Below are 144,179 nucleotides of genomic sequence, written 5' to 3'. Positions count from 1 at the left end.
GAGCCTGCGCTGTTATGTTATCCCGTGGCCAGGCACACTTAGCGCTGCCCGTCTTCTGGCATCATTTGGTGTCAGGCTGGCTGCGCCTGTGCGGCCACGCTGGCCGAGAGCCCGCCTCGCAGTGTCTTCTGATTTAATCCCACTGGGGGCCTGGGATCTATGGACATGCGCAGTGCATATCTGAACCTCCACCTCTCACTCATCTCCCTATGGCTTCTTCAGACTGTTCGGTGTCAGCTGGTCCCTAATAGCATGCCACGGCCGTGACACCGCACAGTCTGAAAAAGAAGCCGTAGGGAGGGGAGTGAGAGGCGAGGATATGCACTGCGCATGGCCATGGATCCCAGGCCCCCAGTGGGATTACATCAGAAGACACTGCGAGGCGGGCTCTCGGCCAGCGCGGCCGCACAGGCGCAGCCAGCCTGACACCAAATGATGTCAGAAGATGGGCAGCGCTAAGTGTGCCTGGCCACGGGATAACATAACAGCGCAGGCTCCGGGACAGAATCAAACAACGCTGAGGAGCCGGGGCACGGCGGCGGGGGGGTAGTAATGATGGCTGTGCTGCGTCATATTACGAAGGAAAGTCCCACCTCCGGGACGGTTTCACGGCTTCAGGGGACACATTTTATAAGTGTTTAGTTCTGTGTTTGCAAGGAGCATGATGAAAAGAGCCACCTTTTCCTTTTGCATCTTTTGTGCTGCACAAGCTGGCTCTTTCAGCTACAAACGCCTTGGGGGGGGGGGTTAAAGGTTCCCTTTCGACTTTCTCAGGCTTCGGCCTACATTGTGTTCCTCTGCTTTTCCACCTGCCCCTGGGCTCCAACACCGCTAGTTGCCGTCCAGAAGTGCTGTATGCACAGTCAACAGTCGCTCCTCTGTTATTGGGGTTCAGTAACGTCAGCTGTTCCCCTGCTGTGTGTGTGGCAATCCCTCCTACCTCCTCCAACCTCCTCCTCCTCCACCTGTCCCTGGGCTCCAACACCGCCAGTTGCCGTCCAGAAGTGCTGTACGCACAGTCAACAGTCCCTCCTCTGTTATTGGGGTTCAGTAACGTCAGCTGTTCCCCTGCTGTGTGTGTGGCAATCCCTCCTATCTCCTCCACCTCCTCCTCCACCTGTCCCTGGGCTCCAACACCGCTAGTTGTTGCCTGGTAGTGCTGTACGCACAGTCCCAACAGTCCCTCCTCTGTTATTGGGGTTCAGTAACGTCAGCTGTTCCCCTGCTGTGTGTGTGGCAATCCCTCCTACCTCCTCCAACCTCCTCCAACCTCCTCCTCCTCCACCTGTCCCTGGGCTCCAACACCGCCAGTTGCCGTCCAGAAGTGCTGTACGCACAGTCAACAGTCCCTCCTCTGTTATTGGGGTTCAGTAACGTCAGCTGTTCCCCTGCTGTGTGTGTGGCAATCCCTCCTACCTCCTCCAACCTCCTCCAACCTCCTCCTCCTCCACCTGTCCCTGGGCTCCAACACCGCCAGTTGCCGTCCAGAAGTGCTGTACGCACAGTCAACAGTCCCTCCTCTGTTATTGGGGTTCAGTAACGTCAGCTGTTCCCCTGCTGTGTGTGTGGCAATCCCTCCTACCTCCTCCAACCTCCTCCTCCTCCACCTGTCCCTGGGCTCCAACACCGCCAGTTGCCGTCCAGAAGTGCTGTACGCACAGTCAACAGTCCCTCCTCTGTTATTGGGGTTCAGTAACGTCAGCTGTTCCCCTGCTGTGTGTGTGGCAATCCCTCCTACCTCCTCCAACCTCCTCCAACCTCCTCCTCCTCCACCTGTCCCTGGGCTCCAACACCGCCAGTTGCCGTCCAGAAGTGCTGTACGCACAGTCAACAGTCCCTCCTCTGTTATTGGGGTTCAGTAACGTCAGCTGTTCCCCTGCTGTGTGTGTGGCAATCCCTCCTACCTCCTCCAACCTCCTCCAACCTCCTCCTCCTCCACCTGTCCCTGGGCTCCAACACCGCCAGTTGCCGTCCAGAAGTGCTGTACGCACAGTCAACAGTCCCTCCTCTGTTATTGGGGTTCAGTAACGTCAGCTGTTCCCCTGCTGTGTGTGTGGCAATCCCTCCTACCTCCTCCAACCTCCTCCAACCTCCTCCTCCTCCACCTGTCCCTGGGCTCCAACACCGCCAGTTGCCGTCCAGAAGTGCTGTACGCACAGTCAACAGTCCCTCCTCTGTTATTGGGGTTCAGTAACGTCAGCTGTTCCCCTGCTGTGTGTGTGGCAATCCCTCCTACCTCCTCCAACCTCCTCCTCCTCCACCTGTCCCTGGGCTCCAACACCGCCAGTTGCCGTCCAGAAGTGCTGTACGCACAGTCAACAGTCCCTCCTCTGTTATTGGGGTTCAGTAACGTCAGCTGTTCCCCTGCTGTGTGTGTGGCAATCCCTCCTACCTCCTCCAACCTCCTCCAACCTCCTCCTCCTCCACCTGTCCCTGGGCTCCAACACCGCCAGTTGCCGTCCAGAAGTGCTGTACGCACAGTCAACAGTCCCTCCTCTGTTATTGGGGTTCAGTAACGTCAGCTGTTCCCCTGCTGTGTGTGTGGCAATCCCTCCTACCTCCTCCAACCTCCTCCAACCTCCTCCTCCTCCACCTGTCCCTGGGCTCCAACACCGCCAGTTGCCGTCCAGAAGTGCTGTACGCACAGTCAACAGTCCCTCCTCTGTTATTGGGGTTCAGTAACGTCAGCTGTTCCCCTGCTGTGTGTGTGGCAATCCCTCCTACCTCCTCCAACCTCCTCCAACCTCCTCCTCCTCCACCTGTCCCTGGGCTCCAACACCGCCAGTTGCCGTCCAGAAGTGCTGTACGCACAGTCAACAGTCCCTCCTCTGTTATTGGGGTTCAGTAACGTCAGCTGTTCCCCTGCTGTGTGTGTGGCAATCCCTCCTACCTCCTCCAACCTCCTCCTCCTCCACCTGTCCCTGGGCTCCAACACCGCCAGTTGCCGTCCAGAAGTGCTGTACGCACAGTCAACAGTCCCTCCTCTGTTATTGGGGTTCAGTAACGTCAGCTGTTCCCCTGCTGTGTGTGTGGCAATCCCTCCTACCTCCTCCAACCTCCTCCTCCTCCACCTGTCCCTGGGCTCCAACACCGCCAGTTGCCGTCCAGAAGTGCTGTACGCACAGTCAACAGTCCCTCCTCTGTTATTGGGGTTCAGTAACGTCAGCTGTTCCCCTGCTGTGTGTGTGGCAATCCCTCCTACCTCCTCCAACCTCCTCCTCCTCCACCTGTCCCTGGGCTCCAACACCGCCAGTTGCCGTCCAGAAGTGCTGTACGCACAGTCAACAGTCCCTCCTCTGTTATTGGGGTTCAGTAACGTCAGCTGTTCCCCTGCTGTGTGTGTGGCAATCCCTCCTATCTCCTCCACCTCCTCCTCCACCTGTCCCTGGGCTCCAACACCGCTAGTTGTTGCCTGGTAGTGCTGTACGCACAGTCCCAACAGTCCCTCCTCTGTTATTGGGGTTCAGTAACGTCAGCTGTTCCCCTGCTGTGTGTGTGGCAATCCCTCCTACCTCCTCCAACCTCCTCCAACCTCCTCCTCCTCCACCTGTCCCTGGGCTCCAACACCGCCAGTTGCCGTCCAGAAGTGCTGTACGCACAGTCAACAGTCCCTCCTCTGTTATTGGGGTTCAGTAACGTCAGCTGTTCCCCTGCTGTGTGTGTGGCAATCCCTCCTACCTCCTCCAACCTCCTCCAACCTCCTCCTCCTCCACCTGTCCCTGGGCTCCAACACCGCCAGTTGCCGTCCAGAAGTGCTGTACGCACAGTCAACAGTCCCTCCTCTGTTATTGGGGTTCAGTAACGTCAGCTGTTCCCCTGCTGTGTGTGTGGCAATCCCTCCTACCTCCTCCAACCTCCTCCTCCTCCACCTGTCCCTGGGCTCCAACACCGCCAGTTGCCGTCCAGAAGTGCTGTACGCACAGTCAACAGTCCCTCCTCTGTTATTGGGGTTCAGTAACGTCAGCTGTTCCCCTGCTGTGTGTGTGGCAATCCCTCCTACCTCCTCCAACCTCCTCCAACCTCCTCCTCCTCCACCTGTCCCTGGGCTCCAACACCGCCAGTTGCCGTCCAGAAGTGCTGTACGCACAGTCAACAGTCTCTCCTCTGTTATTGGGGTTCAGTAACGTCAGCTGTTCCCCTGCTGTGTGTGTGGCAATCCCTCCTACCTCCTCCAACCTCCTCCAACCTCCTCCTCCTCCACCTGTCCCTGGGCTCCAACACCGCCAGTTGCCGTCCAGAAGTGCTGTACGCACAGTCAACAGTCCCTCCTCTGTTATTGGGGTTCAGTAACGTCAGCTGTTCCCCTGCTGTGTGTGTGGCAATCCCTCCTACCTCCTCCAACCTCCTCCAACCTCCTCCTCCTCCACCTGTCCCTGGGCTCCAACACCGCCAGTTGCCGTCCAGAAGTGCTGTACGCACAGTCAACAGTCCCTCCTCTGTTATTGGGGTTCAGTAACGTCAGCTGTTCCCCTGCTGTGTGTGTGGCAATCCCTCCTACCTCCTCCAACCTCCTCCTCCTCCACCTGTCCCTGGGCTCCAACACCGCCAGTTGCCGTCCAGAAGTGCTGTACGCACAGTCAACAGTCCCTCCTCTGTTATTGGGGTTCAGTAACGTCAGCTGTTCCCCTGCTGTGTGTGTGGCAATCCCTCCTACCTCCTCCAACCTCCTCCAACCTCCTCCTCCTCCACCTGTCCCTGGGCTCCAACACCGCCAGTTGCCGTCCAGAAGTGCTGTACGCACAGTCAACAGTCCCTCCTCTGTTATTGGGGTTCAGTAACGTCAGCTGTTCCCCTGCTGTGTGTGTGGCAATCCCTCCTACCTCCTCCAACCTCCTCCAACCTCCTCCTCCTCCACCTGTCCCTGGGCTCCAACACCGCCAGTTGCCGTCCAGAAGTGCTGTACGCACAGTCAACAGTCCCTCCTCTGTTATTGGGGTTCAGTAACGTCAGCTGTTCCCCTGCTGTGTGTGTGGCAATCCCTCCTACCTCCTCCAACCTCCTCCAACCTCCTCCTCCTCCACCTGTCCCTGGGCTCCAACACCGCCAGTTGCCGTCCAGAAGTGCTGTACGCACAGTCAACAGTCCCTCCTCTGTTATTGGGGTTCAGTAACGTCAGCTGTTCCCCTGCTGTGTGTGTGGCAATCCCTCCTACCTCCTCCAACCTCCTCCTCCTCCACCTGTCCCTGGGCTCCAACACCGCCAGTTGCCGTCCAGAAGTGCTGTACGCACAGTCAACAGTCCCTCCTCTGTTATTGGGGTTCAGTAACGTCAGCTGTTCCCCTGCTGTGTGTGTGGCAATCCCTCCTACCTCCTCCAACCTCCTCCAACCTCCTCCTCCTCCACCTGTCCCTGGGCTCCAACACCGCCAGTTGCCGTCCAGAAGTGCTGTACGCACAGTCAACAGTCCCTCCTCTGTTATTGGGGTTCAGTAACGTCAGCTGTTCCCCTGCTGTGTGTGTGGCAATCCCTCCTACCTCCTCCAACCTCCTCCTCCTCCACCTGTCCCTGGGCTCCAACACCGCCAGTTGCCGTCCAGAAGTGCTGTACGCACAGTCAACAGTCCCTCCTCTGTTATTGGGGTTCAGTAACGTCAGCTGTTCCCCTGCTGTGTGTGTGGCAATCCCTCCTACCTCCTCCAACCTCCTCCAACCTCCTCCTCCTCCACCTGTCCCTGGGCTCCAACACCGCCAGTTGCCGTCCAGAAGTGCTGTACGCACAGTCAACAGTCCCTCCTCTGTTATTGGGGTTCAGTAACGTCAGCTGTTCCCCTGCTGTGTGTGTGGCAATCCCTCCTACCTCCTCCAACCTCCTCCAACCTCCTCCTCCTCCACCTGTCCCTGGGCTCCAACACCGCCAGTTGCCGTCCAGAAGTGCTGTACGCACAATCAACAGTCCCTCCTCTGTTATTGGGGTTCAGTAACGTCAGCTGTTCCCCTGCTGTGTGTGTGGCAATCCCTCCTACCTCCTCCAACCTCCTCCAACCTCCTCCTCCTCCACCTGTCCCTGGGCTCCAACACCGCTAGTTGCCGTCCAGAAGTGCTGTACGCACAGAGCCAAACACCTCGCCAATGTGTTAGTGGGGTTCAGCACCGCCAGCTGTTCCCCTGCTGTGTATACGGCAACGTGTACTGCGACCGCCACGCAGACACAACAAGTTAAATGTAAGGGAACCTGACCCCCCCCCCCAGGCGTTTGTTACTGAAGGAGCCACCTTGTGCAGCAGTAATGATGCAAAGGGAAAAAGTGCCTCTTTTCGTGATGCTCCTTGCACATGCTGAACCTAACACTTATGAAATGTGTCCCCACACAGCGTTAAACCGTCCGGTAGGTGGAACTTTCCTTTGTCGTGTGACGCAGCACAGCCATCATTTTTACCCCCTTGGCGCCGTGCGCCCCCTCCTCAGCGTTGTTTGAATCTGTCCCGGAGCCTGCGCTGTTAGGTTAGCCCTTGGCCATGCACACATGTTGCGCTGCCCGTCTTCTGACCTCATTTGGTGTCAGGCTGGCTGCGCCTGTGCGGGTGCGCTGGCCGAGATCCCGCCTCGCAGTGTCGTCTAATGTAATCCCACCGCGGGCCTGTGATCCGTGCCCGTGCGCAGTGCATATCCTCTCCTCTCACTCCCCTCCCTACGGCTTCTTCAGACTGTGCGATGTCAGCTGGTCCCTAATAGCATGACACGGCCGTGACACCGCACAGTCTGAAAAAGCCGTAGGGAGGGGAGTGAGAGGAGAGGATATGCACTGCGCACGGGCACGGATCACAGGCCCGCGGTGGGATTACATTAGACGACACTGCGAGGCGGGATCTCGGCCAGCGCACCCGCACAGGCGCAGCCAGCCTGACACCAAATGAGGTCAGAAGACGGGCAGCGCAACATGTGTGCATGGCCAAGGGCTAACCTAACAGCGCAGGCTCCGGGACAGATTCAAACAACGCTGAGGAGGCGGCGCACGGCGCCAAGGGGGTAAAAATGATGGCTGTGCTGCGTCACACGACAAAGGAAAGTTCCACCTACCGGACGGTTTAACGCTGTGAGGAGACACATTTCATAAATGTTAGGTTCCGTATGTACAAGGACCATAATTAAAAGAGCTAAGTTTACCTTTTCCAGCATTAGTGCTGTACACAATGGCTCTTTCAGCTACAAACGCCTGGGGGGGGGGGGGGTTAAAGGTTTCCTTTCAACTTGCTCGAGTGCAGGCTTCGGCCTACACTCCGCTCCCCCTGCTCCTCCTGCTGACCCTGGGCTCTAACACCGCCAGTTTTTGCCCAGATGTGCTAGCTGCACAGAGAAAAACACCAGCCAATGTGTCAGTGGGGTTCAGCACCGCCAGCTGTTCCCCTGCTGTGTAGCCGGCAACGTGTCCTGCGACCGCCACGCAGACACAAGAACTGAAATTGAAGGGAACCTGTCCCCCCTCCCCCAGGCGTTTTTACGTTATCCAGCCACCTTGTACAGCGGTAATGCTGCATGTGTGCAAGGTGGCTCAGAAACGTATTCTCCTCGCACATGTGGAACTGAAAACACGTCTGAAATGTGTCCTCTGTGTGACCATTTAACCGTCCCGGTGGTGTGACTTTCCTTTGTAATGACACGCTGCAACCCCCTTGGTAGCGCTGCCCGTCTTCTGGCATCATTGTTTGGCTGCCTGCGCCTCTGCGGCCGCCCTGACCCACACAACGCCCCTCGGTGTCTTATTTATTGGGACTGCGAGGGTGTGATTCATGGGCAGGATCAGTGCATCAGTTCGCCTGTCCCTCCTCTCCTTCCGCCTTCTTCGGACTGTGCGGCTTCATGGCCGTGGCATGCGATAAGGGATCAGATGACGCCGCACAGTCTGAAGCGGGTGTAAGGACCCGAGTGTGAGAGGCCAACATATGTGCTGCGCCAGGCCCTGAATCCCAGCCCCGCAGTGTTTTAACAATGTTAAGACACTGCGGGGCTGGGATTCATGGGCATCGCGAACCGCACCGGCCGACATTACATGATGCCAGAAGATGGGCAGCGCTAACGGCGCTAGGCCAGGGGATAACACGACAGCGCAGACTCCTGTACAGCAAATAACAACGCTCGGGAGGCTGCACCCAGCACCAAGGTGGGATTCTTGACATCTGTGCTGCGTCTCATTACAAAGGGAACTCGCGCCTCCAACACAGTTTGACTGTATAAAGGGCTAAATGTTATACGTGTTTCATTCAGCGTGTGCAAGGAGAAAAATTAAAAGAGCAACCTTTGACTTGTGCAGCACTACTGCTGCATAAGCTGTGGCTCTTCTACTTTGTAACCCCTGAGGGGGGGTTAAAGGTGACTTTTGAAATCGGTTCAATTAGGCTTCGGCCTACACTCTGCTCCACCTGCAGAGCCCGGGCTCCAACAACGCTAGTTGCTGTCCGGAAGTGCTGGCTGCACAGAGCCAAACACCTCGCCAATGTGTCAGTGGGGTCCAGCACCGCCAGCTGTTCCCCTGCTGTGTAGCCGGCAACGTGTCCTGCAAAAGCCACGCAGACACAACAGACCCAAAGCTGCCGCCAGTGCAGGCTTCGGCCTACACTCCCCTCCCCCTGCTCCTCCTCCTCCTGCTCCTCCTCCTGCTGTCCCTGGGCTCTAACACACCGCCAGTTGGGGCCCAGATGTGCTAGCTGCACAGAGAAAAACACCAGCCAATGTGTCAGTGGGGTCCAGCACCGCCAGCTGTTCCCCTGCTGTGCAGCCGGCAACGTGTCCTGCAAAAGCCACGCAGACACAAGAACTGAAATTGAAGGGAACCTGTCCCCCCTCCCCCAGGCGTTTTTACGTTATCCAGCCACCTTGTACAGCGGTAATGCTGCATGTGTGCAAGGTGGCTCAGAAACGTATTCTCCTCGCACATGTGGAACTGAAAACACGTCTGAAATGTGTCCTCTGTGTGACCATTTAACCGTCCCGGTGGTGTGACTTTCCTTTGTAATGACACGCTGCAACCCCCTTGGTAGCGCTGCCCGTCTTCTGGCATCATTGTTTGGCTGCCTGCGCCTCTGCGGCCGCCCTGACCCACACAACGCCCCTCGGTGTCTTATTTATTGGGACTGCGAGGGTGTGATTCATGGGCAGGATCAGTGCATCAGTTCGCCTGTCCCTCCTCTCCTTCCGCCTTCTTCGGACTGTGCGGCTTCATGGCCGTGGCATGCGATAAGGGATCAGATGACGCCGCACAGTCTGAAGCGGGTGTAAGGACCCGAGTGTGAGAGGCCAACATATGTGCTGCGCCAGGCCCTGAATCCCAGCCCCGCAGTGTTTTAACAATGTTAAGACACTGCGGGGCTGGGATTCATGGGCATCGCGAACCGCACCGGCCGACATTACATGATGCCAGAAGATGGGCAGCGCTAACGGCGCTAGGCCAGGGGATAACACGACAGCGCAGACTCCTGTACAGCAAATAACAACGCTCGGGAGGCTGCACCCAGCACCAAGGTGGGATTCTTGACATCTGTGCTGCGTCTCATTACAAAGGGAACTCGCGCCTCCAACACAGTTTGACTGTATAAAGGGCTAAATGTTATACGTGTTTCATTCAGCGTGTGCAAGGAGAAAAATTAAAAGAGCAACCTTTGACTTGTGCAGCACTACTGCTGCATAAGCTGTGGCTCTTCTACTTTCTAACCCCTGAGGGGGGGTTAAAGGTGACCTTTGAAATCGGTTCAAGTAGGCTTCGGCCTACACTCTGCTCCCCCTGCAGAGCCCGGGCTCCAACACCGATCGTTGCTGTCCGGAAGTGCTGGCTGCACAGAGCCAAACACCTCGCCAATGTGTCAGTGGGGTCCAGCACCGCCAGCTGTTCCCCTGCTGTGTAGCCGGCAACGTGTCCTGCAAAAGCCACGCAGACACAACAGACCCAAAGCTGCCGCCAGTGCAGGCTTCGGCCTACACTCCCCTCCCCCTGCTCCTCCTCCTCCTGCTCCTCCTCCTGCTGACCCTGGGCTCTAACAAACCGCCAGTTGGGGCCCAGATGTGCTAGCTGCACAGAGAAAAACACCTCGCCAATGTGTCAGTGGGGTCCAGCACCGCCAGCTGTTCCCCTGCTGTGCAGCCGGCATCGTGTCCTGCAAAAGCCACGCAGACACTTGCTCTTGTACCTTCTGCTCCCCATCCTGGTTCCAGTACCGTCAGCTGGTTCCGGGCAGAGCCTTTGGCTTAGGTGCCTCCCTTTGGTATCCGAGTTCCACCAACGTCAGGTGGTCCTTGGTAGTGCTTTCAGGCACGGGTACCTCCTGCTTAGTAACCGGGTTCCAGTAACGTCAGCTGGTCCTCGGTAGTTCCATTGGCTCTTGGACCTTCGGCTACCCATCCGGGTTCCAGCACCGTCAGCTGGTTCTCGGCAGTGTCTTTTGCTCTTGTACCTTCTGCTCCCCATCCTGGTTCCAGTACCGTCAGCTGGTTCCGGGCAGAGCCTTTGGCTTAGGTGCCTCCCTCTGGGTATCCGAGTTCCACCAACGTCAGGTGGTCCTTGGTAGTGCTTTCAGCACAGGTACCTCCTGCTTAGTAACCGGGTTCCAGTAACGTCAGCTGGTCCTCGGTAGTTCCATTGGCTCTTGGACCTTCGGGTAGCCATCCGAGTTCCAGTTCCATCAGCTGGTTCTCGGCATTTTCTCAGCCTTCTTGTACCTTCTGCTACATTTCCAAGTTCAAGAGACTAAACACAATGACCCAGAAGACCACCCCTAAGATGACGACGACACCAGAGACGACAACCACCGTGATGACGACGACCCTGGAGACGATGACCCCGAAGACCACCCCGATGACGACGACCCCGGAGACGACGACCCTGAAGACCACCCCGATGATGACGACCCCGGAGACGACGACCCTGGAGACGACGACGACCTGGAAGACCGAGAAGCAGAAGAACAAGAGGCTGCAGAACAAAGAGCAGAAGGACATTAAGCATAACACAAAATATCAGAGCAAAAAATATTATGTAAATTATAAGCAGAAGAAGACTAAGCAGTGTATGGGGGTGAGTCCGTTCCTCCTCGTGGTGCCCCTGGATAAAGCCTGATGCTGCAGGCCAAACTGAACGCGGACAAATGTAACTGTTTTGTGACAGGCAGAACGGAAGGTGTAATCTTCAAACTTTTATAGATAACAACTACGGGAATGCCTGTCACAAATAAGAATATGATGAAGAAGTTGAATATGATGAAGATAATAGTAAAATAAAAAGAATATGAACAATGTAACCCAAAAAATAATAGGTAGAAGATGAAGAAGAAGATGAATAAGGTGAAGAAGTTGATGTCAAAGAAGCTGATGATGAGGATAATTAAGAAGAAAGCGTGGGAGAAGTAAAAAAGAAGGTGAAGGGCGTGGAAGTAGTGAAACATCAATATCTGACATAAAAAAAAAAAAAAAAACATAGTCAAATTCTTTCTAACGCCGAACTTCATAAAAAAAAATAAAAAATCCTGCTATTCTATTACATTGGGCTAAACCTCTGTCCCTTTAATATCTCCGCCACGTCCCCCAATACATCCTACAATATTCTTAGTTGTTTTCCTTCATGTAGAATGAACCTACAAGTGTATAAAGGGTTTATTTTAATTCCGATATTTTCGTCCCATTGACTTGCATTGGGATCGGGTATCGGTATCGGATTGGATTCCGATACTGTGACGGTATCGGCCGATACTTTCCGATACCGATACTTTCCGATATCGGAAAGTATCGCTCAACACTACTCCTGAGTGCCTGCGTTCAGGCTCTCAATGATGGGGAAGTTATTTGCTATTCTGTGGATAGTAGATAACTTCCTAGTCGCTGTTAGTCTGACTGCGGTGACTCCAACCAGTCCCAGGAGCAAATTGTTACTCACCTGTCTTGGATCTGAGCTTTGCTACCCTCATCCAGGTCCGCTAAACTCTGTTGTGCTCTATGTCGGGTTTTGCACACGGTCTGGCATGGTGTTATGTGATCATCTGCTAAGGCCTATATAAGGCCCACCAAGACACACACCTGTGTCTTGGCATTAAGACTTTAGTGTTCCTGAGCCCTGTCTGCCTGCGATCTTCAATATCTCTGCAACCTGTCTGCGGTCTCCAAGATGTCTCCTAAATGCCTGCGGTCAGACTCTCAATGATGGGGAAGTTATTTACTATTCTGTGAATCAGAGATAACTTCCAAACTTGAGAATACCCCTTTAATTACCTCTTTGCAGTGTGACAGTATTAATAAAGAGGCTGCACTACCCCAAAATGTATATGAACATGCACAACAAAGATAATGATCTTCTTCTCTAATTATTGCATAATGTTGCTTTTCATAAAGGGTTGAGCAGGACAGTGAACTAAAGTATGCAATATGTTTGGATTTTACTTAAGCAATTGATATGGTGCCTCACATCTGATTAACCTGTTAAGGCTATGTTCACACCTAGCTTTTTTTATGCTTTTTTTCCACCAGGCAAAACCTGGTCTCTTGCAGTAAGAAACTTGCTGTAAAAAAGCAGGTTTTACTTAGTTTTTATTGCATTTTTTGCTGCATTTTTAGTGCATTTTTCCTGCGCTTTTGTCATGGTCCATTTGTCTCTTGTGCATGCTAATAAAGTTTAGTGCAAGCAAAAACCTGTTTCATCAGGTTTTGTCTCAAAAAAGCAGCAAAAACTGATACCTGAAAAACACTGAAAAAACTGAAAGAAGTGACATTCTCCATTCTGCAAAACCCAAGGTTTTGCACAAAATACTGAGGACAAAAGAACTAAGCTGTGTGCACGAGATTTCTGAAATCTCATAGACTTTGCTAGTACTGTTAAACGAAGGTGACAATTTGCATAAAAAGCATAAAAAATTGCAGAAAAAACGCAATGTGTGAACATAGCCTAAGGGGCATTGGTTTACAAATTCCCAGAGCAGTATGCATGAACTTATTCAAATTGAACAAACCATTTTACGACATGCGCCGCATATACACTACCCTGTGGGAGCTGCCCCGCAAACCGCAGTATACAAACGGTGTAATGATCGTGCTGGCTCACGCTGAACGCCAAAGTGATGAAATGCGGGTGTCAGCTCTATATGAGAACTGACACACTGAAGCAAACCCCATGATCGATGGTCTCCATGGTGACCCCGGGCTGAAAGATGGCCACGGGGTCACCCAGGGATGGTGACCTGTAAGCCCTTGCTCAGAGCAGGAAGTGACTCTCTTCCTCACTGTTTGAGAAAGGCTGATCTAATGCCCTGCAATGCAAAAGCAATGCAGAGTACTAGATCAACGATCATGGCCAGGGAAAGTTGATGTCCTATCCTGGGACAATGTAAAAAAGTTGTTATTAAAAATTGTAAAATATAAAAAAACACAAAATATATATATTGCATATATATGCATCCTAGCTTACCAATATATTCATCCTGGTCGCTTGTCCTGACCCCCCAATATATCCATCCTGACACCCAATATATCTATTCTGGCCCCTTGTCCTGCCCCCTATAAATCCATCCTGGAACCCCATATCTCCATCCTGGTCACCCATAAGTATCCATCCTGGTCCCTTGTCCTGCCCCCCATATATCTATCCTGGCCCTCATGTGTATCCATCCAGCCCCTTGTCCTGCCCCCATATCTCCATCCTGGCCTGCCATATGTATCCATCTGGGCCTCTTGTTCTGCCCCTGGCCCCCCATATATGTACCCATCCTTTCCCCCCATATGTGTATCCATCCTGGCCCCCTTCCCCCTGTATGTGTATCCATCCTGGCCCCCCATATGTATACATATGATTCCTTGTCCTCCCCCCATATCTCCATCCTGGTCGCCCATAAGCATCCATCTGGCCCCTTGTCCTGCCCCCCATATCTCCATCCTGGCCCCTCATATGCATCCATCCAGCCCCTTGTCCTGCCCCCATATGTATCCATCCTGGCCCCTCATGTGCATCCATCCGGGCCTCTTGTACTGCCCCTGGCCCCATGTGTATCCATCTAGGCCTTGTCCTGCCCCTGGCCCCCCATATGTGTATCCATCCTGGCCCCCCATATATGTATCCATCCTGGCATCCCGTATGTGTATCCATCCTGGACCCCCCATATGTGTATCCATCCTGGTCTTCCGTATGTGTAACCATCCTGGCCCCCTTTCCCACATATCCATATCCATCCTGGCCCCCTTTGCCCATATGTTTATCCATCCTGGCCCCCTTGTCTGTATGTGTATCCATCCTGGCCCCCTTCCCCATATGTGTATCCATCCTGGCCCACTTCCCCCCATATGTGTACCCATACTGGCCCCCCTTCCCCCTGTATGTGTATACATCCTGGCCCCCTTCCCCCTTATGTGTATCCATCCTGACCCCCTTCCCCCTGTATGGGTATCCATCCTGGCCACCTTCCCCATATGTATATCCATCCTGGCCCCCTCCCCCTGTATGTGTATCCATTCTGGCCCCCTCCCCCCATATGTATATCCATCCTTGCCCCCTTCCCTCTGTATGTGTATCCATTCTGGCCCCCTTCCCCCCATATGTGTATCCATACTGGCCCCCTTCCCCCTGTATGTATATTCATCCTGGCCCCCCTCCCCCTGTATGTGTATCCATCCTAGCCCCCTTCCCCCATATGTATATTCATCATGGCCCCCTTCTCCCTGTATGTGTATCCATCCTGGCCCCCTTCCCCCTGTATGTGCATCCATCCTGGCCCCCTTCCCCAATATGTATATCCATCTTGGCCCCCTTCCCCCAGTACACTGTGTGCAGAATTATTAGGCAAGTTGTATTTTGATCACATGATACTTTTTATATATGTTGCCCTACTCCAAGCTGTTCAGGTTTGAGAGCCAACTACCAATTAAGTAAATCAGGTGATGGACATCTCTCTAATGAGGAGGGGTGTTGTCTAATGACATCAAAACCCTACATAAGGTGGGCTTAATTATTAGGCAACTTCCTTTTCTTTGGCAAAATGGGTCAGATGAGAGATTTGACTGGCTCTGAAAAGTCCAAAATTGTGAGATGTCTTGCAGCAGCAGTCTTGAAATTGCCAAACTTTTGAAGCGTGATCACCGAACAATCAAGCGTTTCATGGCAAATAGCCAACAGGGTCGTAAGAAGCGTGTTGGGCAAAAAAGGTGCAAAGTAACTGCCCATGAATTGAGGAAAATCAAGCGTGAAGCTGCCAAGATGCCATTTGCCACCAGTTGTGCCATATTTCAGAGCTGCAACGTTACTGGAGTAACAAAAAGCACAAGGTGTGCAATACTCAGGGACATGGCCAAGGTAAGGAAGGCTGAAAAATGACCACCTTTGAACAAGAAACATAAGATAAAACGTCAAGACTGGGCCAAGAAATATCTTAAGACTGGCTTTTCAAAGGTTTTATGGACTGATGAAATGAGAGTGACTCTTGATGGGCCAGATGGATGGGCCAGAGGCTGGATCAGTAAAGGGCAGAGAGCTCCACTCCGACTCAGATACCAGCAAGGTGGAGGTGGGGTACTGGTATGGGCTGGTATCATCAAATATGAACTTGTGGGACCTTTTCGGGTTGAGGATGGAGTGAAGCTCAACTCCCAGACCTACTGCCAATTTCTGGAAGACAAACTCAGTGATCTGACACTATATAGTGATGTCCTACCCTGGCACAAAGTAAAAAAGTTAAAAAAAAAGTTAACATGTGCAAAAATATTTTTGCAAAAATTCCTAAATAAAGAAAAAAAAAATTGTTTCAATAAATACATTTCTATATATAAATAAAAAAACAATAAAAGTACACATATTTAGTATCGCCGTGTCCATAACGACCCAACCTATAAAACTGTCCCAGTAGTTAACCCCTTCAGTGAACACCATAAAAAAAGGCAAAAAACAATGCTTGATCATCAGACCGCCGAACAAAAAGTGGATTAACACGCAATCAAAAAGACAGATACAAATAAACATGGCACCGCTGAAAACGTCATCTTGTCCCAGAAAAAAAGGGCAACCACCCTGCGTCATGAGCAAAAAATAAAAAAATTAAAGTCCTCAGAATAAAGCGATGCAAAAATAATTATTTTTATATAAAATAGGTTTTATTGTATAAAAGCGCCAAAACATAAAAAAGATATAAATGAGGTATCACTGTCATTGTACTGACCCGAAGAATAAAACTGCTTTATCAATTTTACCAAACGCAGAGCGGTATAAGCGCCCCCAAAAGAAATTCATGAATTGCTGTTTTTTGTTCATTCTACCTAACCAAAATTGGAATAAAAAGCGATCAAAAAATGTCATGTGCCTGAAAATGGCACCAATAAAAACATCAACTTGTCCCGCAAAAAACAAGACCTCACATGACTCTGTGGATCAAAATATGGAAAAAATATAGCTCTCAAAATGTGGTGATGCAAAAACTATTTTTTGCAATAAAAAGCGTCTTTTAGTCTGTGACAGCTGCCAAACAAAAAAAACCCCTTTATCACCGCCTTAGTTAGGGAAAAATAATAAAATGAAAAAAAAAAGCATTTATTTCCATTTTCCCATTAGGGTTAGGGTTAGGGTTGGGGCTAAAGTTAGGGTTGGGGCTAAAGCTAGGGTTAAGGTTGGGCTAACGTTAGCGTTAGGGTTGGGGCTAAAGTTAGGATTGGGGCTAAAGTTAGGGTTAGGGTTGGGGCTAGAGTTGGTGTTAGGGTTTGGATTAAGTTTATGGTTGGGTTAGGGGTGTGTCAGGGTTAGGGGTGTGGTTAGGGTTATGGTTAAGGTTGGGATTAGGGTTAGGGTTAGAATTGGGGGTTTCCACTGTTTAGGCGGATCAGAAGCTCTGCAAATGCAACATGATGTCCGATATCAATTCCCTCCAAAAAATCACCAAAAATGAAAAAAAAATTATACAGTCTGTTATGTCAGGCTGAGGACTTGTGTATCTGTGGTGGAAAAATCGTAGCTTCGCAAGCATAAGTTGCATAGTTATGTCTGCTAGCCTTGTCCCACTCTTTTTTTTTTAAATTCTCCAAAAAACAAAAAAACATTATACAGTCAGTTATGTCAGGCTGAGGCCTGGTGTATATGTGTTGGAAAAATCGTAGTCTCGCGGGAATACATAGCATAGTTCTTTGTGCTAGCCTTGTTCTACTCTTTTTTTATTTTTTTCAAAAATTAATCAAAACCCCCCAAAATTTTATACAGTCTGTTATGTCAGGTTGAGGCCTGGTGTATCTGTGGTGGAGAATTCGTAGTCTCACAGGCATACGTAGCATAGTTCTGTGTGCTAGCCTTGTTCTACTCTTTTTTTCCAAATTTCACATACAACAGAAAAAATTATTATACAGTCTGTTATCTGTGGCTGTGGCTTGTTGTATATGTGGTGGAAGAATTGTAGCTTTGAAGGCATACTGATCAGATATAATTTTGCTCCAAAAAAACATTTGTGTTGAGCTTTTGAAATAGTTCACTACTCCATTTAAAATGGGCAATGCAAGGGGCAAGGGATGGTGAAGTGAATGTGATGCTGATGGTGCATGCAGAGGATGAGGCCGTGGCCAAGCTGAAAGTGGGCCACAACAAAGACCCACATCTTCTCGCTCGACCTTCCTGTCCCAGTTTCTAGGGGATCGCAGCACACCACTATTGAAGCCAGAGCAGTGTGAAACGGTTGTTGGTTGGATAGCGGATAATGCTTCCAGTCACTTAGCCACCACCACCACAGTGTCTCCAACACGGTCAAGTCTGAGTAGCCGTGAGTGTGGAACGGATATTCCTCACCCTGATCCTTCTTCCTCCCACCATGTCGAGTGCTCTGAGACAACTTATCCCATATTTGGACACTCCGAAGAGCTGTTCAGTTTTCCCTTTCAAGATTCAGGACTCTCAGCTGGTCAACTTGAAGTGGAGCCAGATGAGATCATATATAGCGATGCCCAAAACTTTGACCAGCCATAGTCACATGAAGGCGATGGTGGGAAAGTGTCACAAGAGGTGGACGATAATGAGCCACAATTGCCAGAAAGTCAGGAGGAGGAGCAGGGTGCGGATGTGGAAGACGAGGTGGTGGATGACGTAGTGACTGACCCAACCTGGCAGGAGGATATGCAGAGCGAGGACAGCAGCACACATCGGGAAGGAGGCATATCACCCCAACAGGCAGGAAGAAGCAGTGTGGTGGCCACAGACAGAAGGCGTGCATCCATTCCCCATAACACCAACATGAGAGAAGTTGCCATTCCAACTGTTAGATCTTCCCCAGTCTGGTTATCTTTTAAAGACTCTGCCGTTAACCCCAAACAGGCCATTTGCAGCACCTGCCATGCCCGTATCAGCAGGGGTAGCAAAACTACCAGCCTCAAATTCAAAAGATCACTGCACTCGTATGGTTTTCAAATGCATAATTCCAAAAGTTTATTAAATTTGTGTCAGAGAAAAAAGGTACTTGGCGAATTGACGTTTCGGCCAACCCGTAGCCTTGTTCACAAAATCGCTGTAACAAGTAGAAGATAAAATAATGTCACTCACAGGTAAGTATATACATATTTACAATTGTACACAAAAGATAGAAATCCATATCACAGTGATACATTCGCCGATAGTTGGGCATATTCTGTAAAGATTAACGACTAGGACTCATATATTTCAAACAACATGAATTACTAGATAATTGAGAGGAGGAGTTGAGAGAAGGAGTTCATGTTGGATCTGGAACAAACAATTATGGAGGAAGAACATACCCTGTTAGAACTGTATTGCATACAAAGAAAGGACCCTTCACGTTTGGTTAGTCAAATAAAATGATGAAGAAGCATAACCTGAAGAGAACAATATAGCATAAGGAGGCAGCAGAACCACAAGGTTCATGGCAGAGGGGGGGGGGGGGGGGGCGGGGCGGGGGCCTGCACCCGACACATGTATATATAGTACATAATATAATATAGTATTGACAGTAATTCCCTCCTTAGAGCCTGGTTACTTCTATCTCCACCCCAAATAGAGTAGTACATCATAGAGATACTGACCTAGCAGGAGTGCTAGCGAACATAAGTCCATGCACAAAAAAAGTTGTATCCCATTTCGTCAACCCCCTTTTATTATTTTTTTTATTTTATTTTCATTTTTTATTTTTAATTTTTTCAGTTTATATTCATTTGTTCATTTCATTAGTCCATTTTATTTCCTTTATTTCATTACTTTTATTTCATTTCTTTTCTTTGACTTTTTCTTTATTTTCTTCATTAAGGTTTGGACTCCTACCATTACATATTATATTATACTGTATCTCATGTGATTTGTTGTATATGCATTGCTGTGATGTGTTCACTCGTGCAGCCTTGTGCCCTATAAGGTTGGCATTGCTTTGCACTCCCATATAAGATCCACTTGTATCTAGCATACTCTCCCTAAACATCTTTCTCATACAATCAGGGGCACACTGTGAATTCCCCCACCATGCACAGCATTCTAGCATAGACCTGTGGGGCCACAGGGTATAATCCACGAGCGCCAAGCATCTACATTCAGACATAAACACTCCACACACTAGTCTGTGCGCACAAGCCAGCCTAATTACCCACACAGCCGGACCAGCTTACAGACGCAGGCGCTGTAAACCAGCGCCCTGCCAAGTGTGGTGTGCGCAGGCGCCGCTTTGCCTGTCCACACACGGGGAGGAATCCCTCGTGCGCAGGCGCCGGCTCTGTAAGCAGACACAGGCGCTGTATACCAGCGCTCTGCCATGTGTGATGTGCGCAGGCGCCGCTTTGCCTGCCCACACACAGTGAGGGAACTCTTGAGCGCAGGCGCCGGCGTCCCCTTGTACTGTCGGTCATATGACCGGCTGGGGAAACAGATAAAACGCCGGGCGTCATACAGCACGCCGAGCTGCCTCACCGCCGTGACACAGGACTGTGTCGGCTTCCTCCACTACGCCACCAACGCTTGCCCCTTACCTGCACACAGGACCAGGACGTGAGACTACAGGAAATTGATCTGATAAGTATACCAGCACTTTTATGAACCTTTTAGCTCATAGCATCATCCCTTTTATACAGGTGCATTAATCCTGTACCTACAGGCAGCATTTCCCAGTATACAGAGGAGATACCTCTACAGCCAGTGGCCAGCACTTTTGTGGTCCCCTGCATTAATTGGTGACACAGGTACTGAGTTATACCTTGAATAGGCATTATAACATGTCCTCCGTACCATTTCCCATATGAGACATGGTCCCATTTATAATTGCTCCCCCCTTCTTTTTCCTCGCACATAGCATTATACCCTCATACTATGTCTGGGACACTGCAAAATATACTGAACGGATATAGGCTGACAGCTAGTATTGACTGCATCCACAGGACAGGTATTCCAACAGCTCCGTATACCCCACAGTCCAACCAGTCCACACCATTGGGCCTCATTGTTCTTATATGTATATATTGCAGCCACAAGTCTCGGTCCAGCCGCTGATATGGTTTTTGTGCATGGACTTACGTTCGCTAGCACTCCTGCTAGGTCAGTATCTCTATGATGTACTACTCTATTTGGGGTGGAGATAGAAGTAACCAGGCTCTAAGGAGGGAATTACTGTCAATACTATATTATATTATGTACTATATATACATGTGTCGGGTGCAGGCCCCCGCCCCGCCCCCCCTGCTGCCTCCTTATGCTATATTGTTCTTTTCAGGTTATGCTTCTTCATCGTTTTATTTGACTCACCAAACGTGAAGGGTCCATTCTTTGTATGCAATACAGTTCTAACAGGGTATGTTCTTCCTCCATAATTGTTTGTTCCAGATCCAACATGAACTCCTTCTCTCAACTCCTCCTCTCAATTATCTAGTAATTCATGTTGTTTGAAATATATGAGTCCTAGTCGTTAATCGTTACAGAATATGCCCAACTATCGGCGAATGTATCACTGTGATATGGATTTCTATCTTTTGTGTACAATTGTAAATATGTATATACTTACCTGTGTGTGACATTATTTTATCTTCTACTTGTTACAGCAATTTTGTGAACAAGGCTACGGGTTGGCCGAAACGTCAATTCGCCAAGTACCTTTTTTCTCTGACACAAATTTAATAAACTTTTGGAATTATGCATTTGAAAACCATACGAGTGCAGTGATCTTTTGAATTTGATGACGTGTTGGACTCAATATCCCGTTCACTAGCACCGTGAACTTCATTGATTGTGTGCTAGCTTTTCATTACTTTCTAAAACTACCAGCCTGACCACCACCAGCATTATCAGGCACATGGCAGCAAAGCACCTGACTTTGTCGGCCGAACCCCAGGCTCCACGAACACTGTCTGCAGGTGACACTACTGCTTCTATCATTGTTTTGCGTAGAAGCCAATCCCCAGTCCACTGTCAATGTGAAGATGACTCGGGCCCTGCACCTATTGTTGCACACAGTCAAGCAGCACCATCATCAAGCCCATCCACATCCATGTCCCAGCACAGCCTTCAGTTGTCTATACCCCGGTCATTGGAATGCAAGCGGAAATACCCAGCTAACACCCCACAGGCCACAGTACTAAATTCTAATATTTCTCTTCTGCTTGCGCTAGAAATGATGCCTTTTAGGCTCATTGAGACGGAAGCTTTCCGCAACCTGATGGTGGCGGCTGTCCCAAGGCACTTGGTCCCCAGTCACCACTATTTCTCCTGGTGTGCCATACCGGCATTACACCAGCATGTGTTCCACAACATTACCCATGCCCTCAACAATGCTGTTACTGGGAAAGTCCACCTAACCACTGACAAGTGGACAAGTGCTTGTGGGCAGGGATGGTACATCTAACTGATGGCACACTGGGTTAACATATTGGAAGCTGGGACACAGTCAGACCTTGGGATGGAACACATCCTCCCCATGCTGAGGATTGCGGGCCCTACATCAATCAGGGTTGCCCCCACAGTCTACAGCTCCTACACCTCTGTTGTGAATTTGCTTTTTGCTCCCTCTAGTGGTTACTAGTTTTTTGACTCTGGTTTTTCTGTCATTCCTTTTATCCGCACCTGGGTCGTTAGTTAGGGGTGTTGCTATATAAGCTCCCTGGACCTTCAGTTCAATGCCTGGCAACGTAGTTATCAGAGCTAGTCTGCTGTGCTCTTGTCTACTGATCCTGGTTCCAGTTATATCAGCTAAGTCTGCCTTTTGCTTTTTGCTATTTGTTTTGGTTTTGTATTTTTGTCCAGCTTGTTCCAAATCTATATCCTGACCTTTGCTGGAAGCTCTAGGGGGCTGGTGTTCTCCCCCCGGCCCGTTAGACGGTTCGGGGGTTCTTGAATTTCCAGTGTGGATTTTGATAGGGTTTTTGTTGACCATATAAGTTACCTTTCTTTATTCTGCTATCAGTAAGCGGGCCTCTCTGTGCTAAACCTGATTCATTTCTGTGTTTGTCATTTCCTCTTACCTCACCGTCATTATTTGTGGGGGGCTTCTATCCAGCTTTGGGGTCCCCTTCTCTGGAGGCAAGAAAGGTCTTTGTTTTCCTCTACTAGGGGTAGCTAGATTCTCCGGCTGGCGCGTGTCATCTAGAATCAACGTAGGAATGATCCCCGGCTACTTCTAGTGTTGGCGTTAGGAGTAGATATATGGTCAACCCAGTTACCACTGCCCTATGAGCTGGATTTTTGTATTCTGCAGACTTCCACGTTCCTCTGAGACCCTCGCCATTGGGGTCATAACAGTTTGCCAGGCCAGTATTAAATGTTTAATGCATTGCAGAAGAGGGATTATAAGAAAGAAGATTCTGAGTTTTTTTTTTTTTTTTCTTCCCCTTTACCTCAGAGTGGCTATGCTTGCTGCAGACATGAATGTCCAGACCTTGATTACAAGTGTGGACCAGCTGGCTACTCGTGTGCAGGGCATACAAGACTATGTTATCAGAAATCCTAGGTCAGAACCTAAAATACCGATTCCTGAACTGTTTTCCGGAGACAGGTTTAAGTTTAGGAATTTCGTGAATAATTGTAAATTGTTTTTGTCCCTGAGACCCTGTTCATCTGGAGATTCTGCTCAGCAAGTAAAAATTGTTATTTCGTTCTTACGGGGCGACCCTCAGGATTGGGCTTTTTCGCTGGCGCCAGGAGATCCGGCATTGGCTGATCTTGATGCGTTTTTTCTGGCGCTCGGTTTACTTTATGAGGAACCCAATCTTGAGATTCAGGCAGAAAAGGCCTTGCTGGCTATGTCTCAGGGGCAGGACGAGGCTGAAGTGTATTGCCAAAAATTTCGGAAATGGTCCGTGCTGACACATTGGAACGAGTGTGCACTGGCCGCTAATTTTAGAAATGGCCTTTCTGAAGCCATTAAGAATGTTATGGTGGGTTTTCCCATTCCCACAGGTCTGAATGATACTATGGCACTGGCTATTCAAATTGACCGGCGGTTGCGGGAGCGCAAAACCGCAAATTCCCTCATGGTGTTGTCTGAACAGACACCTGATTTAATGCAATGTGATAGAATCCTGACTAGAAATGAGCGGAAAATTCATAGATGCCGGAATGGCTTGTGCTACTACTGTGGTGATTCTACACATGTTATCTCAGCATGCTCTAAACGTATAGCTAAGGTTGTTAGTCCTGTCACCGTTGTTAATTTGCAACCTAAATTTATTCTGTCTGTAACTTTGATTTGCTCACTGTCATCTTATCCTGTCATGGCGTTTGTAGATTCAGGTGCTGCCCTGAGTCTCATGGATCTCTCATTTGCTAAGCGCTGTGGTTTTGCTCTTGAACCATTGGAAAATCCTATTCCTCTTAGGGGTATTGATGCTACACCATTGGCAGCAAATAAACCGCAGTATTGGACACAGGTTACCATGTGCATGACTCCTGAACACCGCGAGGTGATACATTTCCTGGTTTTACATAAAATGCATGATTTGGTTGTTTTAGGGCTGCCATGGTTACAGACCCATAATCCAGTCCTGGACTGGAAGGCTATGTCAGTCTCAAGTTGGGGCTGTCGTGGTATTCATGGGGATTCCCTGCCTGTGTCTATTGCTTCTTCTACGCCTTCGGAAGTTCCGGAGTATTTGTCTGATTATCAGGATGTCTTCAGTGAGTCTGAGTCCAGTGCACTGCCTCCTCATAGGGACTGTGACTGTGCTATAGATTTGATCCCAGGCAGTAAGTTTCCTAAGGGAAGACTGTTTAATCTGTCGGTACCTGAACATACCGCTATGCGTTCATATATCAAGGAGTCTCTGGAGAAAGGACATATTCGTCCGTCTTCTTCCCCTCTTGGTGCGGGATTCTTTTTTGTGGCAAAAAAGGACGGATCTTTGAGACCTTGTATTGATTATCGGCTTTTAAATAAGATCACTGTCAAATTTCAGTATCCTTTACCGCTGTTGTCTGACTTGTTTGCCCGGATTAAGGGTGCCAAGTGGTTCACCAAGATAGACCTTCGTGGTGCGTACAACCTTGTGCGCATTAAGCAAGGTGATGAATGGAAAACCGCATTCAATACGCCCGAAGGTCATTTTGAGTACTTGGTGATGCCTTTTGGGCTCTCCAATGCGCCTTCAGTTTTTCAGTCCTTTATGCATGACATTTTCCGGAAGTATCTGGATAAATTTTTGATTGTTTATCTGGATGATATTTTGGTTTTTTCTGATAATTGGGATTCGCATGTGGAGCAGGTCAGGTTGGTCTTTAAAATTTTGCGTGAAAATTCTTTGTTTGTCAAGGGCTCAAAGTGTCTCTTTGGTGTACAGAAGGTTCCCTTTTTGGGGTTCATTTTTTCCCCTTCTGCTGTGGAGATGGACCCAGTCAAGGTCCGAGCTATTCTTGATTGGACTCAGCCCTCGTCAGTTAAGAGTCTTCAGAAGTTCTTGGGCTTCGCTAACTTCTACCGTCGTTTTATTGCTAATTTTTCTAGCATTGTGAAACCTTTGACGGATATGACCAAGAAGGGCTCCGATGTAGCTAACTGGGCTCCTGCTGCCGTGGAGGCTTTCCAGGAGTTGAAACGCCGGTTTACTTCGGCGCCTGTTTTGTGCCAGCCTGACGTCTCACTTCCCTTTCAGGTTGAGGTGGATGCTTCGGAGATTGGGGCAGGGGCCGTTTTGTCGCAGAGAGGCCCTGGTTGCTCTGTTATGAAACCTTGTGCCTTTTTCTCTAGGAAGTTTTCGCCTGCCGAGCGAAATTATGATGTGGGCAATCGGGAGTTGTTGGCCATGAAATGGGCATTTGAGGAGTGGCGTCATTGGCTCGAGGGTGCTAAGCATCGTGTGGTGGTCTTGACTGATCACAAAAATCTGATGTATCTCGAGTCTGCTAAACGCCTTAATCCGAGACAGGCCCGCTGGTCATTGTTTTTCTCCCGCTTTGATTTTGTTGTCTCGTATTTACCAGGTTCAAAGAATGTGAAGGCCGATGCTCTTTCTAGGAGCTTTGTGCCTGATGCTCCTGGAGTCGCTGATCCTGTTGGTATTCTTAAAGATGGAGTTATCTTGTCAGCTATTTCTCCAGATCTGCGACGTGTGTTGCAGAGATTTCAGGCTGATAGGCCTGAGTCTTGTCCACCTGACAGACTGTTTGTCCCGGATAAGTGGACCAGCAGAGTCATTTCCGAGGTTCATTCCTCGGTGTTGGCAGGTCACCCGGGAATTTTTGGCACCAGAGATCTGGTGGCCAGGTCCTTTTGGTGGCCTTCCTTGTCAAGGGATGTGCGGTCATTTGTGCAGTCCTGTGGGACTTGTGCTCGAGCTAAGCCTTGCTGTTCTCGTGCCAGCGGTTTGCTCTTGCCCTTGCCTGTCCCGAAGAGACCTTGGACACATATCTCCATGGATTTCATTTCTGATCTTCCGCTATCTCAGGGCATGTCCGTTATCTGGGTGATATGTGATCGCTTCTCCAAGATGGTCCATTTGGTTCCTTTGCCTAAGCTGCCTTCCTCTTCCGATCTGGTTCCTGTGTTTTTCCAGAACGTGGTTCGTTTGCACGGCATCCCTGAGAATATTGTGTCAGACAGAGGATCCCAGTTCGTTTCCAGGTTCTGGCGATCCTTTTGTAGTAGGATGGGCATTGATTTGTCGTTTTCGTCTGCTTTCCACCCTCAGACTAATGGACAGACGGAGCGAACCAATCAGACTTTGGAGGCTTATTTGAGGTGTTTTGTCTCTGCTGATCAGGACGATTGGGTGACATTCTTGCCGTTGGCTGAGTTTGCCCTTAATAATCGGGCTAGTTCCGCCACCTTGGTTTCGCCTTTTTTCTGCAACTCTGGTTTCCATCCTCGCTTTTCTTCGGGTCATGTGGAGCCTTCTGACTGTCCTGGGGTGGATTCTGTCGTGGATAGGTTGCAGCAGATCTGGAATCATGTGGTGGACAACTTGAAGTTGTCACAGGAGAAGGCTCAGCGCTTTGCCAACCGCCGCCGCGGTGTGGGTCCCCGACTACGCGTTGGGGATTTGGTATGGCTTTCTTCCCGCTTTGTTCCTATGAAGGTCTCCTCTCCCAAATTTAAACCTCGTTTTATTGGGCCTTACAAGATATTGGAAATCCTTAATCCTGTATCTTTTCGTCTGGATCTTCCTGTGTCGTTTGCTATTCACAATGTATTTCATAGGTCCTTGTTGCGGCGGTACATTGTGCCTGTAGTTCCTTCTGCTGAGCCTCCTGCTCCGGTGTTGGTTGAGGGCGAGTTGGAGTACGTGGTGGAGAAGATCTTGGATTCTCGCCTCTCCAGGCGGAGGCTTCAGTACCTGGTCAAGTGGAAGGGCTATGGTCAGGAGGATAATTCCTGGGTGGTCGCCTCTGATGTTCATGCGGCCGATTTAGTTCGTGCCTTTCATGCCGCTCATCCTGATCGCCCTGGTGGTCGTGGTGAGGGTTCGGTGACCCCTCACTAAGGGGGGGGTACTGTTGTGAATTTGCTTTTTGCTCCCTCTAGTGGTTACTAGTTTTTTGACTCTGGTTTTTCTGTCATTCCTTTTATCCGCACCTGGGTCGTTAGTTAGGGGTGTTGCTATATAAGCTCCCTGGACCTTCAGTTCAATGCCTGGCAACGTAGTTATCAGAGCTAGTCTGCTGTGCTCTTGTCTACTGATCCTGGTTCCAGTTATATCAGCTAAGTCTGCCTTTTGCTTTTTGCTATTTGTTTTGGTTTTGTATTTTTGTCCAGCTTGTTCCAAATCTATATCCTGACCTTTGCTGGAAGCTCTAGGGGGCTGGTGTTCTCCCCCCGGACCGTTAGACGGTTCGGGGGTTCTTGAATTTCCAGTGTGGATTTTGATAGGGTTTTTGTTGACCATATAAGTTACCTTTCTTTATTCTGCTATCAGTAAGCGGGCCTCTCTGTGCTAAACCTGATTCATTTCTGTGTTTGTCATTTCCTCTTACCTCACCGTCATTATTTGTGGGGGGCTTCTATCCAGCTTTGGGGTCCCCTTCTCTGGAGGCAAGAAAGGTCTTTGTTTTCCTCTACTAGGGGTAGCTAGATTCTCCGGCTGGCGCGTGTCATCTAGAATCAACGTAGGAATGATCCCCGGCTACTTCTAGTGTTGGCGTTAGGAGTAGATATATGGTCAACCCAGTTACCACTGCCCTATGAGCTGGATTTTTGTATTCTGCAGACTTCCACGTTCCTCTGAGACCCTCGCCATTGGGGTCATAACACACCTCCTCCTCCTCCTCTTCAGCCTCCATCTCTGAAATCAACACATCCGTCAGAAGCTGGAAGAACTGCAGCACTGCCTCAACCAAGCGGCAACAGTCTGTGCTGAAGCTAATCTGCATAGGTGACAAACCGCACAATGCAAAACAGTTGTGGACAGCGCTGAAAGAGCAGTCAGATATTTGGATGACACCGCTAAGCCTACAGCCAGACAAGGTTTTGTGTGACAATGGCTGGAACTTGGTGGCGGCTCTGAGGCAAGGTGAGCTCACACATGTACCTTGCCTGGCCCATGTGCTTAACCTCGAGGTTCAATATTTTCTGAAAAGCTACCCAGAGCTGCCGGATCTGCTAGTGAAAGTACGCCATCTGTCTGCCCATTTTAGAAAATCAGCTACTGCTTCAGCCACCCTTGCCATGTTTCAGCAGCGTTTGCAGCTTCTGGCTCACTGACTGGTGTGTGATGTCCCCACTCGTTGGAACTCTACACTGCATATGTTGGAAAGGATTTGTGAGCAGAAGAGGGCAGTTGACTACCAACATCAACAAGGCCATCGATATTCAGTACAGACTCCACACATAAGACCTCAGGAGTGGACATGGATGTGAGACGTATGTACCATCCTTCAAAACTTTGAGGACTGCACCAAGATGGTGAGCGGCGACGACGCCATAATTAGCATCACCATCCTGCTTCTCAGCATTCTGAAAACCTCTCTGCTCACAATTAAAGAGGATGCATTGCAGGCAGAGCACGAGGACATGGAGCAAGGTACCATGCAGGGGGATTCCACTCAATCCAGCCTTATGTCTTCCCAATGTGGATTGGTAGGCAATGAGGAGGAGGAGGAGGAGGAAGAACAGAAGCTACTTTCATGCGCTATAGATGGTACTACAAACACAGCTGTCATACCGTCTGTTCAGCGGAGATGGCCTGAGGACAGGAAGGAGGACAGCATGGTCAGTCGTCCTGTTGGTGAGGACACGGAAGTCTTGCCTGTTAACAGTCTGGCACACATGGCTGACTTTTTGTTGCGCTGCATTTCACGTGACCCTCGCATTATAAAAATTTTGGGTGACACTCATTACTGGTTGGTGACACTTCTAGACCCACGCTACAAGGAGAACTTTCAATCTCTTCTTCCAGAGGCAGAGAGGTGTACTAAAATGTTGTAGTACCAGAGGGCCCTTGTAGCAGAATTACTTAGAAAATTCCCATGTGAGAACGCTGGCAGCAGACGTCAGAGTTTGTTGTACAACCAAGGAGTCCAAGTGAGAGAGACAGAAGTACAATCCAGCTCAGGCAGGGGAACAATGGTAATGTTCTGGGACAGTTTTCTCAGACCCTCCCATCATGCCAGCACAGAGGCAAGGGGTGCAATGTTTGGGAAGATGTTGAGTGAGTAGCTTGCTGATCGTGCAAATGTCCTCCGTGATTCCAATGTGCCTTTTAATTATTGGGTATCCAAGCAGGACATGTGGCATGAACTGGCTCTCTACGCCTTGGAGCTCCTGGCCAGCCCTGCTGCTAGCATTCTGTCAGAGCGGGTTTTTAGTGCCATTGGTGGAATTATAACAGATAAGCACATCCGCCTGTCAAATGAAAATAGTGACAGGCTGACTCTTATAAAAATGAACAAGGGCTGGATTGGACAAGACTTCTGTAGACCACCAAGTGAAAAAAACTAAACATAACCTCTAATAGTCTTTTTTGTGGAGATGTATTGTCATGCACCTCTCCCCAACCACACATGGGTATCAGCTTCCTGATTTTGTCTGTTTGGTGTTATCCTCCTCCTTATCCTCATCCTCATCATCCACAACCAGTACAACACCAGGGTGAACGTATTCCGTGATGCAAAAGTCACTCAATTTTTGTGCAAGGGTGTTTTTCTGATACCCGTTACTAATTAGAAACCAAAATAAACTCCCCCAGGGGGAACTGTCCTCAAAATGAGATGTACTTATATTTTTCCCATTTATTCTTATATATTCCAGTTTTATTATCTCTGCACCATCATTTTTTGACCCAGTGTATACCTCTACAATATGAAAATCTTGAAATACTATTAAATATATATATATATATATTTATTTTTTTTTAAATCCCTGTCTCTGAGCTGTTGCTAGGGACAAACATATCTCGTTGGACACCATCTGGCATCATATATATGAACCTGTGTTCACCCCTGACCAACTGAAGAATGTGAAGTGGGTTTTCCTGTGGCCATCCAGTACCTGGGTTCAAAGGCTTATTGGGGTGCATATGACTTGGTAGCAGGGCAGTCCTTGCCGTTAATGCATAAGAAAACAGTATGGCATGACCAACTGAAGAATGTGAAGTGGGTTTCCTGTGGCCATCCAGTTCATGTGTTCCATGCTGCTACAGGCAGTCAACTTTTTGGCAAGGGTGTCTATGATCCCCATTATATATTTTTTTTAAATGTAACCCCCATGGGGAAATGTTTGTCAGCCCATGCACTTAGTGTATGGGCATTATAAGTCTAGGAGAACTGCTCCTTTGTAATGGGACAGTTTTTTTATGAGGCCCTCCTCCATGTTTCTTTCAAGAGTGGATTGGGGTGCTTGCAAATTTGGGTCAAGGCGGTCCTTGCATTCAATGCATAAGGAAACAGTATGGCAGGATCAACTGAAGAATTTGAAGTGAATTTTCCTGTGGCCATCCAGTACCTGGGTTCAAAGGCTTATTGAGGTGCATATGACTTGATAGCAGGGCAGGCCTTGAATTCAATGCAACATTTTAACAGGAAGCCCTCCTGTACCTCTCGTGAAAGGGGAATTGGGGTGCGTTGTAATTGTTGGCAGCTCAGCCACTCATTTCATAGGCAATAACAGCATAGGAGACCCACTGCTTAATAATAAGCCTTTAAGAATATTAATGCTGCCTGTTTCCCCTCTAAAAATAGGCTTTGTGACTATATGTAAGAGTCCCTCCTTCATAAATGAAACAAGATGTGTTTCTTATGGGTCAAACACCACATGGCCAGCTAGGGTTGTTAAATGTTACAATGACATTTCCCAGTGAATGCATTTGTATTGGTTGAAAGCAATGGTAAAGTTGAAAAAACGCATCAAAAACACTGCATGCGAACATAGCCCAAGTGGTGGAGGAACATTTTGTTCTGGGGTTAATTATTTTGCCTTACATACAAGTCATTACCCTGGAAAGGATGTACGTTACCATATTTCCCAGCAAAATCCATTTTGGTTTCGTTTTTGTATGTTTTTTGGTGCGCCTGTAAAAATGGCGTGAAACTCTGACAACTTTGCTTAAAGCTGTGACCTTGGAGTCAGGAATGCTTACAGGGGTGATCCCCATGATGTTCCCATGTCATTTGAGCAGTGTTTCCATCATTTTCAGATGTTTTTAGACTTTAAAAGAACCCCCGGGTGGATCACGGTAAAAATACTCGGACATAACATAAACTTACATTGGGCTCGTTGCTCGGGTCGAGTACCCGAGTATTCCAATATGCTCGACCCAAGCTACAAGCATTTTAGTGCTCGCTCACCACTAATGACTAAAGGTACCTTCACACTAAGCGACTTTACAATGATAACGATAGCGATCCGTGACGTTGCAGCGTCCTGGATAGCGATATCGTTGTGTTTGACACGCATCAGCGATCAGGATCCCGCTGTGAGATCGCTGGTCATTGCTGAAAGTCCAGAACTTAATTTAGTCGCTGGATCTCCCGCTGACATCGCTGAATCGGTGTGTGTGACACCGATCCAGCGATGTCTTCACTGGTAACCAGGGTAAACATCGGGTTACTAAGCGCAGGGCCGCGCTTAGTAACCCGATGTTTACCCTGGTTACCATTGTAAAAGTAAAAAAAAAAACACATACTCACATTCCGGTGCCCGGCGTCCGCTTCCCTGCACGCACTCCTCCTGCATCCTGTGTAAGTGCCGGCCGTAAAGCAGAGCGGTGACGTCACCGCTCTGCTCTGTGGGAGATGCCGGAGATGTTCGGCGCTGACACAAGATGCAGGAGGAGTGCAGGGAAGCAGACGCCGGGCACCGGAATGTGAGTATGTTTTTTTTTTTTTTACTTTTACAATGGTAACCAGGGTAAACATCGGGTTACTAAGCGCGGCCCTGCGCTTAGTAACCCGATGTTTACCCTGGTTACCAGGGGACTTCGGCATCGTTAGTCGCTGGAGAGCCGTCTGTGTGACAGCTCTCCAGCGACCACACAGCGACTAAACAGCGACGCTGCAGCGATCGGCATCGTTGTCTGTATCGCTGCAGCGTCGCTTAGTGTGAAGGTACGTTAACCATTCACAACATTGTTCGTAACTTCAGACATCAGATATCTACATTTTCTTCCTTGAATTCAAACTCTCATGATCTAACTTTAGCCAATTGAAAGAAAAACTTCAAATAATTCCCACAGTGATTAGTCAATTTTTTATTTTTCCATCTCCACAAGCGGAAATCAAATTAGTCATTGCTTACATTTATGACTCTCTTGAAAATAACATTGTGCTGATCGTTCAAATATTTAGATAATTGGTGGCCAAATCTTAAGAGGCTTCAGCAGTGTTTAATAATTATACGGTTGATTTGCTCTCCCTCCGGTCTATAAGTGGTAACCAGACTATGTTGATGAGTTTCCTCTTTTACTCCAGAAGACATATGTAATAGACTTTTTTGCAATAATTCTTTTTGTCTGGCTAAACAGCTCAGACTTCCAATCTTCAGATTGTGTTTAGAAAACTGTGAATATAAGGAATACACAAAATGTAACTCATAATACTTGGTAAGTTAATGGCTTAGCTGGAGTACCACAGCGATTTTTTTTTTTTATTGCTAGGTACATTTCGTAAAATCACTTTATAACTACATCTCATAACCAAAAGAGTTTTCTTGTAGAAAAACTGGAAATTTGCAGCCTTCTTTTTTATTCAGTAACAAATAAGTTGTAGATAAGCTATAATATGACAATGAACCTTAAAAGGGTTGTCCAGTGTAAATAGACAATTCTGCAGTCACTCTGTGTGACTACAGACTTATGAATCCCCCCTGTGCATTCACTGTGTGCTGCGAGTATTAGGGTATGTGCACACGTTGCGGATTTCTTGCAGAAATTTCCTGAAGAAAACCGGAAATTTTCTGCAAGAAATCCGCTTTTTTTTTTTTGCGTTTTTTTTCCGTTTTTTTTCGCGTTTTTTTAGCATTCTGCAAGCGTAATTAGCTTGCAGAATGCTAAAGTTTTCCAAGCGATCTGTAGCATCGCTTGGAAAACTGACTGACAGGTTGGTCACACTTGTCAAACATAGTGTTTGACAAGTGTGACCAACTTTTTACTATAGATGCAGCCTATGCAGCATCAATAGTAAAAGATAGAATGTTTAAAAATAATAAAAAAAATAAAAAAAATGCTTATACTCACCCAGACATCTCCTCAGCGGCGTCCGTTCCTCTTTCTATAGCTGGTCTGTGTGCACACGACCTTCCGTGACGTCACGGTCACGTGAGCGGTCACATGACTGCTCACGACCAATCACAGGACAGTGACGTCATCGGCAAGGTCCTTCACCGCACATCAGCTACAGGAACCGAAGCGACAGCATGCAGTGGAGGCGGGAAGACATCGAGGGTGAGTATAGGACTATTTTTTATTTTAATTCTTATTTTTTGACCACTTATATGGTGCCCAGTGCGTGGAGGAGAGTCTCCTCTCCTCCACCCTGGGTACCAACCGCACATAATCTGCTTACTTCCCGCATGGTGGGCACAGCCCCGTGCGGGAAGTAAGCAGATCAATGGACCCCTAGGTGTGCGGAATCCCCTGCAATTCCGCATTTTAATGAACATGTTGCTTTTTTTTCCGCGATGCGATTTTTTCGCGGAAAAAAAGGCTACATTTGCACAAAAAATGCGGAATACACTTAAAATAATAGGAGGCATATGTTAGCGTTTTTTTCGCGTTTTTATCACGTTTTTATAGCGAAAAAACGTGAAAAAAACGCGAAAAATACTTAACGTGTGCACATGGCCTTAGTCTGAATCGGGACTGGTTGGTAAGTATGCATTATGCATAGTCCCGTGCAGAGCCCGTCTAGTGGGTGCGACCTCATTCAATACACTTGAATAGAGCAATGCTGAGACAGCTAGATGGCCGCATCAATAGACGGGGCATCGCCTCGCTTAATACAAGTGTATGGAGCGAGGCTGCGCCCACTAGATGGATTCTGACCGGGAATATATAACGCATTCATCACCGTTGTTCCCAGCTCAGAAACTGATGAATCCTTGCAGCACAAAGTGAGTGCACAGTGTGACTGCAGACTTATCAATTTAGACCTGACAACCCCTTTAACCTCATTGTGTTAGGTGTAAAAACATTTTTGACAAATGTTTTTTGTTAGCTACATGAGGGAAAAAGCAATGTATGTAAGTTCACCTAGTCAGGCCCTTTTGGGGCAATAGGGATTGTTCTGCGTGGTTTTGTAAGTAACATATTTTGAAAAATCAGCAGATTGGGGCATCACACACTTTTATTAAAGTTCTATTAAAGATCAGTGAAAGTTATTCTTTAAGACGATCCAGCATTTCCCCTACATTGCCTCAAGTAAGCCATAATCAATCAGTCAGAATCTGCTCTACAGTGATGAGAGGCAGACATACCAAATCAGGCTGTAGATGATGTAGATCATTTGTCCTTTATGTTTGGTCTTGTTGCTAGGCTCATTAATGGGTAAGATATTGACTTATAAGGCTAAGTTCACACAGGGCGTTCTTTCTGCGCTTTTTCTGCGTTTTTTTCTGGAGCAAAACCTGATCATCTTGGCAGGAAAGAAGCTGTGCCAAAAACTCAGGCTTAGGTGCGTTTTTGGTGCGTTATTTTCATGCGTTTTTTTCTCTTTGTGCATGCCAATAAATTTGAGTGCACACAGAGAAAAAAAAACGACTTCCTGTAGATAGATAGAATGAATAGATAGAATGAACAGACAGAACAGATATATTGATAGAATAGATAGATTGATAGAATAGATAAAATGAATAGATAGATTGATAGAATAGATAGAATAGATTACCTGCGGTAACTAGTGTTGAGCATTCCGATACTGCAAATATCGGGTATCGGCCGATATTCGCTGTATCGGAATTCCGATACCGAGTTCCGATATTTTTGTGATATCGGAAATCGGAATCGGAAGCTCCTATAAGCTCCCAGGCGTGTGCGGTGCGTATGGTTCCCAGGGTCTGGAGGAGAGGAGACTCTCCTTCAGGCCCTGGGATCCATATTCATGTAAAAAATAAAGAATAAAAATAAAAAATATGGATATACTCACCCTTGGACGGCCCCTGGAGCTCAGCGGTGCAACCGGCAGCCTCCGTTCCTAAGAATGCAGTGAGTGTAGGGCCTGCGATGACGTCGCGGCTTGTGATTGGTCGCGTGAGCGGTCATGCGACCAATCACAAGCCGCGACGTCATCGAAGGTCCTTCACTCTGTATTCTTAGGAACGGAGGCAGACGTTTGCAGCGGTGACAGCCAGGGTCCGCCGGAGGGGTGAGTATATCCATATTTTTTATTTTTATTCTTTGTTTTTTACATGAATATGGATCCCAGGGCCTGAAGGAGAGTTTCCTCTCCTTCAGACCCTGGGAACCATCCAGGATCACTTCCGATATTTGTGTCCCATTGACTTGTATTGGTATCAGGTATCGGTATCGGCGATATAAGATATTTTTTGGATATCGGCCGATCCAATCCGATACCGATACTTTCAAATATCGGAAAGTATCGCTCAACACTAGCAGTAACCTCTTCCCTGGCATTTTCCCACGGTCCAGAGGTTACCTCAAGTCAGGCTGTGAGAGAGCGCAGGCTCAGTGACGTCATCGCTAGTTACTGAGCCTGCACCCGCTGCGTCTCATTCATTCCTCAGTAGCTTACAGCGCTCCCGGTTGTAAGCCTTATCTCCCCCAGTTACTGCGCGGGACACTAGTTATATTGGACTGCAACGGATCAGGGAGTATATTGTTGGTTTATTATTTTAGAAGATCGATGGCTTCACTTCGAATGGCAGAACAATAAAAAGGTGGCAAAACCGTGTGTTTTATTTCATTAAAAGACTTTTTCTGCATGTGTGTGTGTTTATTTAACCCTTTAACTACTATAGGATTAGTAATGGATAGGAGTCTTATTGACACCTCTCCATTACTAAGCTGGCTTAATGTCACCTTACAATAGGAAGGTGACATTAGCCCCTCATTACCCAACTTGACACTGCTACAGAGCAAGTGGGAAGAGCCAGGCAAAGAGTCAGAATTGGAGCTTCTAATAGATGTGCCTTTTCAGGGCAGCTGTGGGCTGCTATTTTTAAGCTGGGGGGGCTATTTCAATGGCCCCTTACCAGCCTGAGAATACCAGCCCCCAGCTGTGAGCTTTAGCACGGCTGGTTGTCACAAATGAGGGGGACCTCATACAGTTTTTTTAAATAATTTAAAAAAAAGCATGAGGACCCCTCTATTCTTGATAACTAGCCTTGCTGAAGCTGGCAGCAGGGGGTTGCAGCTTCCAGCTGTGATTTTTGTCTGGCTGGTTATCAAAAATAGGTGGGAACCCACACTTTTTTTGTTAATTGTTTATTTATAGCACAGGAGCGGAAGATGAAAGCTCCCATCCGCCGCTTCTGCTCTCACTGTAATTAGCAGCTGAAAGTGTCAGATGATGGGATCAGTAGTCCCATCAGCTGACACCAGTGACCAAAGGTAAAGTTTACACCTCCAATTACAGCTGAGCGCTCCCACTGTCTTCTGATAGCGTGGGCACCGTGGCTCTCTGACCGGCGGGGATGATTTCCCTGCCAATCAGAAGCAGTGTTTGCCGCGCTGTCATACATATGACAGCGTGTCAAACACTGTAAGGTTGGACCCCCCATTCAAGTGAATGGGGTTCAGGTTCGCTCTGCTGGATGACAGGCTGCATGGACGCATCGCGCAGCCTGCCATCTAGATGTAGCAGAGCTGAGTGTGATGTCACATCTGGCTGTCATTGACTATTCTGCAGCAAATACGCTGCAAGAAGAGTCAACCTGCATATTTGCAGTGTTTTTTCACCATCCATTCAAGTCAATGGGTGGAAAACGCTGAAAGAAGTGACATGCTGTATGTCCAAAAAACGCAGCAAAGAACAAAATACTGATCACACAAAAAACCAATGTGTGTGCATGAGATTTCTGAAATCTCATAGGCTTTGCTGGTACTATAAAAAGCAGCTGAAAATTAGCATAAAAAACGCTGCAAAAAACGCAGCAAAAACACCCTGGGTGACCTTACCCTAAGGTTTCCTCTCCTAGGGAATATTGTACTTACATATTCTTTTCTTTCTTTCTTTCTTTCTTTCTTTCTTTCTTTCTTTCTTTCTTTCTTTCTTTCTTTCTTTCTTTCTTTCTTTCTTTCTTTCCCAATTTGTAAGCTTTTGGTTAATTTTATATTAGAGGTATTTTTAAAATAGGCATTTGTTATTATACAGGGTGATTCACTTGCTACTTTACCCAGAAAATTATTGTAACTCTGATTCACTTGCTACTTTACCTGGAAAATTATGGTGACTCTGATTCACTTGCTACTTTACCTGGAAAATTATTGTAACTTCTAAAAGAGGCAATCTATCATACTGAAATTTGTACTGTACATACCTTAATAAACTGTTATATAAAATCAGGTGTTGAAAATGTCTGCATCCAAGCATGCCTGCATGCGCCGTTCCATATTGTTACACCAATGCCTCTACCTTGTGCCAGTCATTGAACTGGTTACCCATCCACTCCAGAATTCAACTTATCGGTCTCAATCCCAATGCGCTCAATGGTTCAGCACCACCCTATATCTCCTCTCTGGTCTCAGTCTATCACACTACCCATGCCCTTCGCTCTGCTAATGACCTGAGATTAACATCCTCAATAATCAGAACCCTCCACTCCTGTCTACAAGACTTCTCGCATGCTTTGCCAATTCTTTAGAATTTGATTAATCCCCAATACCTACAGTTTTAAGCGTGCTCTAAAAACACATTTCTTCAGATTGGCCTTCCACCTCAACACATTTATTTAACTATCCCTGTGTTGCCCATTCAAAATTTTCACTATAACCAGGTTCCTTGTATCATATTCTCACATTTGTATGCATTTAATAACCCTCTGTATCTGTACTTTTACTTATTCTGGCTCATAACCGGTTTATGCAGCTTTACATGAACACCCGACTTTTTACATTATGGCTGGTCCGTACAATAAAAGCAATTGTTACCATCCACCTTTCGTGTCTCCCTTTTTCCTCATAGATTGTAAGGTTGCAAACAGGGCCCTCAGTCCTCTCGGTATCTCTGGATTTATATGTTTATTGTTATGCTGTAATGTCTTTAATTGTCTGTACAAGTCCCTTCTAAAATATAAAGTGCTGCGGAATATGTTGGCACTATAGAAATAAAATTCTTATTAATATTATTATTGTTGAATGTATTAAGCAGGACACTTGAAGTCATAGTCTGAATTTTTTGCGGTATGTTTTGTCAAAGTGCCTATTATGTGTCTTGTTTCTGTACAACCGAACTTTCAAATGGACCCAATGGAAAAAAAGCACTGTCTTAAATCAGGCAATCTTGGTTGCCACAGTCCGTTGGAAATTACTCTGTTATCATTGACATGTGGTATATGACATGCATGTCTGCTGGGAAAGTATGTGTAACTGTTTATATGGAAACTAGATGGTGGCCCGATTCTAACACATCAGATATTCTAGAATATGCATGCCCACGTAGTATATTGCACAGTCCACGTAGTATATTGCCCAGCCACGTAGTATATTGCCCAGCCACGTAGTATATTTCCCAGCCACGTAGTATATTGCCCAGTGATGTAGTATATTGCCCAGCGACGTAGTATGTTGCCCAGCCACGTAGTATATTGCACAGCCACGTAGTATATTACCCACTGACGTAGTATATTGCCCAGCCACGTATGTCACAGGTTAAAAAATAAACATACTCACCTTCCGATCCGAGGGCCCCTTGTAGTTCTGTCACCTGTGCGCGGTGCACGCGGCAGCTTCCGGTCCCAGGGTGTGATGATGTCGCAGTCACATGACCGTGATGTCATGGCAGGTCCTTCTCACGCAGGCACGCAGGACCTGTGATGACATCACGGTCACATGACCGTGATGTCACGGCAGATCCTTGTCGCATACCACCTTAGCACCGGAACCTGACGCTTGCATGGAGCGGTCACCGGAGCATGGCGAGGAGCGGGAAAGGTGGCGGAAGGTGAGTATATAATGAATTTTATTTTTTTTTAATTATTTTTAACATTATATCTTTTAACTATTGACGCTACATAGGCAGCATCAATAGTAAAAACTTGGTCACACAGGGTTAATAGCGGCGGTAACGGAGTGAGTTACCCACGGTATAACGCGGTCCGTTACCGCTGGCATTAACCCTGTGTGAGCGGTGACTGCAGTGAGTATGGAGCGGGTGCCAGGCACTGACTGCAGGGGAGTAGGGAGGGACTAATCGGACTGATTGGTCACGGCAGCCATGACAGGCAGCTGGCGAGACCAATCAGCGACTTGGATTCCATGACAGACAGAGGCCGCGACCAATGAATATCCGTGACAGACAGGACAGACAGACAGAAAGACAGAAGTGACCCTTAGACAATTATATAGTAGATGTCAGAACTTGATCTTTCACATCTTGAATTGTTTCATCAGACCTTTTTAGACGGCCTCCATCATGACTATCAAATAATGTTCCTGTACATTCAAGCTTATTCATCAATGACAGAATACGTGGTTTGGATTGCAGATTTCGACCTCCAAAGTTCTTTAGAAACTCACTTTAACACCTCTTTAAAGACTCGGATTTCAATAAGTTTTCACAATGAAAACACACACCTCCAAACCGTATCTGTACATAATTAACAAATGCAGAAGGAATTCGGCAGGAGTGAAATACAAGCACCGCACATCAACTACCAACACATAGAAAAGCGTGCAGCAAGTCTATTTTCTAGTGGAGATTACTGGCAAGGCAGCAAGTCAGCGAGTACACCTGGCACGAGGGTGTTTCTCGATGCTGTTGCTAAATTTCATTGCACTCTTATTTTCTGGCGTATAAGATGACCTTTTAACCCCTGAAAATCTTCTTAAAAGTCAGGGGTCATCTTATACGCCAGGTCTCGTCTTATAGGGCGGGTGCATATGGCGGGTGGAGGAGGAGTGGTCCCGATGATGAAGAGAGGGGGCGTCTAACTGGGAAGGTGTAAGTGGAGTATCCCCCATTACCTCATTGTAGCAAAGCAGCGATGCTCTCTGTGCTGGGGGAGCGTCGTCGGCATATCTATGTGCAGCATTGGGGCTCCGCCGGCATTTCCTCAAAGCCCGGAGGCACCGGCAGCTCCATTGCTGCGATGCGGTGGCCTCCGGGAAAATGGCTGCTGGGGGCGTCGCATGCTCAGATTCAGATCTCTTCCCGAGATCTCGGGAGACGAGATCTGAATCTGAGCATGCGCCTCCCCCAGCAGCCATTTTCCCGGAGGCCACCGCATCGCAACAATGGAGCTGCTGGTGCCTCCGGGCTTTGAGGAAATGCCGGCAGAGCCCTGATGCTGCACAGAGATATGCCGCTGCCGCCCCCTAGCACAGAGCCCCCACACTGCACCAAAAGGAGCCGCTGCCGCCCCCAGCATGGAGACCCCATGCTGCACATAGAGGAGCTGCCGACTCTGACCCCCCAGCAAAGAGAGCATCTCTGCTACAATGAGGTAATGGGGGATACTCCACTTACACCTTCCCTGTGAGACGCCCCCTCTCTTCATCATCGGGACCACTCCACCCCACCATATGCACATTGGTCACCCACCCTATAAGACGACACACGGCGTATAAGAAGACCCCTTACTTTTAAGAAGATTTTATATTTTAACTAGAAAAGTTGGGGGGGTCGTCTTATATGCCCAGTCATCTTATACGCCGGAAAATACGATACTTACATGACCCAAAGTATGTACAGTGTAAGTTTCAGTACGGGTCGACCATCTCTTTTAGATGTCACAGCAATTTTTTAAGGCAAAGCAGTGAGTGAAACATGCTGTACATGGCCACTTGTACCTTCATTCTCTGCATGTATACCATGTACAGTGTCTGCTGGTTTTTGATATTTCAAGTACAATACAGAGACATTTTCAGATATTATGAACTGGACTCTTTATGATCATTTAACTTACCAGTCTCCTCAATTCTTTTACTCAGATAGCCATAAGGAAAATTTCTAAGGTGCTCTACTAAATTACAATTTAAGACAAAAAAACAAGAACCCTAAATGTTAATGAACTTTACCGAACTGTACAAGATAAATAGCCCAAAAGGTATTCTTTTAGTCGACATCATTTCCATCTCATTAATTAAAGCAGAACCTGGTAGGCTACCTGCTCGGCTTGGCCCTGTTTGCACTCTGTAATTCATAATACTAATACTGAGGAGTGTTAGCTTATTTGGTTGACTCAATTCTTTGATCCAGCAGCAGTCTTCTTCTTTATGACTTCTGACATGAGGCATTAGCATGCAGCTCAGCTGTTTCCTTATTGCAGTGCATTATCAAGGTGGGCAAAAAATGACAAATTTAGCAAAATCAAAAGTTTAATAGACCAAAGCAATTGTAGGTAGCCGGTTGGAAAGAAAGTGAATTTGAGCAGTTTTTTTCTGAAATAGCCATTTCTTAAGATAATTAGGTTACAACTAAAAAAAAATGACCTGACAATGGATCTTGACCCTCTTGTATTTCCACTCAGTAGTACTTTTTCATGCATTTTATCAGACATCTTTGATAGTTAAAACAAATAGAGAGAGGAAGTTACCTTTTTTCGATTCTAGAGGCCCTCTACATGACTTCTCTACATTTTGACATATAGTATTAATTTGAGAAAACATCAAGGAATAATTATAATAATTCTACCACTGTTCACCTTACATCTCATAGATGTTTCACTTTTTACTTATCTGAATATTTATTTGAATACAGTATGTAGCAAGTGGTGAGCACAAAATTGTGTCAGGTCCTATTCCCAAAGCTAAAGGCTAGCTATTAGATATGAATGTATCTGCTTAAATCTTATTCAACATTTAAAAGGTTTGATTTGCTTAGAAATTATTCAGTGTGAATTAAATGGTATATATTATGCTCTGGGGTCCCAGGATATAGATACAGATGAGGAAAAAGAACGTTTGCTCCAGCTTCTTTGAATCCAAAAATGTATTATAAAATGCATCATAAAAAGCAATGGCTTTTCAAGCACTCAAGGTATAGGACCTGTTCATTTATAGTTTGGTAAAGGACACCTTGAGCGTTACTGTATCTTACCATGTGAACCTGTTCATAACCATGGTTTTTAAGAAGCATTTTATAATAACTTTTTGGATTCAAAGAAGCTGGAGCAAACCTTCTTTTTCCTCATCAGTATTGCACGTGTGACCACACGAGTTACGCGCTTCAGCAAGCCGCATGCTACTGTAGGTGAGCTGTTTTTGTTTGTTTTATAATAGATATAGAATGTAAAAAAATTGCTCACCTGTCCCACTTCTCCCCCAGCCCATTGTCCAGTCGTCTTAAGCTCTTTATTTTTCACCTTTTCCAATCACTCACATGTTTTTCAGCATATTTCACTCTGGGCTGCCACTTTTGGCTGACTATACCTCAAACAACCATGCATGACATTGCAGTACCTAACCTGGGTGGCCTGAGGCCTAGTCTGAGATGACTCCCAACATTTTCCATGATGACAGGACATGCATGGACATCAGAAGCCTAGCAGGCAGGAAGCCATAGCCCAGACTGTAGCAGATCGAATAAGATGCATTTGACGGTAAAAAGCAAAAAGAAAAAGCATGGAATACCAGATATCAGGCTCCGAGAGTGGCTGGACAGGTGAGTGCTGAGGTGAGTATTAATGTTTTCCATCTGTTTACAGTTCAGCAAGATGGTGGCCAGCTGGCTGTTGTTTTGCTTAATTTGCGAGAATGGAAATGCCAAAAATCTGTAGTCAGGAGAATATGAATTATTGCAAAATTCAAAGAGAATTCAATTCCACTAAAATAAATTTGCTTATCTCTATTGGGTGTCCAAAAGGTTTAGTTGCTCACGGTGTAATGTAGGAAAAGGTTTGCTCAGATATACTTTCCTCCCACCATGCTGTTCACGATTACTTTGATCTATCAAATGAATGGTTTTCTTTAATCTATTAATGTAATAGAAGTTAAGTTGTAATACACCAGTAAGTTAAAGCACTATTGATAGTGTTAGCTAATACAGGCTTACATTTTGCCCTTGGGTGAATCTATAATTCCTTCTTCACCAATAAATGTTGTTCATGTAGGTGTCTGTATCTTCATGGAGCCCACCTAAGAAAGTAGTAAACAGATAATAGCAGATGTATTAGGTTTATTTTGTACAAATAATATTTATAGACACTTAGATATTTTTAATAATATTTTCAGACATAAAAGTAAAACAAGCATTTTTCATTTTCTAAACAATTTCCACTGCTGCATACTGTTTAATATTTATGGGGTAGCCTTATACATTTAATAAAGGTTATTGTTTAATTAGCATTTCTCTCCTACCCTGACCATTCATCATGTATGTCCTTTTCCAGTTAACAGACAGAGACAGATATTAGATTTTTTTTTCTTATAGATTAATTCAAAATATGCCAAGTGTGGAATTTTTCAAGTTTGCTGTATTAAAAACCTTTAAAATTAAAATATGCACACCGTGCATTGCCTCACCACTGTCATGGAACTAAATATGTTAAATTAGTATTCCAAATAGAATTGGACAATCAGTATCTTTAATGAGAAACTGCTAGGTTCCGGAGGATTAATATGTTATTAAGTACAGTATATCATTTCAGTTGCAAAGTTTGCTTTTTATACCACTTCACACAGAAATGCTTGCTGCTAAGGCCAATGTAAAGAGCATGCCTTATGGAACAGAACAAAAGCACTGCCATCCTTATAACTCAACCCGTAGGCACCAATTTACTAAAATGGATTAAATATACTATTTATTCATAACCTCTTTGATCAAAGAATATCCAATTTCCCATCCCTTTTTTCTTTGAACTCTGAACAGTGATTTCAGAAATTACTGATATTTTATGAGGGAAGAATGTTATGCAGTAGAGGAAATTAAATTTGGTATAATTCATTTAAAAAGTGATTCTCACGCATAAATAAATTGATGACAAACAAAAAAGTATAACAATTAAAGAAAAGATAACAAGAAAATGTAATACTATTTGGTATGTAGAACAATCAAATTGTAAAATAATAATATTATGTAATACTATTTTATTTAACAAAGAACAAGTCTACTTGATCTGGTGATAAATCATTCGGAAAATATAACAGTACCATCATTTTGCTGCAAGTGTTTAACCAAAAAATAACCTCACCAAAATTACCTTTTCGCTTTAAAGGTGGTGATTGAGTCAGAAAACCCATATTAACATACTCGATTAGGGAATTTTGAGTTAGTAGAATATTTACTTTGCAAAATCAATAACAACCGCAGACAGCCTATTTACTACAATTACAGGTATATCAGTATGATACTTTATCTTCAGTGTAGTGTTCTGTTTTAAGAGCTGGAGATCATTCATTCCCCCATTTAGTACAAAAAATATTTGAGATATGGCACACAAAAAAGTGCCAAGGAAATCAGTGTGTCGAAACCCACTCCTAACGGTGAACGCCACGAATAAATCTTTCCAAGTTCCTGTGAACTAGAAAACCTCAGCGAGGGTCAGAGATTGGAAGCCTCCCCTTGCTGAAGTTTGAGAAAAGCAGTTTTGATGCTACCACTAGTGTTGAGCGATACCGTCCGATACTTGAAAGTATCGGTATCGGAAAGTATCGGCCGATACCGGCAAAGTATCGGATCCAATCCGATACCGATACCCGATACCAATACAAGTCAATGGGACTCAGGTATCGGACGGTATTCCTGATGGTTCCCAGGGTCTGAAGGAGAGGAAACTCTCCTTCAGGCCCTGGGAACCATATTAATGTGTAAAAGAAAGAATTAAAATAAAAAATATCGCTATACTCACCTGTCCGACGCAGCCGGGACCTCAGCGAGGGAACCGGCAGCGTTGTTTGTTTAAAATTCGCGCTTTTACTTGGTTACGTGAGGTCCCGGCTTGTGATTGGTCAGGGCGGCCATGTTGCCGGGACGCGGACCAATCACAGCAAGCCGTGACGAAATTACGTCACGGCTTGCTGTGATTGGTCCGCGTCCCGGCAACATGGCCGCCATTAACCAATCACAAGCCGTGACGTCACGGGAGGCTGGACACGCGCGCTTTTCAAAATACGCGCATGTCCAGCCTCCCGTGACGTCCCGGCTTGTGATTGGTTAATGGCGGCCATGTTGCCGGGACGTCACTGGAGGCTGGACACGCGCGCTTTTCAAAATACGCGCATGTCCAGCCTCCCGTGACGTCCCGGCTTGTGATTGGTTAATGGCGGCCATGTTGCCGGGACGTCACTGGAGGCTGGACACGCGCGCTTTTCAAAATACGCGCATGTCCAGCCTCCCGTGACGTCCCGGCTTGTGATTGGTTAATGGCGGCCATGTTGCCGGGACGTCACTGGAGGCTGGACACGCGCGCTTTTCAAAATACGCGCATGTCCAGCCTCCCGTGACGTCCCGGCTTGTGATTGGTTAATGGCGGCCATGTTGCCGGGACGTCACTGGAGGCTGGACACGCGCGCTTTTCAAAATACGCGCATGTCCAGCCTCCCGTGACGTCACGGCTTGTGATTGGTTAATGGCGGCCATGTTGCCGGGACGCGGACCAATCACAGCAAGCCGTGACGTAATTTCGTCACGGCTTGCTGTGATTGGTCCGCGTCCCGGCAACATGGCCGCTCTGACCAATCACAAGCCGGGACTTCACGTAACCAAGTAAAAGCGCGAAATTTAAACAAACAACGCTGCCGGTTCCCTCGCTGAGGTCCCGGCTGCGTCGGACAGGTGAGTATAGCGATATTTTTTATTTTAATTCTCTTTTTTACACATTATTACATTAATGTTGTTGCGATACCCGATACCCGATATCACAAAAATATCGGATCTCGGTATCGGAAATTCCGATACAGCAAGTATCGGCCGATACCCGATACTTGCAGTATCGGAATGCTCAACACTAGCTACCACCCACCCATATGCCACTCCAATGGAGCAGAGTGCTTAGTCTAAATTAGCTTTCTTCTTTAAGGGCCCGCTTACATGAGTGTTGATTCTCATGCATGGTGGCTCAGTGGTTAGCACCGCAGCCTTGCAGCGCTGGGATGCTGGGTTCAAATACCACTAAGGACAACATCTGCAAGAAGTTTGTATGTTCTCACTGTGTTTGTGCTGGTTTTCTCTGGTTACTCTGGTTTCCTCCCACTTTCCAAAGACATACTGATAGGGAATCTACTGTAGATTGAGAGTCCCATTGGAGACAGTGATGATAATGTCTGTAAAGCACTGTGGAATTAATGCCACTACATAAGTGAGTAAAATAAATATAAAAAATAATAAATAAATGTGAGAAAATCTGACTAATTATGTAAGAAATCAGAGTTTGAGCCGAATGTCATTTTAGTGTGATCCGATTCTCTCGTATAAGAGAATTGTATCACAGGCGAGGAGAAGATGCAGAGTTTAAAGTCTCCATCTTCTCCATCGTCCATGTGCATATAAATCATACTACTGTACCCTTCGATGACATTCGAGCATAGTCCAATGTTTTACACGCACCTATAGACTTGAATGGATGCATGTGATTTGCTTTGCGGAACCACTGACAGCATGCTGCAATTTTTTCCACAGACTGATTTGAAGTGCAAGCAAATGCAAGTGTAGTCCCACAATCAGTGAGTTCAGACACCCTAGGGTCACCACTCCTGCGGCAGTCCTGAACCTCAGGATGGACTATATATAGATGGGACAGAAAGAAGATGTATAATGCAGGATGGACTATATGTAGAGGAGACAGAAAGGATAAATATACTGTAGGATTGGCTGTATGTAGGGGACTGTAAGGAGAGATATGCTGCAGTATGGGGGCTCTGTGTACAGCGGCTACGATTGTTATTATTACTATTATTACAGAACCTCTCATCCCTTGGCATCACAGACTTGGCCCTATCCTTGATCTCGTCATACCTTACAGACCGGACATTCAGCGTCTCCCACTGTATTTCTGGATAACATGGGAGACTGCAAGATTATAAGATGAAAGGATATAAATAAACTGAGCAAAGTAGATGTCATCATAAAAAAGCACTATAAGATATCAGACTCTGTTCACACAACAAAATGAGCCAAACAAAATTTAGCTCTTGTAGCTCCCATCAACAAGCCAAAGAATTTCAACATCACCACTTTACTTGGTGGCTGACATTTATTCCAAGGGGAGATAATCATTTTTGAAGCTTCATCCACCTTCTGATCCCTTTAAAATATTTTCCTGAGAACTATGTTAGACAATGTGCAAGACAGAACAAAACCAGAGAAGGACCTACAAAATTTAAGGAAACACTTGTAAGGCCGGCGTCACACTGGCGTATTGCATCCGATGCGAGAGCATCAGATGCGATATGCTAATGACACTCGGCTCCTGCTCGCAGCAGAGCAGGAGCCGAGTGTCATGCGTCTGTGCTCCGATTCTCTCGCACAGGGAGGATCGGAGTACAGCTGCGGAGGAGGCGGAGAAAAGAATTTCTACATCTCCTCCATTGCTGAGGTCCGCTTATAACGCATGTCACTCGGATGATATCCGAGTGGTGTGCGCTGTCTCACTCGCACCCATAGGTTTATATGGGTGAAAGTGAGCCGAGATTTTTCCTCGGTCCGAGACAATCGCAGCATGCTGCGATTGTCTCGGACCGAGGAAAACGGCCGACAAAAAGTCGGCTGCTGGGAGCTGCCCCATAGCCAAACATTGGTCCAAGTGCAATGCAATTTTTTATCGCATTGCACTCGGCCGTTTAAAACGCCAGTGTGACGCCGGCGTAAATAAAACATTCAAGTCATAAAATGACAAATATGTGGAGAATTAGAACAGTAATAAAAAGTGCTCAATAAAGATGTGCAGATCTTTTGAAATTTACTAACTACCCAGAATTTTTCCAAATAATTTGTTTTCCGATGAATGAATTTGTGTGAATATAAGTACTGGAAAGCTTGTAATTTCTCAGAAAATAAACATAGGGGAGAGAAGAGAGAGAGAACCCCACTGACCATTAGAACTCACACCTTACATGTGAGAGAGGACCATAAGCGCTTACACTTTATAGGTGACAGAGAGAGAAGACCCTGCTGACAGTAAAAACATTTTGAGGATTCTCGTGCAGCAATGCAAAATGACTTTTAATATTTAGCAGTGTGGGAAAAGGAGATTGGCAAGTTGCATTTTTTAGTGAACCATAAACTGAATCTCAAAAAATGTTCAAATGTGCACAAAACTGCAAATTTTAGGATATTCGAGTCAAACACAATTCTCATCAGATCTGCTCACAGATAATACCATATGAAAAAGATTGTAGCAATAGAGATACCCCTTCCTCCACAGTAGCACGTTCCCCTTTGGGTGTTGTGTTTAGAACGTAACATTTATCCTAACGTATATATATAGTCAGCTATTCCAGTAAAGATAGAAGGAAAACCTCGCGTCAGTGTAGAGACTTATAGAAGTCACAATAGAAAGAGTATATATGGCTGCACTTCTAATGACGATCCAGTGATAATTGTAAAATACAGGAATATTTTATGATGTAACATATTAGCACATTTCTGAGTTAGACTGACTGTTTCATCAGGAACAGAACATGTTCCTTTCCTGATAAAAAGTACAAATAAGCTCATCATAAAAATAATTGTCCTTTTTATTCCCTTAAAAAGTTTTTCTTTCTCACACTAATAAGACACAAAGTTGACTAGATTACCGCATTAAACTGTAGTGAAGGAAAGTAGAAAAAGAATAAAACTTACACTAGTGTACAGTAGAGAAGAGTAGATCACTTTTGTGCAATTCCAATCAACAGTGTAGGTCAGTGCTCTTTCACAGTGGACAAGAGCTGAGTTAATTTCCTGAATTTTTGGCTTTCCCGGCATGGCATTTGATTTGCCGGCCTGGTATGATGTCATCTCAGCATGCAGCACACTGGTGATGGTTTCCCAGTCCAGCTAATCATAAGCCAAGCCTGGGATCCCAGAGGGTAAGAAAATTCATGCAGCTCCTGTCCATGACCAGAGACAGCTGACCTACACTGTGGACTGGGGCTGTGGAAGCAATCCACTTATTTCTAGTAGTCAGCAAACCATCTTTGCCACAAGTGCCAAATACAGTACCAAAAGGTATTGATGTTTTTGGGTGCAGTGTGGCAATGTACATTTTAGGGTAGAAAAATAATAGACTATGGCTTATTTGAAGCAAAAGAGGGAGGACATGTAGGAGAAAGCAGGTCTTAAGATCTTTGTAGAAAATGTCAAAGTTGTCGGCAAGCATATTTATGCAGATGCACTTTAAGTGGTGCGATTTTGAAATTGAGTCTTATGAGATAGGATAGTAAAGGAAAGATAGTCTAAATTGATGAAAAATGATGAAAATGAATGAGAGAGAAAGAGAAGCGAAAGAGATCATATTAATCTCTTTCTTTGTGTCTTTTGGAACTTTTCATATAGTTTATATTACTTATTTGTGTTTTCATTCCCATACCATTTGATAATGAGACACATACTGGAGAATTAAGAGCAGCAAATTACAAAAACAAAAAGGCTAACAATTATGAAATATAATTAGATCGACAAAAGGCAGCAGAAAATAAAAATGAAAAATGAAACCAGATCAGCAGGTAGTTTAGTGGAAACATAGACCGCTGCGAGTAAAATCAGCAGGAGTTTCTCAGCTATACCTACCCAGCCAACGTTTGGTGACTGTAAAAAAAAAACGAGAGAAACATTGAAAAAATAGTAATTGATGAATATGACCTTTGGGATGTAGGAAATGGACAATCCACAGTGCAGCTGTTGCGGAGATGAGGGGAATGATAAAAGATGTTGACTGGCATGAATAATTAGAATCTGTGAAAGAAGAAAAGTGCATATTTCTTAAGAAAACCAATCCTTTTCAACACAGTCTGACATGCTCTAAGCAAAAACAGCAGTTCTGTCAATATAACTCAGTGAATTAGGCGATCGAGTGATTTATTTTAACTTGTCTTGCAGCATATAATCAAAATGATGAGAGTTTACTATAATTAAATAGATAATGTACCGATGTGGCACAAATATGAAATGATTGGGCCGTCCCCTAAAGAAACAAATGGCTCATATTTTATGAGATCAGCCAAGGGAGACTTATCACTGATTTGATAAGAAACAGCTTGATGGGGCATGCATGTGACCAGGTGTCAATTAGTTATTTGGCGTAGTATACACCTCACATTTCAGCTTTTCTCCTTTAAAAAAATGCTACTTTCAATTTTGTAAAAGATCTTCAAGAACAATTACATAAAATATAATTATGTTTTGTGTTTTAAAGAAAACATGAGTTTCAGGTTGTACGACCTGTAGATTTTGAAAATTGTTATTTAAAAAATAATCCTATGAAAATGTATTCATTTTTGGCATTCTCTACTAGTTCTTGATTCTGGCCTAAATCACTTTGAAGACTTGTGCAAAAATGTTGCAAGTTTTGCGGTTTTCACGCCAGTTTTGTAATGCAGAGATTGGTGTATGATGCCGTGACTCATCTAATTCATGGGCTGTGCCATACCTTATACCTGAAATCTTAGTCAATTCTGATTATTTCAGTTCCAGAAATCTTAGAAGATTCTGATTCGATCACAAGTATCTAACTCCAGCACGCCCCCTCAAGACCATCATGAACAACCCCAGTCTTGATGAAATGGGACAAAGTGTGCACCTGCTTGGGACCTTTTATGCAGCAAGCGCCATCACTGGGAAAACACAGAATTACTCTTTGCCCATTGCAAACAATGCGTTATCTTCATGATGCAGGACAAGAAAGGTCCTCTAGCGTGATAGATATTCTTTTCAAAAAAGGATGATGATCTCAAGTAGCAGACCCCTTAATTAACTTAGAATTCCTTAGTAAAATGCATGACAATGGGTTTTCTAAACTGGACAACCCCATTAACATTGACATCAGTGGTCCTCCAAAGTGAGGAGAAACTGGTTAGCAGAGAGGGTTGCTTTAAAGTAACATTGGTGAATATGTTTTAAAGGATTTCTAGAAAGGGTTTTCAAAGTGAGCATGTGTGCATCTGGTTGGAAACTTCTGTTTTGTGTCTATGTTGAAAAAGTGATTAGCTTTGAGTATAAAAATGTATATAAAAGTATTACAGTCCTTATCTCACTGAGAAAAGTACATTTAATATTTTAGTATAATGTGTTCCATTTTCGGATTGTATACAATATAAAATGCAAAAAAATTTTATAAAATGATTAACCCCTTGTAGGGAATTCACTCTTTGGCAGTCGATAGCTTACACAGAGGGATCCATTTCTGGTCTCAAACAATGTGCTTTATTACCAAGTCCACAAATGTTCAAAGCACACAAACAAACATAGCCTTCCTTCAGCATATAATGGTTTTTAACAAAAATAAACAAAAACAATTACCATAGCAGGTACGGGTTCACCCACTTCAAACTAAATTCACACTAAAGGTACCGTTACACTAAGCGACGCTCCAGCGATATAGACAACGATCCGACCTAAACTAGATCGCTGGAGTGTCGCTGTTAGGTCGCTGTAGAGACGTCAAACACAGCAGCTCCAGAACGATGCAGGAGCAATCCAGTGACGTAACGGCGACTCACTTATCGTTCACGCTCCATGTAAAAACATTGCTGACATCGTTGCTTTTGCTGTCAAACATGACGATACACGCCGATCTAGCGACCAAATAAAGTTCTGGACTTCTAGCTCTGACCAGCGATATAACAGAGGGATCCAGATCGCTGCTGCGTGTCAAACTCAACGAGATCGCTGCAACGTCACGGATCGTTGTTGTTCTCGTTGGAAAGTTGTTTAGTGTGAAGGTACCTTTAGTCAGACTCTGGCAGAAACTGACCAGCATATCAGCAGTCTTTCCATCTCTGGTCACAGACAATGAATAATGCGGCTGAGCTGCCTTAATGTTGAGAGGGTTTTTTTAGTGGGCCTGAATTTTGGGTCTGGGTTTTAGGGATGGTCACTAGAGCTGGGTGGGTCTGGACAGCTCCTTATCTCCACTTCCAGTCCCTCCATCTTTTTTTCTTGCACCTTTCTTGACTTTAACCATTTTTACTGTGTTATCAATAAAATTCATTATTTAAAAAAAACTTTAACATTGTAGCTTTTCCCTCTTCCTATGGGAAACATGCACCTAGGGTACATCAACAGCAGGTGAAAAATTGGTTTTATTTATTTTTTACGGCGTTCCTCGTGCGGTATAAGTTATTACACAACATTATTCTTTGGGTTAGTGCAATTACATTGATAACAGTTTTATATTGGGTTTTTATGTTTGGCTGCTGTCACACTAAAAGACCCTTTTTTTTACAAAAACTAGTTTTTTGCATCACCATATTTTGAGAGCTATATTATTTCCATATTTCTGCTGACAAGGTCATGTGAGGGCTTGTTTTCTGTGAGACAAGTTGATGTTTTTATTGGTACCATTTTTGGGCTCATGACATCTTTTGATGGTAGCTTTATTCTTCGGGTCTGTACAATTACAGCGATACCCCATTTATATTGTTTTTTATGCTTTGGCACTTTTACACAATTAAAACTATTTTATAGATAAAAGAATAATTTTTGTATAACTTTTTTATTTTTTGGTTAATGAATCTGTATTGTGGCTTCTTTTTGCAAGATAAGATGAAGTTTTCAGCTACACCATTTTTATTTACATTGGTCTTTTTGAAAGTGTTTTATTCAACTTTTTGTTGATAATAAAGCATGTTTTTTTGCCCAGTTTTTTTCAATGGCGTTCACTAAAGGGCTTAAGTCATGAGACAGTTTTATAGGTCGGGTCATTCCAGATGAGGCGATACCAAATATGTGCACTTGTTTATTTCATTTTTTTAATAATATTTATTTATGGATACAATATATACACTACCGTTCAAAAGTTTAGGGTCACCCAGACAATTTTATGTTTTCCATGAAAACTCATACTTTTATTAATCAAACGAGCTGCCAAATGATTTGAAAATCTAGTCCAGACATTGACAAGGTTCGAAAAAAAGATTTTTATTTAAAATAATAATTTTCACCTTAAAACTTTGCTTTTATCAAAGAATGCTCCCTTTGCAGCAATTCCAGCATTGCAGACCTTTGGCATTCTAGCAGTTAATTTGCTGAGGTAATCTGGAGAAATTTCCCCCCATGCTTCCAGAAGCCCCTCCCACAAGTTGGTTTGGCTTGATGGGCACTTTTTGCGTACCATACGGTCAAGCTGCTCCCACAACAGTTCAATAGGGTTGAGATCTGGTGACTGCGCTGGCCACTCCATTACAGATAGAATACCAGCTGCCTGCTTCTTCCCGAAATAGTTCTTGCATAATTTGGAGGTGTGCTTTGGGTCATTGTCCTGTTGTAGGATGAAATTGGCTCCAATCAAGCGCTGTCCACAGGGTATGGCATGGCATTCCGAAATGGAGTGATAGCCTGTTTTCAGCTGTGCTAACATACTTGCACAAGGGTTTTCAAGGGTATTCTAACCATCCATTAGCCTTCTTACACAGTTAGCAAACACAAAGTGCCATAAGAACACTGGAGTGATGGTTGTTGGAAATGGGCCTCTATACACCTATGAAGATATTGCATTACAAACCAGATGTTTGCAGCTAGAATAGTCATTTACCACATTAACAATGTATAGAGTGTATTTCTGAATCATTTAATGTTAGCTTCGTTGGAAAGAACTGTGCCTTTCTTTAAAAAAATAAGGAAATTTGTAAGTGACCCTAAACTTTTGAACGGTAGTGTATATTTTTATTATTATTTTGTGATTTTTGCAAAATATTTTTAGAACTTGTTTTCCCTTTTTTACTTATTCCCACTATGGGACTTTCACTTTCGGCAGTCTGATCGCAGTAATAAGGCTGCATTGCTATAACTTTTAACCTGTTAGCCCTACAAACACAAGTTAGTTACATCGTGCACTGCGCAAGATCTAACTAACTTGCTAGTGCCTGGTGACCCAGATGTTGTCATCATCATGACATCGGGTCACCATGGTAATGATCGAGACCCCACGATGATGTCACATGGTCTCCAACCCAAAGCCAGAGGGGCTTTCTTCCCTCTGCCTGCTCTCTAAATTCTGAAATCGCACCGATCCCAGCATTTAGGGAGTCAAAGTGCCAGGAGCAGTGTGGGCATGGCTCCTGGAAATGAGAGCCGGGTGACAGCTGTCATAATCAGCTGACACCCGGCAGCTATCGCCATGACGTATCGCCTTGCGGGCGATCACCCTGATGCATACATACTGCATTAGTCTGGAATTCCTTCCCAACCATGATGTATATATGTTGTAAATGTAGAGAAAGGGGTTAAAGTTATGTAGTCAGTGAGTATGGAGGCGTTACAGCTTTGCTTCATACACTGTGTAATGGCTCCTGGGTATAGCAGATCAGCTCCTGTTCATTTAAAAAAACAAACAATATAGAGTAGTCCATATGCGGTTAAGCAGGTACTTTCAACAATCAAGTTTGTGACATCATGAAATGGCAAATTAGAAGAATAACCAAATTTGGCAGCTTCAGAGCCACAGATGCATCTGAATAACACTATGCAATAGCTAATAAATGTTTTAAAAAGCTCATATGGATAACAGGGGAAAACAAGTTTCGTAGAACTTGTATGTAAAGCTTATTAAGTGCATATGTATTCACTGTGCAATACCCACATTGCATGAAAAACAAGCATAGGAGAGCACGTGGGAACATCTCATAAAGGAGAAAACAGCCATGTGGTTTTAGTTATTGGAATTTCAAATCAATGATATTTTACATCTTCTTGTCTTCATAAACAAGTGTATGTAGTAAACCTGTCTTTATACTCAGGGCTGTTCCAAAAGGATTTTACTGAGTCTATCCTGAGACTTTACATGCAATAACTTTTAGGATCATCTGAAATAAATGCAAGTAAATTAATAAGAATTGTCAATAGAGGGAAATACAGCTTGCTGGGCCTGGGTCATGCTGTAGCCGAGAATATAGGATGGAAGCAATCTACAGCCCTCACATTCTTCATAGAAAAGGTTCTCTATAGTTTCATAATTTCTCATTTTTTTCTATTTTTCATTTATATAATATCAATAATTTTTCAAATTTGACACATTCTGGAAGCATCTGAGGAATTTTATTCCTTTTCTTAAATGTTGGTAAAGGCAAGCTAAGACGTTTTATAAAATATAACGTTGAACATTTGTTCATGATAAACTGAGTATGAAAAACCCTAAAGGGGAATTTATAATTGCAGACCATTGTGGCAAATACCTGAAACTTTGCCAGAGTTTTATGCGCCACAGCTGTAAAATACTGTTGGATAAGATTTGTCATGTGTATCCTTAGATGATTTGGCTCTTATTTCAAGGCAAGTTAACAGGAGAGTTTTGTTTCAAATATTATGGGATAGCAGTACCAATTATAATGGCATTTTACAGTTTTACAATGTTGAATAGAGATAGTTTACATATATATCTCATATATAAAAGATAAACATTTATGAGAATTTTAAACACTTTACACTTTGTTTCAAAGTTTTTTTTCTAACTTGCAAATTGCTTCTCTAAATCCTATACTATTGCCTGCATTTATATATATATACTGTAGATAGATAGATAGATAGATAGATAGATAGATAGATAGATAGATAGATAGATCTATAATATCAGATTGATATGAGGGACTCTGGTCCAACGTCTAGGTCACTGGAAAATGGTAACTACAATGGAAATCCGTGAATCTCTTACTTTCATTGCCCCTGGAAGGGCATTTGATGTGTCGGGGCTAGTACAAAATCATCTGTGCAACATAATGCACAGATGATGTTTCACCAGTAGTGTTGAGCGATACCGTCCGATACTTGAAAGTATCGGTATCGGAAAGTATTGGCCGATACCGGCAAAGTATCGGATCTAATCCGATACCGATACCCGATACCAATACAAGTCAATGGGACTCAAGTATCGGACGGTATTCCTGATGGTTCCTGTTATGACCCCAATGGCGAGGGTCTCAGAGGAACGTGGAAGTCTGCAGAATACAAAAATCCAGCTCATAGGGCAGTGGTAACTGGGTTGACCATATATCTACTCCTAACGCCAACACTAGAAGTAGCCGGGGATCATTCCTACGTTGATTCTAGATGACACGCGCCAGCCGGAGAATCTAGCTACCCCTAGTAGAGGAAAACAAAGACCTTTCTTGCCTCCAGAGAAGGGGACCCCAAAGCTGGATAGAAGCCCCCCACAAATAATGACGGTGAGGTAAGAGGAAATGACAAACACAGAAATGAACCAGGTTTAGCACAGAGAGGCCCGCTTACTGATAGCAGAATAAAGAAAGGTAACTTATATGGTCAACAAAAACCCTATCAAAATCCACACTGGAAATTCAAGAACCCCCGAACCGTCTAACGGTCCGGGGGGAGAACACCAGCCCCCCTAGAGCTTCCAGCAAAGGTCAGGATATAGATTTGGAACAAGCTGGACAAAAATACAAAACCAAAACAAATAGCAAAAAGCAAAAGGCAGACTTAGCTGATATAACTGGAAACAGGATCAGTAGACAAGAGCACAGCAGACTAGCTCTGATAACTACGTTGCCAGGCATTGAACTGAAGGTCCAGGGAGCTTATATAGCAACACCCCTAACTAACGACCCAGGTGCGGATAAAAGGAATGACAGAAAAACCAGAGTCAAAAAACTAGTAACCACTAGAGGGAGCAAAAAGCAAATTCACAACAGTACCCCCCCCTTAGTGAGGGGTCACCGAACCCTCACCACGACCACCAGGGCGATCAGGATGAGCGGCATGAAAGGCACGAACTAAATCGGCCGCATGAACATCAGAGGCGACCACCCAGGAATTATCCTCCTGACCATAGCCCTTCCACTTGACCAGGTACTGAAGCCTCCGCCTGGAGAGGCGAGAATCCAAGATCTTCTCCACCACGTACTCCAACTCGCCCTCAACCAACACCGGAGCAGGAGGCTCAGCAGAAGGAACTACAGGCACAATGTACCGCCGCAACAAGGACCTATGAAATACATTGTGAATAGCAAACGACACAGGAAGATCCAGACGAAAAGATACAGGATTAAGGATTTCCAATATCTTGTAAGGCCCAATAAAACGAGGTTTAAATTTGGGAGAGGAGACCTTCATAGGAACAAAGCGGGAAGAAAGCCATACCAAATCCCCAACGCGTAGTCGGGGACCCACACCGCGGCGGCGGTTGGCAAAGCGCTGAGCCTTCTCCTGTGACAACTTCAAGTTGTCCACCACATGATTCCAGATCTGCTGCAACCTATCCACCAAAGAATCCACCCCAGGACAGTCAGAAGGCTCCACATGACCCGAGAAAAAGCGAGGATGGAAACCAGAGTTGCAGAAAAAAGGCGAAACCAAGGTGGCGGAACTAGCCCGATTATTAAGGGCAAACTCAGCCAACGGCAAGAATGTCACCCAATCGTCCTGATCAGCAGAGACAAAACACCTCAAATAAGCCTCCAAAGTCTGATTGGTTCGCTCCGTCTGTCCATTAGTCTGAGGATGGAAAGCAGACGAAAACGACAAATCAATGCCCATCCTACTACAAAAGGATCGCCAGAACCTGGAAACGAACTGGGATCCTCTGTCTGACACAATATTCTCAGGGATGCCGTGCAAACGAACCACGTTCTGGAAAAACACAGGAACCAGATCGGAAGAGGAAGGCAGCTTAGGCAAAGGAACCAAATGGACCATCTTGGAGAAGCGATCACATATCACCCAGATAACGGACATGCCCTGAGATAGCGGAAGATCAGAAATGAAATCCATGGAGATATGTGTCCAAGGTCTCTTCGGGACAGGCAAGGGCAAGAGCAAACCGCTGGCACGAGAACAGCAAGGCTTAGCTCGAGCACAAGTCCCACAGGACTGCACAAATGACCGCACATCCCTTGACAAGGAAGGCCACCAAAAGGACCTGGCCACCAGATCTCTGGTGCCAAAAATTCCCGGGTGACCTGCCAACACCGAGGAATGAACCTCGGAAATGACTCTGCTGGTCCACTTATCCGGGACAAACAGTCTGTCAGGTGGACAAGACTCAGGCCTATCAGCCTGAAATCTCTGCAACACACGTCGCAGATCCGGAGAAATAGCTGACAAGATAACTCCATCTTTAAGAATACCAACAGGATCAGCGACTCCAGGAGCATCAGGCACAAAGCTCCTAGAAAGAGCATCGGCCTTCACATTCTTTGAACCTGGTAAATACGAGACAACAAAATCAAAGCGGGAGAAAAACAATGACCAGCGGGCCTGTCTCGGATTAAGGCGTTTAGCAGACTCGAGATACATCAGATTTTTGTGATCAGTCAAGACCACCACACGATGCTTAGCACCCTCGAGCCAATGACGCCACTCCTCAAATGCCCATTTCATGGCCAACAACTCCCGATTGCCCACATCATAATTTCGCTCGGCAGGCGAAAACTTCCTAGAGAAAAAGGCACAAGGTTTCATAACAGAGCAACCAGGGCCTCTCTGCGACAAAACGGCCCCTGCCCCAATCTCCGAAGCATCCACCTCAACCTGAAAGGGAAGTGAGACGTCAGGCTGGCACAAAACAGGCGCCGAAGTAAACCGGCGTTTCAACTCCTGGAAAGCCTCCACGGCAGCAGGAGCCCAGTTAGCTACATCGGAGCCCTTCTTGGTCATATCCGTCAAAGGTTTCACAATGCTAGAAAAATTAGCGATAAAACGACGGTAGAAGTTAGCGAAGCCCAAGAACTTCTGAAGACTCTTAACTGACGAGGGCTGAGTCCAATCAAGAATAGCTCGGACCTTGACTGGGTCCATCTCCACAGCAGAAGGGGAAAAAATGAACCCCAAAAAGGGAACCTTCTGTACACCAAAGAGACACTTTGAGCCCTTGACAAACAAAGAATTTTCACGCAAAATTTTAAAGACCAACCTGACCTGCTCCACATGCGAATCCCAATTATCAGAAAAAACCAAAATATCATCCAGATAAACAATCAAAAATTTATCCAGATACTTCCGGAAAATGTCATGCATAAAGGACTGAAAAACTGAAGGCGCATTGGAGAGCCCAAAAGGCATCACCAAGTACTCAAAATGACCTTCGGGCGTATTGAATGCGGTTTTCCATTCATCACCTTGCTTAATGCGCACAAGGTTGTACGCACCACGAAGGTCTATCTTGGTGAACCACTTGGCACCCTTAATCCGGGCAAACAAGTCAGACAACAGCGGTAAAGGATACTGAAATTTGACAGTGATCTTATTTAAAAGCCGATAATCAATACAAGGTCTCAAAGATCCGTCCTTTTTTGCCACAAAAAAGAATCCCGCACCAAGAGGGGAAGAAGACGGACGAATATGTCCTTTCTCCAGAGACTCCTTGATATATGAACGCATAGCGGTATGTTCAGGTACCGACAGATTAAACAGTCTTCCCTTAGGAAATTTACTGCCTGGGATCAAATCTATAGCACAGTCACAGTCCCTATGAGGAGGCAGTGCACTGGACTCAGACTCACTGAAGACATCCTGATAATCAGACAAATACTCCGGAACTTCCGAAGGCGTAGAAGAAGCAATAGACACAGGCAGGGAATCCCCATGAATACCACGACAGCCCCAACTTGAGACTGACATAGCCTTCCAGTCCAGGACTGGATTATGGGTCTGTAACCATGGCAGCCCTAAAACAACCAAATCATGCATTTTATGTAAAACCAGGAAACGTATCACCTCGCGGTGTTCAGGATTCATGCACATGGTAACCTGTGTCCAATACTGCGGTTTATTTGCTGCCAATGGTGTAGCATCAATACCCCTAAGAGGAATAGGATTTTCTAATGGTTCAAGAGTAAAACCACAGCGCTTAGCAAATGAGAGATCCATGAGACTCAGGGCAGCACCTGAATCTACAAACGCCATGACAGGATAAGATGACAGTGAGCAAATCAAAGTTACAGACAGAATAAATTTAGGTTGCAAATTACCAACGGTGACAGGACTAACAACCTTAGCTATACGTTTAGAGCATGCTGAGATAACATGTGTAGAATCACCACAGTAGTAGCACAAGCCATTCCGGCGTCCATGAATTTTCCGCTCATTTCTAGTCAGGATTCTATCACATTGCATTAAATCAGGTGTCTGTTCAGACAACACCATGAGGGAATTTGCGGTTTTTCTATCACATTGCACCGAATTAGGTGTCTGTTCAGACAACACCATGAGGGAATTTGCGGTTTTGCGCTCCCGCAACCGCCGGTCAATTTGAATAGCCAGTGCCATAGTATCATTCAGACCTGTGGGAATGGGAAAACCCACCATAACATTCTTAATGGCTTCAGAAAGGCCATTTCTAAAATTAGCGGCCAGTGCACACTCGTTCCAATGTGTCAGCACGGACCATTTCCGAAATTTTTGGCAATACACTTCAGCCTCGTCCTGCCCCTGAGACATAGCCAGCAAGGCCTTTTCTGCCTGAATCTCAAGATTGGGTTCCTCATAAAGTAAACCGAGCGCCAGAAAAAACGTATCAAGATCAGCCAATGCCGGATCTCCTGGCGCCAACGAAAAAGCCCAATCCTGAGGGTCGCCCCGTAAGAACGAAATAACAATTTTTACTTGCTGAGCAGAATCTCCAGATGAACAGGGTCTCAGGGACAAAAACAATTTACAATTATTCACGAAATTCCTAAACTTAAACCTGTCTCCGGAAAACAGTTCAGGAATCGGTATTTTAGGTTCTGACCTAGGATTTCTGATAACATAGTCTTGTATGCCCTGCACACGAGTAGCCAGCTGGTCCACACTTGTAATCAAGGTCTGGACATTCATGTCTGCAGCAAGCATAGCCACTCTGAGGTAAAGGGGAAAAAGGAAAAAAAAAAAACTCAGAATCTTCTTTCTTATAATCCCTCTTCTGCAATGCATTAAACATTTAATACTGGCCTGGCAAACTGTTATGACCCCAATGGCGAGGGTCTCAGAGGAACGTGGAAGTCTGCAGAATACAAAAATCCAGCTCATAGGGCAGTGGTAACTGGGTTGACCATATATCTACTCCTAACGCCAACACTAGAAGTAGCCGGGGATCATTCCTACGTTGATTCTAGATGACACGCGCCAGCCGGAGAATCTAGCTACCCCTAGTAGAGGAAAACAAAGACCTTTCTTGCCTCCAGAGAAGGGGACCCCAAAGCTGGATAGAAGCCCCCCACAAATAATGACGGTGAGGTAAGAGGAAATGACAAACACAGAAATGAACCAGGTTTAGCACAGAGAGGCCCGCTTACTGATAGCAGAATAAAGAAAGGTAACTTATATGGTCAACAAAAACCCTATCAAAATCCACACTGGAAATTCAAGAACCCCCGAACCGTCTAACGGTCCGGGGGGAGAACACCAGCCCCCCTAGAGCTTCCAGCAAAGGTCAGGATATAGATTTGGAACAAGCTGGACAAAAATACAAAACCAAAACAAATAGCAAAAAGCAAAAGGCAGACTTAGCTGATATAACTGGAAACAGGATCAGTAGACAAGAGCACAGCAGACTAGCTCTGATAACTACGTTGCCAGGCATTGAACTGAAGGTCCAGGGAGCTTATATAGCAACACCCCTAACTAACGACCCAGGTGCGGATAAAAGGAATGACAGAAAAACCAGAGTCAAAAAACTAGTAACCACTAGAGGGAGCAAAAAGCAAATTCACAACAGGTTCCCAGGGTCTGAAGGAGAGGAAACTCCACGACGCGACTAATCACAGCAAGCCGTGATGTAATTTTCAGGTCCTCAATGCCTAATTCTAGGCATTCAGGAATTTAAAATTACGTTCCGGCTTGTGATTGGTCGCGTCGCGGTCACATGGGCGACGCGACCAATCACAAGCCATGACGTCACGGGAGGCAGGAGACGTGCGCATTTTTAAAATTACGTCACGGCTTGTGATTGGTTGCGTGCCGCCCATGTGACCGCGACGCGACCAATCACAAGCCGGAACGTAATTTTAAATTCCTGAATGCCTAGAATTAGGCATTGAGGACCTGAAAATTACGTCATGGCTTGCTGTGATTGGTCGCGTCGCGTCCACATGGGCGGCATGCGACCAATCACAAGCCGCGACGTCACGGAAGGAAGTAAAAGCGCGCATTTTAAGCAAAGAACGCTGCCGGTTCCCTCGGTGAGGTCCAGGCTGCGGCGGAGAGGTGAGTATAGCAATATTTTTTATTTTAATTCTTTATTTTACACATTAATATGGATCCCAGGGCCTGAAGGAGAGTTTCCTCTCCTTCAGACCCTGGGAACCATTAGGAATACCGTCCGATACTTGAGTCCCATTGACTTGTATTGGTATCGGGTATCGGTATCGGATTAGATCCGATACTTTGCCGGTATCAGACACCCCATTCTGTCCTATTGCCGACCACTTAAAGGCATGGACACTTGCTTGATTACTCAGGGCCAGATTACTTTTGGGCCTCAGCTGTCTTTCAGCTAGCTGAACAACTATGGCACATTATCGTTTTTTGTAGGGACTTACCTTTTCTCAGCATTATGTCTTTATTCCATTCATGAGGCATATGGTGAGCTCTATATCTAATTCTTCATTAGGCGCTTATTATAGTTGCTTGGTGTATTTATTGGGTATTTTGTTATTGCATGCATATCATTATATATATTTTTTGTCCCTGCATATATATACATGTATATTTTCTACATTTGTAAGAGTATGTATTAATGCCAGTTCAGTTTGATACATCACATTCTTCCTATTGCTCATAGATCTATCTTGCTGGAATAGGGATGTCATGTTTACACTGGTTGTATTTTAATTGTTTTTATGTGGTTTTTTTGTGGTGTTCAATAAACGTTTTGCTAATTTTCTATACCATGTGGTTGTGCGGGCCCTTTATAGTCCAATCTGTTCTCTTTGTCTTCTATTATTCATATTATTGGACTGGGCTCGGCACCCTCGTTTTCTTACTTTAGAGATATATTCAGCTAGAGTGCACCCTTTATCATCATTCAGGAGAGGTGAGTATAGCAATATTTTTTATTTTAATTCCTAATTTTACAAATTAATGTTGTTTCGATACCGATACCCGATACCACAAAAGTATCGGATCTCGGTATCGGAATTCCGATACCCGCAAGTATCGGCCGATACCCGATACTTGCGGTATCGGAATGCTCAACACTATTCACCAGCCCTCTCTAATCAAAAGCAGCACACAGGATGCCAGAAGGTAAGAAACTCCCATCTAGTGACTCGATCTGCTAATTCCTGCTGTATTCCCATGCTGTGATTGTCTTTGGTAATAAAGGGGGCCTTCGACTGTACAAGAAACTTGGACCCTAACGATCCCTGTCCAGGGGGTACTGTTGAACGTAGAGAGGCCCGAGTCTCTGACCTTACTATGCTCCTGTTAAACCCTGATCTGTCTCCAACTCGTGAGGCATGGGATAGAAATGTAAGGTAAACAAGACACAAAAACAAAACAGGAATAACAAAAAATCTCTGTGATACAAAAGCACTAACCAACAATAAGGAGGAAGATAGGGACAGAGAGGAATAAAGTAAATGGTAATAGGGAACAGAAGATAAACACACATTGACTACAGCAAACCACAGATCACTGCTACAATCACTCCACTCCAACCACTTAGCTTTAGCATACAGAAAGGGAAGACAAATCTTCTACCCACAGGGATAGGAAAGTCTGGCCAGTTATTATAGGAAGAGGTATTGATCAGATCAGAAGCAGCTAAAATGGAGCTGCATGTTTCAGACCTGCACAGTAAGAGTTGTCGTAAACCTCTTCACCTCCAGAGAAAAATGAATCAATTTAATATGGCACACAAATCACACCATCTCTAAAGAAGACATGTGATTCATTACCTGATGTGACTGTCAAACTCCAGATTTTCCAGGGGACGAGACACACTCATGACATATATATGGAGCGCCCCCACATAAGGGCAATGGGGTACCCGGTACCGGGTCCTTCGGTTCGGGTGATGTCACGGTGGCCAGACCCGGTCCGTGGCCCTTTGAGGGGAGTCTAATAAAAGGAAGAGTTTCTATGGGAATAGTGTTCGTGACGCCACCTGTGGTATTTGGTCAGGGTGACCGACGCTGCTTAGGGGTCTGCTGGGGTGATGTAATGGCAGCTAGATGGTTTACCTTCCCACAGGTGAAGTGTATCCCCAGGGCTTCCCAGAGTGTAGATGGTGGATGGTGGTTGATGTAAGGTGCAGTGAATAATGAAGACACCAGGTTGCAGTCTCTTTACCTTTACTGAAGGCTTCAGTGTCCACAGTAAAGAGTACAGATCACAGGGCAGGCAGAGTCCGGCCGGTCTGAAGGCAAATCCAGAGTCCCCCTTATCCAGGTGGAATTCAATAGTCTTCCTCTAGCGCCTGGGTGTTGTAGTAACTCCCTGCTGAGCTTCTCAGTAAGGTCCTCAAAACTATACTGGATGTTAAGTCTCTTTCTCTCTGTCCCCCTGATGGATAGGATAGGACATACCCGTATGACTGATGGCCTGAGGCTTTTTACAGGGACTCTATCACGCCCCGACCCCCACAAGTTGCCACCATGCCTCCTGGGTATAAGGTCGGGCAGCTAACGTGGAATTAACTGTCCTGCCAGTCTCTGAAGTAAAGCATAGAGATCCTTACTCCCTCGGTGTTGTGGCTACTAGGGTTGAGCGACCTTAGCTTTTTTAGGATCGAGGTGGGTTTTGTGAAACCCGACCTCCTCGGATGTCGGATCGTATGGAATCGGCCGATTCTACTGTAAAGTCGGGTTCCGGACCCGGAACACGAAACCCAATGTATGTCAATGAAATTATTTTTTTTATTCTCTCTCTCTCTCTCTCTCCTCCGTGCAAGGCATATGTTATTTTTTGACTCCGGAAATTACTACGTCCGAAAACGTAACATAGCACTATGATGCCGCAGGAGCCGGAACCTATGTCATCACGCTGCCCACAATTAATTGGCTCAAAAAAATGGCGGGGAAGGCGTCATTCGAAACGCGACTTTGGCGCCAAGTTCGCGTTCCACGTGGCCGACCCACACTGGGATCGGATCGGGTTTCATGAGACGCCGACTTTGCCAAAAGTCGGCGACTTATGAAAATGAACGACCCGTTTCGCTCAACCCTAGTGGCTACCAAATTACTGCGCCTCAGAAGGAGGCAGGCTTTCACAGGGCAGAACTCCTTCTGGTTTCCTCTCCTTTTTGCTATGACTTAGTTTCTCACTCACTGCAACGCAAATACCTTCAATGTCTCTTTCTTTGGATGCTGCCGCACGTGGGGCAGGCGCAGCTCCGTGGACCCTCGTCCTCCACAGACCGCAGTCTGGATCTGACTGGAACTCACTCCAGCCGGCTTCTCCCTGCTTCTGACTTCTGATTCTGACTGACTTTCTATCCAAACCACCAGTTTTACCCAACTGTCAGGAGTGCCCGAATAGACAGGAGCGTAGCTCCCCCTGGCGGCCTGGAGTGTGAAGTGTGTTGTGTGGTTTGTGATATCTGGTAAAGAGATCTCCTTTATTGCCTTCAGACGTAATATCACTCCCCCTGGTGGAAGAATGACATTACTGCAACGACCAGGACTCTGGGGCGCTGCATATACAGTTAGAAATACTTGGCACTCGTATAGGTGTGTTCAAGAACTTATTTATTGAATGAAGATATTCCAGAAATAAATGAGATGTTTCGGTCAATAACTGACCTTCATCAGTCATGTGGATAGAAGATATCTGTGTGGCAGTGCGCTGTGTGAGAGTCTTAGCAGAGGACACTATATGAGTGCCAAGTATTTTTACATCACAGCTGATGGATTTGGTTATCCTACTTGTGAACCACCAGAATTCTAAAAGTACCGTGTTTTCCTAATTACTTATATATACAGTTAAGTCCAGAAATATTTAGACAGTAACATAAGTTTTTTTTGTTTTTTTCTTTACCATGTTAATTGCATGCTAAAACTGACCTGGCATTATGATTCTCCTGGTAATCACGAGTTTGCAGATACCGCACATGTATAGGTTCTTTTTTTTATTTACTTAGGGTCAAGCATTTTATTGTAAATGTTGTGAGGACAAAAAAATGTAATTCTGGGACATATAAACATTAAACTATTAGTCTATTTTCTCTACACAAATGCTAGGGTGAAATTCATAGGAAGCCAAGTAACATTTTTAGTATCTTTTTGGAGAAACTAGAGTATCTAGAGAAAGATATGCAAACATGGGAAGAACATACAAACTCTATGTTCTGTGGTCATAATGGTCTGCAATGGCCAACTAGACTAGACACCTGAGTAGATGGCAACTGTATTATAGAAATTAAGAGAGGGTTAAAAATAGATGAAAAAATTAAATTAAATTAAAATATTGGTTATTTTAGCTATTTATTAGTTTATTTTTTTATTATTATTGTGAGCCCATTTTTTGCTATATAAACGTGAACAAAATTGCTGGTACCCTTCTATTAAAGTAAGAAAAACCCACAATGGTTAGGTGGAAATGACAAAAGTAATTTTAAGTTTAAATTTACTGAACATAAACTAATGAAATCATACATTGATTTTGAATTGAGTCTCAACAGAAAATTAAAAAAAAAACAACTGATTATAATGGCTTGGACAAAAATCTTGATACGCCTTAAAAAGACTGATATATAATATACGTAACTATTTATAACATATCTTATTAACTATTTTTGGTTTCCATTTGTTTTAATTTGCTGTTATAAATAAGCCGCCGCGTTTTCCATTGGTGGATGGAAACCACCTGTATAGGCAGGATATGACATAAGACTCTGAGATTTTTAAATTTCTTATTCAATGACTAAGGACTTTGTGTGAAACATGTTTGCCCATCATTTTGTTGATTATGGAAGCTTCTATTCATGGCCAAAAATGTTGGCACCCTGGAATTTGTTCTAAAAAATGAGGTATTTCTGTCACACCAGGGCAGAGAGATACCCTTTATGTGATGCAAAGAGAGAGGTGGGGAAACAGGTAAAAGGGAGCTCTGATGATAGGAAGAGAAAGAAGATGATTACTTCTAAACACTCACCTAATTCTACACCCTGCGCTTCTTATTGCCCTAGATGGGTTCTTCCCCCATATGTGCCATTATATGCCTCAGCTCTTACTGACCCTGGGCGTAGCCCTAGGTAGCGTGAAGGACAGTAAGACTATTCTTGCTACTATGGTAAGACAACACATGGAATGAGAAAAGCAGGGGAAAACACAAACAAATGCAACTTCACAAGTATCAAAAGGAACACACCAGATTCTCCATGAACACCATCTCCTGAGAACTAAGGCACAGGGTAGAAACTCTATAGGTGGCATGGGAGGAAGCTAGGAGAGGGTTTGAATAATGAAAGGAGAGTAGTCCCAATAAGCCACAACTGACACAGGAGCCAATGTAAAACTCGGCACAGTTTAAACAAGGAATTCTCAACACTTTCCATACCACAAAAAAATCTAAATCCCGCCACTGCACAGGGGGAATCTCAAACCATGTCCGCTGCGGTCTCCCATTCTCCTCCAGCCGCAGTGGAACCTGCTCAGCAGAGACGTCGACCCCAGCATCTGGCTCAAGCTGATACTGTGTGCTTGGTTACTGCTTCCTTTCCAGGCTCAGCTCTTGTAGCCAACACTGATCAGTGGCGAGCAGACGTTCCAGGGACTATGTCCTGCTTTTCCCCTACTGAGCATGCCCACGGGTTGACCTCTTATTGGAGGTCGCGGGTCACACGCTCAGGTCCTGTAGTGGCTCCTATTGGATCACTAGGAAGGTCCTGGAGAGCTATAGCTATAAAAGGTTTGCGTGGCTGCACGGCCATGCGCTAGTATAAGTCAGTTATTGTGTGTGTGTGGATGTATGTGCAGCGCCCCAGAGTCCTGGTCGTTGCAGTACTGTGGCTCCGCCACTAAGGGGAGCCATGGTACGTCTGATGGCACTGAAGGAGTTCATCTGACCAGGTATCACAGACACCAATACATTTCACAGCTGGGCCTCCAGGGGGAGCTAAGGGTTCTATTCATTAGGCCACTCCTCACATACTGGTAAAACTGGGGGTCAGGCAGGAAGTTAGAGGAGAAAGCTGACTGGGTTGGAACCAGGCAACACCTTGTGGCAGAGGGTGTTGTGGTGGAAGATTCGGTAGGGTCCCTGTCAGGGGTGGGATCCTGACAGAGGCCTGGCTACAGGAAGGAACGTCAAGGGACCGTGCCTGCTCAGCATAGCGGCGGTGCCCTAAGGAAGGATCAGAAGCGAGATATATTGTGCTGAGAGAGAAACGAGATCAAAGCAAGAAGGAGAATACCAGTAGGAGTCGTGCTGTAAGACCGAGGCAACATCCTACTGAGGCGCAAACAACCGGTGGCCGGAACGCCGAGGAAGTATTTCTATATACAGCTTCAGGCAATACTTCAAACCTACGGCAGGACAGTCAGTCTCAGGCGGGCTGTCTCACCTAAATCACCTATGCAGTCTTGGGGGGCAACGTGTGGAGAGGGGCGACTCTAGGGTCCCGGAAGAGCTCCAAGCCTACCCGTCAAACGGGTGCCGTCCTAACCGTAACATCAGGGAGGGACGGAGGATTAGCAGAACAGCATCTAATCGAGTTGTGAGGGAACTTAAGAAACTGACACAACAGTTGTGGGGACTTTCCGTAAGCACAGCAGGGAAGGACCGCAACACATAGCGCTAGCAGGTAGGCGCAGATTTCCACCTGCAAAGAGAACTCTGGAAGTGCCATTGGACCAGCCGGACTTGCGCAGCCTGGTGAACCGTATTCCGGATTGAGGACCCAGAGACCTTCAGTAAAGAGGTAAAGAGACTGCAACCTGGTGTCCTCGTTATTTACTGCAACCGGCACTGCACCGCAACACCGCACTACCACCATCCACATCCATCATATCATTTACTGTACGCTCCCTCAGCAGGGTCACGGACCGGGCCTAGCCACCGTGACAAACCCAGAGCAGAGACTCGGAGGCCCGGAACCGGGTGCCCCTCGGCCCTGCGGCGGTGGGGGCGCTGCATATGACTGTTCTCGTGAAAGCTCCAAATCATACCCATCCCTAGTGTTGATGACTGCTCGCAAATGTTGGAGCTTTCTAGCGCCAGTTAGTGCCATCCAACACCAGGCACAATCTATAGCGTCTATCAGCAGCATTAGCCAGTGTGGCACTGTGCGCAACCAGTGCGCTTACCTGTCCCTAGTCAGGGCGGTTAGTGGTGTCCGCCAGAGCGGCGCTGCATGCACCCAGTGCACTAAATTTATTTTAAGTTTAGTTTACTCCTGACACCACTGTAGCAGTGTCAAGTGCAAGAGGTCTTGAGGCACTCTGACCCTGAGTCTTGTGGCAGAGTTCTGTGACTCCTTGCTTGTGCTCTCTGTGCATTATCACGACCCTGTGATGCAACAGGGTTCCCTTCCTTCATACCGGGTGAAGCTAACCCATGTGTGTCTTCTCTTAATACCACCATATAGTCCGCCATTACTGAGCAGCAGGTGTCTTCTCTGCACGGTGGTATTTATATTTGGTGTGTTCCGCCAGTCCTAACACTGTTTAACTCTTGAATGGCTTTGCAGATACCAATGAGGACCTGTGATCAGCTAACTGCTTCTAATCCCAGATGCTCTACAGGTCCCAGCAAAGTGTGGCACATTCATGACAATTTCTCCCAGAAAATTATTGTATTTACACATGAATTGTTGTACTCATGTTTACTTTCCTTGTATGTTTTGGAACAACAAAAAACAGACAAAAAAAGAAAATTAGATATCATTTGACTCTCTCAAGTTTTGCATCTCTTCAAAATATTACATTATATTGTATGATTTTTAGCTTCATGGAATTAATTTAGTCATGTGTGCCTGGACTCCAGATAAATAAATATTCTTTTAAACAACATCTTGACTGTTCTGCCTAAATATTCAGTGGATCATATATCTTTATGTGAATTCAAGCCATTACTTCGTACAGTAATTGATAACCTGTATCCAGAAATAAAGAACACACTGCTCAAAAGGATGTTTTGAGCATTACATTTTGTGAGTACTACTTTATATTTTTCATCTTGTTACTGAAGTAGAACAGATTGTTCCACATTTAAATACAGGAGATCTGAATGTACTGTACAATATTTCTGCATTTGCCAGAGGAAGCTGAAAGGGTCAGCCTAGCTAAACAAATACTAGAAATCTATAATTTAATGCCCGAACTTGTTCTATATCAAGACGTAGTTTGAACTAGATTTGCTGAGAAATTGGAAGCCAGTATTGGGATTGACCTGTTTGGGTGTGCTCATTTAGGCTGAGCACAGTATACACACGTATATCTTTCCTCTAGTGTTAGCTTTCTGTTACTCTTTCTTATGTTAACGGGTCGGTTTTGACCCGTGTCTTAAATCACCCCTAGGATACCCTAAAAACAGTTATTTATGATCCAATTTGTTTCTTTCCTCTTAGTTACCTTGTTAGGGTTTCTCATCCATGGAAGCATTGATTTTAATATTTTTGTTGTGGCCCCCTGGGCCTTTCATTTGAGAGCATACCCTTCATTTTCAATATAAAAATATTGTCAAATGAACCTCAAGAGAATAATATAAACTTAAAAAAGTTTGTTATATTACCTGACTATTACTGAAGGGTTTTAGAACACATTTCTTAAATGTAAAAAAAATATACATATATATATTTTATATTATTAACTCTAGTAACATCTATGGTGTTACGGGTCAATTTTGACCCATATCTAACTACTTTATGAAAAAGGCAAAAAACAGATTTTTTTTTTTATGGAACTTTAATACAAATAAAAGATGAAAATTATTATTATTATTAAATTATTAACATTAATAGCAATAATAATAAAAAGTAGCTTTTCTAGGTCAAACAAACAACAATCAATCAAGCAAATCAAATCAACAGAAATCAAGTACTAGTTTAAGATGCATTAGTATTTAGATGCATGTGTGGCAAAAAGTGACACTTTTTGTGTGTTCTTTGCAGAGGTATTTTTTGAGGGCGAAGCACGATGTGTTTGTCTTTCTGTCCTTATTGCTAGGGCAGACCTGACACCTCTTTCTTTTAGAATCAGGTGGTCTCACTGGGGTTGTGGCTGTTGTGGTTGATGTTGAGGCAGGGCTGGTTAAGGAGGATGCTGGTGATGATGCTCTTTGTGTTGCTGTGGGTGTGGACGAAGCACTTGTTGAGCTCTGGAGTTGTCGGACCAAGGCTGCAGCGGCTGGGTCTCGGGGCACTCGTTCCCTTTGGTCAATGTGCGCCTTGACAAGGGATCTTCCTAGTTCCTCAAGAAACATCCTCCGCTTGTTTTTTTTTCTTTGAATTCCATCCTTGGTGAATGTGGGTCCACAACACAAATGAATTGCATGCTGACACATCAAGGATGTTGTAAAATACAGCCATTGGCCATCTCCTAGTCATTCGCTGGCAAGTGTAGGTGGCAGTCAGCTTGTCCAGGTTGTCCACTCCTCCTTTGTTTTTGTTATAGTCCAGGATGATTCTGGGCTTTTTGTCACTTCCTGATGACACAGCTGCATCTTTGTGAAGTGTGGACATCAGTACCACATTCCGTCATTTTTTGGGGCAGTATGAAACAGCAGTGGTGGTGTCTGTAAAAACAAACTTTGAGGAAAGTGGAGCCCTGTCCTTCATCTGCAACAATTCAGCAGGCAGCTCAGGTTTGTTTTTTTTCACTGTGCCCACCATGGTGATTTTCCTCCTAAGAAGTTCTTGTCCAAGGTCATAGCTGGTAAAAAAATTGTCACAAGTAATATTGTGACCCTGCAATCCAGTAGTCATATCGAGGACTACACGTTTTCCTTGTTTTTTTTTCAGGGATGCCACTTGCAGACTTGCCTGTGTAAATCTGTAGATTCCATGCATAGCTAGTTTTTGCATCACAGGCTGCCCAGATTTTTATGCCGTATTTGCCTGGCTTACTTGGCATGTATTGCCGGAAGGGGCATTTTCCGCGGAAAGGGAGAAAAACGTTCGTCTACTGTCACCTCTTGCCCTGGGTTGAACATCAGTGTAAGGAGCTGCACCCATTTCTCCCAAAAATCCCTGATGGGAGCAAGTTTGTCAGATTTTGTTCTGGTGTCTCTGTTGTCAAATCTGAGGACTCTTGATATCATTTGAAACTTTTGAAGTGACATTGTTGCCCATAAAATATTCCTGCCTGTCGATGCGTCCCAGAGACTATCAGTTGCCTCATTCCAGGATTTGTACACTCCAGCAAGGAGAAGAACACCAATGTAGGCATCCAGGACATCATCATGAAGGTCATTCCACATGTTGCCGTGGACTTTTTTTCCTTCAAGGTTTGTCTAGCAATAATGACTTTTTTTTTGACAATGGCATAAACAGATCAAAACATGTCTTGATGTCACTTACTCTTGTCACAGCAAACCTTGTGATCCCAGGGGTCATTTTTATGACATTTGCAGCATCTGCCCTGCCATGTACATCTGGAGGTACTGAGCTCCAACTGATCTTGCCACTTTTGGATTTGAATCTTTCAGCGGGAGCAGCTTCAGCACCAGTGACCTCCTCATCAGACTGATCAGAACTGTCTGTGTCTTCCGGTTGATACTCCACATCATCTTCCTCCTCAGAAACCTGTTCATCTGTATCAGTTTGCTGCTGTGTGTCCTCTGATTCATTATCATCTAAGATATAATCCAGAATTTGGCTTACATCAAATCTTCTCCTCATTGTTGCATGTGTAAACTGGAGATGTATACTCTGCAAAGTACCAACTCTAAGCTGATTTGGCCATACATGCCTGGACATGTCCCTAACTCAAGTTGTTGGAGGTACAGCTGGCTGTGGGCTGTTGGTTTATATTGTGTTTATGAGTTCAGTTTTGGGACTTATTATTGTTTTTTTACTCTTATATTAGACCTGGGTCGAAATTGACCCCAACAACACAAATGTTATAATTTTAATAAGAGCATTTTACAATTTAGTAAAATAGTTTTATTTTGTTTTAAAATAAGTTCCTGAAAAAGTCAAAAAGTCTTGATGCAATAAACAAATGTATTGTAGCATGGCGACTGGTCATGTGAATGATGGATGGTATGTATTGCAGAGGTGGGTGGCCCTGTGATGGAAGCCTGGGTATGTTTTGCTCAAGCAGATCTACTGCTGAGGGGTTTGTTTACATTGGGAAGGCTTCCAGGTGATTGGAGAGATGGGTGGGTTCAGTCACCTACAAACCCTGCCAAAGAGGCGTGTCTGAACACGTAAGATGGTTTTGTGTGTAAGGACCTGTGGTGATGTCACGCTCACCTGACTAGCCATGTGACAGGTACCTGGGTGTGGTTACACCTATGTAAAGGAGGTGTGTGTAGCACATGATTGGAGAGATTGAGTGAGTGTCTGTCAGGGTGGACAAACTTCAGTGTGTCATGGCAGGACACTGCAGAATGGCCTGTGTGTTGGACGGTTCCAAGTGGGGACATCCTGGAAGCACACAGAGACCATTCCAGGCTGGAGAGAGTGCGTGCTGGACATAGCACGGACGGTTGGTTTTGGAGACTCCTGGGAGTGGAGTCGTCCTGGAAGCACCTGTAGACCGTAGACCTGGACGGTCTGTATTGAGGACCTGGGACTGACCTGAAGTCAGTGTAAGGAGTGAAAACTGAGAGGTAACCCCGGACAATGGTATCATAATATACAGCAGAGAAGCCTATCTGCTACATGAACTGGACTGAAATGGACTGTACCCTGTCTGGTTTATGCGGAGTTTGAATAAACCATATGGACTGATTAGTGTGAGATATCGTGCCTGAAGTGTTTATCCTGCTGCCAAGCGAGTATCCCCAAGACCCATAGGGGGTGAAATGCTACAATTGGTGTTTCGAATGCGGGCAAAGATTCGAAGAGCACATGTTGCAGCGCTGGCTGGTCTGAGCCAGAAGAGTGGACGATCTTGAAAACCGTTAGTAAATACTGACCGGGGTCAGTGAGAATTGTTATTGGTGGGATACCTTCGAGGAGAAGAGGCTCCCAGGAACCTGTGCGGCAATGACGGGTAACAGTCTTGAAAACCATGTGTAAATACTGACCGGGGTCAGTGAGGAACTGCTGTTTATGGGATACCTCTGAGGAGAAGAGGGATCCGGGAACCTGTGTGGTAATGACAGGTAACGGTCTTGAAAACCGTGAGTAAATACTGACCGGGGTCAGTGAGAAAACTGTTGTGTCTGGGCACCTCTGAGGCCGAGGGGTGTCCAGGAATCCGTGAAGTTGCCAACGGGTGATGGTCTGAAAACCGTGTATTATGCTGATCGGGATCAGTGAGAAACTATATTTGGGCTGTGTTAAAGCCAGGTGTGTAACAGACTGAAATCTGTGTTGTTCTGACCGGGGTCAGTGAGAGACTGAGTTTTTTTTTCCTGAGAGTCAGCTTGCTGTGGCTCAGTGAGGTCATGAAGATTGCTGTGGCTCGGTGGGGTCACGAAGGTGACAAGCGGCTTGCTGTGGATCGGCGGGTCCACGAAGGTGACAAGTGGCTTGCTGTGGATCGGTGGGTCCACTAAGACTGCAGTGGAACCGCACAGGGCATTGTGAACTGTAGTTGCAGTTGCAGCAAAAAGAGGGGAAAAAAAAGAGACATTGCTGGTTTAGAGCGTGCAGACTCTTAAAGGGCCAGAGTCACATTGGTGTGCTGTGCGAACTGGGGCCTGAGAGTACTGTGGGAAGTCCATGGGGTGTACCCGAGGGAAGGGGTGGTGTCCCTAAAAGGGGTGGAGTTCCGCCAAATGGTGGTTTCCAAGAAAAGGGGTGGAGTTCTGCCAAATGGTGGTTTCCAAAAAAAAGGGCGGAGTCCCAAAAGAAGGCGGTAACCCAAAAGAGCGTAGTTGCCCAAAAGGGGGTGGAGTCCCAAAAGGGGGTAGTTACCCTAAAGGGGGCGGAGTCCCAAAAAGAGGCGGTAACCCGAATAGGGATGGTGGAAAAAAGAGGCGGTGGTGAATGCATCATTGGATAGTAGGCCGGACTGTAAGTTATCCTCAGACTTGTGGAAGGAGGGGGTTCCTCTACAGCTGGAGGATAGAAGTCTCATTACTGTTGCAGGGGCATACGTTAAGTCAATAATGGGTCCCAAAATTGACGGGTCAGACACCGTGGTGACCAATGTGAAGGGTTCGTCTGCCCAACTTACCGACATGATGTCACCAAATGTGTACACTGAAATGACTGACAGTGATCTGGTAAATAGAACCTGTGAAGCTGACACCCTGCTAGAAAGGAACTTGAGGGTTCACCGTACTGTGGGGTATGACACAAACTGCAGGGGGGGTGACTGTGACGTGTCATTACCAGTAGAAACCACTAGAGCTGAGTACGAGGTTGTGTGGATGGAGGCACTGACACAGGGGAAGGATAGTGCTCCCCAAGGTAAAGTCAGGATGGCAGGGGTAGCCATAACAGAAATTGTGACCTGTGTGAGGGGCGACTGCAGGTTACAGGATGACCGATTGGGTGGTGGTGACTCCCATTCAGATGTTGACGCCAGATGGAAGAGTTAGAGGCAGTGACTCCTCACTTAGCTCAGGGCTCAGTGACCTAAGCGGGAGATCCTGTAGCAGAAGAAATGACAAGGGGTCGTCCTTATCAAAGCATGTGACGGAAATGGTTGACAGACGGTTTGACTGTCAGGGATGACAGAGAAGGGTCTCTGGTCGGGTAATAAAAAGTGCCAAAGCCCCACGGCTTTAGGCAGAGGGGGGGAATATGTAGCATGGCGACTGGTCATGTGAATGATGGATGGTATGTATCGCAGAGGTGGGTGGCCCTGTGATGGAAGCCTGGGTATGTTTTGCTCAAGCAGATCTACTTCTGAGGGGTTTGTTTACATTGGGAAGGCTTCAAGGTGATTGGAGAGATGGGTGGGTTCAGTCACCTACAAACCCAGCCAAAGAGGCATGTCTGAACGCGTAAGATGGTTTTGTGTGTAAGGACCTGTGGTGATGTCACGCTCACCTGACTAGCCATGTGACTGGTACCTGGGTGTGGTTACACCTATGTAAAGGAGGTGTGTGTAGCACATGATTGGAGAGATTGAGTGAGTGTCTGTCAGGGTGGACAAACTTCCGTGTGTCCTGGCAGGACACTGCAGAATGGCCTGTGTGTTGGACGGTTCCAAGTGGGGATGTCCTGGAAGCACACAGAGACCATTCCAGGCTGGAGAGAGTGCGTGCTGGACATAGCACGGATGGTTGGTGTTGGAGACTCCTGGGAGTGGAGTCGTCCTGGAAGCACCTGGAGACCGTAGACCTGGACGGTCTGTATTGAGGACCTGGGACTGACCTGAAGTCAGTGTAAGGAGTGAAAACTAAGGGGCAACCCCGGACAACGGTATCATAATATACAGCAGAGAAGCCTATCTGCTACGTGAACTGTTTAATGTTTCATGGCTGTAATGAAATGGACTGTACCCTGTCTGGTTTATGCGGAGTTTGAATAAACCATATGGACTGATTAGTGTGAGATATCGTGCCTGAAGTGTTTATCCTGCTGCCAAGCGATTATCCCCAAGACCCGTAGCGGGTGAAACGCTACAGTATGTAGAATTTGTATGCATTTAAAACCTAAAATGGGTCGGTCACGACCCTAACACTAGAGGAAGGATATATATATATATATATATATATATATATATATATATATATATATATATCCCTACACTGGCTTCCAATTTCTCAGCAAATCTAGTTCAAACTACTAACAATGATCTCTAATGCTAACCAAAATCTGTCTCCTCCATGAATCTCTAAACTAATCTCCCTATACTTCCTCACAAGATCTCCTTCTCTCCTCTGCTCTTAAATATTCCTCACTAGTGTTGAGCGATACCGTCCGATACTTGAAAGTATCGGTATCGGAAAGTATCGGCCGATACCGGCAAAGTATCGGATCTAATCCGATACCGATACCCGATACCAATACAAGTCAATGGGACTCATGTATCGGACGGTATTCCTGATGGTTCCCAGGGTCTGAAGGAGAGGAAACTCTCCTTCAGGCCCTGGGAACCATATTAATGTGTAAAATAAAGAATTAAAATAAAAAATATTGCTATACTCACCTCTCCGACGCAGCCTGCACCTTACCGAGGGAACCGGCAGCGTTGTTTGCTTAAAATTCACGCTTTAACTTCCTTACGCGAAGTCCCGGCTTGTGATTGGTTGCGCGCCGCCCATGTGGCCGGGATGCAACCAATCACAGCAAGCCGTGACGTAATTTCAGGTCCTTCAGGATTTTAAAATTACGTTCCGGCGTTGTGATTGGTTGCGTCGCGGTCACATGGGCGACGCGACCAATCACAAGCCGTGACGTCACGGGAGGCAGGAAACGCGCGCATTTTAAAATGCGCGCGTGTCCAGCCTCCCGTGACGTCACGGCTTGTGATTGGTCGCGTCGCCCATGTGACCGCGACGCAACCAATCACAACGCCGGAACGTAATTTTAAAATCCTGAAGGACCTGAAATTATGTCACGGCTTGCTGTGATTGGTTGCGTCCCGGCCACATGGGCGGCGCGCGACCAATCACAAGCCGGGACTTCGCGTAAGGAAGTTAAAGCGCGAATTTTAAGCAAACAACGCTGCCGGTTCCCTCGGTAAGGTGCAGGCTGCGTCGGAGAGGTGAGTATAGCAATATTTTTTATTTTAATTCTTTATTTTACACATTAATGTTGTTTCGATACCGATACCCGATACCACAAAAGTATCGGATCTCGGTATCGGAATTCCGATACAGCAAATATCGGCCGATACCCGATACTTGTGGTATCGGAATGCTCAACACTATTCCTCACCCAATAATGTCTAAGAATTTTCCCCAAGCATTCCCCTTCTTCTGAAATTCAGGCGTTCAGATTTTCTCCCACATGTGGGACCTAGAAAAGTAACCTCAAAACTCATCTCATCAGGGAAGCCTGCAGCCTTCCATAGTCTTCACCAACTGCCTGTCCTTCTGTCTCATTTCCCATCACCCTGTAGATTGTAAACCTGTGAGGTAAACCAGTCTATCCTGGTTATTTTTTATTTATTTTTTTACATATTAATATGTATGTAACCATTTTCACATAAACAACATCTGGAATGTATGGTGCCTTAAAAATAAATAACAATAATAGTAGATTCATATTGCTTCTATCTATGTTATATGATAAAGTTTTGGAAAAAAACAAGTGAAAGTCTTGATAATATGCCATAAAATAATTTTTGTAGGAAAACTGTTTTAAAAGCAAACTCCAGTCTCAAAATAATAATAGTGATGTTGTTAAAGAATGTCAATAATCATAGAATTATGACTTGTAGGCTTTTTTAATGAACAATGGATTTGTTAGTCATTAAAGCCACACACTACAGCTGATAACAAATAAGTAAATCTACAATTTTAAATGGTTTTCTCACCAAGACAAACTCTTATCTTGTACCATTTTAGAGAATTTGGACATCATGGACAGTGGCACATTGTTCATGACTACCTTTGGAGGGAAAAGTAAGAGACACAAAAAAGTGTTGTTTGCTCTGATGGACCTGGCTGATATATTACATGGTTGATTTTAGTTTTATTTTCACTCTGTACAAGGAGAAACATTATCACTTAGACCTTAGTCCAAAGCCTTTCGACTAGTCAAATCAGTTCTGATACTTTGCACTCGAGGTGCAATTTCCCAAAACACCATGTCTGCAAATTGAGATTCTGATTTGGCTTTTATCATAAGTGACATTTCAAAGCCCGTTAAAAGGTAGATAGTGACTTGTAGGATTGCTGCTTCCAAGAAGTGGTGCTGTAGAGTTCAAATCCTTCTCCTCTCTGAAGAGGAAATTTGCATATTGCCAGCAAGTATTTCAGTACCATAGTGAAAGCAGAAAATATACCGCCAGCCACATCTTACTCTAACTATAATATGTGATCATTGGAGATTTTTAAGGCTTAATCCACAGACAAATTTAATTTCAAAAGCAGTTGTCTTACCCCCTTCACCCCGAAACCTTTTTTCACCTTCCAGACAAGGCCAATTTTTACAATTCTGACCACTGTCATTTTATGAGGTCAAAAACTCTGGAACACATCAACGGATCCTGGTGATTCTGAGAATGTTTTCTCGTGATGTATTGTACTTTATGATAGTGGTAAAATTTATTTGATATGACTTGTGTTTACTTGTGAATAAAACAGAAATTTGAAGTAAAATGTTTGAAAATTTTGCAAATTTCAAAATTTTAATTTTTATGCCCTTAAATCAGTCATATCACACAAAATAGTTAATAAATAACATTTCCCACATGTCTACTTTACATCAGCACAATTTTGGAAACATAATTTTTTTTGTTAGGAAGTTATAAGGGTAAAAGTTGACCAGCGATATCTAATTTTTACAACAAAATTTGAAAAACCATTTTTTTAGGGATCACCTCACCTCACATTTGAAGTGACATTGAGGGGCTTATATGACAAAAAATACCAAAAAATGACACCATTGTAAAAACTGCACTCCTCAAGGTTCTCAAACCATATTCAAGAAGAAGAAGTTTGGAATGTGGAAGAAGAAAATAAACATTTACTTACTTCTCTTTCACAAAAATTTTTCTTTAGAGCTGTTTTTTTTTACTTCTGCAAGGGTAACAGGAGAAAGTGGACCATACATTTTGTTGTGAAATTTCTCCTGAGCATGCCAATACCTTATATGTGGGAAAAATCTACTGTTTGGGCAGACATCAGGGCTCGGAAGGGAAGGAGGGCCATTTCAGTTTTTGAATGTAAAATATACTGGAATATTTAGCGGTTGCCATGTTCCGTTTGAAGAGCCCCTGATGTGCCTAAACATGGAAACCCCCACAAATGACAACATTTTGGAAACTAGACCCCTTTGGGAGCTTATTTAGATATGTTTTGAGCACCTTGAACCCCCCAGGTGCTTCACAGAAGTTTATAACTTTAAGCAGTGAAAATTAAAAAAAATCACATTTTTCACACAGAAATTTTTTTTAGCTACTAATTTTGTATATTCACAAGGGCAAAATTAAAAAATGGTCCCCAAAGTTTGTTGTGCAATTTCTCCTGAGTTCACTGAAACCCCATATATGGTCAAAAAAACCTTTTAAGGCACAGTGCAAAGCTCAGAAGCGAAGTAGCACCATATTACAGTATTTGCTGCACTTGTTTGAAGTTGCCATGTTACATTGGCAGAGGCCCTGAAGTGCCAGAACAGCAGAACCCCCCATAAGTGACCCTATTTTGGAAATTATTATAACCCTTTGGGAATTTATTTACAGATGTAACATAGTAACAAAGTAACATAGTTACTAAGGTTGAAGGAAGAATTTAAGTCCATCTAGTTCAACCCATAGCCTAACCTAACATGCCCTAACATGTTGATCCAGAGGAAGGCAAAAAAAAACCCATGTGGCAAAGAGTAATCGCCACATTGGGGAAAAAAATTCCTTCCCAACTCCACATACGGCAATCAGACTGGTTCCCTGGATCAACGCCCTATCAAGGAAACTAGTGTATATAACCTGTAACATTATACTTTTCAAGAAAGGCATCCAGTCCCCTCTTAAATTTTAGTAATGAATCACTAATTACAATATCATAAGGCAGAGAGTTCCATAGTCTCACTGCTCTTACAGTAAAGAATCTGTGAGTCTGTGATTATGCTTAAACCGTACTGTAGTGATGATTTTGACTCCATGGGTGTTTTCCAGGAACAGGCAGCAGTGAATGTTGCTGAGAGCAAATTGCAAACTTCCATTGTAGTGACCAGTATGCTGTAGTGACCAGTACCTTGCGGTACGTTATGCTCAGTCCATGCTTCTGGATACACGCACCTGTAAATTAGGCAGGCTCTCATCACTACAGAAATGCCAAACATGTGGGTGCTAAATGTTGTTTAGGCACACTATGGGGCTCTAAAGGGAGGTGTACATTTGGATTTGGGAGCGGAGAATTTGCTGAATTTCTTTTGGGGAGCGAAGAGCCATTTTGCTTTTCCAGAGCCTTTATACTACCAGTAATGTGGCTGCCCCCTATAGTTCCGTTAACAGATGACAGATCTAAGTGGGGACTTAAATTTTTTGTGAATTGAGTTTAAACTTATTGGGAACATTTTACATAATGTTTGGGATCACATTTATCTGGCACTCTACGCTGAGCACTTACTTTGGGGTGTCCGTCTATATCTCTGAGTGATGTGACAGATGAAACCCCGATGGGTCCATTCACTATAATGAGGCAGCAGGGTTACTCTGGACTCAGTCTCGCCTCTGTTCAGCAGTGTCCTTTTCAGAAGCGCACGAAACTGTGACCAACGGCACTTTCATGCAATCCTAAAAAGATGGAGACCGCCGGATCACAGGTCATATGGCATCCACAGTGCCTCCATCTGCCTCATTATAGGGAATTTTCCGCTAGGGGTTTCATCTCAATCACGTAGTTGAGAGATTTACATGGAAACCCTGGTGTAAGCGCTCAGCGCAGTGCGCAGGATAAACATACACCAAGCCTTACTGAGACCTTAGGGGAGCAGAATAAAAAAAAATCAACAGCATGTGATGAATTGGTTTTATTTATTTTTTATGCCGTTCCTTGTGCAGCATAAGTGATTAGGCAACTTTATTCTTCAGGTTGGTGCAATTACAGTGATACCAGTTTTATATCAGGTTTTTATGCTTGGCTGCTGTCACACACTAAAAGATGCTTTTTATTGCGAAAACTAGTTTTTGCATCACCATATTTTGAGAGCTATAATTTTTCCATATTTTGGCAGACAGAGTCATATGAGGTCTTGTTTTTTGTGTGACGAGCTGATGCTTTTATTGGTACCATTTTTGGGCACATGACGTTTTTTGCTTGCTTTCTATTCTGATTTTTGGGAGGCGGAATAAGCAAAAACCAGCAATCCAGGAATTGCTTTTTGTTTTTTATACCGTTACGAGTGTGGTAAATTTGGTAAGACCGCTTTATTCTTCGGGTCAGTACAATTGCACCAATACCTCATTCATAGTGCTTTTTTATGTTTTGGTGCTTTTACACAATAAAAACTACAGATGCATCTCACAAAATTAGAATATCATCAAAAAGTTAATTTATTTCAGTTCTTCAATACAAAAAGTGAAACTCATAAATTATAGAGTCATTACAAACAGAGTGATGCATTTCAAGTGTTTATTTCTGTTATTGTTGATGATTATGGCTCAAAGCCAATGAAAACCCAAAAGTCATTATCTCAGTAAATTAGAATACTTTATAACACCAGCTTGAAAAAATGATTTTAAAATCTGAAATGTTGGCCTACTGAAATGCATGTTGAGTAAATGCACTCAATACTTGGTCGGGCCTCCTTTTGCATCAATTACTACATTAATGAAGCATGGCATGGAAGCAATCAGCCTGTGGCACAGCTGAGGTGTTATGGAAGCCCAGGTTGCTTTGATAGCAGCCTTCAGCTTGTCTGCATTGTGGGGTCTGATGTCTCTCATCTTCCTCTTGACAATACCCTATAGTTTCTCTATGGGGTTAAGGTCAGGTGAGTTTGCTGGACAATCAAGCACAGTGATACTGTTGTTTTTAAACCAGGTATTGGTTCTTTTAGCAGTGTGGACAGATGCCAAGTTCTGCTGGAGAATGAAATTTCCATCTCCAAATAGCTTGTCAACAGAGGGAAGCATGAAATCCTCTAAAATTTCCTGGTAAATGGCTGCACTGACTATGGTCTTGATAAAACACAGTGGGCCTACACCAGCAGATGACATGGCTCCCTAAACCAACACTGCTTGTGGAAACTTCACAATACACCTCAAGCAGCTTGGATTGTGTGCCTCTCGACTCTTTCTCAAGACTCTGGGACCTTGATTTCCAAGGTCTAGTGTGTAGTATCCACAATCAGTGATGGTTTGGGGAGCCATGTCATCTGCTGGTGTAGGTCCATTGTGTTTTATCAAGACTAAAGTCAGCACAGTCTACCAGAAAATTTTAGAGCACTTCATGCTTCCCTCTGCTGACAAGCTTTTTGGAGATGGAAATTTAATTCTCCAGCAGGACTTGGCACCTGTCCACACTGCCAAAAGTACCAATACCTGGTTTAAAAACAACAGTATCACTGTGCTTGATTGTCCAGAAAACTCACCTGACCTTAACCCCATAGAGAAACTATAGGGTATTGTCAAGAGGAAGATGAGAGACATCAAATCCCACAATGCAGATGAGCTGAAGGTTGCTATCAAAGCAACCTGGGCTTCGATAACACCTCAGCAGTGCCACAGGATGATTGCCTCCATGCCACGCCGCATTGATGCAGTAATTGATGTAAAAGGAGCCCCAGCCAAGTATTAAGTGCATTTACTGAATATACATTTCAGTAGGCCACCAACATTTTGGATATTAAAATCATTTTTCACACTGGTGTTATAAAGTATTCTAATTTACTGAGATAATGACTTTTGGGTTTTCATTGGCTGTAAGCCATAATCATCAACATGAACAGAAGTAAACACATGAAATAGAACACTCTGTTTGTAATGACACTATATACTATATAAGTTTCACTTTTTGTATTGAAGAACTGAAATAAATTAACTTTTTTATTATATTCTAATTTTGTGAGAAGCACCTGTAAGTTGTAGAAAAACATTTTTTTGCATCACTTTATTCTGAGAGCTATAACTTTTTTTCATTTTTCTGCAGATGGAGCTGTATTACAGCTTGTTTTTTGCGGAACAAGATGTAGTTTTCAGTGGTACCATTTTTATCCGTGTTTTTGATAGCGTTTTATTGCACTTTTTGTTCGGCGGTAAGATGATAAAGCATTGTTTTTTGCCTAGTTTTTTTTTACGGTGTTCACTGAAGGAGTTAAAAAGTGGGACAGTTTTATAGAGCAGGTCGTTGTGGATGCAGCGATACCAAATATGTGTACTTTTATTGTTTTTTTGTTCACATAAATAAATGTGTTTATTGGAAACATTTTTTTTCTTTATTTAGGGATTTAAAAAATATATTTTTACACATTGTAATTTTTTTTTTTTTTTACTTTTTTACATTATCCCAGGATGGGACATTACTATATTAACCTCAGATCGCTAATCTGACACTCTGCACTGCAGAGCATCAGATCAGGATTTGACAGGCAGGGAAGGAGGCATGCCAGAGCTTGCTGAGAAGGAGCTCACAAACCGCCTTTCCTGCAGGACCCGGAAGGACCCCGAGGTCACCTTGGATCCAGAGGTTGTCCTGATGAAAGCATGCAGGCAGCCCCCTACATGCACGATGCCCCGCTATGTCGCTGTCACTACTGACAGCGGCATCAGAGTGATTAAATGCTAGCACCGATCGAGGGCATTGCTGTGGGGTTTCAGCTGTCACATACAGCTGACACCTAATCATGATTGCCACGGCGCTCAGAGAGTGGCCACCCGATCGTGCCTCCGCACTAGTACTGCAGTATTAGTACGGCACATGTTGGGAAGGGGTTAAAGGGGTTGTCCACTATTAGGACAACCTTTGCTCATTCCCCATGTTTGGCCCCATAAAATTAAGAACGCATACTCACCTCCTGTGCTGGTGCCATTCCAGTGATATAGGTACTCTTGTTCCATTCTCGTTCCAGGTGCAGTTGTCATTGCCCCACCTACGGACATATGTGTAATCAAGAGGATGTGAAATCTATGGTTGTCTGCTCACTTCTCGATTACTAATATGTCCAAAGGTGGGCACAATGACACCAGCATTGATTGAGAGTAGGGCTCATGTGTCATAACTGCAGCACGTTAGCCCCTGGAACGCACAGGAGATGAGTATAAGTGTTTTAATTTTCAATGCGCGAAACATGGAAAATGGGAAGTGGTTGTCCTATTATTGGACAACCCTTTTAATTCAGCTTGTTTAAGCCACCTCGCTCATAAGAAAGCTAGAAACAGTTATTCAAAGAGAAATCAGAAAGACTAAACACCAAAATCTACCTTGCATCTTATGAGTTAGGGCTGCTGCCTGAATTCATATTACTAACACTGTAAATAATTAAAAATTACATTTCAACACATCATTTGAGGACATTAATAATAATGATTTAGCTGTAAACCTTGCTAAACAGATGACTTTCTCCAGTCATTTAGATGTAATACAAGCAGTGTTTCTGTTAAGTAATGATATCACATTCTGTAGTCTCCAACTGTACTTGCCGTCATCACTTTATGAATTTTGCTGTTAAGTGGTTGTCCACATATGGGGACTTTTTTTTAACATAAATGGATGTATTTTGGACTAAAACTAATTTACACTATTGGGTTTTATTAAAAATGTTGCACTTTTTGGCTCTAAGGCTACTTTCACACTAGTCCGTCGGTACGGGAAGTCACAAACCGTCGGCCCGACCTACTGACGGATAGTGTGTTAATTAAGCACAATGGGGGCAGCAGATGCAGTTTTTCAACGGATCCGCTGCCCCATTGTAATGTCCGGGGAGGAGGGGGCAGAGTTCCAGCCGCGCATGCGCGGTCGGAAATGGCAGACACGACGCACAAAAAAAATTATATGTAACTTTTTTGTGCCGACGGTCCGCCAAAACACGACGCATCTGTCGCACAACGGATGCGACGTGTGACCATACGTCGCAATGCATCGCTAATGCAAGCCTATGGAGAAAAAACGCATCCTGCGGGCAACTTTGCAGGATGCGTTTTTTCTCCAAAACGAAGCATTGCGGCGTACAGCAAACAACGCTAGTGTGAAAGTAGCCTTACAGACTCTTTGTTTTAATGCAACTTTGATGTGGTCAGTATTCATAAATGAGCTGAGACTCAAAAAAGATAGGTAACAGTTACAAACTCTGTCAGACCATCATTGGGAGCTAACTGAAGGATTTCAGCTAATATTCTGGAGCCAGCAAAAAGCAGTGCAACACAAAGGCTATAAAAAGTAAATGGTGCAAAACGTTTAATCAAATTCAGATGCAAAAATTATTTTCAGCCCCATCTTTATGACTGTATAAAAAAAAGTCCCCAAAAGGTGGACAACCAGTTTAAGGCCCCCTTTACACATCTGTATAAAACTAGTACCAGAAAAAAACAGTATAATTACACAGGTCAACAAAAAAAAATTTTTTTTCTGGTGTCCAAAATATTTTAATGAATTTGGGGTATTTTTGGGGTGCTGATTCTGAATATGCTATCAGTTTTGCCAGATTGGCTCAAGTTTTTGAGATTTTTGGTATCTTATTTATAGCACTTGTTGGTAAATGCGACGCATCATCTCATTAATTTCTTTGGATTAGTACTTGAACTGAGCAGTTCTCAATATAGTTTTGTGTTAATTAGTGTTCTAAAAGTTTGTTCATAGCTTGATTTTTGCACTAACTTTATGTTGTTGTCTGTTTTCCAGTGAAAAGCATGAAATCATCAAGAAGAAGTTGTCTTAACGATCCAGACTCATTCTGTTACATTTGTGGTGAATACACACTGCCAAAACATAGAAGAAACATAACAGACTTCGTAAAAAAAGTGTATTTTGCCTATTTTGGGGTTATGCTTGGGGACCAAGACAAGTTTTGGGCACCACACATAGTGTGCAAAGCATGTATCGAATTATTACGAAAATGGAGCAAAGGACAAAGAAAAAGCTTCAAATTTGGTGTTCCAATGGTGTGGAGAGAGCCAAAAAATCATCATGATGACTGTTATTTCTGTGCAGTGCAAGTGCAAGGATTCAATAAGCATAAGAAACGAAAATGGGAGTAACATGGAATCTGCAAGAAGGCCTGTCCCTCATTGTGAAGATGTGCCTGTACCTGTGTTTACCATAAATAACAGTCATCATGATGATTTTTTGGCTCTCTCCACACCATTGGAACACCAAATTTAAAGCTTTTTCTTTGTCCTTTGCTCCATTTTCGTAATAATTCGATACATGCTTTGCACACTATGTGTGGTGCCCAAAACTTGTCTTGGTCCCCAAGCATAACCCCAAAATAGGCAAAATACACTTTTTTTACGAAGTCTGTTATGTTTCTTCTATGTTTTGGCAGTGTGTATTCACCACAAATGTAACAGAATGAGTCTGGATCGTTAAGACAACTTCTTCTTGATGATTTCATGCTTTTCACTGGAAAACAGACAACAACATAAAGTTAGTGCAAAAATCAAGCTATGAACAAACTTTTAGAACACTAATTAACACAAAACTATATTGAGAACTGCTCAGTTCAAGTACTAATCCAAAGAAATTAATGAGATGATGCGTCGCATTTACCAACAAGTGCTATAAATAAGATACCAAAAATCTCAAAAACTTGAGCCAATCTGGCAAAACTGATGACATATTCAGAATCAGCACCCCAAAAATACCCTAAATTCGATGAAATATCTTTGGCACCAAAAATGCTGTTGACCAGTGTTATTATCAGTGTTTTGGATCACTGTGCCATTTGTGTGTCATCAGTGTGCCATCAATGTGCCGTCATTGTGTCATTCGTGTGCCATCACTGTCCCATCAATGTGCCATCAGTGTGTTATTCGTTTGCCATCAGTGTGCCATCAATGTTCCATCAATGTGCCATCAGTGTCTCATTTGTGTGTCATCAGTGTGCTATCAGTGTGTCATTCGTGTGCTATCAGTGTACCATCAATGTCCCATCAATGTGCCATCAGTATTTTTCCGGGAATGTAAAAGAAAAAGAAATTACAAAACTTATCCTATACGTCATCACACGGATGGTACACACATGCCAACCGTGTGCTGTACGTGTTTTACACAGACCCATAGCGTTGTATTGGCCATTGTCATCTGTGCTCCAGAAAAAAAAGGGACATGTTTCCATGTAGTTCACATAGTCTGTGTGAAAACATGGACGTGTGAAGAGGATCATAGTTTATAATTGGTACGTGTAGTATCCCTGAAGAAAATAGGGTGCCACATGTACTGCAAATATGAACATGTGAAGGGGGCCTAAGGTAAAGTTTCCAGTGCTGATCATTGAGCACTGAACATTAGAACTTAAGCGGAACCTGATAAGTCTCTCTCTGCATGCATGTATAGGGAAAGACCTGTCAATCACTGCCAATGGACGGGGAGAAGCCGCTGCAGACACCTACTGTTCGGGCATGAACTGCGAGCACCGGCGGTGACTGCACCTTCTTTCACTGAAAACAGTGAGAGCAGGCGCCTCTGATGGGGGTATTCATCTGCCCGTGCCTGCGATATAAATAAATAAATAATAAAAAAAATTATGTGGGTCTCATCTATTTTTGATAATCAGCATGGCAAAACTGACTGCTGTGGGTTGCAACTCTCAGCTGTCAGCTTTGTAATGGCTGGTTATCAAGAATAGAGGGGACCCAATGGTATTTTTTTATTATTTAAATAAATAAGTAAATAAAACAGCATGAGATCCGAACCATTTTTAACAACCAGCCAAGGTCAAGCAGGCAGCTGTAGACTAGTATTCTCAGGCTGGTAAGGGGCCATGAATATTGTCCCCAGCCTAAAAATAGCAGCCAACAGCCACCCAAAAAAACCGTGCACCTATTACACCTATTAGATGCACCAATTCTTGCTCTTTGCCTGGCTCTTCCCATTTGCCCTGTGGAAGTAGCAAGTGGAATAATATTTGTGGGGTTGTTGTCACTTTTGCATTGTGAGGTGATAGTAAGCCCACAAGTAAGTCATAAGATGCCTCTCTATTATTAACCCCATAGTCTTTTAAATAAACACACAGCCAGAATAAAGTTTATTAATTGAAATAATTGACACAGACTACTTTATTTGAAATATAAATAAAAAACTAATTTATACTCACTTTATGCCCATTCCCTTGTCCCCTGTAAAAATAATTTATGCTCACCTTACGCCTAATCCACTGATGCCCATGTACCCTGTAAAAAAAGGAAAAATAATGAACAACCGTATCCCTTACCTGTATGAAGTGAAGATGTTGCACACCGTAATCCATATCTGCAGTATGTGGTTTTCAACCTGGACGGTGCCAGTATGCGACTGTGCAGGCTGAAAACCATGGGAGAATGAGCTGCGGCGAGCTCAGCATTAACGAATATCAGTGACGTCATCGAGGTTACTGCAGGTCTCTGAGGCTGCGTTCCCACTGGCACTTCACTGTGAGCCAGGAGGATGAACTGCAGTGACCTCAATTACATTACGGCGAGCACTGTGAGAAAATTCTCATGGTCTCGTGTTGATCTCATTGAGGTTACCGCAGTTCATGTTCCCAGCTCACAGCGAAGTGTGGATGATAATGGCTCGATCAAGAACTGAAATACAATTCTCTGGCTACAAACGTGTTTACTAGCTTTGATAAGTCAAAACGGGGTGCTGCTAGCTACTAACCATGCAGGTGCCTAAACTTTTGCATCTCCTCTTTTCCTTTTTGTAATTTTTAAAATGTAAAAGATATTTTTTTTCCCTAAAATAAAAAGGAAATGTGTCATCTTTAACTTTAGGCCTTTTAGAGATCACTTAATTTTCAGCATGCTTAACTTTTCACAATAACAGTAATTTTGTCCAGGGGTGCCCAAACATTTAAATGCCACTGTATATATAAAACTGAAGCAAGGTTTTGCACACTGTTAGACTGAAAAATTCACTGTAGAACACTGTAATTAGAATGTGTTATTAATATGGTAGGTTACACTACATGAAGCAATTAAGAGAAGGACATCTTACATTAAAACAGCCTGCTCTGGAAAACTGCTAGCATCTACACTTCTTAAATCTGGAAAAGTACTGCAGACTCATAAAAACAGTTTCATGCTTGAGGTTTGGCGTCTTGTGCATGGATATTCTGCAATTATGCTCAGAACATAAGAAAACTTCTATATTTAGTTGGTAACTCGGAAGGTAAACTAGTTCTATGCCTTATGAGCACCCAATTAAAAACTATATATACACAGTCCACAGACCATTTGGGTATTTATACAAATGTTGCTGGAAAGACAGGATTCAGCTCGTAATAACTGTCTTAAATGTGAAATGTGTTTCCTGTAGAAAATCTGCATTGCTTGATCTTAGAGTAGTTACACATGGAGGAGACATAAATGTATTTTTGTAAATGAGATCACAAACACTGATCAGAGCTCTCAGGTTTAAGTTCCATCTTTTCTGCAAGAATTGGTCATTTTACTATATAATGATGATGTAATTTGATATGATGAACCAACATCAGATGTATAATGTTTTGTGCCTATCTTGGCCCCAGGGCCGGCTTTGCTTCTTTCTCTTCTGTGCTCCACCTCAGGTTTCACACTTTACCCAGGAAACTCCCATGACCTCAACACTTAAGGCCTTTTAAGGTTGATTTGGACACATTTGTGTTTGAGTATTAATTAAGTCTTGTGATTGTGACCTTCTGCCTTAAACCTGTCCCACTGGTTTACTCAGCAGATGCCATCTCATCTAACTCCAGTTTTCTTCTACACTCTGCTTTGGATCCTGGGTCAGGGATGCAACTAACCGTTTGTCCGTGTACCAAGCTGTTTTCTAGAGACTATTTACATTACTATCGCTACTGCATCTTCTCCATCAACAAATTTGCCTCCTCATGGCTGCTGCCAGTCGCTATTAATTGCTTATAAACCTGTCATCTTCTGAAGAGTTAAGAAATTTCCGATGGACTGGTTTACATTACAAACTCTGCTGCTATTCCTGGACTATTCTTAAGTTCCTATTCTTGTCTACACCCCTTGGCTTGTTCTCTTGTGACATGTCATGCTACACTTTTCTGCCCCTGTTGTCCTGGTCCACACTGTTCAACATGCCTTTCTGGCAAGTTCAGCCTGCTGTATCATTGTCCTCAGTCCACCTGCTTACCTTGACCAGCAGCTAATATGAATTCACATCACCAGATGAGCCCTAACATATAACTTGAAGGTTCGGAACCCCAGTATATGCCCTACTTACCACTTGACATTTATAATAATTCTGTCCTTTTGTATGTCAGAAAGGAGCACTAAAATGCTATTAGCACTGTAGGAATAAATATAAAAGTGGGAAACAAATCGCCCAATAGGGTGATACCCTATGGAGGGAGAGTAGGAGAGTGATGATTAAGATCATCCGGTGGTGTGAAAGGTACAACTCCTATGTAGGTGCAGTACCCCAGGGTCCTGTCATTGCAGTAATGTCATTTTCCTCTAGGGGAGAGTGATGTTACGTTTGGAGGCAAAGAAGGACAACTGCATCCAGGTATCACAAACATGCAACACATTTCACACTCCAGGCCACCAGGGGGAGCTCTGCTCCTATTTATTAGGTCACTCCCCACACTTTGGTAAAACTGGTGACCTTTAGGGAAAGTTAGTTAGTTGCTGGCTGAGCTTCGCTCAGGTAGTTGGTCCCTGACAGGGGTGGGATCCTGTCAGAGATCGAGACAGAAGGGCACAGAGCTGTGCATGCCCTGAGAGCTGCAGCTTCCAGAAAGAGACACTGAAAGAGAACTGTATTGCAGAGAGGGTGAAAGAAGTCATAGCAAAGGAGTGGATACCAGGAGGGGATCAGCCCTACACAGGCTGCCTCCTTCTGAGGCGCAGGATCCCGGTAGCCGGAACACTGAGGGAGCAACAATCCTTTATGCCTTGCTCCAGAGACCGGCAGGACAGCTAATTTCACATTACCTGTCCGCTCCCAGGAGGCAAGGTGGCACCCCTTAGAGGCTGGGGCATGATAGAGTCCCTGTAAAATGCCTCAAGCCACCGGTCATACGGGTTTGTCCTATCCATCTGGGGGAGAGACATAACATCAACAACATCTGCGAGGACCTTATGAGAAGCTTAGCAGTAGGGTACTACAACACTGCAGTGCTAGAGGAAGGCTACTGATTTCTACCTGGACAAGGGGACTCTGGACTTGTCTCCAAACTGGCCGGACTCTGTCTGCCCTGTGATCTGGTGCTCTGGACTGTGGATGCTGAAGTCTTCAGTAAAAGTAAAGAGACTGCAACCTTGTGTCCTCATTCTTCACTGCACCTCTCACCATCCACCATCTACACACTGGGAAGCCCTGAGGACATACTTCACCTGTGGGAAGGTATACCATCTAGCTGCCATAACATCACCCCAGCGGACCCCTTAAAGCAGCGTCGGTCACCCTGACCGAATACCACAGGTGGCATCACGAACATTTCCCCTTTAAAGACCTTTCCCTTTTAATACGGACATCCCAGGGTCACGGACCGGGTCAGCCACCGTGACATCCCCCTGTGAACCGCAGGACCCGGTAGCGAGTACCCCACGGGCCCCATGGGGGCACTCCATAGGCATGAAGTAAAACTGTTGCTGCTGCTCCATGGCTGGTAGATAAATCCTCCAGGAGATAGTTGGATGTACACGTAGGTGAGCTGCGCTGCTGGAGTAAATACATTTTTTAGAAATGATGAGAATAAGATTTTTTTTATTCAGAACGCCTTTCAATGCCGTACCCACGTCTTTATCATGTGAGAAAAAACAAATGTTTTTGAAACGCATTGTGAATAAAAAACCCTTATTCTCATGATCATTTCTGAAGAATTGATTTACCCCAGCAGAGTAGCCCAACTACGTGTTCATACCACTGGATCCAATAGCACTGTGTGGTTATAGCCAACTCTATGTACCAAAACAGTTTTTGTGGTATAGTGCATTTTTTCTACATCAGATATCTAAATCACACACACAAAAACAATTTAACTTGTCCAATTTTTATATATTTAACTATTAATTCTAAAAAAAACCACTGGTCTAAGGCAATGCAGATGAGAAAGTGTATGTATGTTTTCCTCTGCACCTGTAGGCAATCATTATGAATACAGATGCTGTGCCTTTGAATGTATTAGTCTCCCTGGGACATTAAAGCATAGTGAAACTATGGAAAATGTCTCTCACTATAAGGAAATGGAAAGCAACACCTAGTAATTGAAAACCGCCCACCAAGTGAGAATATCCCCCACCCCCAACAATCATTTCCATTGCCATTGGAATTGACTTCATTGGCACTAGGCTTGGAAAATACTGTAAACTTAACAACTGTACAACCGGTGTCTAGTTTCAATCACATACTTCACAGCAACCTACAAAGCAAACTTTTATACCATGCAGTTAAGTGAATGCTAAGAATAATAATAATAATATTAACAGTATGATGCAATGTAAATGCCATTTCATGCTTTTGGTTGCATCCTTTGGCCTATGGCATTTTTTCCAGTAATATTATTAAACTGTACATTGGCCAAAATACTCAAATGAAAGTCTGTGTCATATTTTCTGTTCATGAAATATGTTGTTACATAACACATATAATATATAACTGAGCCATCCAAGTTTCCCACACTTTATTCACTTCAGGCCCTTGAGTTTTCCAAATTCTAATAAGAATCTTAAGTATGTTGAAATACAGATCACTAACATTTCTGTTGTAAAAAAGCAATCCACCTGATGGTATGGATTAAACGGGTTTTGGAACCTCAAAAATATAGTTTGGATATGAAATGGTTTCCAGATATTAAACATTTTTTATTTTATGAAATGTTCATCAGGTTTGCAAAAAAAAAAAAAAAATTTGCAAGATGGCCACAGCGAAATTGGTGACTTCATCCTCTGACATCCAATCCATATACATAACTGAAAACTAATTGTTACTTGTATATCAATTCCTTCTGTTATATTACAAAACTTTATGTCCTACAACATTTTTGAGTGAGTCATTCATCTTCTTCACCTTCTGCTTGCACTATTGATGCTGGAACTTACATTCCAACACTTTCCAACATGCATTACTCCTGTCACTCACTGTTCAATTACTTTCCCATTCTGAATTTAAAGACCACCTCTTTGTTATGCTTGTAAGTAGTGTGACAGAACGTAGAACAGGAGCAGTAAGACAAAAACATGCACCCCAACAGCCTGTAATCTGTCTCTGCATCTCTGCTGCTACAGATAGATTAGCAAGAACCATCTTTGCTGCAACCAGATTGGATGATTTGGCTAGGAGCAAAAAAGGAAGTACATCCACTCAATTCATTCAACCATGTATAGCAGATATTCCTATGAACAAATTTCTCTATGTGCTCATTAATTGGAAAGATTCTTCTTAATCAAAGGTAAAACCTGTGTTGTGTGCTTTAGTCAATGTAATGTCCCTTTTGCTACTCACTGGAGATGAGTGGATCTTTTTGAAATTGTAATTCACCCACTTCCCCACAAAATGTAATATGAAAACTAGGGAGACCATAAGAGCCTACACTCTACAGAAGAGAAAGAGACAGAGGTGACTCCTCTGACTATAAGAGCTTTCATTCTACAGGAAAGAGAGACAGAGGTGACCTATCTGACCATAAGAGCTGACATACTATAGGGAACCTAAAGAGAATAACCATCTGATCATAAAACCTTACACTCTACAGTAGGGAGAGGATCCTGTTTATCATACAAGCTTACACTCTACAGGAGAAAGAGACAGAGGACAGCACTGATCATAAGAGCTAACTCAATGCAGGAAAAATAGAAGGAGGACCTCCCTGATCATAAGAGCTTGGCCTCTATAGGCTATGGAAAATGACTCTGGGTCATGCAAACTGTGGTCCACTGGCAAGTGCTGATATGTGATGGCCCACATATTGACTACAACTGTACAAGGTATGATAATCTGCTCAATTTCATAGTTACCTGCCAACTTCAACTCAAAAACATCTCCCGGATCCGTACATTCCTCAACCTAGAGTCTGCAAAAACTCTAATCCATGCACTCATCATCTCCCGTCTTGACTACTGCAACCGCCTGCTGTGTGGCCTCCCCTCTAGCACTCTTGCACCCCTCCAATCTATCTTAAACTCTGCTGCCCGACTAATCCACCTATCCCCCTGCTATTCCCTGGCCTCTCCTCTCTGCCAATCCCTTCACTGGTTCCCCATTACCCAGAGACTCCAGTTCAAAACCCTAACCATAACATACAAAGCCATCCACAACCTGCCTCCTCCATACATCTGTGAGCTCGCCTCCGATCCTCACAAGATCTCCTTCTCGACTCCCCTCTTATCTCTTCTTCCCACAATTGTATACAAGATTTCTCCAGAACATTCCCCCTCCTCTGGAAGTCTCTACCCCAACATATCAGACTCTTGCCTACTGTGGAAACTTTCAAAAGGAACCTGAAGACCTACCTCTTCTGAAAAGCCTACAACCTGCAGTAACCACTGATTGACCAAACCGCTGCACAACCAGCTCTACCCTCGCCTACTATATTCTCGCCCATCCCTTATAGATTGTGAGCCCTCGCGGGCAGGGTCCTCTCTCCTACTATAACAGTCGTGACTTGTATTGATTAAGATTATTGTACTTGTTTTTTATTATGTATACTCTCCTCACATGTAAAGCGCCACAGAATAAATGGCGCTATAATAATAAATAATAATAATAATAGTTACAAAGCACTATGGGGAAGTCCATGTGGCTACACAAACAGACAGTTGCACATTCTCTGATGCTTCAGAAGTGTGGAAAATGGTGCTAGGCAAGTTATTTTTTTTTTGCAGATCACAAATTGAATCTCAAAGTGCTCAAATTTGCATCAAGCTGCGAATTTCAGGAAACTTAAACTGCAGATCAATCACGCTTATCTCTACTGCTCACCATCCTCTTTCTCCTTCTATTAGGCTGAAACCATGTTTGAGAAGTGACAACTGCCTTTCCCTCTTCTCTTTTTCCCTCTCATCAGCAGTATTTAACTTAGAAAAAGGAAGGAAATAGTAGCCATTTGAGTATCTGTCTACATTGGCTCATAATCAGGGATCTTGAGAAGGGGATCCCTTTAAATGACAGAGCTATATCCTAATAATACATATAGATGGGGGTTGCCATAATGAGGTTGTTACAACCACATACCAGAAATGTGAATTCATTAAACTATGAACAGATGTGTGTAAGTTAGACTTGGGTGCAGAATCTAAAGGATAACCTGGTCTTCATTCTAATCCTTTAACATCATGATCGAAATCAACCCATAAAAAGAAAAGTCAGGAAGCAACCAAACTCAATTACCTGGCACCTATGACATATGAGGCTGGCTCCCCTTGAAAAAAAACAATGCCACCTTCATCCCTATGTCCCTGTGTAGTCAGAGCAGGCGAACCTCAGCCTAAAACCACTAAAACCAGGGCTACGGAGAAAGACAGAAGCTAGCGGAAAAAAAAGGTCCAGTTACAAGAAACTGCAAATGGTTGTGCACCAGGATGCAGCATTGTAATTGGGGTGATAAGTAACAGAGACAACTGGTTAATTAAAGAGAGACTGTTGATTTAATATTTACTTCATAAATTAGTAGTATATGAGAAAATAAAAAAAAAATTAAAATATGTTATCAGAGAGATCAGCCTCTTTCTGCGCTGGAACTTATTATTCATTTCAAAATTCTCAATTCATGGTCAATATCTGTATTCAGTGAAGACAGATTGTTACATTACTGAGATTGGAGATGGCGGTTGATATTGATAAGAGTCTGCATAAGAGAGGGACCGGAAGAGGGAGGAGCTAGATGCAGAGCTCCTCCCTTCTCTCCCCCTTTGTTTCTACATAGGAGAAGACAGCTGATAAGATCCACTTATCCCAGTAATGGGAAAGTTTGTCTTCACTAAATACAGATTTTAGTTATGAATTCAGAGTTTTGAGCATGCAAGATCAGTCTTGGGAGAGAAAGAAGCAAATTTCTCTAATGAGATATATTTCACATATTTTTATTGTGCTATTGATTTTTGACAACAAAAATTAAATTACAGTTACTCTATAAATTAATCTACAATAAATAAATCTGTTAATTATAATGCATTTTTTCATTTCATTTGCTGTACTTTTTAACAGTCCATGGCAACCTGAACATTTTTATTTAGCTTACATAACATGTGTTATTCTAAACGCATATAGAATTGGAAAGGTAAAGAACGCTCAGTACGTATGTTCATATTGGGTAGAAAAAGACGACTGTTTCTGTAATAATGATTTCATTGTCAGCTTAGTAGAAAGAGAAAACTCAAGAGTTCCATATGGTTATAAAACCCCAAGAGCACGGTTTGATATTTTATGTTGAATTCTCAGGGCCTTAGGTGAATCTCTCTATATCTCTTTGCCTCTGGCGAAATGAAAAGGAAAGTTGTTAACTCTGAGTGTTAAGACCTTATAGTGCATGAAAATATTCTGTGTGCATTTTGGCATTTTAATACATAAAATATAATATTAAAAGTAAACTGGCATGGAAAGAATCTATTCAGTGCTTTTCAATCTAAAATAGTTATCTTCTTCCTGAAATATGCAGCAAAACAGCCATGTGGAGGAAGATCTTTAAAACTGATGTCTAGGAAACAGATAGGGTTAAACTTAAGGTGGTAGATTCTAGGGAGAGGCAACAGGTGCTTATAGAGGTTAAAGGTTTTTGGGTACAGGAAATATATTTTTATTCTTAGGCTTTATCTGTTTAGGGTATGGCGGCCATTTTCTTTGAGCTGGACATTACATTCATATAGTTCCTCATGGCTGAGTGTCCATTAGTCATGTCTCAGTCCTTCTGAGCCCTTATTCACATTACGTCACTTGACATATTGTAAGGCTTTAAAACTAGTGGTTAGGACCATCCCGAATAGTGTCACCTTGACGTAGTGGGATGGCTTTTATGTTTTTTTAACAAAATTATGCTAAGATGCTGATTACCCTTTTGCTGATTACCCTCTTCCATTTATCTTGGAGTCATGAGAAATCCAGAAAATTGACCTAATAAAATAAGAGTACATTGAGAGTGAAACAGAATATTGTATGAAATAAAGTAAGAAAATGAGCTCTCTCTCATGCCACCTATTAGTAGCTATGCAAGTCATTGTCAAAAGAATAAAGGAACTCTAATCTACCAAATGATTTACCCATCTACAGACAGCTGTTTCTGAGTTCTTGACAGTGCACAACAGGATGCTGGTTGACTGACCAAGATGTCTTAGATTGTTCTACGGGGAGCGTCATAGTGTGAAGACTCTTATTAGCAATGCCCTAGGTCATATCACTTAGCTAACCAGTACCCTACTCATACAGAGCAGGGTACTGGTTGGCTAAGTGATATGACTTAGGGCGTTGCCGATAAGAGTCTGTACATCATCATGATCCCCATAGAACAGATACAAGAGAAGGGACAAGAGGCCTTAATCTACAGACTACTCATCTGGCTGAAATCTCTAGTCATGTTTCAAGGCTCTAAGTCAGATATTGACTTTTAGGGTAGCTACTGAGTCGCCGCCAGCGCAATGGGGGTACTCGGTACTGAGTCCGGTCACATTTATGGAACGCCCACCAATGCCGTGAGGTACTCGGTACCGGGTCCAGTACTTAAAGGGGATGTCATGGTGGCTGCGAAGCTGTCCATGGCCCTGGGCACCCAATTTAAGGGAAAGTCTTTTAGGGGTTTTATGAATAAAGTTTATTGTTCGTGATGCCACCTGTGGTGTTTGGTCAGTGGGGACCGACGCTGCTTAAAGGGGTCCTCTGGGGTGATGGTATGCAGCAAGATGGTGACGCTTCCCACAGGTGAAGTGGGGTCCCCAGGGCTTCCCAGGTGTAGGGCACCGATTGGTCTGGTGGATGGTATGGCAAAGAACGAGGACACAGGTTTGCAGTCTTTACCTGATTTACTGATGATAGTAGTCCTCAGTCCAGGGTACCAAGTGCAGGGTAGCTGTGGTCCGGCCTGCTTGGAGGCAATAGGGGATCCCTCTCCCTTGTGAGGTCCATAAGCCTTTCCTACTTGCGCTACTTTAGTTGGCGAGGTCCCTGCCACTTGAAGCTTGGTTGCCAAGTCCCCTCTTTCCTAAGATGTCTGTACAATAGGCAGTGCGAGCCAGTTTAAAGGGTCTCTATCACGACCCGGGCTCTCAGGCTACTGCTTCACCTCAGACTTGATGCAGGCAATTGACATACAGTCCTATGCTCTCCGGTTCTGTCATGCGTCCTAGAGAACAACACGATCTCGGGCTCCTGGTACCCGGTTTCTGCTCTCTGGCTCTGAGGGTGTCCTTCTGCTGTTCCCCTGCTGAGCTTCTTCCTCCTCTGTGCTCCTTTCCTCTAAGCTCCTCCACTATTCAACTCCTTCTAATTCTCACTCTTTCCAGGGGTCGCAGCTTCCACGTGGCTGCTCGGCCCCTCTGTCTGTTCCAGATGTTCTTCTCCTCTCACTCTCTCCTCTAGACTCCCTAACTCCTCCTCCAGACCAGGAAGCCTATGGCCTGCATTCAGATTGTGCTGAATGTGAGTGCCCTACCTGGTAAAGAGAATCCTCCTTGCCTCCAAGCGTTATATCACCCTCCCCAAAAGGAAGGCAACATCACTGTAACAACTGGTTACCTGGGGTGTTAGACTTAAAGGAGATGTCACGGTGGCTGTGACCCGGTCCGTGGCCCTGGGTGCTCACTTAAAAGGGGAAAAGTCTTTAAAGTGAATTTGGTAATAAAGTCTATTCATGACGCAACCTGTGGTTTTCGGTCAGTAGGGACCGACACCACTTAAAGGGGTCTGTTGTGAATTAGACCTTTTGGCTCCCTCTTGTGGTCACTAGTGATATTACACTTTGATATTCCTTCCCTTGCTTGGTATCCACCTGGCCTCGTTAGTCCAGGGGTGTCGCTATTTGAACTTCCTGGATTTTCAGTCTGGTGCCTGGCATCGTTGTAATCAGATCCTTCTGTTTGCTCCTATCTGCTGGTCCTGGTTCTTTGCAAAATTAAGCTAAGTTCTGCTTTCTTGTTTTTGGTTATTTTCTGTGCTCTTATTTTTGTCCAGCTTGTACTAAATGTGATTCCTTATATTGCTGGAAGCTCTAGGGGGGGGGATGTTCTCCCCCCGTGCCGTTAGACGGTTCGGGGGTTCTTGAATATTCCACGTGGAGTTTTTGTGAGGGTTTTTGCTGACCATATAAGTCATCTTCCTATATTCTGCTATTAGTTAGCGGGCCTCTCTTTGCTAAAACCTAGTTCATTTCTTGCGTTTGTCTTTTCTTCTTACCTCACCGTTATTATTTGTTGGGGGCTTGTATCCAACTTTTTGGGGTATTTCCTCTGGAGGCAAGAAAGGTCTTTCTTTTCCCTGCTAGGGTTAGTTCTCCGGCTGGCGCGAGACGTCTAGAATCAACGTAGGTACGTTCCCCGGCTGCTGTTATTTGTGTGCTAGGTTCAGGTATATGGTCAGCCCAGTTACCACTGCCCAATGAACTAGGTTTTAGCAAAGAGAGGCCCGCTAACTAATAGCAGAATATAGGAAGATGACTTATATGGTCAGCAAAAACCCTCACAAAAACTCCACGCGGAATATTCAAGATCCCCCGAACCGTCTAACGGCACGGGGGGAGAACATCCGCCCCCTAGAGCTTCCAGCAATATAAGGAATCACATTTAGTACAAGCTGGACAAAAATAAGAGCACAGAAAATAACCAAAAACAAGAAAGCAGAACTTAGCTTAATTTTGCAAAGAACCAGGACCAGCAGATAGGAGCAAACAGAAGGATCTGATTACAACGATGCCAGGCACCAGACTGAAAATCCAGGAAGTTCAAATAGCGACACCCCTGGACTAACGAGGCCAGGTGGATACCAAGCAAGGGAAGGAATATCAAAGTGTAATATCACTAGTGACCACAAGAGGGAGCCAAAAGGTCTAATTCACAACAGTAAGCCAAACTGAGCGAACAAATCAGACTCTAGAGGCTTATTTGAGATGTTTTGTTTCTGCAGATCAGGATGATTGGGTGACCTTCTTGCCGTTGGCTGAGTTTGCCCTTAATAATCGGGCTAGTTCCGCTACCTTGGTTTTGCCATTTTTCTGCAACTCTGGTTTCCATCCTCGTTTTTCCTCGGGACATGTGGAGCCGTCTGACTGTCCTGGGGTGGATTCTGTGGTGGATAGGTTGCAGCGGATTTGGGATCATGTGGTGGACAACTTGAAGTTGTCACAGGAGAAGGCTCAGCGTTTTGCCAACCGCCGCCGCGGTGTGGGTCCCCGACTTCGCGTTGGGGATTTGGTGTGGCTGTCTTCTCACTTTGTTCCTATGAAGGTCTCCTCTCCTAAATTTAAGCCTCGCTTCATTGGTCCTTATAAGATTTTGGAAATTCTTAATCCAGTGTCCTTTCGCTTGGAACTTCCTGTGTCGTTTGCCATTCACAACGTGTTCCATAGGTCTTTGTTGCGGCGGTACGTTGTGCCTGTGGTTCCTTCTGTTGAGCCTCCTGCTCCGGTTTTGGTTGGGGGCGAGTTGGAGTACGTGGTGGAAAAGATCTTGGATTCTCGTCTCTCCAGGCGGAGGCTTCAGTATCTGGTCAAGTGGAAGGGCTATGGTCAGGAGGATAATTCCTGGGTGGTTGCCTCTGATGTGCATGCGGCCAATTTGGTTCGTGCCTTTCACGCTGCTCATCCTGATCGCCCTGGTGGTCTTGGTGAGGGTTCGGTGACCCCTCCTTAAGGGGGGGGTACTGTTGTGAATTACACCTTTTGGCTCCCTCTTGTGGTCACTAGTGATATTACACTTTGATATTCCTTCCCTTGCTTGGTATCCACCTGGCCTCGTTAGTCCAGGGGTGTCGCTATTTGAACTTCCTGGATTTTCAGTCTGGTGCCTGGCATCGTTGTAATCAGATCCTTCTGTTTGCTCCTATCTGCTGGTCCTGGTTCTTTGCAAAATTAAGCTAAGTTCTGCTTTCTTGTTTTTGGTTATTTTCTGTGCTCTTATTTTTGTCCAGCTTGTACTAAATGTGATTCCTTATATTGCTGGAAGCTCTAGGGGGGGGATGTTCTCCCCCCGTGCCGTTAGACGGTTCGGGGGTTCTTGAATATTCCGCGTGGAGTTTTTGTGAGGGTTTTTGCTGACCATATAAGTCATCTTCCTATATTCTGCTATTAGTTAGCGGGCCTCTCTTTGCTAAAACCTAGTTCATTTCTTGCGTTTGTCTTTTCTTCTTACCTCACTGTTATTATTTGTTGGGGGCTTGTATCCAACTTTTTGGGGTATTTCCTCTGGAGGCAAGAAAGGTCTTTCTTTTCCCTGCTAGGGTTAGTTAGTTCTCCGGCTGGCGCGAGACGTCTAGAATCAACGTAGGTACGTTCCCCGGCTGCTGTTATTTGTGTGCTAGGTTCAGGTATATGGTCAGCCCAGTTACCACTGCCCTATGAGCTGGGTTTTATGTTTGCAGACTTCGCTATTGTCTCTGAGACCCCCTGCCATTGGGGTCATAACAGGGGTCCTCTGGGGTGATGGAATGGTGGCCAGATGGTGACGCTTCCTACAGGTGAAGCGAGGTCCCCAGAGCTCCTGAGGTCTAGGCAGCAATGATGGTGTATGCCGATAAATAACAAAGGACACCAAATAATAGTCTTTACCTGGTTTACTGATGTTAGCAGTCCATCTCAGTCCAGAATATCAGGTACAGGTGTGCCGGTGGCCCGGCTGGCTTGGAGACAATAAATCACTTTTTCATTGGAGAGATCCGTGAGCCTTTCCTGCTAATGCTGGTGTGTGAGGTCCCTGCTGCCTAAAGCTTGCTGGCAAGGTAACCCTCCTTTCCTCTGTCCTGAGACAGGTACCTGTATGGGGAGCAGCTTAAGTCATTTTACAGGGTCTCTATCATGACCCGGGCTCTTCAGGTGCTGCTTCACCTCCAGGCATGGTGTGGGCAAATAACATACAGTCCTATGCCCTCCGGTTCTGCTATGTGTCCTAGAGTACCAGAAAAGCCTTGGGCTCCTGGTGCCTGATTTCTGCACTTCGGCTCTGAGAGTGCCCAGCCACAGTTCCCCTCTGAGCCCTTTTCCACTCCTTTGCGCCTTCCCTCAATGGCTCCACTGCGTACAACAACCCCTCGGGTTCTCGTCCTTCCCTGGATCTGCAGCTCAGTCCTGGCTGCATGGCTCCGTAGCCTGCACTCCGCTCCAGACTTCCTTTCTCCTCAGTGTCTCTCTCCAACTTAACTAAATGCTCCTCCAGACCAGAATATTAAAGCTGGGGAAGCTCCCCTGAATCTAGGTCCTGAGCTCCCCCTTCTGGCCTGGATTTGGAATGTGTTGTGTGTGGGTGCCTTACCTGATGAAGGGAATTCCCCTTGCCTCCAAGCATGATTTTACCCTTCCCGAAAGGAAGGCATTATTACTGTAACAACCGGTCACCTGGGATGTTACACTACCTACAGGAGGTGGCGCTAAAGGTGACAGTTTTCTACATTTTCCCAGAGAGCATAGCCCAGGAGACTCCCGACACCTGTAGTATGGGCTTGAGTATTAAAGATAGAATTAAACCATAATGTAGACCAAACAGGAATGTGATGTTTCTCATACATCAGATCATAAAGGGATATTTACAGTAGCCTACTACTAATCATGTACTGCATAAAAAAATAATCCACATTATTAGTCTTAATGAAGCAATATATAAAGGATAGATAATTTCCACAGCAACATTACCAGCAGGATATACTCAAACTGCACCTGTTTAAAATGTGCAAAACAACAGAGTCACTAATGGCCTTTCACACTATCAAACAATGCTAACAAAGGCAGGAAATGGGATATGGCGGGGGGGAATGAATCCCTCTATACAACTAGGACTGCAGACAGGATATACAGTAATATTAGTTTAGGTCTCTGACCTGTCTGGGTCACCATTAAAACAGCTCAGTCTGGATCTCTTAACTAAGTTGACCTTGATCCTGTTTATGCCAAACACATAATTAAGAACTGCTCCATGAGTGATGAAGACAACTACCTGTCTGTAACATACAAACAATAACTATTCTTTTTACGGTAATGATAAATGAAGATGAAGACAGAGGTCACCATTGTGTTGTTTTTCTACATTCTCTGTATTCCCTCTATGTAATAATACTGGTATTTATATACCCATGTAATACACATAATGGAAACTGAATCACAGTCATAACTGGAACATTTCCAAAATGTCATAAGTGATTCTTCATGGAGAGTGGCTGGGGATAAAAAGCTGTATAACTTTCAAATGAGATAACAGCATTGTACCATGTGGGAGAAATACACGTGGTCTAATTTTTTAGTCCTCAAAAAGATATGGTATTGGATTGGTTGATATAGGTAATTTTTTCTCATATTTATGAGCCAAGTCTCTTCTCTACTGAGCTGTATACCATGACCAGCGCTTATCTACAATGTCTGGTAGTTGAAGTTTACTTTTCATCTTGGGATGATTTTTCTTCTTGATCGATTTTTCCAATGTATCAGTCGCTTCAGAGACAGTGTCTCACGCCTTCTCACCACATAGAGATCAATATACAAGCTCAGGTGAGACCGCGCATGTTAATGTGGGGATTAGTGGTGTCGTTCAGCAGTTATCCTCTCCATGGCCTGCTTTGAATCTACAGAGTGCTAAAATGTCATCATTAGGTGAATAAATTCATCTCCATCTTTTCTCATTAAAATCACTCTTCATAGCCTGGGGTTAGATAGTGTAAGAGTTTGTATAGCATTTATAGCAGAATAACATATAAAACTAAGTTTTATAGTATATTCTCTGATCCTTAGCTTGTATAATAAGTAATAATTATTCCATTATTATTTTGTATAGATATATCTTGTTTGTCCTTAGGCAATATGCATTGACCTTAAACATTGGTGATTGATTGATTGAGATACACCCAACATACCATATATTCATTGCATTATCAGTGATTTCCTTATATATTTATTTGACACAAATTGCTACATTTAATATTAGGAGGTAGGGTGCATTTATTGATTATTGGGGTGAGTGTTTATAGGAATGCTCGTTTCCTGATAAGTAGTATAGACAGATTGACGATCAACCAAGGAATGAGGAAAACATTTGTTCTTTGGCTTAAGGCACCCTTGAAAAATCATCATTCCCTCAGCACAACTTCTGTGTGAATAGATCAGCCAACTATGTAGCCAATTGGTGGTTATTATTATTATTATTTATTGTTATAGCGCCATTTATTCCATGGCGCTTCACATGTAAGGAGGGGTATACATAATAAAAACAAGTACAATAATCTTAAACAATACAAGTCATAACTGGTACAGGAGGAGAGAGGACCCTGCCCACGAAGGCTCACAATCTACAAGGGATGGGTGAGAATACAGTAGGCGAGGATAGAGCTGGTCATGCAGCGGTTTGGTCGATCGGTGGGTACTGCAGGTTGTAGGCTTGTCGGAAGAGGTGGGTCTTCAGGCTCTTTTTGAAGGTTTCGGTGGTAGGCGAGAGTCTGATGTGTTGTGGTAGAGGGTTCCAGAGTAGGGGTGATATGCAAGAGAAATCTTGTATATGATCGTGGGAAGAGGAGATAAGAGGGGAGTAGAGAAGGAGATCTTGTGAGGATCGGAGGTTGCGTGTAGGAAAGTACCGGGAGACGAGGTCACAGATGTAAGGAGGAGACAGGTTGTGGATGGCTTTGTACGTCATGGTTAGAATTTTGTACTGGAGTCTCTGGGCAATGGGGAGCCAGTGAAGGGATTGACATAGGGGAGAGGCTGAGGAATAGCGGTGGGACAGGTGGATTAGTCGGGCAGCAGAGTTTAGAATAGATTGGAGGGGTGCGAGAGTGTTAGAGGGGAGGCCACAGAGCAGGAGGTTGCAGTAGTCAAGGCGAGAGATGATGAGGGCATGGACTAGGGTTTTTGAAGATTCTTGGTTAAGGAATGTACGGATTCGTGAAATATTTTTGAGTTGAAGTCAGCAGGAAGTAGAAAGGGCTTGGATATGTGGTTTGAAGGAGAGATCAGCATGAAGGATTACCCCGAGGCAGCGAACTTGTGGGACTGGGGAGAGTGGGCAGCCATTTACTGTAAATGGATAGGTTCGTTGGGTGGGACATGTGAGATGGGGGAAAGATGATGAATTCTGTTTTGTCCATGTTAAGTTTCAGAAATCTAGCAGAGAAGAAGGATGAAACAGCGGATAGACATTGAGGGATTCTGGTTAGTAGGGAGGTGATATCTGGTCCAGAGATGTAGATCTATGTGTCATCAGCATAGAGGTGATACTGAAAGCCATGAGATTCTATGAGCTGTCCCAGGGCAAAGGTGTAAATGGAGAAGAGCAGGGGCCCTAGGACTGGACCTTGTGGGACTCCGACAGATAGGGGGCGAGGTGAGGAGGTGGTGTGTGAGTGGGAGACGCTGAATGTCCGGTCTGTTAGGTATGATGAGATCCAGGATAGGGCCAAGTCTGTGATGCCAAGGGATGAGAGGGTCTGTAATAATAGGGAATGGTCCACTGTGTCAAAGGCAGCCGACAGGTCGAGGAGGAGTAGGACAGAGTAGTGTTGCCTGCTCTTGGTGGTTAAGAGGTCATTGGTGACCTTATTTAGGGCAGTTTCAGTGGAATGGTGTGACCGGTAGCCAGATTGTAAGCGGTCAAAGAGGGAGCAAGAAGAGAGATGGGAGGACAGTTCAAGGTAGACATGTTGTTCCAGTAGTTTGGAGGCATAGGGGAGAAGTGATATAGGGCGATAGCTAGATACAGAGGATGGGTCAAGAGAGGGCTTTTTGAGGATAGGTGTGATGGAGGCATGTTTAAAGCTTGAGGGGAAAACACCAGTTGTTAGTGATAGGTTGAAGAGATGGGTTAGGGTTGGGATGAAGACTGTAGTGAGGTTTGGGATGAAGTGGGATGGGAGCGGGTCAAGTGCGCAGGTGGTGAGATGCGATCTTGAGAGTAAAGTGGTGAGTTGATCTTCTGTAATGGTGGAGAAGTTGGTTTTGGAGGTGGAGGGCTGGGAAGTCGGGAGGTGGTTGTTAAATGATGCAGGTCTTCTATTGTAAATGAACCCTGGCTCAGGTATTAAAGGGGTTGTCCAGTCTAAAATGAAAAGTCTGCAGTCACTCTGTGTGACTATAGACTTCTGAGCCTTCCCAGCACACACACTGTGTGCTGCGAGGAGTCACCAATGTCTTCCCTGGAAATGATAGGCAATATGTATACTCCCGGGCAGAACCCATAAAGTGGGTGTGGCCTTATTCCATATTGGCGAGTCCGTGCCTACTAGATGGCTGCGCCCACTAGAAAGGTTCTGCCCGGAAGTATGCATATAGCATATCATTCCCGAGGAAGATAATATTGTGAATCCTCACAGTACACAGTGAGTGCACTGGGAAGATTCACAAGTCTGCAGTCACACAGACTGTTCACTTTAAGAGAAAGCACCCATGAAGCAAATCATTTACACATGACTGTTCTTTTGTTCCAATCAGCAGCATATTGGCACTGTTTGTAACACCTACAAATAGCACAGGACATATATTAGTGTCTTGTTGCAGATTTTAACTTTCAGCAGAATTATTAGCAATCAGACACCGGGAAAATTAACTTTTTTAGCATGAGAAGTCAAATACATACTGATAGGGAATCTAGATCGTAAGCTCTGGTAGGGACAGCTATGCTGATGTCTTTAGAGCACTGCGGAATTAATGTCGCTATATAACTAAATAAATAAATAGACAAAGTAAACTATATCTGCATCATTACAACATGGAGGATACAGGAGAAACATAGCACAAACACATCAAAGGGGGGATTTTGTACAGTATTAATAAACTCCAATAGTTATCACAGTGCCATCTAGTGTCTGCTCAACACTGTAACTGTACAACATAAGCTTGCAGCTGTTGTATACTCCAAAAATGTAAATTGGCCACTTATTATGATAATAATTTTACTTCCCTTACTTATTGCACTCTCTCCCAGATTAATAACTTTTTGCAACCCTTTGGCCGATTACCGAACTACTTGTCTGGTAACAATAATGTTCATCTGTAGTAGGGATTTATGATACAAGCTTTTACTACTCATTAGTAAAGGGAATTTGACCAGATATGAATGGACACCTCCACTCCAATAGCCCCATAGTGGTTGCATGTCTTCAATGTCACTTTCAAGTAGCTGATAGAACTTGGGAGAAATACATATGGGAGCATTTCAGATTAATGTATGTTACATGAAAGTGGAGGTCATTGCATAAGCCTTCAAGGCAATCAACCTCTATATAGTAATACTGATAATATAATAAACCCCATCTAAAGGTTAAAAACAAAAAGACAAATCAGTACCGTCCGCAGCTGCAACTGCAGTCATTCCTCCAAGGATAACAGCCTTAGAAAATCCTCCAAACATTAAAATAGCAAAAGTAGAGGCAGCACTCCAAAAGTTCAGATTAAAAAAAAAAAGTGAGAAGACTATACGAGAGGTTGAAACATTGCATCAGGGGTATGCTATGACTAAGAGTGCAAGATGCACTTGAAACATGCTAGCAATATTTTAGTCGTCACTTGTGATGCCTGTTGGATCTTTTTTAATGAAGAATTTTAAAAAACACATTTATATTTCCTTATGCTGGACACACTGGATGTTTTTTTTTATTAATTAGCTCTATAAGCCAAAGGAACTATCAGAGCACCCAAGGGAATAAGACAATGCATACTTCTTTCATCCTATTTTTCCTATCAGGGTGAATAAACTGCTGGGAGATCCGACTATACCCATGTCCCAATAAGCACCTTGTAAATTTAACAAAAAAAACACAGCCACAAAAATATTTGAATTGGAAACCCCTCAGGCGTTTCAACTCTCCAACCACCAAACACCATCTTGAAGTGGACAGTCTTGCCTTGAAACATGAATAATAAACTTAATGTAAAAGATAACTTGATCAGGAACAACACAAAAACAAAACAGTTTTTAAATGCCAACAGGGAAGGAGGGCAGTATAAACAGTTAATCTCTAGGGGTGCTCCAAGAGAGGAAGCTCAACTGCTCCTCTGTATATTACAGCATGAACTACAGGGGACAGGGTAGACTGTATCACTAAGACACTATCTCGGGGAGAGAAGGGGGTCCCTCCAACACTCATTAAGCCCTTCATCCACAACTAACCTTTATCTCACGAGGTGCCCATTATCAAGAGTGGGTGTGGGGAAATAAATAAATCAGGGGTGCACATTCCCTTTGTGATCGTGTACACTGCAATTCCACCATTTTAAAGTTAAATGTTAGAGTTGAGTGGATCGACCTGTGGAGAATCGAGTATGAGTTGAATTTCCTGAAATTTGTAGTTTCATTTGAATACAAACATTTTAAGGTGTGATTTGTGGATCTTCAAAAAAAATTGTCCAGCACCATTCCCCAACTACTGAAGCATCATAGAATGAGCTAATGTGATTTTGCATTACTGCTTTGGTCTACACAAAATGCCCTGCAGTTATGACACCTTATGGATAGTGATGGGTGCACCCCTGGATGTTCGAGTCCAGAAGGTTCGGCCGAAAAGTTAAAAAAAATTTGGTTCGGGTACCAGAAAAGTTCCCGAAACGGAGCCTGGACAACATTCACTTGAATGACGAGCCTGAACATCCAGTGTTTGCTGCGCTTTCGTGCACTACCTCTGATCAGCAATAAAAATGAGAGCAGGCAGAGGTTGATGGGAATAGTCATCAGCCATTGCCTGTGCTTCAAATAAATAATTTAAAAAACGGGGGTTCCTGTTGTGAATTCTGCTCTTGGGTTCCCTCTGGTGGTTGTTGGAAGTAATGCAGTTGTCCCTGGGTTGCAATCCTGGGCAGGTGTCCCTGCTGATTGCAGCTCTGACTGGGATATTTAGGTGTGCAGGATTCATTAGCCCTTGCCAGTTGTCCATTGTTCTTGGAGGTTTTGCATCTCTGTCTGGTTCCTCCAGCCCTGCTGCCAAATCAGCAAAGATAAGTGTCTGGTTTTGTTTCTACAGCACACATGCCGTGTGCTTTACAATTCAGTACTATTCAATGATTTTTCTTGTCCAGCTTAGACTGTGTTTGGATATTTCAGTCTAGTTGGATTCTCAGGAGATGCAGATATACATTTCATGTCTTAGTTAGATGGTGGAATTTTTGTATTATCTGCTGTGGATAGTTTTAGGGTTTTAATACTGACCGCTTAGTATTCTGTCCTATCCTTTCCTATTTAGCTAGCGTGGCCTCTTTTGCTAAATCCTGATTTCTGCCTGTGTGTGTCTTTCCTCTCATACTCACAGTCAATATTTGTGGGGGGCTGCCTATCCTTTGGGGTTCTGCTCTGAGGCAAGATAGAATTCCCATTTCCATCTATAGGGGTATTTATTCCTCCGGCTGTGTCGAGGTGTCTAGGATGTGTTAGGTACACCCCACGGCTACTTCTAGTTGCGGTGACAGTTTAGGGTTTGCGGTCAGTACAGGTTCCACCTACTCCTGAGAAGGTCTCATGCGGCTCCAAGGTCACCGGATCATAACAGGTTCCCCTGTTTTTTGATAAGGAGTCAGACAAAACCCTCAGCTGTGATCTTTAGCAAGGCTGGTTATCAAAAATAGAGGAGTCCCCACAGCTGAGGGATGGTATTATCAGGCTGGTAAGTGGCCATGGATATTGGCCCCCAGCCTAAAAATAGCAGCTCATAGCTGCCCCAGAAAAGGCACATCTAATAAATGCGTCAATTCTGGTGCTTTGCCCCACTCTTCCTACTTGCCTTGTGGCGGTGGCAAGTGGGGTTCATATTTGTGGGGTTGATGCCTTTGTATTGTCCGGTAACATGAAGTCCATGGCTTAGTAATGGCGAGGCGGCTATAAGACGCCTTTCCATTACTAATCCTATAGTTATATTGTAAATGCACAGCCAGAATAAAGTCCTTTATTTGAAATAAAAAAGTACACTTTTACTTTTTTATTTAAAAATAACAGATACAGATTTACTCACCAATGTCTCATGTAATAAATTAAAAATAGAAAAAAGCCATATCCCTCACCCGTCCATCGTTCTTTACCATGCCTTAATCCATGTCTGTGATAAGTAGTTTTCAACCTGGACTGTGCCAAGATAAGACCATCCAGGCTCAAAACCACTGAATAATGAGTTGTGGCGAGGTCAACCCTATTGACTAGCGGTGACTTCATTGAGGTTACTGCAGGTCACTGATGCTGCATACCCAGCCAGGCCCATGAACTGCAGTGACCTTGGTGAGATCAGTGCTTGCACAGTGAGAATAATCTCTTGGTCTCGGTACAGCGGTTGGTTCTCACTGTGAACTGCGGTGAACTCAACCCTGCACCCTGAGACTTTTCTCACCTTGTTAGCAGTGATCACACTGAGGTCTTCGCAGTTCAGGAACCCATCTGGAAATGCAGCCTTAAGACCTGCGGTAACCTTGATGATGTGACCGCTAGTCACTGAGGCTGAGCTCGCAGCAGCTCATTCTTCAGTGATTTTCAGCCTGGACGGTCACATCTTGGAACCGCCCAGATTGAAAACTATTCATTCCAGACATGGATTACAGCAAGGGACAGAACGACGGACAGGTGAGGGATATGATTGTTTTTTAGTTTGTTTTTTTTTTACAGGAAACCATGGCTTCAGGGGAATGGGCATTAGGTGAGTATAACTGTGTTTGTTATTTTTAAATAAAAAAGTAAAAAATGTTTTATTTCAAATAAAGGACTTTATTCTTGCTCTGTTTTTAATAACAATATAAGTATAGGTTTAGTAATGGATCTGTGCTGTCTAGTTGCCTCTGCATTACTAAGCCATGGGGTTGATGTCACCAGACAATACAAAGGGGACATTAACCTCACAAATATTAGGGTTATTTGCCACCACAACAGGGAAAGTGCTGGACAAAGTGTCAGAATTGAGGGATTTGATAGATACGCCTTTTCTGGGGCGGTTGCGGGCTGCTATTTTTAGGCTGTGGGGGCCAAAATCCATGGTCATTTACCAGCCTGAGAATACCAGGCCCCAGCTGTCTGCTTTAGCTTGACTGGTTGTCCAAAATAGAGAGGACACCAACCTGTTTTTTGTTATTTAAATAATTTTTTAAAAATGGCATGGGGGCCCCTCTATTCTTGATAACTAGCCTTGCTAAAGCTCACAGCTGAGGTTTGCAGCCCACCAGTTTTGCCTGGCTGGTTATAAAAAGTACAGGGGAACCCATGCCATTTAAAAAATATATATATTTATTTACAGTGCAGGAGCCGGCTGATGAATACTCGCTGTTATAAGCGGCAGCAGGCATAGGCTGATGGGAGTAGTAGTCCCATCAGCGGATGCCAAGGTCTGGAGGTAAACTTTCTACCTCCAGTCACAGCTGCTGGCTCACACTATCATCTGACAGTATGAGAATCACAGCGCTCTGACTGGTGGTATTAATCTTTCTGCCGATCAGAGCTACCGGTGTTTCTTGCATTGACATGCAAATAACAGTGCAAGAAACACCTGGTGTTTGAGATACCGAACCCGGTCAGTAAAATGGACTTCCTGGTGAAGTCAATGTTGGGGATCCATGACCGAATCGCAGGTGTTCGGTACGGACTCCAATGTTTACTAATTTTGAGGGAAAATTCGTTGAAGTCTGTGAATTTAAATTTCAAAATATCCGCTCATACTGTAGTATATTAACATATTATTACTTTTGCAGCAGTGCTTGTATGTAACTATAGATCATTGTATTAAAGATATGGCATTTTCTGCAGTTGGACACTGCTTTGCGTATTTATGTTTTCCATTGAGTGAAAAAGATTATGCAATGGAGAGTCCTGTTTTTGAGACATTGCTTGCAATTGTTTTTACACAGTTCAGTTATCTTTAAAACATAAAATTTAGGAAGACTGCAACTATCAGTTTTCACTAATCCTGCCCCTTTCAAGTAAATGTGAGCCCTTTCACCAAGCCACAGTCTGACATTACTCATGGATGTAAGAAATTATAAGCTCTGAACGGAAGATTTGACCAAGCAGTGCTTTCCTTTCCCACTGATTTCTAAATAAAGATCCTGTTTCTGCACTGACAAAGACATAGCTTCTCTCTTCTTCCTCTCAGCATGTTTTCTGACAAATCCTAAAACAATAAGTGGAAGGCGGGGGAGAATAGTTGGAACGAAAGTGACCTGTTTCCGACAAACATGTACATAACTCAGTGATCATCTCCTCCACTGTGAAGGTAAAAACAGCAGACAAACCTTGACGGAACACAAAGTGATTTAGGACATCTAAGACCAGAGCATTTAAGGACAAACTAAAAATTTAAAACAAAGGCAACATATTCTTCTATCCAACTAAAACTCGCAATGTTTTTCTTAACTTTATCATCGTTGTTTTTACTGCTAAAAGCAAAGTTAAGTTAGTAAGGAAGAGAAAGGAAGGGTGGTTATAAAGGTATATCATTCATGACCTTATACTTAATCCCAGCCAGGTGTTCCTCAGCAGCTTTCTCAAAGCCACAAAATTGTGGCTACCCATTTAAAAAGAATCCGGAGTAATTCTGTCATGCAGCTGGGTTTACATAGTAAGAGTAAAGGTTAAAAGCTTTTCCATTCCACTCTTGACATTTTTTACAGAAAGTGTTTTAGACTTAGAAGGCACTTTCTGACAAGCAATTGTTAACTGATCACAATAAATAATAAGAGAAAAAACCTGAAAAAACCTAGTAGTTGATCAGGGAGAAGAAAATGCAACAAGTTTCAATTTAATAGGACTACAAAATTTTAACAACCCAATCGTTCTCCCCCTCCTTTCCCAGCACTACCCTCAGGGAACTCTGTCAAAAAAACACATTTCCCTTTCTCAGCTATGTAGCCATGCTAGTAATAACAGACTGTATCGCAGAACTAAATTATCAACATACAGTAGAAAAGCTAGCCAGCAGCAAGACAGAGTTTGACACCTTGGCTAAAAGCCAGCCTTGCAGATCTCAAATGAATGTTCCATTCCCACAGAGCAGTCATAAACTTTGCAAGTCATATAAAAATCTGGCTACAGAAAATGATCAAACCTTAAAAAAACGCAAAAAAAAAACCCTCTATATTTGTGGACTACATGATAGGCGAGCCTTGTACAGATTCCTGGTTCCACTTTGCCCTTTGTGTAATTAGGCTGGTATAAATGAGCTGCCTGAAACTGTTCCTGATTTTTAGCAGAGAGGTAATTATTACAAAGTCAAGATATATAGGGTAAAACATAATGCGGTGTAAGCAGAGACAGCTCGTTACATCCCAAGTTCACTAGCAGTGTGCTCCGTCTGGCTCTTTTTTTTGCTGACTGGCTTTCATTCAGATGTATGATTTCTTACGTGGAGACATTGTGCCACAAGTTAACACAAATTCATGGCGACTTATATATAAGGAAAGATTTATGAAGTATTGAAGTCAAAAATAAGCAAGCGCTGGTGACAGTAACGCTGGTGACTATACAATGGGGATCGTGTGCACATGGACTATAAATCATTGAAGAGGACAACTGGGCATAGAAAAGCCGCACAATAATTTACAATAGTAATTAACTGTACTCACTTTCTTAGAAGTCCACTCTACAGCCAGTCATGCAATAATATCACTTATACACAATGAAAAAAAAAATAAAGTAGCAGAAAATATTATAAATAATTGCAAAACTAATATCAAATTTAAGTGTAGAAAAAGATTAATTAATAGTACATATTTTCAAAAATGTAAAAAATTAGAAAGTTGAAGGTGCTACAAATTTTTTTGATAAAAGAAAAAGATACATATATTATCAGGTATAATAAAAAATATCCAAACAAAGAGCAAACTAAAAAAGTAGGCAATTTATAGAATTTCTAGAAATAGCCAAATTGGCAAAAAGAAAAGGACACTCCACTATACATGAGACCTATAAGTGACTGGAAGTCAAAAAAGTCCAGAGAACATTCATGTAAAATTATACCAGAATTTACTACACAAAAGAAAATCACAAAAGCATAATAATACAAGTATAAAGAATGAAAGTAAAACAGCAGAAGGTGATGGCACAGGATGGCACAAAAATGCAATCTCACACAAAACAGTAAGGGGCATAGGTAAGTCAAAAAACCTATATCCACATAGACATGGTATGCCAGGAACCTAGTGTCCACAATGTAAGCATATCACCCTAAGAATAGCCGGTGGTATCACACAATAGTGTACTTTTTAGATGTCTCATTGCTATATTAGGTACACTACACACATATCAAGTAGTTTCCACATTTAAAGTAATTCCAAAAATATGCATGTGGCGTGATGTGTATTGGTCCAGTGCCAAAATATGCAAAAAGAAAAAGAGCAACATACATATATATAGTGAAAAAGAGATTAGGTCATCTTTCCCATAATTACCCTTGTGAATATGCACAGCAGAAAGGCAGCCCCAATGCACATTTCACGTGGGCTTCCTTGGGGGGCTGTAATTACCTATGTATAATATCCACCTTATATGGAGGCTAGATTGCTGTGTTGATCAGAAAATGTTGTATTCAGAGCTGGGTGATTAACGGCGCATGCGTGGTGACATCCCAGGCCATAAGGGAGGCTACTTCCGGCAATCACAAACATGTGGCAAGTGTGGTGCAAAAATCCCGGTGATGTCACTGACCTGTGAGCATCATCACTGAGCGCTGTTGTCAGCATCCACGGGTATGGGACTCACCGCGCATGAGTCTACACTGTACTCCATGTCTGTTAAGGGCACAGGCAGCTGACATAAGTTTTAAATGTATACTTATATTTAATCACCACCAATCCATGGCTGCAGGACCTCAGCCTAGATACTCACCCCTCAATGTCACTCCATCAATTGCCTGACTAAACATCTGGCTTCTTTTCATCCCTCTCCCTTAAACATTTGCTTCTAGCTTAAAGAATGAAGGTTAAGGTACCTTCACACTGAACAACTTAACAACGATAACGATAGCGATCCGTGACATTGCAGCGTCCTGGATAGCGATATCATTGTGTTTGACACGCAGCAGCGATCAGGATCCTGCTGTGACATCGTTGGTCGGAGCTAGAAGGCCAGCACCTTATTTCGTCGCTGGATCACCCGCTGTCATCGCTGTATCGGCGTGTGTGACGCCGATACAGCGATGTGTTCACTTGTAACCAGGGTAAACATCGGGTTACTAAGCGCAGGGCCGCGCTTAGTAACCCGATATTTACCCTGGTTACCAGTGTAAATGTAAAAAAACAAACACTACATACTTACATTCCGGTGTCTGTCACGTCCCCCGCCGGCATCCGCTTTCCTGCACTGTGTCAGCGCCGGCCGGCAGTAAGGCAGAGCACAGCGGTGACGTCACCGCTCTGCTTTACGGCCGGCGCTTACACAGTGCAGGGAAGTGGACGCCGGGGGACGCGACATACACCGGAATGTAAGTATGTAGTGTTTGGGTTTTTTTACATTTACACTGGTAACCAGGGTAAACATCGGGTTACTAAGCGCGGCCCTGCGCTTAGTAACCCGATGTTTACCCTGGTTACCTGGGGACTTCGGCATCGTTGGTCGCTGGAGAGCTGTCTGTGTGACAGCTCTCCAGCGACCACACAACGACGAAACAGCGATCGGCATCGTTGTCTATATCGCTGCAGCGTCGCTTAATGTGAAGGTACCTTTATTCTACATGCCCCTCACCTGAGACTGCATGTGAGACCCCCTGTAGTGATGGCTCCATTGGGTCTACAGTCCCCACCCACACAATGGGACTATTGGCTGGAAGAAAAATGGAATAATTACTAATCTTGAGTCTGCTCTTATGTATGCATAAGATCTAGCTTGCATGTCTTCCTCTGCTTACTGTTACTGAATGTAAATGTTGATTCCTGAGGTTGAACTGAGAAGTAGGCAAATCACTAATAAAACACAGAAAGCAAATCCCTAATAAAACACAACAATGATATTGACGCAAACGGTGCTCCGTGCTGGAAAAAGTCTGCATCCCTTAGAGCCGTGGACTCCGCTGTATGTCCATTCTTCCAATAGTCTTTATTAAGTGGCCAGCTCCTCACACAGAGAAAGAAACTGGCTGAGGAAGTTGGGGAGAAGGGAGGAGCTGGATAGGCACAAGGATGGGTATGTGCTCCCCCATCGCAGACTGGGGAGTGTCTGACGCTGGAGAGCAGAGAACAGAGTCACAGAGTGAGTGCTGACAACCCACCCACCCAGTGTGTGAGGAGAGACGATACTGAACAAAATCTGCAGATGAGCCAGCTTACTAGGAGATGTCACCGATGTCTGGTTTACCTCAGAGCAGGATTCTGCAATCCATTCCCTGTGTCCCAGGCATTTGGATACTGCAGCCCCAAGCTGGATCCTTTTGTGACCCCAGACCTGCTACATTAAGGAACGGGTAGCTACTTTTAGGATTTGTGATTCCACTGTTGAGGAGTTTATAAAATAACTGATTGGTAAGGGAGTATTGTTGGGATTTGTGTTTCCACATACAAGCGGCTTGCTAATAAGGAGATCATTGAGGAAGGGGATTTAGCTCTTATTGAATTATTAAGTGCAACAACAGTTCCTCTAAGCGCACCAATATCTTCGACAACTAGACCCCAGTATTGGACTGTACTACTTGCACTGCTGCATACCATAGTGGGTTAAGTGTTATTTGTTAGGCCCCTTTCACACATCCATTTTTTGTGTCCATATATGTTCCGTTTGTTTTTTAAGGACTGCAAGTACAGACACGTGCACACCCATTGTATTGAATGGTGGTGCGCATGCATCAGATTTTTCACAAAGACTGTTTTTATGCACAACAAGGACAAAACGCATGCCGCACACATGCATATTGATAACACATGGATTACATCTGTGTGTCTTCAGCATGACATGTACCGGTACCTGAGAAAAGCCATACACTTTTACCAGGCACCGGGTGCTGAAGGCAGCTCTCATCATTGTTGACTCGTCTCCCTGAGATCCGCGGCACAAGGCCAGAATGATGGGAGTTGTATTCAGCATTCACTGTGTACATAGTGTGTAAAATATAGAATTCAATTAAAAATTGGCAAAGGCTCCTGCGTAATTTTGATAATCACAGAAGGAAAGCACACTACTGGGGGCTGATGTTAATAATCTGGGAAAGGGGACAATATCCTTAAAGGTTCCAAAGCTATTGATAACAGCTCAGAGCTGTTTGCTTAGCCTTTACTGCTTAGCTTATGGGGACCCCAGAGTAAACATGACGTAGGGTTCCCCTATAAATTCTAACCAGCAAAGGCTAAACAGACAGCTGTGGGCTGATATTAATAGCCTGGAAAGGGGTCAGGTCATAAGATGCGCAAATCTGGAGCTAAGCCTCCCTCTTCCCACTTGCACTGATGAGGTGGCAAATGGGGTAATAGGTTTTGGGTTGATGTTAGCTTTGTATTGTCAGCTGACGTAAAACCCTATAGGATGCCCCTATTACAAAAATCATAGTCATATTGTAAAAAATACACAGCCAGAATAAAAGTTATTTAATTGAAATAAACACAACCTACCCTAATTTTCCCATTTATTACTATAAAAATGAAAATAATAAAAAACATACTGTATTTTTCACCTGTCCAACGACAATCCATTTGTCCCATGAAAAACTCTGCTACATCTGTATTACATAGCTGAGCAGTGGCATGATGCAACCGCTCAGCCATGTATCCAGAAGAGACTAAGCTGAGCTTGGGATGCATATTTAGTGATAAGCAGTCATGTCATAGAGGTTACCACCGGTCAGTGCCAGCTGATCCCACACTCAGTTAACTGTGGTAACCTTTATGACATCACCGCTAGCACCATGAGAAAATTCTCACAGTGCTAGTGGTGATCTAATTGAGTTTACCGCAGTTCGTTGGGCTACTCACAATGAGCTGCCCGTGGGAACCGTAGCTTCATTGACCTTCAGTAACCTCAATGAAGTCACCGCAGGTCACTGAAACTACACCCTGATACTCCGCTCAGTGTCGCCTGGATGTCAGGCTGAATGGTTGCATCATGTCTCTGCTCAACAAGGTTTCCAGATGAAGCAGAGATGGATTATTGCATGGGACAAATGGATTATCGGTGGACAGGTGAGGAATGTGGTGCTTTTTTTTAATTTTACACTAATAAATAGGTAAAAGAGGATGGGGAGTGTTTATTACAAATAAAGGAGTCTGTCTTTCTTTCATTTAAAGGACTTAATTCGGACTGTGTATTTTTTACAGTATGACTATGGGGTTAGTAATGGGGTCGTCTTATAGGCTCCTCTCCACTACTAACCCATGTGCTTGATGTCAGTGTCCATAAAACAGCTGACATCAACCTCAACCCTATTACCCACTTTCCAACGCACAAGAGCAAGTGTCTAAGCTCATGATTTGGCACATCTTATTGATGTGTCATTTTTGTGGCCAATGAGGGTTGATGTTTTTAGCTTGGGAGGGGGGTTTAATATTCTTGGCTCCTTTGCTGGCTATTAATATCAGCCGACAGCTGTCTGTTTAGACTTTCTGGTTAGAATTGATAGGGGGACCCTACATCATTTTTTTCTGGGATCCCCCTGTAAACTAATTTGTAAAGGCTAGTCAAACAACTGTCAGCTGTTATTAATAGCCTGGAAAAATGTAGGGCTCATGGGCCCTTTACCTGAATACTAATATCAGCCTCCAAAGGTCAGCTTTTCCTCTGCTGGTTATGAAAATTACGCAGGAGCCCACAACATTTTTTTTAAAATTAATTAATTTAAAAATAAAAAAGCACAGAAAAAAACACACAAAGCACTGATTATATAGCACACTGACAGATAGATAGAAATCTAAATATCTACCTATCATGTTCCTCATCACTATCTCTACCTTTGAACATCTTTAATACACAACAATATTTAATTTCTATGCTGCATTTCATTCCATACGTGTCACACTGACAGCACACTGACACACGGATACGGACAGCAAACAGAGACAAAGACAAATGCCCCATACCTTTTACACTTTTCAACCCTTGTGCAGTAAAAATGTTGGGTTGCTTTAATCTCATCTCTTGTGAGTGTGCATGGACAGGGGTTTCCCGAGTTCACTCCTGGCAGATTAGGAAGACCCTCCTGCATTCACCTATGACTTCCAGCAAGTTTCAGGTGGAGACATCGCTCCATACTGAAGTGAGAACTACCGGACATTTTTCAAACCGTGGAGGCTTAAAGGTGCATTCCCCCCATATCTGTAGGGAAATAGCTTTTATAGACATGACTGGTTTCCAAGAAGGTCTACCAAGAAGTTGTTTATTCCGCTAAGGCCACATTCAAACGTTCAGCATTTGGTCAGTATTTTACATCAGTATTTGTAAGCCAAAACCAGGAGTGAGTGAAAATCTAAAAGTGGTGCACGTATTTCCATTATACTTTTCCTCCCCTTATTTCACCCCTGATTTTGGCTTACCAAATATTGATGTAAAATACTAACTACATACTAAATTAATGAACGTGGTCTAAATCTGTGAAAATGTGCATTTAATGTGTGTTAATATAATCACCTACCACTGCCTTCTCCAGTATCCAGCGCCATTTAGCTCCACCTGTGAATAACGTCTTGATAGTCTTCCGACTATCTGTTCTCTCTGTGCTTTATGCATGTGCCGGAAGTCTCTGTTAGGCTGCCATCACACTATTAGTATTTGGTCAGTATTTTACATAACTATTTGTAAGCCAAAATCAGGAGTGGAGCAATTAGAGGAAAAGTATAATAGAAACATATGCACCACTTCTATATTTATCACCCCTCCTGTTTTTGGCTTACAAATACTGAAATAAAATACTGACCAAATACTGAACGTGTGTCGGCAGCCTTACAATGTAATCCTATGGAGCTCCATGAACTTACATTGTAAAAATACATTTCTGGAGAAAGCAGTGTGATGAGCCGTGATGTCACTCAAAAGAGGAGCAGAATGGCATTGGATGCCAGGGAAGACGGTGGTGGGAGAGTATATTAACAACATGCACAGATAGGCCATGTTCACACATTCAGTATTTGGTCAGTATTTTACATCAGTATTTGAAAGACAGCACCAAGAGTGAAACAATCAGAGGAAAAGTATAATAGAAACACATCACTACTTCTGCTTTTATCACCCACTCCTGGCTTTGGCTTATAAATACTGATGTAAAATACTGACCAAATACTGATCGCGTGATTGTGGCCTTAGTGAAAAGAAAACTTCATAGTAGAGCTTCGTTACATAATTGATAATTTATACACTTTATGCCTTACATTTGATCACCATGCACTACAGGCAATTGCCATTCCCCTGCAAGTACTTACAAGGAGAACATGTATAGCATTATGCCAATCTGATATGTCTCTCTTCATCCACATCTATGGGCGCAAATAAACTCCCATAGAAAGAAGTGAAGAGACCTGTGCATGGTCATGCATTTCTCCATTCATAGCGGTACAAAATTCATTCTTTAGAATGGCGCATGACCCACAGGTTCTGCAGATATGGATGGAATAGCCTGGGGATATGAAGGTATGAATGCCTCTTTAAGTTTCGCCTTTCATGTCTTCAGAATTTTACAGAATAGTATTCCATACATAATCAGCACTGTTGGCATTGTGTGATACAATTCTGCGCTTTATGCCTCTGTTTAACAAGTAGAGAATGCAGACTTATCTAAAAGTTCTGGCATAGATTACTTATGAGACATAAACCTGCCATCACTCACATTATATTATACTTTCCCGATGCTGTTGCTCTTTCTATTACACCAATATGTTATTCTCCTCTATTTGGGCTCTCATTTTATGATCTGTTCAATATTCACATTGCCACTGAGACCAGTTTTAATCACACTCTCACCTCCAGCATTTCATTTTCACGCCTACCTAAAAAGACAATAAATGAAACACAGCAGTATTCTGGAATTCTTTAGTTTTATGCTACCTATAAAATGTACCTTCTTCGCAACTTATTCATAATTTATCTTAAAAACAATTAAAAGGATTTGTACAAAATTGAACAGAAAGAACACTACAGAGGTTCATGGTTCGTGATTGGTATTGTAGCTAAGCTCCATTAACTGCAATGAGAGTAAGCTACAATACCTGACAAATCCCATAGATAAGAGTGGTGCTGTTTCATGACGAAAGTAGCATTTTTCCTATATCATAGGAGTCCAAGTGGGATTCATTAACAACCACTGATCATGATAAGATAGCTTATGTGACTAGTGACGTAATATAAAAAAAATATAAAATGCATCTAGAATTAATTCAAGATATTAACAAATAATAATTGAAAATATCAGTATTCACACAATCATGTAGTAGAGACCTCTTTGACATCAGTCTGTGTGGATACATCTCAATCACAATAATGCCCACATTCTTATTTGCAAATCTTTTGATGGTTTGAAATATCGCAGGATATTTGAGGGTTGTAGCAGGTTTCTTTTTTTTCTTTTTTTCCTTCACCAGACTCATATCTATTGGGTGTTCAGAGGTAGATGTTAGACCCAGACACTGGTGGCTAAGGGGGCTTTAAATAAGTTGTACTCTTTTAGGAAATATTGTCCCAAGGTGCAGTTTGGTTTAAAAAAAAGCCTAAACTGAGCATTTCTCACTGTGACCAGGTCCAACAGTGAGTCTCTGTCATCAGGTGGACATCATGGCAGTCAATCAATGAGCTCAGTGGCTCTGAGCATGGTGTTCCATTTATTGTTTAATACCAAACTACACTCGAGGACCAATATTGCTTGAAAAGGGGCATCATCTCTGGACTTGTTTCCCATCCAGTATATCTGGGACATCATGGGCCGGCAGTTGCAAAAGGAGTTGCCAGCAGAGGATCTTGATGATTTATGGGCCAAAGTGCATTCAGCTTGGCAGAATATTTCTCAACCAATAATAACCTCATTGGTAGCATGCCAAGGTGTTTTATCATGTGTATTTCAATGCATAGCTTAGGAGGATTTGTGGAAAATCTGCACTGCTTTTGTAATGCCTGTTGCAGCGCAGTAGCACACAACCTCCACCAGTGGGTGCGGGTGAAGGAAAACAGGTACACTCACAGAGAAATCACAAAGCAGCAGGCAGAAACCACTAGGTGGCTAAAGAGTCGTCAGAAAAGCCAGGTCAGCAACAGAAATGAAGTACCAGAGGTCACAGCAATACACGTGGTCAGAAACAAACCAAAGAAGTCAGAGCCGATCGGGAGCAGGAAAGCCAGAGATGCAAGACAGTCAAACAGGTCAGAGGACAAGCAGAGTCAAATACCATGGGGACAGAACACGGAGAGCAAGTACTACAACGAGCAAAGTAATAGGGGAACACAGGAATGGGACCTAGGTAAAAGGGCAGAGGACAAATCAGGGTATAACGGGTCAGCTGCTGAAGCCAGAGACAGGAACTATAACTGACACTGCTTGCAGGTAACAGCGGCCTGAAATAGCCAGACCAATCCCAAAACGAGGCAAGGAACATTAACCCCCGCATGACCAACCTGGGGAGAGAACAATCAGAAACAAACCGCGGACTGGATCATGACAGCTGGTATCCCATATAATAAATCCAAATCCAGTCAGAGAGTACACGCCGTTGTTTTTTATTAAGTCAACATGTTTCAACGTACTACAGACTTCTTCATCAGGACAAGAAAAGCATAGCTCACATCACATTGCAGTTACATTTATAGTGATAATAGGTCAAATGTTGGAGCCAAATAGACACATGATGGACACCTGATGTGTCAAAGTTCATCAAAATTCATCAGGGAAAAAAAAAGGAAAAAGGATTTTTACAGATTGGTAGTATAGACTTAATAATATCCAAACTATTGACGACTAAATTATACTTTCAATGTATTTATTTCTAGCCGATTGTATGGTATAATATTCTCTGACACACTCATGGTGTCAATATGATCAACACACCCATAGATTAATTCATTGAGAGGTGTAGTTTGAAAAAAAAAAGTCATTTATAGGGGGATTCTGCTGTTCTGGCACCTCAGGGAGTATTCTAGTCATGGCACCCGCAAACCATAACAGCAAAATCTGTATTTCAACATTCCCTTCTGAGCTTTCCACTGTGCCTGAAAAGTAGTTGCCAATTCCATGTAGGGTTTTGGCACACTCAGAAGAAATTGCACAACAAACTATATGGTTCATTTTTTCCTATTATTCCTTATAAAAATTAAAAAATTTAAGCTAAAACAACATTTTAGTGGTAAAAATGTAATTATTTTTTCTTCACTGACCAATGGTTTAAAATTCCGTGAAGTGTCAATATACTCACTCTAACCCTAGATTAATTGTTAAGAAATGTAGTTTATAAAATGTTTATGAATGTGTTCTGCTGTTCTGGCACCTCAGGAGCTCTGCCAATGGCATCAAACCATTCCAGTAAAATCTAAACTCTAATATGGCACTCTTTCCCTTCTGAGCTTTGCACTGTGCCTCAAAAGTAGTTTTGACCATATATGGGGAATTGCCGTATGCAGGAGAAACTGTCTAACAAATGGCATTGTCCAGTTCCTTCTATTATCCCTTTTGAAAATTATAAACATGGGGCCAAAGCAACATTTTAGAGAAAAAAATGCTAAGTTTTTTTGTGGGGAAAATTAGATTTTTTATTTTCATGGCTCAATGATATAAATGATATAATTCTATAAAGTACCTGGGGGGTTCAAGGTGCTAACCACGCATTGAGATAATTTTTACAGAGGGGTGTAGTCATTTGTGGGTGGTTTACACTGTTTATTCACATCAGAGGCTCTGCAAACATGACATGGTGTCCATTATTGATTCCAGCCAATTTTGAGATCCAAAAGTCAAATGGTGCTTTCCAGCCATGAGTACCCAACAGAAGTTTTCCACCACATTTGAGATATTGGTGTACTCGCAAGAAATTGCACAGCAAACTTTATGGTCCACTTTCTCCTGTTACCATAATCATCAACATTAACAGAAATGAACACTTGAAATAGATCACTCTGTTTGTAATGACTCTATATAATATATGAGTTTCACTTTTTGTGTTTAAGAACTGAAATAAATTAACTTTTTGATGATATTCTAATTTTGTGAGAAGCACTTGTGTGTATATAGTTAAATCTTTGAATGTGCGAACAATTTGCATTTGCATGCATGATGAACAAGCATTTTTGAACACAGTGTTCAGTCACTTAACCCATTTACAGGACACAATTATCATGAACAATGGGTCATAAACAATAGAATCTGGTAGATTATTGGCCTGAGTAAATGGACTTTTAGCCTGATGGCTTCTGGCTTCTTACTCTTTACATATACGTGAGTTTTTATGGCATCTGATTCTAAATCCATAAGCATTAGAGGGAACCTAATACCTGATACATGCTGTCCGATCCACAGGCAGCATGTATCAGACACTGGGTATGTGATTTCAGCCATTTATGTTTGAATCTGAAATGCTGCAGCGCACAAGCACTAGCTATGTACAGCTGTCAAGTCACCTTTTTTATCCATTTGCTCAGTTTTTGCAACTATAAGATCTTCCACTCTTTCTGTAAGGCTTGGTTGGACTATAGCTCTTATCTCACAATCTCAATTGTAGGTCATCCAAAAGGTGTTTGATGACATTACGGTAAGTACTCTGTTGGTCCAGTCAAAGTCTTCTAAGGGTACTGTCACACAGTGCAATTTTGATCGCTACAACGGCACAATTCGTGACGTTCTAGCGATATCGTTACGATCTCGCAGTGTCTGACACGCTACTGCGATCAGGGACCCTGCTGAGAATCGTACGTCGTAGCAGATCGTTTGAAACTTACTTTTGTCGCTGGATCTCCCGCTGTCATCGCTGGATCGTTGTGTGTGACAGCGATCCAGCGATGCGTTCGCTGGTAACCAGGGTAAACATCGGGTTACTAAGCGCAGGGCCGCGCTTAGTAACCCGATGTTTACCGTGGTTACCAGCGTAAAAGTAAAAAAAACAAACCGTACATACTCACCATCTGATGTCCTTCAGGTCCCTTGCCGTCCGCTTCCCGCTCTGGCTGTCTGCCGGCCGGAAAGTGAGAGCAGATCACAGTGGTGACGTCACTGCTGTGCTGTGCTCTCACTGTACGGCGGCACTCAGTCACAGCAGGAAGTAGATGGCAAGGGACCTGACGGACATCAGATGGTGAGTATGTACGGTTTTTTTTTTTTTACTTTTACGCTGGTAACCACGGTAAACATCGGGTTACTAAGCGCGGCCCTGCGCTTAGTAACCCGATGTTTACCCTGGTTACCCGGGGACTTCAGCATCGCTCCAGCACCGTGATTGCAAAGTGTGACCGCAGTCTACGACGCTGGAGCGATAATCATACGACGCTGAGACGTCACGGATCATGCCGTTGTAGCGATCAAAATTGCACTGTGTGACAGTACCCTAAGTCTTCTATACCAAACCCACCAAACCATACCTTGTGGACCTTGCTTTATTTGCTAGGTTATAGCTATGCTGCAGCAAAAAAGGGTTTCCCGTAAGCTGTTCCCTCAAAGTGGGAATCCTACAATTGTCCAAATTATCTTGGCATGCTGAAGTATTAAGATTTTCCTTCATCTAGGCCTACTCTTAAGACCCCATAGTGTTATCCCTACTTAACCACACTTTAAATCTGGCAGAATGCATTCAGGATGGTAATGTTGTCCTGGCATTTCCAAAACTGAGACTCATCCATCAGCCTGCCAAATAGAGAAATATGATTCATAACTTCACAGAATACCTTTCCACTGCTTCAGAGTCAAATGGGGATGTGCTATACCCCACTCCATCAGACTCTTGGCATTATGCTTGGGTTATGTAAGGCTTGCATGCAGCTGCACAGCCATGGAACCCCATGTCATGACGGGACTTTTATGCACTATGCTCCTCAACACTCAGCGATCTTGTTTCGTGACTGAATATCTGTATATTTTGTGACTTAATATCTTCTCAATAACACCAGCCACAGTTAATCATGGAATATTGAGGAGGGAAGAAATTTCACAAACTTATTGCGGCAATAGCATCTTATTACAGTGTGATGCCCAAATTCAGTGAGCCCTTTAGAACAACCTATTCCTTCACAAATGTTTGTGTCACGGTGGTATCTCAGATGCATTCCTACTCTTCATGTCTCCTATTTAAGACTTCTCACTGACAAAATCGCAGAATTCATTTTTTTAGGCTGAACATTCCTGTAAATGCTTCTGTCACCTTTGACTTAATTCAAAATAACAAATCATCTCTGTAGCAACTACCGTATTTTCCGGCGTATAAGACGACTGGGCGTATAAGACGACCCCCCAACTTTACCAGTTAAAAAATAAAATCTTCTTAAAAGTCGGGGGTCTTCTTATACACCCTATGTCGTCTTATAGGGCCGGTGAATATGTGCCTTTTGGGGGGGGGGGAGTGATCCTGATGAGGACGAGGGGGCGTCTCACAGGAAAGTGAGTATCCCCCATTACCTTATCATAGCGCTGCAGCGTGGGGTCTCTGTGCTGGGAGCGGCGGCTGCTGTGCTGTGCTGTGCTGTGGCGGCTCCTCTTCTGCAGTGTGGGGCCTCTGGTGCTGTGGGGCGGTGGCGGCGGCGTATCTTCATACAGTCGGGGCTCCTCCGGCATCTCAAAGACTGGAAGCCCCGCCGGCAACTCCATGGGTACAATGCGGTCAGGTGGCCTCCGGGAAAATGGCCGCTGCTCAGATTCAGATCTCGTCCCGAGATCTCGGGAGACGAGATCTGAATCTGAGCAGTGGCCATTTTCCCGGAGGCAGCTCAATAGGTGCGATGCGGTGGCCCGGCCGCTGGGGGCTGCGCATGCTCAGATTCAGATCTCAACGAGATCTGAATCTAAGCAGCGGCCATTTTCCCGGAGGCCAGCGCATTGTACCGATGGAGTTGCCGGCGGGGCTTCCAGGCTGAGATGCCGGAGGAGCCCCGACTGCATGAAGATACGCCGCCGCCGCCACCGCCCCACAGCACCAGAGGCTCCACACTGCAGAAGAGGAGCCGCCACAGCACAGCAGCCGCCGCCGCTCCCAGCACAGAGACCCCACGCTGCAGCGCTATGATAAGGTAATGGGGGATACTCACTTTTCTGTGAGACGCCCCCTCGTCGTCATCAGGATCACTCCCCCCCCCCACCCACCATATACACCCGGCGTACAAGGCGATTCCCGGCGTACAAGACGACCCCCGACTTTTAAGAAGATTTTCAGGGGTTAAAAAGTCGTCTTGTACGCCGGAAAATACGGTAGTTAGACCCATTTATTGCTCAAACCACGGTGCAGAAAAGCATCCTCAAATGCAAGAAATTGCAATCCTAAATGCATGCAACCCTATGTGAAACCACCAATACACTAATAAAATATTTTATCTGCTGATATCATGTTAAATGACAGACTGCTATCATGACAAAATCAGTTTAGCTACATCTGTATGCAGATAAGTGATTTCATATGTTATATTAACACAATCATATGTTTTTAGAAGAAGACTTCAAGCGCAGTTTACACTAAGTGTAGTAAGCTGTCTAAACAGCCAGGCATGAGAATACACAAATGATGATATCACTGGGACATGAGATCTGCCAGCTATGTGGTGGTTTCATCAATGCAACCAACCCTAGGAGGGAGATCAAGAAGCCTGAGAAATGTGCTGTGTCTTTGAAGTAGTTTAGCTGATCAGATGGTGTGTGGGCTTCATTCAAAGTTGTGTCAATTTTTAAACAAGGAATGTCTTCCAGATGAGAATTATGTGAATTATCAAATACAGTAGATGTGTTACAGCAGTAAACTTAAAAATCCTGCAATATAAATAGAAACCACATTTCAAATGTATTAATAACTGTAAGTGTCATATCCCAAACTAATTCTCACAATGATAAGCTGATCACAGAGGGTACCGTTGCTAGAACTGCTAATGATTTGTTTTAATCTGAAGGGAGCCAATCTGCAAGTGTGTAATTCTTCAGCCACACCATCACAGAGGCATGGAAGCATTAGATTGGCTCTGATGTACTGACATCTGCAGTTGTGTTTACCACATTTTAGAGATGATCAAATCGATACATGGAGACTCCACAGAGTCACATTTTCTGAAATTCACAGGTCCCCGCAAATTTCAATAGTTTGCAATTCAAGAAGCGCGGATATGTAAAAAAAAGTGCAAATTTCTTACTATGTGTGTATATTAAGCAACAATGTGGCATTTTAATTTAGTTTTTTTTCATCAAAGGGGATTATACTGTTTAAAAGACCCCACAAAAGGAGAAACTTGAAAACACTATACACACAATTTACTTTCTGCATACCTGTTTGAAAATTCCAATTTGGCAACCGTACAACCCACAACTACCCAGAGATGTTTTTTTTTCTGAGGTTGTTAGCTTCAGTGATATGAACCTAGAAAAACACTCCAGCACACTAAGTGCTGAGAGGAGTTAATTGGCCATGTTTAGGGCTAGGTTGAGTTAACAGTGGTAGAGTGAATGGAAGGCTGTTCATCATATCTCCACCCCAAAGTGGAGTCCAGAGGATAAATACACAGCCTTCTGGCTCATTCAGTGTCGGGTGTGTGTGGAGATGCAAGCTCCACAGCTGTGTTTTCATGATAAGGAAAGAAGAAACTTATGTTGTTTCTCCTGAGCGGGCGGATCTCCGCAGCAACACTGACTATGCCATATGTTATATGTTTGTTTTGCTAACGCTTCACTGGTTTATGCAGTAACTTTAATAAATCAGTGGAAGATTTATGGAGACAGCATTTTTGTGTCTACCTCTAGATGCCGCCAAGTGAGCCGATCTACGACAGGTCATGCTTGAAGTGCTTGCAAGTTCCCCAGGGAGCACATGTAATGGCTGTGTACAATCTGCATGTCTTGGGTGAAGGTGGCAGTGAGCCAGGAAGCAGAGTCAGTGTAATAATTATAGGGGATAACTCAGGAGACTCTTTGCGTGGAACAAGACAACTACAGGACTCAGTTTTATAAGTGGTAAAGTCTATATTATCACACGGTGATTCAAACAGGTGCAGAGAGAAACTCAAGTCCACAACACTTGGTGTAAATATTAAACGCAGCTTAGCAGTCTATAGGGAACTTCAGAGGAAAATGCAATCACGCAGAAAGTCTATGAAGCACAGTTATTCTTGAGGATACTTGACACGAATAAGTCCTTGTTTTAGTCCAAACATAGATAGATATGCTTATAAGGCAGTTCAAGCAATGTCTTATCTCAACCAGGAAGGCCTGGGTGACAATCTCAGGTTTAAGCAGAGCAGCAACAGCTTACATGTCCAGCAAATGCAGATGGAAGTAAACACGAGCAGCAGATGAAGGGGGATTACTGGAAACTGGTGTATGCAGCAGGAACTCAGAGCAGAGTAGCAGGATCACCACACAGGTTCACAGGAGCAGGTATATAGCCAGGGAGTCACCAGAGTCAGGAGCTGGATGCAAGGCAGAATACTCTAGCACAGACTGAAGGCTAAGGTGGAGTTTTATAGCAGGAAGACACAGTGCACATGAGACCAAAGACACCATCTTGGAAAAGGGCAGTAATGCACAAAAGGTAATAAAAATGTTCACAGTCCTGACATTACTCACTCCTTAGAAGCAGCCTCAGGACAATCCTGGACCTGGTTTCTCAGGGAATCTCTGATGAAAACGAGAAATCTTCTGTTGGGCATTGATGTTTTCCACAGGTTCCCAAAAGTCTTCCTCAGGGGAATATCCTTGCCATCTTATCAGATATTGGAGCCGATTCCTGCAAATTCTGGAATCAATAATTTCCTCCACCACAAATTGTTCTTGCCCATCAATCACCACAAGCTGCGGAGGTGGCACAACACGTCCGTGCAAGGTATTAGGAGATACAGGCTTTAGTAAAGATACATGAAAAACTGGGTGTACCTTCATAGTCATAGGCAGCTTCAGCCAGCAGGCCACAGAGCTCACAATACCGTTGATCTTGAAAGGGCCAATGAATTTCTGTCCAAGTTTTTGTGAAGGAATGTTTAACTTCAGATTCTTAGTTGCCAACCACACAGAATCTCCTACCTTGAACATGGGTGCAGGTTTAAGGAATCTATCAGCCGATCTCTTATAACGTTCTTGAGCTGTGGTCAGGGATTCCTTCAGAACCTCCAGATTTTGCCTCATCGCAGTCAGCCTTTCCTCCACTACCGGAACCGGAGAATTAATTGGAGACCTAGGTAAGATACACGGATGATAACCCAGATTGGCAAAGAAAGGTGTAAATTCAGTGGAGGCGCTCTGAGAATTGTTGTATGAAAATTCAGCTAACGGCAGCAACTCCAGCCAATCATCCTGGAGATGGCTGATATAGCATCTTAGATATTGTTCCAGCATCTGGTTGGTCTGCTCAGTCTGACCATTTGTTTGGGATGGTAAGCGGAAGAGAGACAGACATTAATATTGAGTGCAGAGAAAAACCCCTTCCAGAATCTTGAAGAGAACTGTACTCCACAGTCAGAGATGATCTCAGCCGGGACCCCATGCAACCGAAAGACATTCTGTATTACCAAGTTCACTGTATCTTGAGCTGAGGGGAGGCCGGTGCACGGAACAAAATGAGCAGCTATAGTCAGGCGATCAACTACCACCATGATTGTATTCATGTCCCCCGATGTAGGCAGCTCCACAATAAAGTCCATTGATATAGACCCCCAAGGGCGGGACGGAACAGGTAATGGTTGTAGAAGACCCATAGGTGCCACATGAGGAGTCTTGTAACGAGCACATACCTCGCAAGAGAGAACATAGTCCTTGGTATCCTTCAGGCAAGTTGGCCACCAGAAGAATCAGCTCAGGAACTCTTGTGTCTTCTGTACCCCCTGTGACCAGCTAACTTGGAGTCATGTACCAACTTGAGGATCTGCAGACGGACGACCTCAGGCACATAGATAAGTCGATCTCTGAACCACATGCCACCCTTAAAGACAAGATTAATATCCACAGGTGGGTTGGCCAGAAATACATCACCGTAGTAAGCCTCCCTGCACTCCTTCCACAAGTCCTGATCATGGATAACTCCCATGAAATTGACATCAGATAGAATGGTCTTGGACGGGGATCCAGGTACGGAATCCGCAGCATGGATTCGGGATAAAGCATCAGCCTTCCCATTACGAGAACCTGGACGGTACGAGATAACAAAGTTAAATTGATTTAAAAATAAGTTCCAATGAGCCTGACGAGGAGAAAGACATCTAGCGGATCTAAGGAACTCTAAATTGTGATGGTCAGTTAGCACTATGATCTGTTTGTGCAGCTCCGTGCAGATGATGCCTCCATTCTTTGAAAGCCGCAATAATAGCCAGCAATTCCTTGTCTCCCATGTTGTAATTCTTCTCTGCTGAGGTTAGTCTATGGAAAAGAAAGCAGAAGGATGTAGCAGACCCTTCTCTCCAGTTCTTTGGGAGAGAATAGCCCCCAAAGCATTATCAGAAGTGTCCACCTACACAATGATAGAAAGTGTTGGATCTGGGTGTATCAACAGCGGTGCTGAGGTGAAACAGATCTTAAGCCGATCAAAAGCTTCTTGAGCCTGTGATGACCACTTAAAGGGCTTTTCCTTCTTTGTCAAGGAAGTAATGGGACGGACAATATCAGAAAAATTTTGAATGAAGCGTCTGTAGAAATTTGCAAAACCAATAAAACGTTGGACCTCCTTAACATTCTTTGGTACCGGCCAGTCAAGGATAGCCTGAATCTTACCAGATTCCATGTTCAGCCCCTGGGGAGAGATGATATAACCTAAGAACTGTATCTCAGAACGATGGAACTCGCATTTTTCCGGCTTAATATACAGATGGTTCTCTTTCAGACGTCTTAAAACAGTTTTGACATGTTCTTCATGTTCCTGTAGAGAGTCAGAAAAGATTAGTATATCGTCCAAATAGATCACCACAAACTGGTCCAACAAATCTCTGAAAATGTCATTAATAAGGTGTTGAAACATTGCAGGGGCGTTACAAAGCCCGAAAGACATCACAAGATATTCAAAGCGTCCATGCGGCATCTGAATGCTGTCTTCCACTCATCCCCTGGACGAATACAAATTATAAGCCCCACGAAGATCCAGTTTAGAGAACACCTTAGCATGGCGGACTTTTTCCAGTAATTCGGGAATCAGAGGCAAAGGGTAACGGTTTCGTATGGTTACCTTATTAAGTTTTCGATAGTCAACACAGAGTCTCAGGGTCCCATCCTTCTTTTTTACAAAAAATATAGGTGCCCCTGCTGGTGAGGAAGGACGTATGAAGCCTTTGGCCAGATTTTCATCCATATAATCCTTTAAGGCTTGAAGCTCAGGTGCCGCCAAAGGGTATACGTTACCAAAAGCAATAGCTGCCCCAGGAAGCAGCTTAATGGGACAGTCATAATGCCTGTGTGGAGGAAGCTGATCTGCATTCTTCTTGTCACAGATGTCAGAGAACTCTTTATATGCTGGAGGTAAAGAAAATACCTGTACATGTGGTTCCGTAGCCGTGGAAAGAAAGTTGCTCCTGATGATTAGGCTACAACAAAATTTTAAGGGGTACGGTGTCCTGATCCACAGGTACAGAAATTAAAGGTGACCCATCCACTGTTTCCATGGTAATTGGAGAGGCTCTTTGCTGAATTTCAATACCATGTTCCTTGGCAAATGCGATATCCATGAAATTGCCACCTGCACCAGAGTCAATCATAGCTGCACTGGAAATCCACTGTCCTGAACACAGGATCTTAATAGGGAGAGAACAGTGAGAGTTCTTCTCCTTCAGCTCCTTGGGGGGTGAAGTCATAGAAAGTGAATGGAATACAGCGTTTAAAGGCAGGCTACATTCAGAGATGTCAGATTCATCAACACAGTTGTCATATTCTCCTACCGCTGCTAGCACCTTGTTAGGCCGTCTGGGTCACTTAGAACAATTGATCAGAAAGTGGTCAGACTGGCCACAGTAGAAACATAGACTTTCACGAAGGCGATGCTTCCAGCGCTCATTAATCTTGCGCCTCTGAACGGAATCAATTTGCATGGGCACCTCCTCCACCTCCAGAGAAGTTTTACCTGCAGGCTCTTTGGAAGGAAGGGAAAAGTTAGAAATACGGTTATATGCAGCAAACTTATCCTGCCTACACTCAGTAAGGCGAATGTCTATGCGCACACAATGCTGTATAAATGTCTCTAGCTCTTGGTGTGACTCACAGCGAGCTAGTTCATCTTTTACAATACTAGACAGACCCCTTTTAAAAATAGGCAATTGTGCATAACTGTCCCAATTGGTATCTACTGCTAATCTCCTGAATTCAGTGGCATACTCAATAACAGAACGTTTAGCCTGGCATAAAGACAATAAAGCAGATTCAGAGGTTGCACGGCGATTAGGATCATCAAACATTAATGCCATAGCGGCCAAGAAATCATCCAAGTTATTTAACCGTGGGTCACAAGACTCAATCATCGGATTCGCCCAGGTGAGCGCTCGTAAGGTCAGCAGCATTATTACACACAATACTTTGGATCTACCAGTAGGAATACGGTTAGCATGCACATCAAAATACAGCATACATTGATTCACAAAGCCACGAAATTTGTCACAATCACCATTAAATCTGAATGGGGGCAACTTAGGTGGGCTAGCTGGTGGCGGTTGCCCAGAGGGTAAAGTCGCTTGTGCAGCTATTTGCGTGCTTATGTCCTGAAAAGCCCGTCCATACTGGGACTCTATGCCAGCAAGTTTGTTTTCCTGGGCTGCCATGCGGGTGCTTAAGTCTTGCAAAGTTTGTCCAAACACTTGTTGATTGTGTTCAATGCTTCCAAACTTCTTTTGCAAACCTTCCACATCTTTCTGCAGTGATCTAATTATGGAAAACACCTGCTCTAATCTGCTTTCTGCAGTCATTGTTCCAGCAGTCTCCTCTTTTGAGGCTAGAGTATCCTGTAATAATTATAGGGGATAACTCCGGAGATTCTTTGCGTGGAACAAGACAACTACAGGACTCAGTTTTATAAGTGGTAAAGTCTGTATTATCACACGGTGATTCAAACAGGTGCAGAGAGAAACTCAAGTCCACAACACTTGGTGTAAATATTAAGCGCAGCTTAGCAGTCTATAGGGAACTTCAGAGGAAAATGTAATCACGCAGAAAGTCTATGAATCACAGTTATTCTTGAGGATACTTGACATGAAGAAGTCCTTGCTTTAGTCCAAACACAGATAGATATGCTTATAAGGCAGTTCAAGCAATGTCTTATCTCAACCAGGAAGGCCTGGGTGACAATCTCAGGTTTAAGCAGAGCAGCAACAGCTTACATGTCCAGCAAATGCAGATGGAAGTAAACACGAGCAGCAGATGAAGGAGGATTACTGGAAACTGGTGTATGCAGCAGGAACTCAGAGCAGAGTAGCAGGATCACCACACAGGTTCACAGGAGCAGGTATATAGCCAGGGAGTGATCAGAGGTCAGGAGCTGGATGCAAGGCAGAATACTCTAGCACAGACTGAAGGCTGGGATGGAGTTTTATAGCAGGAAGACAGTGCACATGACACCAAATATGCCATCTTGGAAAAGGGCAGTAATGCACAAAAGGTAATAAAAATGTTCAGAGTCCTGACAGTCAGACAGCATGAATGAGCTAATTAAACACCTGGTGCAATCCCAACAGGAGATAAGTAAGCTGCTTATGCAACAGCTCCACCACTAGCAGATACAGCACCAGCAATAGCAGCAGCAGATTGATTTACTCACAGAGATGGTTCATGGCAAGGCAACAGCTCCAACTCCAAATATAGGTGATGACCCATACTTCCGGAAGGCGATAAGACAAGCCATGAAAACGATGACCCCAGGTGATGATGTTGAGGCATTTTTTTCTGTGTTTGAAAGGGTAGCAGAGAAGGAGAAGCTACCACTGGGGCAGTGGGTGGAAGTGCTGGCCCCCTACCTAACTGTCGAGCCCCAAAAAGATTATTATGACCTGGCCTTACAGGATGCTTGCAGTCTGCCAAATTAAAAGCTGAGATATCGGTACGCTCAAGAGTGACTATGTCTGTTAGAGCTCAAAGGATCCACCACTGGGTGTCTTTTGGTGACAAACCCCCTCGCTCCCAAATGTTCAACCTTCTACATCTGGTACAGAAGTGGGTGCAGCCAGAGTATTCAACCCCAGCCTGGATGGTTAAGTGTTGCTATGGACAGATTCACTGCCTTCCTACCTGGGCTGGCCAGTGAAACCTCCAAAATGTGGATGACCTGGTTGGCAAAGTGGAAAGGTACTAGGTGATTGAGAAGTCCTTAAAGAAAGCAGAAGGTATTGCATCCCCATACTGGGGTACAAAGAAGGATCTTGACTCTCAATAGATGGATAGTAGAGCCAAAATTGGGGAAGTCCAAGGTTCCAAAGGGTCGCAGAGGGGTTGCCAAAGGCCGCTGCTAATGACTTAATTTGTTGGAGATGTCACAGTCCACAGCACATAGCCATCCGTTGTCCTATATCCGCCAAACCAATGGACTGCAGCATTCAGAGGTGCAGTTTGTCTTATGCCTATCCAGTCTGCAGTGTGAACTATCAGCACTGTGAGGGGCCACAAGCATTTGACAAATAATGGAGTACTGGTGTCAGGACGCTTGGATTGCTGGAGTTTGGTGACCCTGGTAAGGGCCACACTACCCAACCAGTTGATCCCCATAAAAATAGTGACCATCTGCTGTATTTACGGGGACACCAAGGACTACCCCATTGCTAAAGTGCACATTAACTGTGGCACTAAGTCCCATGAGGTCAGAATAGTTAATCTCTTCCCGACATTCGATGTATCCATACGTCATGTCGGCTGACACTTACCGACCTATCATGTATGGATACATCATGGTGATTTTGAGCACAGAGAGTTTGTGCACGCTTGATCGCCAATGGGTATCAGCTGATTCTGACAATTGACGCCAGGCTCTCTGCTCTCTGATCGGCGCCCCAACGACATCATTGTGAGGGTTCGATCATTGCCATGTGACCTCATGTTGTTATGACGACATCCGGGTCACAAAAGCTAGCTAATTTGCAAGATAGTGCTCAGAGCATGATCTATCAAGTTTGTCTGTCAGTGCAGCACTGACAGTTTGTAAAGCATAGCAACGCTCCTTTCAAAAAGTTCCATAGTGGAACAAAGTAAAAAAGTTAGAAAAAATTTAAAAAAAATTGTAACAATATTAGAAAAAAAAATCACAAAATGATTTTTTAAAAAAAGAAAAAAATATTGTACCCACAAATAAATATTTTTATGAAAAAAAAGGACACATATTTTGTATCGCTGCATCCGGAACGACCTTTCCACTAGTTAACCCATTTAGTGAACACAACAACAAAAAATAAAAAACAGACAAAAACTATGCTTTATCATCATACAGCAAAACAAAAAGTGGAATATAATGCGTTCAAAAAGAGGAATATAAATAAAAATGGTATAGCTGAAAACGTAACCTACTAATGCAAAAAAAACAAGCCGTCATACATCTCCATTAGCGGAAAAATTTAAAATGTATAGCTCTCGGAAAAAAGCAATGCAAAAATAATTATTTTTTCTATAAAATAGTTTTTATTGTGTGAAAGCGCCAAAACATTTAAAAATATACTGTAAATGTGGTATTGCTGTAATCATATTGACCCTAAGAATAAAGTTGCCTTATTAATTTTACCACATGTGCAACAACATAAAAAAATTAGCAGAATTACTGATTTATATTTATTCTACTTCTCATGTCATGTGCCCAAAAATGGTACCATTAAAAATGTCAAATTGTCCCGCAAAAAAACAAGCCATCACATTACTGTGTTTGCTGAAATATCAGGGGTTCTTCAAATGCGACATGACACCTGCAGACCTTTCCATCAAAATCTACGCTCCAAAATGCCCCTCCTTCCTTTCTGAGCCCTGCCGTACACCCAGACAGTAGTTCTTCACCAAATATAGGGTATCAGCGTACTCAGGAGAAATTGCACAACAAATTTTTGGGTCCACTTTCTCCTGTTATCTTGTGAAAATGAAAAAATTGGGACTAAAATAAAATTTTTAAGGGAAAAATGTGATTTTATTTGCAAACTTCTGGGAAGTACCTGGGGGTTCAATATGCTCAGCACACAGCTAGATACATACCTTGAGGGGTCTAGTTTACAAAATAGTGTCACTTTATAGGGGTATTACTGTATAGGCACATCAGGGGCTCTTCAGGGCTCTTCTCTCATCAGGGACATGGGTCCATTAATTATTCCAGCAAATTTTGCTTTCAAATTCGCTTCTTCCCTTCCAAGACCTGCTAATGTGCTAAAACAGTAGTTTTCCTGCACGTATTGGGTATCAGCATACTCAGAAGAAATTGTACAACAAATTGAGTGGTGCAATTTCTCCTGTTACCCTTATGAAAATGCAAAATCTGGCATTAAAATACATTTTGTGTCAAAAATTTGATCTTTTTTATTTTCACTGCTCAGTCTTCTAAACTTCTGAGAAGCACCTGGGGGTTAAAGTGCTTACCAAACATCTAGATATGTTCCCTGAGGGGTCTAGTTTCCAAGATGGCATCACTTGTGAGGTGTTTGCACTGTTTAGGACATCAGGGGCACTCAAAACGTGACATGGCATCTGCTAGTCATTCCAGAAAATGTTGCATTTAGAATGTCAAGCCCTGCTGTGCGCCCAAACATTAGTTTTCCTCCATATATTAGGAATAATGTTATAAACTTCTGTGAAGCACCTGGGCATTCATGGTACTCATCACAAATCTAGATAAGTTCCCTGAGAGGTCTAGTTTCCAAAATGGTTTCTATTGTGGAGAATTCCCACTGTTTAGACACATAAGGGGCTCTCTAAATGTGTTGGCTTATTATTCTATCAAATTTTGTATTAGAAAAGTTAGAAAATACAGTGAAGCAACCTAAGAGTTCAAGGTGTAGATAAGTTCCTTGAGGGGTAAAATTGTGCTCTTTCCCTTCTCTTCCCTTCCTGTAATAATTATAGGGGATAATTCAGGAGACTCTTTGCGTGGAACAAGACAACAGGACACAGAATTATAAGTGGTAAAGTTTATATTATCACACGGTGATTCAAACAAGTGCAGAGAGAAACTCAAGTCCACAACACTTGGTGCAAATAATAAACGCAGCTTAGCAGTCAATAGGAAACTTCAGAGGTAGATGCAAACAAACAGAAAGTCTATGAAGCACAGTTATTCTTGAGGAAACTTGAAACTAATAGATCCTCGACTTAGTCCAGACACAGATAGATATGCTATAAGGCAGTTCAAATCATATCTTAGCTCAACCAGGGAGGCCTGGTTAATAGTCTCAGGTTTTGCAGAGCAGCAAACAGCTTACATGTCCAACAAATGCAGATGGAAGTAACACGAGCAGCAGATGAAGGAGGATTACTGAACACTGGTGTATGCAGCAGGAACTCAGAGCAGAGTGGCAGGATCTCCAACACAGGTTCACAGGAGCAGGTGCAGGTGCAAGGCCAGGGAGTAATCAGGAGCTGGATGCAAAGCAGAATAATCTAGCACAGACTGAAGGCTGGGGTGGAGTTTTATAGCAGGAAGACAAGTGCACATGAGACCACAGACGCCATGTTGAAAAAGGGCAGTAATGCACAAAAGGTAAAAAATGTTCAGAGTCCTGACATTACTCCCTCTTTAGAAGCGGCCTCAGGACGATCCTGGACCTGGTTTCTCAGGGAATCTCTGATGAAAACGAGAAATCTTCTGTTGGGCATTGATGTTTTCCACAGGTTCCCAAGAATCTTCCTCAGGGGGATATCCCTGCCATCTTATCAGATATTGGAGCCGATTCCTGCGAATCCTGGAATCAATACTTTCCTCCACCACAAATTGTTCTTGCCCATCAATCAACACAGGCTGCGGAGGTGGCACAACACATCCCTGGAAGGTATTAGGAGATACAGGCTTTAGTAAAGATACATGAAAAACTGGGTGTACCTTCATTGTCCTAGGTAGTTTCAGCCGGCAAGCCACAGAGCTCACAATACCATTGATCTTGAAAGGGCCAATGAATTTCTGTCCAAGGTTTTGTGAAGGAACATTTAACTTCAGATTCTTAGTTGCTAACCACACGGAATCTCCTACCTTGAACATGGGTGCAGGTTTACGGAATCTATCAGCCGATCTCTTATAACGTTCTTGAGCCGTGGTCAGGGATTCCTTCAGAACCTCCAGATTTTGTCTCATTGCAGTCAGCCTTTCCTCCACTGCTGGATCTGGAGAATTAATTGAAGACCTAGGTAAAATACACGGATGATAACCCAGATTGGCAAAGAAAGGTGTAAATTTAGTGGAGGTGCTCTGAAAATTATTATATGAAAATTCGGCTAATGGCAACAACTCCAACCAATCATCCTGGAGATGGCTGACATAGCATCTTAGATATTGTTCCAGCATCTGGTTGGTACGCTCAGTTTGACCATTTGTCTGGGGATGGTAAGCAGAAGAGAGACAGACATTAATATTGAGTGCAGAGCAAAACCCCTTCCAGAATCTTGAAGTGAACTGTACTCCACGGTCAGAGATGATCTCATCCGGCACCCCATGCAACCGAAAGACATTCTGTATAACCACGTTCACTGTATCTTTAGCTGAGGGGAGGCCGGTGCACGGAACAAAATGAGCAGCTTTAGTCAGGCGATCAACTACCACCATGATTGTATTCATGCCCCCCGATGTAGGCAGGTCCACAATAAAGTCCATTGATATCGACCCCCAAGGGCGGGATGGAACAGGTAATGGTTGTAGAAGACCCGTAGGTGCCACATGAGGAGTCTTGTAACGAGCACATACCTCGCAAGAGAGAACATAGTCCTTGGTATCCTTCAGGCAAGTTGGCCACCAGAAGAATCAGCTCAGGAACTCTTGTGTCTTCTGTACCCCCTGTGACCAGCTAACTTGGAGTCATGTACCAACTTGAGGATCTGCAGACGGACGACCTCAGGGACGTAGATCCGTCGATCTCTGAACTACATGCCACCCTTAAAGACAAGATTAATATCCACAGGTGAGTTGGCCAGAAATACATCACCATCATAAGCCTCCCTGCACCCCTTCCACAAGTCCTGATCGTGGATAACTCCCATGAAATTGACATCAGATAGAATGGTCTTGGACGGGGATCCAGGTACGGAATCCGCAGCATGGATTCGGGATAAAGCATCAGCCTTCCCATTACGAGAACCTGGATGGTACGAGATAACAAAGTTAAATTGATTTAAAAATAAGTTCCAATGAGCCTGACGAGGAGAAAGACATCTAGCGGATCTAAGGAACTCTAAATTGCGATGGTCAGTTGGCATTATGATTAGTGTTGAGCATTCCGATACCCCAAGTATCGGGTATCGGCCGATATTTGCTGTATCGGAATTCCGATACCGAGATCCGATATTTTTGTGGTATCGGGTATCGGTATCGAAACAACATTAATGTGTAAAATAAAGAATTAAAATAAAAAATATTGCTATACTCACCTCTCCGACGCAGCCTGGACCTAACCGAGGGAACCGGCAGCGTTCTTTGCTTAAAATGTGCGCTTTTCCTTCCTTCCGTGACGTAACGGCTTCTGATTGGTCGCGTGCCGCCCATGTGGCCGCGACGCGACCAATCACAGCAAGCCGTGACGTAATTTTAGGTCCTTCAGGATTTTGAAATTACGTTCCGGCTTTGTGATTGGTCGCGTCGCGGTCACATGGGCGACGCGACCAATCACAAGCCGTGACGTCACGGGAGGCAGGACAAGCGCGCATTTTAATGGTATTTTAATGGTAGCCCCCAAAATAGCCCCCAAAGCATTATCAGAAGTGTCCACCTACACAATGATAGAAAGTGAAGACACAAAAAGCACAGTGAGGTCAAAAATACTCTGTTGTAAAAAAATCACAGTAATAAGCAAGTGCTAGTCAAAAGATGTAAAGAAAACAGGGTATTTAGTTGATACGTTTTTTTGCAAAAAAATGTATACTAAGCTGCTCCACCAAATCGCCAAGGTATACCCTTATAGAGCAGTCCTAACTAATGTATGCAATCCCTATCTGATGTATTTAAAACCTGATTATCTGTATAGTACCTGTATAAGCAGGGTTCAGAGAGAAAAAAAATATACATGTGGACATGCAGGATGGAACAGCTTAAATGCAAATGACCCACAGAGGAGTGGTGGACTCCCCAGTCTTGTAGAAACAAGAGAACAATTATAGAACCAGAAACACATGGGCTACTTGCACACTGAACAATTCTGTAGGAACCTGTTCACACCACCAGAAAACTTGAAGACACAAAAAGCACAGTGAGGTCAAAAATACTCTGTTGTAAAAAAAATCACAGTAATAAGCAAGTGCTAGTCAAAAGATGTAAAGAAAACAGGGTATTTAGTTGATACGTTTTTTTGCAAAAAAATGTATACTAAGCTGCTCCACCAAATCGCCAAGGTATACCCTTATAGAGCAGTCCTAACTAATGTATGCAATCCCTATCTGATGTATTTAAAACCTGATTATCTGTATAGTACCTGTATAAGCAGGGTTCAGAGAGAAAAAAAATATACATGTGGACATGCAGGATGGAACAGCTTAAATGCAAATGACCCACAGAGGAGTGGTGGACTCCCCAGTCTTGTAGAAACAAGAGAACAATTATAGAACCAGAAACACATGGGCTACTTGCACACTGAACAAGTCTGTAGGAACCTGTTCACACCACCAGAAAACTTGAAGACACAAAAAGCACAGTGAGGTCAAAAATACTCTGTTGTAAAAAAATCACAGTAATAAGCAAGTGCTAGTCAAAAGATGTAAAGAAAATACAGGTACTTATACAGGTACTATACAGATAATCAGGTTTTAAATACATCAGATAGGGATTGCATACATTAGTTAGGACTGCTCTATAAGGGTATACCTTGGCGATTTGGTGGAGCAGCTTAGTATACATTTTTTTGCAAAAAAACGTATCAACTAAATACCCTGTTTTCTTTACATCTTTTGACTAGCACTTGCTTATTACTGTGATTTTTTTACAACAGAGTATTTTTGACCTCACTGTGCTTTTTGTGTCTTCAAGTTTTCTGGTGGTGTGAACAGGTTCCTACAGACTTGTTCAGTGTGCAAGTAGCCCATGTGTTTCTGGTTCTATAATTGTTCTCTTGTTTCTACAAGACTGGGGAGTCCACCACTCCTCTGTGGGTCATTTGCATTTAAGCTGTTCCATCCTGCATGTCCACATGTATATTTTTTTTCTCTCTGAACCCTGCTTATACAGGTACTATACAGATAATCAGGTTTTAAATACATCAGATAGGGATTGCATACATTAGTTAGGACTGCTCTATAAGGGTATACCTTGGCGATTTGGTGGAGCAGCTTAGTATACATTTTTTTGCAAAAAAACGTATCAACTAAATACCCTGTTTTCTTTACATCTTTTGACTAGCACTTGCTTATTACTGTGATTTTTTTACAACAGAGTATTTTTGACCTCACTGTGCTTTTTGTGTCTTCAAGTTTTCTGGTGGTGTGAACAGGTTCCTACAGACTTGTTCAGTGTGCAAGTAGCCCATGTGTTTCTGGTTCTACAATGATAGAAAGTGTTGGATCTGGCTGTATCAACAGCGGTGCTGAGGTGAAACAGATCTTAAGCTGATCAAAAGCTTCTTGAGCCTGTGCTGACCACTTAAAGGGCTTTTCCTTCTTTGTCAAGGAAGTAATGGGACGGACAATATCAGAAAAATTTTGAATGAAGCGTCTGTAGAAATTTGCAAAACCAATAAAACGTTGGACCTCCTTAACATTCTTTGGTACCGGCCAGTCAAGGATAGCCTGAATCTTACCAGATTCCATGTTCAGCCCCTGGGGAGAGATGATATAACCTAAGAACTGTATCTCAGAACGATGGAACTCGCATTTTTCCGGCTTAATATACAGATGGTTCTCTTTTAGACGTCTTAAAACAGTTTTGACATGTTCTTCATGTTCCTGTAGAGAGTCAGAAAAGATTAGTATATCATCCAAATAGATCACCACAAACTGGTCCAACAAATCTCTGAAAATGTCATTAATAAGGTGTTGAAACATTGCAGGGGCGTTACAAAGCCCGAAAGACATCACAAGATATTCAAAGCGTCCATGCGGCATCTGAATGCTGTCTTCCACTCATCCCCTGGACGAATACAAATTATAAGCCCCACGAAGATCCAGTTTAGAGAACACCTTAGCATGGCGGACTTTTTCCAGTAATTCGGGAATCAGAGGCAAAGGGTAACGGTTTCGTATGGTTACCTTATTAAGTTTTCGATAGTCAACACAGAGTCTCAGGGTCCCATCCTTCTTTTTTACAAAAA

This window comes from Ranitomeya variabilis, chromosome 6, assembly GCF_051348905.1.
Source record: "Ranitomeya variabilis isolate aRanVar5 chromosome 6, aRanVar5.hap1, whole genome shotgun sequence".
Lineage (NCBI taxonomy): Eukaryota > Metazoa > Chordata > Amphibia > Anura > Dendrobatidae > Ranitomeya > Ranitomeya variabilis.
Note: the sequence above shows the minus strand (reverse complement) of the source record.